This window comes from Sciurus vulgaris (assembly GCF_902686455.1).
Source record: "Sciurus vulgaris genome assembly, chromosome: 5".
Classification (NCBI taxonomy): domain Eukaryota; kingdom Metazoa; phylum Chordata; class Mammalia; order Rodentia; family Sciuridae; genus Sciurus; species Sciurus vulgaris.
The window spans coordinates 113,902,236-114,035,844 of NC_136465.1; the positions used below are offsets into that span (position 1 = coordinate 113,902,236).

The following is a 133,609-nucleotide window of genomic DNA, read 5'->3' on the forward strand; positions in this document are numbered from 1 at the left end:
GGTATTAACTGTGTGCTACGAGTGTGCCAGGTCTCGGGTAAACCCCGGCCTCAGCAGATACCTACTTATTGTCCGGACTGTACATGGGAGGGGGCTGATCACGCAGCTAGTTTTCTCTAAGTGTGGTCCCTTGACCCGCAGCATCCGTACCACTAGAAAACTTTTTAGAAATGTAGATTCTAGGGTCCCGCCGCCTCACACCTAAATCTGAAACTCCGGATAAGGCTCATCTTGTTTTTAAAGTCCTCCAAGTGATTCCGGTGCACACTCAACTTTAAAAACCCTTGAACAGTAGTTGCGGAGCTGCAATTAGAATTCAAGTAACTCAGGCTCGGGGTATGGCTCAGTGGTGAGAGTGCATGCATAAGAACCTGGGTTTGATTCCTGGCAGGAGCGCGTGTGCATCCTACACACACACACACACACACACACACACACACACACACACACACACACACACAGCCAGGGAAATTCAGTTCCTAAACTTATGTACTTATGTTCCGAATCACCCCACCAGGACTACAGTACTGTTCATGGATGCTCTACAGTTCTAAGATTCTGTGATGTAATATTTTGGGGTCCTTAGTAATAGAGGGTACCATAGATGACACCAAATAGCTGATAATTTGAAAACTTTGTGTGATAGAAACTTGGATTGCTAACCCAAGGTTTTTTGTTTGTTTGTTTTTTAATGAATTCATATTTCCAAGTCCCCAAGACCTGGGATCAGGGTGATGGTGGGTGCATGTAGAAAGAAGAGGGAACTATAGGAACTTGGAAGGGCTGGGGAAGCCACCTGGGGATTAAAAGTTGAATGAAGAAATGTAATCTTGTTTTCTAATCTAAGGATAGGGTTGAGCTGTTCAGGAGGTCAAAGGTATTCCATGATGGAGTCCAGAGGGAAGGACAGCAGAGTTGGGGTTAAGAAGAGCTTGTCCAGCTACACTAGATCAGAGGAATGTTGAAGGATGACATTCCCACAGAAGTAGAAAGGGAGGAGGTGTCTGTCACTCATTGTTGGCATGGTCACCCATCTTCCCTAACTCTAAGCAGTTGAGGAAATGATTCCCCTTCCCACCACCTACTTCCTTTCACATTAGAGTCTAGGAGTGGGGGATTAATCTTCTAAAGAGATATTTCCACAGATCTTCCTTTATCATTCCTTTTAGCTATTTCAGACCCTCAGGGCTAATTCTAACTCTGCTTCAACTGCCACCATTCTTTTTCTTCTGTGGGGGGCAGGGTGTGTTACTGGGGATTTAACCCAAGGATGCTTTGCCACTGAGCTACACTCCCCAGCTCTTTTTATTTTTTATTTTGAGACAGGGCCTCACGAAGTTGCTGAGACTATCCTCAAACTTGCAATCCTCCTGCCTCGGCCTCTCAAATCACTGGGATTACAGGCATGTGATACCATGTCAGCAGCTGCCACCATTCTTGTCACTTGCCTTACTCAACTGCTGTCTTTCTTAGGATAAAGTTGTTTCCTGTTGAAGTATGAAATGCTGCCCTCATTTTTCTCTTCTTGGCATTTAAATGCTCTCTAAATAGATTTGACAGATCATCTTTGTTCCATTTTTCTCATTTTGCTTTGTGACCTTCAGGAATTGTGTCATCCTAAATCAGGACCCAACCTGACCTGAGGTGAGTAATCGCAGTTCTTTCCTAGGGTAGGTTCATGACCACAGACTCCAACCTGGAGCTTGTGAGATACTCTGCCTCGCTTGCCAAGAAGCAGCATCAGTCTCAGTGTGTACTTCACATTCTAGAAGCAAATTACTCATCCCATCTTACTTCAGCTGACTCTGATTTTAAATGTGACTTTGAGTTCTCAGAATGATTAGCTGCCTAATTTGAAGGTCTAGGCAGAAGACCCACCCCTAATGTGTCATGCAGTGAGCTACTTTCTCCTAGCAGGAAGGACAGTCTTGGCTTCCTCCTCTCTGCTCCAAAAAGGTCTGGGGAGGAGCCACCTCAGAATGGTGATGCCACCTCAGCCTCCACTGGGGGCAGGACTCTTAAAACTTAAAATTACATATATTCTGGGAATTAAACTCAGGAGTGTTCTACTACTGAGCTACATCCCCAGATCGATCGATCGATCGATCTATCTATCTATCTATCTATCTATCTATCTATCTATCTATCTATCTATCTATCATCTATCTACATATCTATCTAAATTGCTGAGGCTTGCCTTGAACTTGTTATCCTCCTGCCTCAGCCTCCTGGTGGCAGCTGGGATTATAGACATGTACCATCACATCAAGTTAAAAATGGGTTTCTTTAAATGACAAAGTTGTATATGCATGTGGTAAAAAAAAAAAAAAACAAAAAACAAAAAAAAAAAAACAAAAAAAAAACACCAGGCATTATGAAAAGGTTTAGAATGAAAGCTACATTTCCTACCTCCCTGGACCTGCAGTCCCTTTCTCCATAAATCATCCATGCATGTTCCCCTTCCACAGGAAGGATGCCTGGATTCCCCTAACTACAGAGACCTAAAATGACCCCTTCTCAGGAAGTACTATAAATTTCATTTTTTCCCTAACAACCTTATTTTTACTTCTTGGTCATTTTAGATTCAGGTTTTGGGTGTTCTGAATTTCACTTTTCACATCATTGTGCTTCAGGGGGTTTCCCCACCACAGGGCAGAAAACAGATCTGTTGAAGCAAGCAAGATGAGGGCAGCTCTGTGAGGCTGGTGATGTCAGCTCTGACCCTTATCAGGTGTCTTCTTTCTACATTCAGTCCCTGGTGAGGAAATACCCATCTCTGGGTGGGGCAGAAGGAGCAGAGACCTGCCTTTTAGGGAGAGGTGCTGGCCCCATGTACCCGGGAGAATTTGCAGAAGATGACACAAAACTTGCCAAGGAGGTCTGGAGGGAAGCCAGCTGGCCCACCTCCCACCACTACCCTTCACCTCACCCCCCTGGGGGTGGGGCCTGCAGTAGGAATCCAGCAATGCCTTTAACCTTCTTGCAGCTTAGTTTCTGAGGTATAAAGTGGGGTTAACAATGTCTAGATTTGTTGGGAAGCTCAAGTGAGACAACTAATATGAAAGTGTGATCATTCTTCTAAATTCCCTTTACTTCTTTTCTTCCCATATTCACACTTCCTCCTCATGTCATTCATGGGCTTGGAGGAGAAATAGTCAAGCAAGAGATGTTTTAGGAATTCAGGCAGAGCTGCTCCAGCTTCTGCGACCACCACTCATGCATTACAGTTCACTCACCTCTGCACTTCAATTTCCTCATCTGTAAAAGGAGCATATTATTTTTATTATTCAGCTCTTAGATAAATGTTTAGCCCCAAACCTGCAAGACAATAAGCATTCACTAAGGGTCAGAATGTTAGCCATTATCATTAGCTGTTTTCCTTCTTTTATTTTTTCCTTCAACTAAAGGAAAAAAATGCTAGCTTCTGTGCTGGGTCTAAGGTCAGGCAGAGATACAAGGATGGAGAAGCCTCCTCTATTTCTCTCTCTCTTTTTGGACACCCATGGCCAATCAGGGGTCACTGATAAATATAAAAAGAGTTATGATGGGGCAGGGCCATGTCCTGAATGAGTCAAATGAGACATTTGCCTTGGGTGAAAAATTTAAAGGGACACCAAAATAGTAATCAAGATAAATAATATTTTAATGCAATATTTTAAAAACATGAAAATTAATGCAAAAAATCTATGATGAAAAAACATTTAAAATTTTAAATAAAGAATTGTTGGTGGGGTACAGATACGGTTCAATGATAGAGTACTTACCTAGCATGTGCAGGGCCCTGGGCTCCATCCCTGGCAGGGATGGTCAAACACTAACCTAGATTTTGCTACAAAGATATTTGTAGATGTAATTAATATTTACAATCAATTGAGTTTAAATTAAGCAAATTAATGTGCATGAATGAATCTCATCCAATTAATTGAAGTACTTAAGGGCAAGGACAGGTTTCCTGGGAAAGGATCAATTCTGCCTCAGGATTGCCTGAGTCTCCAGCCTGACCTATCTTGAAGATTTTGGACTCAAGATGACAACATTGACTCTCTCTCTATCTCTCTGTCTCTCTCTCTTTCTCCATATGTATATATATTAGTACTGGGGGTCGAACCACCAGGGGCATTTTACCACTGAACTATAGTCCTAGCCCTTTTTGTTTTTTATTTTGAGATAGGGTCTCACTAAATTGCTTAGGGTCTTGCTAAATTGCTGAGACTGACCTCGAACTTGTGATCCTCCCATTTCAGACTCCTGAGTTGCTGGGATTACAGGCATGCACCACAGCACCAGGCTCAACATTAACCCTTACATGAATTTCTAGCCTGCTGAACTGCCCTACAGATTTCAATTTGCCAGTCCCCACAATTTTGTGAGCCAATTTCTTAAAATTGCTCCTTATCTCTTTTTTTCAAAACCTGTTGGTTCTGTTTCTCTAGAGAACTCCGACTAATACAGTGCTCGTGCATGAAATAAGATTATGGACATTGGACAGATATCATAGTGGAGGCTGCACTAGAAATCAGAGTTTGTCACAGTTTAGACCCCAAGTGTCCAGACCTCTGTCCCATCTGGTGCAGAAAATGCTGACATTTTTACCTTTGATGAAGCCAGGTATAACACAGCATCACAAATTAGCAATATCCCTTCTCTGGGTAGGACTATGCACTTCTCTATTGCTTTCTACTGGAGTGGGTAGTACCATTGTTACAAGTGAGAAGTTTATAAGCATAGCAGGTTCCTATGACTGCAGAGTCTGATGAGCTCTTGGCCACTTGTTTTGTTTTTGTTGTTGTTGGCAATTCTCTCCATTTATTCAAGTCTCTATTATATGATCCTCAAAAAATTGTTCTCAAATTTTCTCTCCCCAATGTGCAGATTGGGGAAAGAGAATCATTCTTGTTGAAATGATTCCTTGGGATTTCATAGCTCAGTTGCTGTTGTAAGTATTATCCATACCAAGAGAATCTTGGTCAATTTTTCTTATATATTACTGAAGTCTCACTCTGGGCACAGTGGCCCATGTCCATTTACATAGGGCAATGAGGCAGGAGGATGGCAAATTCAAGACCAGTCTAGGTAATTTAGCCAGACCCTTTCTCAAAATAAAGGGGGAGGGGGCAGGCATGGTGATGCAAATCTATCATTCCAGCAACTGGGGAGGTGAGGTAGGAGAATCACAAGCTCAAGGCCAGCCCTCAGCAACTTAGTGAGACCCTATCTCAGAATTTAAAACATTTTTTAAAAGACTAGGAATGTAGCTCAATGATAAAGTACCCCATAAAGTGGATTCAATTCCCAATACCAAACCCACCACACAACATAGAAACCTCCTAATATCGTGCAATTAATCATTTCTCCTCTCTTGGGAAACACATGGGATTGGCAAACTGTGACTGGGATCTTCTACTTTTATCACACAAGATCATCTCCCTAAAAGCTATCAAAGATGCCCAAGATCTCTGTGTATCTTCTATGAAAGAGAAACTTCATAAATGCAATTAATAAAACATCTAAATACTTGTAAGGTTTTGCTGAGAACCCTTCTGACTCCAAATTGTGATTATTTTATTGTTTAATATTCCTGTTTTAAAAAAGAAAAAGAAGTTCACATCAACCTTCTGTAATGGAGTTAACTAGATCTCAATCTGAAGACCATTTTTCCAAAGGAAAAGTAATAAAAGGGGTATTAAAGTACCCCCCACCACAAACTATCCTCCAGCTAAAACCAAAACTTCTGTTTGCTATTCCTAGAAAATAGGGGAGGAGATTCTACCTTCTTAGACACTTGATATAATAAATTTCATCAGAGATTTGAAATCCGATAGTGTCTGAATATTATTTAATATTGTTTTGGATTGAAAGTAAAGATAATAGAATAACACAATTCTAATGTCCTTTTAACATGAAATTTTTGCCTCATTTCTTAAGTCACATGGAATCTTAGTTATTCTCAGTAGGTCAATGTGCATATGGCACAACTATTGAAAGTTCAAAAGTAGAGTGCAGTGTTAACTCTCCTTCCTATTCCCATCCTTAGCCACCTGGTTTTCCTCCCCTGCCCCCAAAGCTGCCATTTTCCCTGATTTCTTTTGATTCTTTTTCGAACCATAACCCAGAGAAGGAAAAGCAGTCAGTGTGATTTTGGCAAGTACCTTACATAGTTAATGTTTTCCTTACATTGTTGGAAATGGATAGTTATTTTTAAAGCAACCAACTTAACCGAGCTATCGTTGTGGCTCTGATAAGAGTTCCAATGGATTCTTTTGGGTTTTCTAGGTGGACAGACATTTCAATAGAGTAAGATTTTTTTTCAGTGCTAGATATTGAACCCAGGGCCTCATGAATGCTAAGCAAACACTCTACCACAGAGCTACACCCCAGTTCAACAGCATATGATTTTGACAAAGTGAAAACCATTTTGGAGTGAGACCTGGATTCTGGTTCTCCTATCTACTAAGATCAGGTATCTGATCTTAAATCCAGCTTTTCAAAAGTTTTGGCACTGTCCAGAGATAGCATGTAGGTACAAAGTGGTACTCTTCTCCCCTCAGGTGTGATAGGTAGGAAGAGTGGGCAGAGGTCACCCAGAGCCACATCCTGCCCCTTGGCCCTCTCCTGGAGTTTTTCCACCTGGACCAGTGGATACTTTCAGAGGACTTTGATCTCAAGGATTCCCAACCACCCAGAGATCTGAAGAGGTCAAAGAGGAAGTCCTAAGCTAGAATAACATTTTCTTTCTCATGAATGGGACTTGAGTTTTGTTTGCTGAGAGCTGATTAAAATAGATTCTAAAATTTGAAATCAGGGATTTATAGAAATTCATTGAAAGTCAGTGATTATCAGAGAGACCCTATAAATCTGCCATTGTGATAGTGGATAAAGCAGTTAGTTGGGCACAATGGGATGTGTGCACGTTTTCTCAGAGTTGAAACCCATTGCCAGTCAGGGAGTTGGTGGTATTTGGTGCTGGTGTTTGGTGAGGAGTGGCACTAAGAAAACTATGTTTACGAGGTAATCTCTCTGTCTCTCTCTGTCTGTCTGTCTCTCTCTCTCTGTCTCTCTCTCTCTCCCATCCTCAAAATTTTATCAGTTTGAAAGGATGGCCCCAAATATCTCAGGGATTCTGATCCCTTTAACAACTCAATGGGAAAGGTAACTGGGGGGTGTGGATTATCCAGATTGTTTATGACATAACTTTTTTCAGCAGGATCCTAAAAGAGCATAAATAAACTCCTTCATATCTTTTTTTTTTTTTTTAAACTCCTTTATATCTTATCCTACTAGGAGAAGACAGACCTGAAGTAGTGCTTTGACATATATGTGTTCTACCAGACTATAGTAAGATATGACAGGCAGATATGACAACAAGGAATTGGCTCAGTCTTTGAAATGATATTGGTTTTGCTTACTAATGATGGAGACTTGAAATATCCCAGGGTTTAGCTAGCTGCCATAAGAGGTTTATGAGAAGCTATTCCAGGCTTGCCAAACTGCCGAGGGACTTAAGGCAAGGAAAGCAAGGACTTCTTGAGAATAGAAGCTGCACTGTGGTCAGCTTGAAATTGGACTTCTGAAATGTTAACAGGCTCTGTCATTAGTTATCCTGTCCTGGCCTTTGCTTCTGTGTTGAACCCACAGGTGCTAAATTTCAAGCTTACATTGGTTACGTGTTTGATGCCTTGGTTCCTGGGTGACTTATAGTCTAAGCCAGAGATGGGCAAGCAGAGGTCTCTGTTGGGGGTTTCTTAGAAGTTTCATTCTGTTGAAACAAACAGATACAAGAATGAGGCAGTTCTTTGGGAGCTCCCTGGGGACAAAACCCATACAGTGAGCAGACAGAATCTAGGCTTTTTGATATGTTGAGCTGGGGCTCAACATATTGGTCATGAGGTCTACCCCACCCACCCTGGCATCTGTTATGTGAACAACTCAATGGGTTGTTTTAGAGCCAATGGCAGGACCAAATGGGAAAGTAGAGTATACTAACCCAAAAGGACCTTCTCCAAGGGCACTGAGATTTTGCTTTGAGTCTGAAAAAACTAGAATTTTCTGTAGAACCTAGAAAGCAAAATGAGTAATCCTACCTGGGGAGATAAAGAGTCTTGGAGTGAGCTGGAGGTGTGGCTCAGTGGTAGAGTACTTACCTAACATGTGTGAGGCACTGGGTTCAATCCTAAGCACCACATAAAAATAAATAAAATAAAGGTATTGTGTCCATCTACAACCAAAAAAAATTAAAATTAAAAAAATTCTTGGAGCCATTATGAACAAATCTTTTAACTCCAGTGGTTTAAATATATATATATATATATATAAATATATATTTATATATTTAATATATTTAAATATATATTTATTTAATATATATTTAAATATATATATATATATATATATATATATTTGTTTTTAAGTTGTAGGTAGACACAATACCTTCATTTTTATGTGGTACTGAGGATAGAATCCAGGACCCCACACATGTGAGGCAAGCGCTGCACCACTGAGCCACAACCCCAGCCTGAGAAAGCTATGTCTTGTCGGAGGCTGGTTGTTGCTGTTCCTCTGGCCTCTTGTGTCACTCAAGGAGAAGCACTCCTCAGAGTTTGGTTATGTTGGCAATCAGTGGGTGGAACCAAATGTCTGCCAGGCTACAGGAGAGAACTGCAGGTACAATGCACCACACCCAGATACAATAAGAATACTTAATAAGGCAATAATTGTGTTTTTCTAGCCATGTCACCCAGGTCCAAAGTCCAAGCCTTGAAATTCTTGCCTTGGGGCAGTCAACCCTTATCTGTATCAGTGCTTCAGGCGGGGTGGTTGTTGGCCCATAGGTGCCTTGTGTGCATTACTAAAAGACACTCTTTGCTCCAGCAAATGCAGATCTATAATCAGGACACTTGACAAGCTAAGCTTGTGCAGAGCACAAGTTGCACAACTACATATGTCAGTCATGGGTAGGACCTTGGAGTTCCCAATTTTGTTTGGGGCCTGCTACAGCCATCTCTGCCTTAGGGTAAGTGAGGGAGGTTGGCTTCACTAAGGGTGAACCCAGACTTCAGGGGAAAATTTAGGACCCTAACAACTTAGCCATGGTTGCTCTTTGCTGTAACACAAGAGTGGATACATAATGATACCAGGAGCTACGTGAAGCGGGTGGATGACTTTGAAACCCTGGGCTTCCTGGTAAACACTGAATTGCCAGTCTGGGGAAGATGACCTCTGACCAAATGGAGAAGAGACTGGGAACTTGACTAGGTACAAAGATGGTAAAAGAGTGTAAAGTACCTGCTTTTTTCTTTATCTAGTGTCTCTTAGGGAATTTCCTTCCTTCAGTTTTAGCTCACCTCACTTCTGCACACCAGAGGTGCACCTATGACATTTTGGCTATAGTGATGGATTTAGGGTTAGATATATTATCCAAGCCAGGCCACTCATTCTTCTCTGAGACATTTCCTGGAACTAGCAAAAATAAATAAATAAATAAATAAATAAATCCTCTCTCCTCTGTACTTCCATCTCCCATTCCCACACAATCACTGATGGGATCATTAGCCAGGAAAGCAGGTCATAGAAGTTCAGAGTGGCCAGTGGACATCCTTGCTATTATATAAGGAAGGAGAGTCAGTTTAAATGTAAAGCCAACACTGAGAAAGCAGGGAAGGGGAAAGAGAGGATGGACCCAGTGATATCTGTTGGACTCCTGGATCCTTCTGTACCTGAAATCATTTATTTCTAGGTTTCCCCCTTCTTCTATTTCCTTCCCTTCCTTTCTTCCCTTTTCTCTTTTTTCCTTCTTTCATTCTTTTTCTTGTTTTGGTTGAAATATGTTTGAGTATATTTTTGTCACTTTCAACCCAAGAAATCTGATCAATAAATACTATGATGCACTGAACTAATTTATTGTTATTGGGGAGCTGGTGAAAGGGTTATCTGTATTGACTTAAACTCAGGTCTGGCAGGGAGGAAGTGGAGAGAAATTCCCTAGAAAAACTTAGGAAATGATACTTCTAACTCTCTAGGGAGCCAATAAAGGGAGTTGAGGATTTGAGTAGAGAAGTGTAGAAATATTGGATTGAGAAGGTGGGTCACCCATCTTTCCAGGGTTCATCTTGTGAGATGCCCTTGAACCAGGCAATTTTCCAGGTAGGTCTTAAGCTACATGGGAGACCAGGGAACTACAGGACTTTCTGTTATGAGAGGATGGGATCCTTAAAATAGAGAGCAAGAGGCTGGTCCCTTGGGGCATGCCACGCCTCAATCCCTTTGAGCGCTGATGATATCATCATTTCTCTACTTGTGATGATATCATCATTTCTCTACTTGATTACAACCTTAGGCTCAAGCCTGCTGTATTCTGTTGCTAACCATGCCCCTCAAGTATGCTTTGGAGAGATTGCACCTGAATTCCCCAGCAAAGTCTTGTGTTGTACATAAATAGTACTGGTATAAAACCCCTTTGCATATATCTATGGCCATTTTCTTAGGGTAAACTCATAGAAGTGGAATTTACCAGGTCAAAGGCTATGAACATTATTAAGGTTTTTGAATCATATTTGAGGAAGAAATATCATCCATTTCTAATCAGCTGGGTATAGTGCTGCGCATTTATAATCCCAGCTGCTGGGGAGGCTGAGGAAGGAAGATTGTAAATTCAAGGCCAGCCTCAGCAACTTAGTGAGACCCCCATCTCAAAATAAAAATAAAAAATAAAACGGGCTGGAATGTGGCTCAGTTGTAGAGTGCCTCTGGGCTCAATCCCTAGTACTAATAAAGTAAATAAACAAATATATAAAAAGAAAAAAGAAAAATTCTCCATATCTAGAACAGAGATATGAAAAGTTCCAGCTCTTGTCAACTAGAAGAAGGCCAATTGCCAAATAATATAATATAAGAGCCGACCTGTTTTTCGGGAAAACAGCCACATCACAATATCTACAATAAATTAAATTAGGACCATAAAATGTGGTGTGAGTGCAGCATATCATGTGGCATTAAGCAAATTGGATTGCCTGGTTCCCAGGAGACACACGGGACAGAAAGCGCTAGAAAGATGATGTAATGGAGTTGTCAGGTTGCTTCCTTGAGAGTATCCCCAGAGTAGGAAGTGTGGTGGTATAGGGGTGGTGACAATGGTGACAGCAGCAGCTACAGCAGCTGTAGTAATGTTCGTTTTTGAATAAATGGAGTTAGGTAGAGGAAGGCAAAGAACTCTCATTTCTCTCTCAGGGAACTCTTTGTCTAATGAGAGATTTCACTCACTACAAATAAAATTATCCCAAGGGAGAGATTTGGGCGAGGTATAAAAAAGAACATTCTGGACTGGGGCCGTAGCTCAGTAGCAGGGAGTTTGCCTAGCATGTGTGACACACTGGGTTCAATCCTTAGCACCACATAAAAACAAACGAACAAAATAAAGGCTTTCTGTCCATCTACAACTACAAAATAAAAAATTTAAAAGAGCATTCTAATAGTCTATCCATACTTGGAAAGTTTAATGCATTTGAAAATACTGTAGAGACCATAAAGCATTACTGGGGTGGTGTAGTGCTAGGTTCTATGGAGTCAGACATGAAGGACATGGTTCCCATCTCTAGGGAGCTTCTAGTCCCCTGGACAATCACTCTAGAATGTGGTAAGATCTGTGACAGAATAATATATATAGGAGACACAGTAATGGAATTAATAAGAAAGCAGTGTTCAACTTCATCTACTGTCTTAAGAGGATTTAGAAGAGGTAAAATGAACTGGTTCATAAAGAATGAGTAGAAGTTGCCAGATAGGTAACTGGGAGAGACATAGGTAGAGTGAAGGACAAGCATGTGACCTGAGTGGTCTCCACAATTTGGGGTATAAATAGCATGTCCCTATTAGTCCCCAGAATTTAGTATTCCAGGCCCCACGTGGAGTGATATCAGTCTAGCCTGTGGCCCTCTGAGGTTCTACCAGGATCCTTGGGGTTACTAATGTAGAGGGGAGGAAGTTAGTCTAGCTTGGTTTTGGTTTGGAGGAGTGGGGTGGGGGTGGGGGGCTGTTATTATAGAGAGGGCTGCGTCAAGTGAGGAGGAGCAAGCTTAGGCCAGACTGCAGACTGGGGCAGAAGCTAGGCAAAGTTTGAAGCTTGAGAAAGGAAGTGGACCTTTATTTCCCAACTTTCAATTATGAAAATTTTCAGAGAGAGAAGATTAAAAATCAGGATATTTTGTCATATCTGCCTTATTTTATTTCTTTATGTATGTATCTAGGTGTATCTATTTCTTTATATTGCTGTATTATTCAGAAGTAAGGTGTGCACACCACGATACTAACACCTACACACTGCAGCATGTATCTCCTGGAACTAAGAATCTCATTTAACTTCAGTTGCATTATCATCTACAAATGGTGACAGTCTTTTTGAACTCTTCATTCTGTTGCTAGAAGTTCTCTTAGTGATCTAGAGTTGCAGAGATGCAAGAATCTGCTGGAGACAGAAATCCTGTCCTCATCACACCCTGTGTCAGGACAAGGGAGGGTATCAAAACTGGCTGCAAGTATCTGAAGGTCTGTCATGTGGAAGACTGAGTTGGCATTCCCTTGGGAGCCAGAGGAGAGCAGTTGGAAAAAGAATGAAAGTTTCAAGGAGGCAAACTGAAACTGGATTGGGACTGCCAACCTCAATCAGTGGTGAGTTTTCCATCACTGGAGATAACCAGGGGAAATTGGAAGGCTCCTTCTTTGGGATGTTGTGGAGAGGAAGTGTGTTGGATAGAAACTGATTTATAGGACTTTTTTAAGTCCTTTTCAACAATTCTCATGGAACAGGAACAAGAAGTTCTGGAGAGATCTCCAACTAATATATAGGTTATAATCTAAATATAACAGTTCTAGTTCACTTTGCCTACCCAAACCAAGCTGATTATTCCCATATGAGTTCTAAGGCTGGATTTTTTTTCTCTGCAATTCATTGACTGACTATCTTATAGCCCTGGTTGTTTTTGGTAAATCTGGCAAATGCTCTTTTTTATATTTTCTTTAAAAAGGAGGCTAGCCTTTTCATTTTGGCAAAAGATTATAGAGATAGAAAAAGATAAACAAGTGAAATAAATTCACATTCTCTGTCTGTTCCCTTCTGCTTCAGTCCAGAGGTCTAAAAGGGTTTCTTTTCTTTTTTTATTAACTGGAGAAAAAAGGCCTCAAGGGATGTATCACTGGATGTAAGAGTAGCTTGAATAGAATTTATATCTATGTCAGTAATGTGCTTCTAGAGATAAGAAGCAGTAATAGTTATTTTCAGAACTTCATGGGAGTTTGCTCAGTAAACTAATGAATAGGTACCACTGACAAGCTTTGCAGAGTGGAAATTATGAAACTCTCATCTAATAGGGTAAGAGAGGAGAAACCCTGGGCATTTGCTTGGTGGTGGTGGTGGGGTAGTGTCAGTTCTAAAGGAGGGCCACCTTTTCACTGTTTGATTGAAGTCAATTTAATTTTTTGCAGGAAGTAGCTTAATGGAATTATATTTCTAGGAAGTCACACAAGGAAGCATGTGGCTCTTCTGTTAACTGCCCTGGGCAAGTCCCTATATGTAGCCATTATTTCAGCTTCCTATTCTATAAAAGTTTTGTGTACATTTACAGACCCATTGAAGACAAATGAAATAGATTTTTTTTAAAAGATGAGTATATAGAATTACACAACTATGTAGTATGAACTTGCTGCCACCTAAAGGATTTCCCAGATCTATTGGCTAAAAGCAAAGTAAGAACTTCCTACTTGGTATAATAAGTTTGGGAGGTCTTATCTTCAAGTAGATAAGATGTGAGGCGGAACTACTTTAAACCTGATTTCTAACAAGGGCTTGGTTGGAAACAGGCTAGATAAATGGATTTAATATAATACAAATGTGTTCAGAACTGGTATCAAGGACTTTGGCAAGTGGTCCTTGGCAAATACCTGTTTCTTTCAAATTCCTGAATGGCTTCCCATCTGGCTCTGCTGGCCCACAGTTCCTTTCCTCTCAGGCCTATTCTTGATTTGTACACAAAGAGTTTTTACAGAATGTTTTTATGTTTTGCTCAGCTCTCTCTAGAAATCCTCTTCCCTACTTCTGCTTCTGACTAAATATCTTAATTGTAACCACAAAGAAGGCAGGGGTTGGGTTTTCCCCTTTTTACTGATATTCTGTCTCAGAGTCTCAGCAAGTGTAAATAAATGTAGCATAGCAAAGCTCTATGGATGATGGTGGTGGTGGTGAATGAAGGGGGAGTGATTTTCACACTCAAGAGCTCAGTTCTCAGTTTTTGTGCTGCTTCACATTCTTCCTTGATGTGCAGTGTTCCAGGCTGGCAGCATGCTGTGAACAAAGAAAATTGTATTCTGTAGTTTCTTTAGATATGCTGGGACTTGGCAAGGGCTGAAAACAAATCATGCACCTGCATAACCTTTTCAGCTTGACAAAGAATCATGTCCCTCCCTTGCACAGGAAATGCTCCCAGATGACAGCACAAACAAACCCTAATTAAGTCTTTCCTTGGATTCCCAGATCTTTTCCTCCAAACTTTTCTTGGGCTTAGATGTGTAATTAAGAGGAAAGTGAAGAAACAAAATCAGGTATAAGATTGGGGGTGGGAGAGGCTGGGTGTGTAGTTCAATGATAAAGCACTTTCCTAGTGTGTGTGAGGCCCTGGTTTGATCCGGGGGGGGGGGGGGGGGGGGGGGGAGATTCAGGTGGGAATTTGGAGCTATGTAATCACAAGTAAAGATTAGAACCTCTGGTAGATTTTTTATTTATTTTATTTTATTCTGTATTGGGAATTTAACTCAGGATCATTGCATTTAACCTCTGAGCCACATCCCCAGCCCTTTTTATATTTTAGTTTGAAACAGGGTCTCGCTATGTTGCTTAAGGCCTTGCTAAGTTGCTGAGGCTGACTTTGAACTCACAATCCTTCTGCCACAGCCTCCCAAGATGCTGGAATTACAGGGATGTACCACTGTGCCTGATTCTTAAGATGCTTTTGATGGAAAAATTGGTTGCAATTATAGAACATTTCTCAAATGTTTTGAGTTTCTTGCATTTTTGTCTTTTTGTCTCTGAATAAGAGAATTTCAGTGTCTTTTCAGGGAATACAGTCATGCACTGCATAAAGATGTTTTAGTCAAGGATGGATCATATATACAATGGTAGCCTTATAAGATTATATTTCCGTGTATGTGTGTGGTTTGTCTCTGTGTCATTGGAGGTGGTCTGAGGACATCCCAGAGAGGGAGAACTCAGTTCAGGACCACTGGGGTCCTTGATAACCTCTACAAAAGTTTCTAGATGCAGCAGATATGGAGTCACAGAGATTTATTTAGGAAAGCAAGAAATACACATGTGGGCTATCTTAAGAGTAAGAGGTATGGCTGGGTACAGTGGCACATGCTTATAATCCAAGTGAATCAGGAGACTGAGGCAGGAGGATTGCAAGTTCAAAGCCAGCCTTAAGCAATTTAGTGAGGCCCTACACAATTTAGCAAGATCCTGTCTCAGAATAAAAAATAAAAAGAGCTGGAGATGTGACTCATTGGTAAAGTGCCTCTGGGTTCAATTACTTGTATATATTAAAAAAAAAAGAGTGAGATACACTTTTCCTGGGCTCTTCTTTTAAAGGAAATTCGGCATGGGAAGGTAGTGGGAATGACAACAGTATGGTGACCACAGGATGGCTTATGATAGTCTGGCAGTTCTCAATTGACATCTTCTCTATTATCTGATAAATAGATAACACTGAGAAAGTATCCTATTTTATAGGTTTCATATCTCCCTTTACTCAATCTGTTTTTAAAAATACATGTACTAGTGAGATAATTAACATTGCACAGGATAATTTTCATAACTGGATGAATTTCTAGTAATTTTAAGATTGTCAGTGAAGATCTGTAGATTTTCCAGAAATTCGGGAGCAATAGGGCTGGGAGAGAAAACAGGCATGGGGAGTGAAGGTATGAGGAAATTTAGCACAAGGCTTTCAGATTAAAGTTATAGTCTCCTTGTCTTTCTTTTTGTCTCCTTTCTATCTATCTTTTTAACAATTTCTTCCTTCCTACCTCATCCTATTTACCTGTGTCCACTTGATGCTTCTTTCCAGGCCAAGTGAAGGCCCTAGAAGTTCAGAGTTCAGTAGAACTGTTTTTTTTCTTTTCTGTCTTATTTACAAAAATAATCAGTGTGAGGTGGTGTCCTTGGCTGAATATTTTTCTTCCAGTTCCTGAAGGGGCCCTTTTGCTGGCCAGACTGAGATTCACACGTTTGCACTTTTCTAATCAGGGTAGGGAGCAGAAGAGACCGGGAATCTGGTGGTGTTTGAAACAAAGCATGCCAGCCTTCTTTGGGAAGAAGAAATCACATCAGTCTTGGAAGGGGTGGATCTGTCTGCTGCAATGCCCCAGATAACAGCAGCCTCAGGCTATCTCAGAGGCTGCCTCTATGGCCTACTTCCTTTTGTAATTTGCACAATATACCAGAAGATGGGGCTCTTGACCCTGGAGTCAAGGGCCAGAGGCTATGTTTTCATATTTGAACCGGAGAAAGGTCAGTTCCATCCGCCCTCCTGAGAATCATCTCCACCTCCTCTTTTCTCTTCCTATACTGCCCATTTCACTTCTACCATGGCTGGGACCTATCTTCTAGGGGAGTGGGAATGTAGGCATATCTTCCTTTTGGACACCATCCTAGGCCCCTCTTGAATTACTGTGTTGCCTGGGTCAGTCTAACTGAGACCCTTGTCTCAGGTTTCTGCCTCTGAGCCATTGTGCCCTCATGGCAGATTTCAGAGATACCACCATTTGCATAGAACAGTATAAGAGAGTGTAGCATAGTGACCAAGAACTCTAGAGCCAGGCCCTCAATTCATCTCAATCAGGTGAGGCTTTCTTCATCTCAGAGAAGCTCTCCTTGATCACCTCCCACTTGAGAAGCCCTCTATCACATAATACTGTCATTTACTTCTTAGTAACTATCACAACCTTTTTTTTTTTTTTTTTTTTTTTTGCGGTACTGGGGTTCGAACTCAGGGCCTTGTGCTTGCGAGGAAAGCACTCTACCAGCTGAGCTATCTCCCCAGCCCAGCCCAACTATCACAACTTTTAATGATCTTGTTTGCATACTTGTTTACTGTTTACCCACCTAACTGGAAGACCCACAGAGGCAAGCAGCCTGTTTTGTCGTTTTGCAGTTTCCCCACTACCTAACACAGGGCTGGATACATAAGGTATCAATAAATGTGTTCTGAATTAATAAATGAATGGTTGAATCCTAGTTTAATGACCGCCTGACCTTGAGAAAGTTGCTTAACTTCTCTAAGCCTTAGTTTTCTTATCAGTGAAATGGGAAAATAACAGAGATACATTGACTATTGCAGGAAGATGTTTCCCTAAAACATTCAGCAGAATTCTACTTTCTGTCATATAAGAAAAATAGTTTAAATTCATTAGCAGCTCTCCACAATTTGACCACAGCCCCCCTGCACCCTTTAACTTCATCCTTTTTTTCCCAATGTGCTAAGGACTGAACCCAGGGCCTTGTGCATACTAGACAAATGCTCTATCACTGAGCTACACCCCAAACCCTGACCATGGCCTTTTTTAAATACAATTTTTGCTTTGGCTCAAATCATGACTACCTGAATGACTCATATACTTTACTACTCTTTAAGTTTTTGCCCAAGACTTGAGATACTTGCCCTTCTTACCTTGGGTCAATTAAATCTTACCCATATTTATAGACTTAGCTCAAACTCATGTCCTCCATGTCCCCTTCTTGAAATGGTCCAAGTCAAGATCATTTCTGAATTTTTGTAATCTTCTAAATTTTTGTAATCTTTGTCCCCCAAGCACATCTTCCCTTTATCCACCATCCTTGGAAGGAAGGCTTCTTGGAAGAGATGGCTTTTTGGATTAACTTTGAAGGACAGTTATTCATATGGCTCTTATTCTATGTTCTATTTTCTTATCATTATATTAATATGTATTCAAGATTAGATGGTTAAGCTCCTTGGAAATATAGTTTAGATTTCTTTGTATCTTTAGTGCTATTTGGGTCTGTACATAGTAGATATTCAATAATTTTATTAAATTGAATTAAAAGTACATATATTTGCTAACTACATTTTTTTTCTTTTTTTTGGGGGGGAGAGGTACTGGGAATTGAACCCAGGGGCTCTTTATCACTGAGCTACATACCCAGTTTTTAAAATTTTTATTTTGATATAGAGTCTCTCTAAATGGGAGGCTGCCTGAAACTTGCTATCTCCCTTTCTCCTAAGTCTTTGGAATTACAGGTGTCCACTGTGCCCAACATATTTCTAATTACTTCCTATGTATCCAGCATTCTTCAAGGCTCTGTGGAATATACAGAAAGGCATAAGAAAAATAACCATTACTTTCAAAGAACTTATGATGTTGTAATAAGCTACAGTCAACATATGTGCTTAAACAAATACTGCATGTTAACTGCTATGAGAAACATGAAGTGAGGGGTTCTGAAGAGGGAAAGATGACATCTGTTAGGGGTATCAGCGATAATAGCACAAAGGAATGTTTCTTGGAAGAGGTGGCCTTTGGGATTGACTTTGAAGGATGGTTAAGATTTTGACAGTCAAAAATAGAGGATGAAGGTGTGATGTGAATTAAGATTCAAGGAAGGGGCTATGGCTGTGGCTCAGTGGTAGAGCACTTGCCTTGCACATGTGAGGCACTGGGTTCGATCCTCAGCACAACATAAAAAAAATGAATAAATAAAGATATTGTGATCCATCTACAACTAAAAATATCATTAAAAAAGATTCAAAGGATAGGTTTTATGAAGACATGAACAAAGAGTGCAGATATAGACATTAAAACTCAAGAACAGGGCAAGGATCTTATGCAAGAGTTGAGAAATCTGTTGTTTTTCTGGGATCCCAAACCCCAACTTTGTTATCAATTTCAGGGCCAGTGTAAGGGATAGTATGGAAATGCTGAACCTTAACATGTACTGGACTATATTCCCCAAGAGTAGCTTCTTTGGAGTCTGAGAATTATTTGCAATGATTTTTTCCTCCTTTAATAACATGGACTCAGTTACAGTCTGATGTGATAAGTGCATTTAAAACAAAAGGCCTCTTTCTTGCTCTTAGGGATAGAGGATATGTTGGATTTTAGCCAGTCTTTTCTTTTAAAGTCAAATCAAACTGAATACATTACTCATGATTTTCTACTCTTTTTTTTTTTTTTTTTTTAGCATTCTTTTTTTTTTATTTTATTGTAAACAAATGGGATACATGTTGCCTCTCTGTTTGTACATGGTGCAAAGGCATACCATTTGTGTAATCATAAATCCACATACAATAATGTTGTTTGATTCATTCTGTTATTTTTTCCCCTTCCCCCCACCACTCCCACCCCTCTTTACCCTCTATACAGTACTTTCTTCCTCCATACTTGCCCCCGATTTTCTACTCTTGACTTAGATATTAGTTCTGTTGTTAAATAATAATTTGCCTTAGATTATTTCCTGGAAAAGTTGGAAGGGTTTTTGTGAAACTACTTCAACAATCATCCTTTAACCCAATTCTGCTTTTTGATGTGGGCCTAAGACTCAGGGAGAAAACTTAAGATGTAGAGAGCCTTGCCAATGCCTACCTACTCCTCTTTAACGCTTTTAATTTGGCTACTAGCTCAGGGATTGTTGATTTTAGAAGACCACCTTCCTTCATCCTCAATGATTTCCTCCTGCAATCCCGAGGGTCATTTTCTCAGAATTTAAAAACCATTTCCTAAGGATAGAATAGAATCAGAATAGGCAAAACCGTCACTTTCTCAGTTTCCAAGAGTCAGGTGCAGTCGCAAATAGAAGCAGAGATTTTCAATTTCTAGCAAGCAGTTGGAAGGACCTTCAAGCCCAGAGGCCCCTGAAGGGAGGGAGGCGGTTTCCACGGCAACCGGGCCCGGGAGCTGTCGGCTCCTCCAGTTCCCTCCTCCTCCTCCTTCTGGTAGCCCAGGGTACCGCCGGACAGCGTCCTCCGGTGCTCTGGGCCCTGATTGGCTGCACAGGTTGCTCGCTGATTGGCTGCGGCGGGTGCCTCGCGGGCCGGTGGCTATGGAGGCGGAGGCGGTTGATGGTTGACCGTTGGCTCCAGGGTTGGGGTCGCCGCTCGTGTGATCAGCTCACACACGACCAGGGGGCGAGGGTTGCTGACGTCCTGCCTGGAACCCACCGGGGAGACCTAGTTCCGCTCCGCCATGCCGGCGGGGAGTAACGAGCCGGACGGCGTCCTCAGCTATCAGGTAGGGCCCCGCCTCCCGCCCCTCCCCGGGGCTCAGCCTCCTCATCCTCTGCCCACCCTCCTTTCTTCTGCCCCCAAGCCCGGGCTTCCCAGGCCACTCCCTGAGGGCGAGGGGAGGCCAGCCCGGGACACCAGGGGGCGCTCCGGGCGATTGGGGATCAGGCCGGGGCTGCTAGAGAGGGTGACCTTGGGCCGAACCTGGGAGCTGGCCCATCGCTGCTGCATCCCTTGCACCGCCGAGGAGCCCTGCTGGCTGGCGGGCGGTGACCTCTGTTCTCGGGTCTTCCCTGGTGGAAGAGGCCAGCTTCTGACCTCTCATTGTCCCGAGAACGTGGACGAGGGTATCGAGGGACCTTGCTCTTAGTCATTGTGTTTTTATTTCTGGGTGCTTTTGGTTTCTCGGTGGCTCAGAGGAAGAGCACAGAAAGACTGTGGAGGCTGAGAACTGTCCCTGTTAGCGTGGCCAGCTTTGTGATTTCACCCCACCCCATTGCACAGACATTTGACAAGTTCTGGATAGGGAAGCACATGGGCTGAGGAAATGTTGAGGGTCAGAAACAGGTGCTTGTTTAAGGGAATGAGAAAATCAGGTTTAAGTACTTGATTACAACTGTGGGGTGGCTAATGTAAGGAAGCATTAGACTAGGTGTTCAAATCCCACGTCTGCCTCATATAGGTTTTGTGACCTTGTGTAAGTCACTTGCTTCCTTGAGCCTCAGTTTTATTTCTTAAAATGGAAATGGAGATACTTGCTTTGCTTACTTCATATGGTTGTTTTGAGGATCAAATGAGGTGCTGTTTTTGAAAGGGCTTTGTGAAATGTTTATAGTGTGATATCCAGTAAGTGAGTGGAAGCTTATTGAATTCTCACTCCCCCTTTCCTGTGCAGTCAGATGGTGTGGTTACTCTTCTGGAGAGAAGGCTCCAAGGGGTGAGGGGAGTCAAGACAAGTGGAGGCCTGTGAAGACGAGGATGACCATCTCAGGAAGGATGACAGGTTTTGGAAACAAGTGCCATGTTGATGTGACTCAGGGATGGTTTCTGGAAGGAGGAAGGGAAGACATCCCGGGTTTGTAGCAAAATGAATATTAGACAGATTCCCTCCTGTTAATAGTTTGCTGCTAGAAGATCCACAACTTGTTCTTTGTTCTGTCAAAAAAGGAACAGATCTAAGATTTTGAACCATCTTTCCATATCTAATCCTCTAGAGGCCTGCTAGAGGATTCAACCTGTTTGGGATATAATATTGAGCAAAAATAGGGAATGCTCTTGCCCGCCTGGAGATTACCATCTGTTGGGAAGCAGGATGTAGTGAACTTTCCTCTCTCTCTCTCTCTCTCTCTCTCTCTCTCTCTCTTGTTTTTTTGGTGTGTGTGTTACTGGGGATTGAACCCAGGACCTTACACATGCTAGGCAAATGTTCTACCACTGATTTATGTCTCCAGCCCTTTATAATTTTATTTTGAGATAGGTCTCACCCAGTTGCCCAGGCTGGCCTTGAACTTGTGCTCCTCCTGTGTCAGCCCCCAACTTGTTAGGAAAATAGGTGTGTACCACCATGACTGGCAGAAGTCACCATTTTAAATCAACTAATCATGCAAATGAACATATTATTATAAACGGTGATAAATGCTTTGGAAAAAAAATACAGACAGTCCTATAAGTGTAAACAATGGTTTCATTCCTTAATCTCAGACCAGAGAAGTTTTGCTATGGAAGAAAATTTGGATAAAGATCTAAAGGATGTGTAAATATCATTTGAGGAAAGAGAGAGATCAAAGGGACTTGAAGACAAAGAGAACAGTATATATGAAAGTCCTGTGACAGAAGGGGCACATCCTGAAAGAAGTCTGTTGTGGTTGGAACCACAGGGAGCAATGAGGGGAGTGGTGTGAGATATGTTCTGGGGTTGTAACACCCCCATTGAGAAAGCTGGTATTTATCTGAGGAACAAGGAGATGCTACTGGTGGAGTTTGAGAGGAAGGGGAAGGTTAGGCAGGAGAGAGAGGCCTTAGGAGAGAGCAAATGAGACCATGATCAGATTTTCCTATTGAAAGATTTCTCTGGCTGCAGTGGGTAGAATAGGTCGGAATGAACGTGAGGAGACAGTGTCCTTAACATGCAGAAATGTGTGCAGATTGCATTGATAGTATAATAGACCTTAGGTTTCTGTTAGTGTTCTGCGCTTCTGAGGTAGGGTAATTATCTCTTTTACATCTAGTTTGTGAAATTTTCACAGGTGGTGGAATGAACAGAGGAAATGGCATAGAGTGGAAACATCAGGACCTTACGATGGCTGGAGTTAGATGTTAGGCAAATGGGAACATGAGATATTGGTAGGAAAAGAGAAGAAAAGAGAATGAGTGTAGAAGGAGGAAAGGAAGTGGGGTGACTTGGGGGGAGGCGGTCAACCAATTGACCATTACCATTTAAGCCTCCTATGTGCTAACTAGGCTGTATACAGGGGAGATGGATCTGGCAAAGTGGGTAGGTTGTATGACTTGAAAACAGAGAAGTTCTAGACATTACTTCTGTGTATCAGAACCTTGTGCTGTTACCTCTGATGTGAACTACTGCCCCAGCCTTCTATCAGTATCCTCTGTTTTCTTTCTCTTCCATCTACAGTCTACTCTTCACATGCCAGTTAAGAGGGAGTTTTATTTGTTTTTGTATCTTTTTATTTTTTCAAGATACTGGGGATTGAACCCAGGACCTTGCACATACTAGGTAAATGCTCTACTACTGAGTTATATTCCCAACCAGAGATAGTTTTTAAAAAACAAATCAGATCATGTAATATCCTGTCTTGAAACCCTTCAGTGGCTTCCCAGTGCACTTTAGGATAAAGTCCAAATCCTTTGTCATGATTTACCAAGCTTTAACATGGTCAGGGTCTTATCCACCTCCTGGGACTGCCTTTCCTCCACTCTCACCTTGCACCCCTGCTCTGGCTTTCTTTCTGTTTTTCAATATGGCAGGCTCCTTCAAACCTCAGGAGCTTTGTTCTTGTCATTCCTTCTGCCTAGGATACTCTTCTATCCAGGCCTTCTCATGACTCAGTTCACATCTCACTTCTTTGGAGTGGCTTTCCCTGACCTTCATCCCTAGTCATTCTCTTTCATATGATCTCTCTCTCTCCCTCTCCCCTCTCTTTTTCTCTTTTTTTTTTTTTTTTTTTTTTTTACTGGAGATTGAACCCAGAGGTGCTTTACCACTGAGCTACATCCTCAGCAGTTTTTATTTTTTATTTTGAGACAGAATCTTGCTAAGTTGCTAAGGACCTTGCTAAATTGTGGAGGTGATCTCAAACTTGTGATCTTCCTGTCTCAGCCTCCTGAGTTTCTGGGATTATAGGCATGTGCCACTGCACCCACTGCCTGTTTTGTTTTCTTACCACATATAACTTATCTGAAATGTTCTTATTTTGATTTCTTATTTATTATCTTTTCAAATAAAAGCTTCATGAGGGCAGGGACCAGGCAGAAAATCTTATTATCTAGCACAGTACTTGGAGTAAAATTGGTACTCTGTTGTATGAGTAATTGTACTGTCCTTTATTCAAAGCCAAGGTGCCTCTCCTTAGGGAGCTCATGGACTAGACAGGATTAGCATAGAGCCATAGACAGCTGTTACTTGATTACACAAAAATTCTCCCTTCTTTGGTGCTGTTCCTTTGCTCAAGTGTTCAGTCTGGAAAACCTTTCCCTTCCTCTCTACTGAGGAAATTCCATTTGTACTTCAAGGTCTGGTTCCATATCACTGTATCAGAATTTGCCACACAATCTCCTCTACTCACAGTGCCTTACCAAGTGCTGTCACCTTTGATACCCATTTGTGGAATATACATGTTCATCTCTGCTGCACTGCTGATAGCCAGATGTGGTGGCAAACACCTGTGATCCCAGCAATTCAAGAAGCTGAGGCAGGAGAATCATAAGTGTAAGGCCAGCCTGGGCAACTTAGTGAGAACCTGTCTCAAAATAAAAAAATAAAGACTGGTGATGTAGCTCAATGGTAGAGCATCCCTGAGTTCTATCCCGAGTACTATAAAAATAAAAATAAATAAGTAAATAAATTTCATTGAGTGTTTGCCTTGTGCCAGGCACCATGCCAGGTGTTTTCCAGGCCTTATCCTATTTCCTTTTTTCTTCTTTTTTTGCCATATTGGTGACCAAAATCCAGGACCTGGCACATGCTGGGCAAGTGTTTGACCATTGAGCTACATTCCCAATCCCACTATTCCATTTAATTCTCTCTGTAACCCTGGACATTATATACCCTTTTTTATTCCCTTTTTTTTTAAACTGGGGATTGAACCCAGGGGAGCTTTACTACTGAGCTATGTCCACAGCCCTTTTTATGTTTTTATTTAGAGACAGTCTCACTAAGTTGCTAAGGGTCTCTCTAAGATGCTGAGGCTGGCTTTGAACTTGTGATCCTCTTGCCTCAGCCCCCTGAGTAGCTGGGATTACAGTCATGTGCCACTTCACCCGGCCTTATTCCCAATTTTCAAATGAGGAAACTCAGAGAGGTTAAGTAACTTCTAGTAAGTGGTGAAGCTGCCTGCAGCTCTGCCAAATCTGGGGCTGCCTCTTAAGTATGTGCCTTTAATTACTGTGCATTACTACAGCTTGTGTCTTTGAAATATAGATCAGTACCTGGCTCTGAGTGAGTGCTTAAGAAATATCTGGAGACTGGGGATATAGCTCCATGGTAGAGTGCTTGCCTACCGTGCATTAGGACCTGGGTTGAATCCCCAGTACTGCCATAAAAAATGTGTTTGGAAAGATAAGGATGGCAAGGTGTACAAAGGATGTATTAGAGTGGGAGAGGCTGGAATGAGGGAAGCCAGCTAGGAGGCTGAAATTTAGGGTGAGTTAATTAAGGCCTGCATTATTCATTTGGATGAGATATCTGTGTTATTGAAAATTTAAGAGTTGACAAGCTCTTATAAGGAGTAGTTAACAGAGGAAGATAATCAGACAGCTTTAAGGAAACTCCTTACTTTAGGCTGGGAACATCTTGTAGCTTCACATTTCTCCTCCTCATCACTTTCAGAAGTGACCAGACCAGAGGAAGTGCTAAAAGAAGAAGGCTGCAGAATTGAAGGGAGGTTTAGGGGCAACGGAAGTGGAGGAGGGGGAAAGCAAGTGATTTGGGGCAATTACGAAGGCTTTTATATGTGCCAGGCCTGCCCAAAATGGAACATTTTGCAGATATCTTCAGCCAAACTATGGTAAATTGTATTGAGATGCATGGCTAATGGGAAGAGAGTTAGAACCCATGTCTTCTGGTGGACCTGAAAAAATTCCCAAGACAGGAGTTTCTGAAGGAGTCCTGAATTCTAGTGCTCATTGACTCTGGTACGTGTTGGAGCTCAGCAAGTATTTGCTGAGTGAATGAATGGCTCTGTAGGGAGCAGGTCCACTTTTCTGAGGGTCATGGTCAGTTGATGGTAAACAGTTAGTAAATATTTGCTCAATGTTATTGAATAAAACTATCAACCCTAGATAGCAGTTTCTCCTCACATCACATTGCAGTGTGCATTTCATGCCCCTCCCCCCACTCCCAAGACAGGAAATGGTATGTGGGAACTGGGAAGCCTGTGGGCTTTCTCTTTACCTGGCTTTACCAGCTCTCCCTGGAAGCTTCAGGAAAGTTGTTGGTTGGCTGCCTTGCCAAGTAGAGACTTGAGCGAGAATTGGGGTACCACTCAGGATGTAAGTTTACTTCCTTCAAAATCTATAGATAATCGTCTTAACTTATGGTTTGCCTTGGCAGTAGTAATAGGACAAAGAAAAGCAACTGTGCTTGTTCTAAATCTGCTGCTAGGTTACAGCAACAAATCTTAGATAATAGAGTGCTTGGTTGTTTCCCATAAGGTAGTAACAAGTTTACTCTGGTCTTGGTAGATAGGAAGTCATAATATTTATAGAGCATCAGTTTCCTACTGTTGCCATGACCAATTATCACAAATTTAGTAGCTTAAACAATATAAATCTATCATCTTACAGTTCTGTAGTTCAGAAGTCTGATACAGGTCTTATTGCACTAAAATCAAAGCGTTGGCTTCTTTCTGGAGGTGCCAGAAGGAAATCTGTTTCTTTGCCTTTTTCATTTTCTAGAAACTGCCCACATTCCTTGGCTCAGATTACTTTCCTCCGTCCCTTCCTCTACCTACAAAGCCAGAAACCTCATCTTTCAGCCCCTAATTTTGTTGTCACATCTTCCTCTCTGGTTCAACTCTTCTGTCTCCCTCTTCTACCTTTAAGGATCCTTATGATTACATTGAGACTGCTTTGTAGTTTACATAATTCATGCTCATCTCCTTATTGTAAGGTGAACTAATTAGCAACCTTATTCTTATCTACAATCTTAATTCTTCTTCCCCATGGAAGGTAACATTTTCACAAATTCCAGGGATTAGTATGTACATCTCTTTTGGGGTCATTATTCTCCCTATCGTCATGTACTAACCTAGTCATCTCTTCTAGATAGGAGTGAGTCCAAGTGGAAGTCAATAAAAAGAATCACTGAGTAACAGCCATTTTGGAATTTTAGTTCCTTAACCAGCTGCTGAAGAGTCAGAATGGGAAGCTCATGGGTACTCGGGAGTTCATGGCCACTGAGAAGAGGAATTCTGAAACAGTTGCACAAGTTCTCCAAGAACCTTTTTTCTTGCTATTGGTTGTTTGTAGTTAGTAAGGAAGTAATTCAGGGCATTTGACTTGGAAATCTGGGTTAGAATAAGGGACAGGGTCTATGAGAGGTCAGAATTCAGATGCTTTGCTGAATGAAGAAGATGGAAATGAATAAGGAGATGGAGAACAATTGGAGGTCTGGTCAGCAAAATGCACAGTTTGGCATATGATGTTCTGGAGTGCTAAAATTTAAAGAGGTAATAATGTGGATCTTGAACTATTCTCATTATATCCATGATTCAGCATCCTGAAATCTCTAAAATAAGCAGGTTCTTTGCTTTATATTAGCACATAATAAGAAAGGCAGACTTGAGTCTTCCTAGCCCACTCAGCCCTTATGAGATCTTATTTAGCCTTGACTTAGAACTGCTTTAAGGATTAAGAGAGATAATACGTGTAGAGAAAATGCTGGGCATACAGTGAGTGCTCAGTAAACATTTCTTTTTAATTCTAATTGTACCATTTGGTTTGCTGATTTGTAACCCTGGAAATAATGCTAAGGATGTAGTTCACTGGTAGAATGCTTGCCTATAAACCCTGGAAGTCTCCTTTATATTTGTTGATTTTAAAATGCTTTAGTGAATCAGAAGTTAATAAAACCTTTTTCTCCTTTGTGTGGGTGGGGGATGAGGATTTTTGAGGATGGGAAGGTATATGTAATGTCTGAAAACGTTGGATCTTTAGGGGAAAAAAAATGAAAGAGATCTTTGAGATAAAAAGTCAGAGACAGGGTTCAATTGGACAGATCCACTACCACAGGTTCAGTGGAGCTACAGAATAGCACTACAGAAACAGTGTCAGGGAGAGGGCTGTGGGTGGGCCCTCTCCTTCCCACGACTTCTCCTTCTCCTGTAGCTTCAGTGGCTGCTTCCAGGAATTGGGACCATTATATAAGACACAGCACTGTCCCTGCCTTTTAATTTGTCCAGTACTGTAAGTGAGAATCTGTCTGCTACTCAGCTATAAGTAGCTATCTATAAGTAGCTGTCTGCTACTCAGCTATAATTCATTCATTTTTTAAGACTTGGAAGAATGCGTGTAATTGTCAATGTTTTAATGTGTATTGAACACCCAAGTTCTTTTTATCTTATCTAGTCCTTGAGGTAGGCACCCTCAGGATTACATAGTCGATCATTGTCAGTGAACTAGAAATTGGACTTTTTCTCTATTTCACTCTACTTTTGTTCCCCTCTGTTCTTCCTATCTTTTTTATCCTAAACTTATTTCGTGTGATTCTCATGATTTTAATCTTTTCTGAGTTACAAGCCCCTCTGAAAATCTGATGAAAGCTACGAATCCTCTGCCCAACCAAAATGTACATTCACACATATCACTAAAGGTTCTCTGAAATCCATTCACAGGTATCCTAGAAAATTGTGGACCCCAGGTTGAGAAATATTCTTTACCATAAATAGTGATGATGTCAGAGGAAATAGTAGCCAACTGGCGAGGAATATGCAGCAAGCATAGAACAAAGAGACCCAATGTTCCTTTCTTTTCCTTTTAATGATTTCAAACTTTGGATATGCTTACAGAGCATTTCAAGCATATATCAAAGTGGAGTGATTTGTATAATGAATCATCATGTACTCATGATTTGGCTTCAACAATGAACATACCATCTTGTTTCGTCTATGTCTCTATCTATTCTCCAAATACCAGAGGTCATATCATTTCATCAGTAAAAGTTTCAGTGTGTATCACTAAAGATTAAAGATTCTTTTTAAAAAAATCATTACTGCTATATCACAAAATTATTATCATACTTTAAAAGTAATAATTCCTTAATAAAATCAAATATCCATTCAGTTGTTTAAATTTCTATGAGTACCTTATAATTCTTTTTCTTCTTAAATACTTGGTTTATTTAACCATGATCCCCACATTCACATTCAAATCTAAATGCTTTGGCTAATGGTCACTGAAGGTGGCTCTCATTTCTTCAGCAAGACAAAGAAAGTGGATGAACAATTATTCAGTGAATTTAGGCTGTGCTCAATCAACCTAAATTAAGGAAACTAACAAAAAACAAGTCAGTTTTCCAATCTGAATTTTCAGATGATTGACCTTACTCTGCATATTTTGATTTTATAGTCTTGGAGTTAAGAAATTGATAATTTCTTCTTCCTTTCTTCCCTTTGGATTCCAACTATGTCAGGTGTCTGTGGATATTACCAAGTATTGTAATTAATTGATTCCTATCCTTTTAATATTAAGAAAGTGAGGAAATCAAAATAATTCTTCATTTATTAAAAATTGTTCATATACATGGTTTATGAGAAAATATCAAAGAATTCATAAATTAATCAATACTCATTTGTTGAAATGTATTGGATATTTGTCATGTGCTGGGCATTGTACTGGGTGCTAGGTCAACATAAGACACCACCCTCCTGGAACTTACAGGAGCACAGGCTGCTTACAGTGGTAAGTTACTGTATTGGCCTTTGGGAGAACAGAAGGATGAGAAACACATTATGGAAAAAAAACACACACACACACACACACACATTATGCTGCTGTCAGGGAATTCATGATTTAAAAGATAAGCTAAGAGGACACGGACACAAACCCAAATAAATACAACTTTCTAATACTAGACAAAGGCGCCAAAAATATGCAATGGAGAAAAGATAGCCTCTTCAACAAATGGTGCTGGGAGAATTGGAAATCCATATGCAACAGAATGAAACTAAACCCATATCTCTCACCCTGCACAAAACTCAACTCAAAATGGATTAAGGACCTTGGAATCAGACCAGAGACTCTGCATATTATAGAAGAAAAAGTAGGTCCCGATCTTCGACATGTCGGCCTAGGACCAGACTTCCTCAACAGGACTCCCATAGCACAAGAAATAAAAGCAAGAATCAATAACTGGGATAGATTCAAACTAAAAAGCTTTCTCTCAGCAAAGGAAACTATCAGTAATGTGAAGAAAGAGCCTACAGAGTGGGAGAATATCTTTGCCAATCATACTTCAGATAGAGCACTGATCTCCAGAATCTATAAAGAATTCAAAAAACTCTACACCAAGAATACAAATAATCCAATCGACAAATGGGCTAAGGAAATGAACAGACACTTCACAGAAGAAGATGTACAAGCAATCAATAAACATATGAAAAAATGTTCAACATCTCTAGTAATAAGAGAAATGCAAATCAAAACCACCCTAAGATTCCATCTCACCCCAATTAGAATGGCGATTATCAAAAATACAAGCAACAGGTGTTGGCGAGGATGTGGGGAGAAAGGTACACTCATACATTGCTGGTGGGGCTGCAAATTAGTGCAGCCACTCTGGAAAGCAGTGTGGAGATTCCTTAGAAAACTTGGAATGGACCCTCCATTTGACCCAGCTATCCCACTCCTTGGCCTATACCCAAAGGATCTAAAATCAGCATACTACAGAGACACAGCCACATCAATGTTCATAGCTGCTCAATTCACAATAGCCAGACTATGGAACCAACCTAGATGCCCTTCAATTGATGAGTGGATAAAGAAACTGTGGTATATATACACAATGGAATATTACTCAGCCATAAAGAATGACAAAATTATGGCATTTGCAGGCAAATGGATGAAATTGGAGAATATCATGCTAAGTGAGATAAGCCAATCTCAAAAAGACAAGGGACGAATGATATCGCTAATAAGTGGAGGATGACACATAATGTGGGGGAGGGAAGGGTTAGTGTTAGGGTTAGAGTTAGGGTTAGGGAGGGGGGCAAGTATGGAGGAAGAAAGTACTGTATAGAGGGTAAAGAGGGGTGGGAGGGGTGGGGGGAAGGGGAAAAAATAACAGAACGAATCAAACAACATTACTGTATGTGGATTTATGATTACACAAATGGTATGCCTTTGCGCCATGTACAAACAGAGAGGCAACATGTATCCCATTTGTTTACAATAAAATAAAAAAAAAAAATAAAAGATAAGCTAAGTGAGCAAATAACAAGTCCAAAATAAAGCCAAATTTATTTCCACTTAAAAATTATTCCTCAGGGGCTAGGGATGTATTTCAGTGATATAACTTTGCCTAGCATGTGTGAGACCCTGAGTTCAATCCCTAGTACTGCAAACAAACAAAGTTCAGGGCCTTCTGCATGCTCAGAAAAACTGTATATGAAAGTCTTTACAACTAAGTGGGAAGTAAAACTAATATGCTCCAAAAATTTGTGTTAATTACATCAAAGCACCTATGGTGTTGAGGAAGACACTGAGGTTAAAGGTTTATCTGGACATTTTGAATATTATTTTTATAAAATTTATAAAATGTAATATTTCTAAGTTAATAAATTATTTTACATATATAAATTTTCAGTTCATCTGAAAAATATTTCAGTATGTACCTCTGAAAGGACAAATGTATAATGACATTTATCCATCATTATAGTATCATACACAGTATTTTCATTCCCTAAAAATCTGTGCTTTACCTGTTTATTCCTCCCTCACCTCCATCCTACCTGATGACCATTGATCTTTTTACTGTCTCTACAGTTTTTTCCTTTTCCAGAATGTTATATAGTTGGAATTAAACAGTATATAACCTTTTCGATTGGTTTCTTAGTAATATACATTTAAGGTTCCTCTATGTCTCTTTAATAGTTTATTTCCTTTTATTACTGAATAATATTCCATCATTTAGATGCACCATAGTTTATTTATTTGTTCCCCTATTGAAGGAACATCTCCGTTACTTCTGAGTTTTTCAATTATGAATAAAACTGTGTTTAGGTTTTTGTGTGGACATAAGTTTTCAATTCGTTTGGGTAAATACTAAGCAGCACAATTGCTGAATCATATGGCAAGAATATCTTCAGTTTTGTAATACATTATCTTCTAAAGTAGCTATAGCATTTTGCTCTTCTATCAGCAATGAATGAGAGTTCTTGTTGTTTTACATTCTCTTCAGCATTTGGTGGTGTTGGTGTCCTGGATTTTGACCATCTTAATAAGTGTGTAGATAAATTTTGTGTGTGTGCGTGTGGGTTTGATCTCCAGCACCACACGCACACAAGTGTTCTACCATTGAGCCACATCCCCAACCCTATGTAGATAATTTTTTAGAAAGCTTTCAGTTAGTTGTTTGAATCAGGATCCAAATAAAGCCTACATTTAGCAATTGGTTCATTGTTTCTTTTAATCAATCTCTGATTCCTTTTAGTAGAGAATGGTATTTTAAGAGACCACAGTCTAAGCTAGGCATGGTGACTCACACCTATAATGCCAGCTACTCAGGAAACTGAGGTAGGAGATTCTCAAGTTCAAGAGCAGCCCAGGCAATTCAGTGAGAACCTGTCTCATAATTTAAAAAACTTAAAAAGAACTGGGATGTAGCTAAATGGTAGAGTGCCCCTGGGTTCAATTTGAAAAAAAAATATATAATTTAGGTACTAATGATATTCATTGCTGCTGGTTGATTGATTGTGTTCCTATAGTGTTGTTTTGCATGGAACTCTGTTTTATGGTATTTTCAGTAAGTTGGTATTTGGATTTAGAGAATTTATCAGATTCATGGATAATAATTTAAGATTACCTCATGGATTATCTCTCTTGTGACATTAGCAGCCCTTGAAAAATCTATGTAGTCCATTAGAGATTGCAAAATGGTGATATTATATCATTACATCATTACATTAAAAAAAAAACATTCCTTTTTCACTTATTAACTTTTGTCATCTATTCTTTGGTATAATTTATGTAGGAAATCCCGGATAAATGATCATTTTTTGTGTATGTGTGCATGTGTGCACACGTATGCAGGGGTTAAACCTATGACCTTGCACATGCTAGGCCAGTGCTCTACTGCTGAGCTATATCCTAAGCCCTTTGTTTAATTTTTAAAGTGACATTATAAACTCATGGATCTCAACATATTTGATATAGTCAATCTGTGGCTATTATTGTTCAAGTTTTCCTATTTTTGGCAAGTGTTCTCTTTAAGTTGGCTTCACAGTTCTTTTGACACGACCCCAAGAGTCTTTGAGTGCTTTCTTAACTATTTAATATGACAAGATGTTTCAGATCATATAAAGTCATTTCCTGACTCAGACCTATGATCAGCCATTTATCAAGAAGCTCTGATTCCATTTAGTAGAAAATGGTATTTTAAGAGACCATAATCCAGGTGCTAATGATACTCTTTACTGGTTTATTATATGTTCTAGACTTTTTTAAAGGATAGAACTAAAAAGAAATAAACTTATTAACTTAAAAACATTTAAGAATAGCCAGGTATGGTAGCCAATACCTGTAAGTAACCCCAGGGTCTTAGGAGGTTGAGGCAGGAGGATTTCAAGTTTGAGACCTGCCTGGGCAACTTTGTAAGACCCTGTCTCAAAATAAAAGATAAAAAGGACTGGGGCTGTAGCTCAATGATAAAACCCCCCTGGGTTCAATTCCTAGTACTGAAAAAAAAATTGAAAAGGGCTGAAATGTAGCTCAGTGATAGAGTGCTTACCTAGCACATGAAAAGGCTTAGATTGAATCCCCCTTTTGGGGGACATGTACAAATTGGTAACATTGGAACAGTAAACTGCAAATTTGAACAAGATCTGGAAGAAAAGTGAGGACTAGTGTGCTGGAGATTTTGGGGTAAGGACATATTACATAACCAAATCCTGGACAGTTTAGCAAAGGTATAAAGATGGGAGAGTGCACACAGGCCTTGGGATCAGTCAGCCTTGCCAAATCACAGATTTGAGAAGGAAAATGGGTTGGTAAGCAATATTGGTTAAGAGTTTTTTGGAAACAGTTCAGGGTTTGTGAGGAAATTGATAAGGTAGGTGCTATTATATTTATTATTAACAAGGATTTATTGAACACCTAGAAAAATCTGTGATACATGCTGGGATACAATGTTGAGAAAGATAGATAGTTCCTCTCTAAAAAAAAAAAAAAACCCATTTCATTACTAAGGAGAATTGTAGTGTGCTACAAGGACATATAGATGGTGGACCTAACTTAGTTTGGAAGTGGGGACGACTTTGGGACATCTTCCAAGGAAGTGCGTTTATGATGAGATCTAATAGATGATATATTAGCTGCCCATGGTGGGGTAGGAACAACAGGGAGAGAATGGTAGGAATGGTAGTTCCAGACAGAGAAAACAGCCCTCAGTGAAGAAGGTGCTGTGATTCCAGTACCAAAATAAATAAATAAATGAATAATAATAATCTCTGTATGATTTAAAGGACAAAAGAGTGTAGGGTAGAATGGATGAGAGATGAAAGCAAATTTGAGAAAAATTGCAAAGAGGGACTTAATAATAAAAGGGAAATAATTCCCTGAAAGCATGTGGTAGACACTAAGTACCTGTAGAATGGATGAATAAATAAGTTTAAAATTTCTAACAAGAACTAAGAAATGATGGTGCCATGGTAGAAATAAATAAGTGAGGACAGGGTACTACTTTTGAAAGGAACGTTTGTTTGGTTTTAGACACATGGACTTTGAAGTGCAGCATCCCAGTGCCTCATCAAGTCCTGAGCTACAGTTTCAGGCTGCAGTTGAAATTGTAAAACTCAAGGGAGGGAAACAAAGGGAAAAGAATTCTTCCTTGGAGCAGGACATGGTGACACATGCTTGTAATCTTATCATCTTGGGAGGTGGAGGCAGGAGGATTGAAAGTTTGGGGCCAGCTTGGGCAACTTAGCAAGACCTTCCTCAAAATAAAAAAATAAAAAGGGCTAGGGGTGTAGCTCAGTGGCTGAGCGCTCCTGGGTTTAGTCCCCAGTATGATCAATAAAAAGGAGAGCTCTTCCTTGGAAATTAAGATTAGAGGAAGAAGAAGATGAGCCTTTGGATGAGACAGAGAAGGCCTGATCAAGAACAAAATGGAGAATTTCAAGGACAGTGTAGTTAACATTCAAATGCTGCAGAAAGGTCAAGGAGACTAGTTTGCACCAATCGGGACAATATGCTTGACAGCGTTTGCAAAATGCCAAATCATTATACAGATGCATAGGTGGAGTAGGATGGTGGAAAAGACACAAGATCTGCAGTCACAAGACCTCATCTCAGTTCTAGCTCTATCTTTTATCCTATTTGTGACTTTGGGTCAAAATTATTTAGTGTTTTCTGAGTCTCAGGATGCTTATTTGGAAAATGAGAAAAAGGGTGGCTGCCATATTTGCATCTCAATGTGAAGTTCAAACTTAAGTATATATGTAAAACACTGCCCACTTCCCCATGTATCTCAAAAGGGTCTGGACTCAAGGTACTTAAAGTGTTTGAATGAATATATGTGTATTACTATGACTACTTTTTTGTGTTTGTGTTTAAACAGAGACCAGATGAAGAAGCTGTTGTAGATCAGGGTGGGACGAGTACAGTTCTCAACATTCACTATGAGAAAGAAGAATTGGAAGGTAGGAACTGCTGTTTTTGTTTAATAAGGGAAATTGGGAAGAGGAAACCTGATGTGGGAAGAACAGAACTGACTTTCCCTTTGGAGACCAGCGTTTGAGTCTTAACTGTTTCTCACTAACTGTAAGACCCTGAGGAAAAATCACTTAATTTCTTTTAGCCTCAATTTACTCATCTGTTAAATAAAAGCACAGATAATAATACTTATCCTATCTGGACAGGGATATCATTAGAATTGACAGCATATGATACAGAGCCTTAAGCATTGTTAGGTTCGGTATAAATATTAGTAAACAACCTATTCTTTGAGAATGTGAAGTATTCAATTTAGAGTTCAGTTCATTGATTATTGACAACTGCCGGGAAGTATGGTTATATAGAAAAATTTAAAATAAGATAAAATACAAATAGGTTTTAAAACTGTTTGGCATAAATCCTCTTTTTTTCTTTTCTTTTCTTTTTTTTTTTTTTTTTTTTGCCCCATTTCCAATATTTGCTCTTCCTGTTCTAACTATACCCATTTCTTCTTGATGTTTCACCTAAAAAAAAAAAAAAAAAAAAAGGAAAAACAGGAACATATCTATGACATACTCTCCAGGAGTTCATAGATCAAAGTTATATAAAAACCCCAGTTGAAAAACCCAACTGAAGTGGAAGGAAGGAAGAGGCACTTTTGCTGATGGTCTCTGTCTAATTCTCTTCTTCTCTTCCCCCACTCCAACTCCCCATGATCACTGTGTGGTGTCCTGCTGCTTTTCTTTCCCCCTTGGAGCCTAGTTATAACTTGAGTGGTTGTACTCACACTTAGGCATGGTTCCTGATAAGTTGTAATGTTCAGTTTGCTTAGAAGAATCTAGCTTATGTCTTCCATAAGTATAGCTTTCTTAAGAAGCCACATTTGGCTCAAAAGTCTTTGTGAAATCTCTGCAGCATCGCCTGCACAGCTGAAGGCTATGATACAGCAACTTTCTGATGCCTGAGACAGCATGTGAAATGTTCTCTCTGTACTGCTTGTTCCTATGATGGGTTTTTCATCAAAGTTGTGCAATCCTCAGAGAAAACTTGTCCTTTGGATGGTGAAAGAATGAAAGCTGACTCAGTCTCTTGGTCTGTTACCATGAGAACTTATGTGGGTGACTTTATGGCAGTCAGTGGTGTTCGGGTATATCAAGGTCAAGTTTTCCAAGTTGTTTTTTTTTTTTTTTTTTTTTTTTTTGGCGGTGCTGGGGATCAAACCCAGGGCCCAAGCACTCTACCGACTGAGCTATCTCCCCAGCCCTTTCCAAGTTATTTTGACCAGACAGATGAAGAGACATTGTGGGTATCAGTAAATGAGAGAAAGTGGGACAGATAGGGAAAGGGTGTGGAGTGAGAGACTACTGTTTGTTAAATGTCCTTTTATTTTAGGTATCAGATTAAGCACTTTATGCAAGTTGTCTTTTGCATCTTCTTAGTACCCTAGGCAGGTATCACTATCTAAATTTTACATCTGGGGAAACTACATAGTGTCATCTAGCTTAATATCATTGGATAGAATCCTGCTCTTTTCATTTTGGCACACTGCTTGCAAGGGAAGAAAGTATCCAGCATTAAAGATTCAATCTCAATATTGAATCTCCATCAGGTGCTCCATCAGGTAGGCATTTTTATGTTGTTCCCACCTCCTCTTCTGGGCTGACAATCCTATTGTCTCTACCCTCTCATTACACCTTGGGGCACGTTGCTATTGGTTTAGTTGTCCTCTAGCAACAGGGGTAAGCATTTATGAATACCTTTGTCTATTTGGGAATAGAATTATAAACCTGGGCAGCTCTTTTGGATCCTGAGGACTAGGCTTCATCCACAGAAGTCAGCTGAGTAATTTGCAGCAGGATCAGCATCTCCAGATGACATCATCTGTTCCTTCTGCAATGTTCTACTTTGCTATAAAGTCACATATGATGACAGTATTTCTAGAGGATAGTGTGTTGGGAAATGGTCCCTTATGCATAGACCTTTCTGAAACCCAGGGTCTTTTCTATGTTAGCACTTTTTTAAAAAGCACTACAGACAAATGGAGGACAAATATTAGTACCCGCCCCCAGGCTTGATATGTTCTAGAGCAGTTCTGGAGAAGAAGAGGGGGAGTTGGGATTTGCTATAGGATTGACCAGGCTGTGGGGGCCACCCTTGATTCACTCTTAAGTATATTCTTTGGATTCAGTAAGGCTGAACTCAGGGTGACAGCATCTCTTGAAGAGATGGAATAAAATCAGTCCCAGTTCGATGAAAGACAGAAATAAATTGTGTTCTGATTCAATAATACACTTGCTATGATATAAAGTTCTGACTGCAGAGAAAGCTCCAGGCCTTCCTGTTCCTTTATTCCACACTCACCACCTACATGACATAAACCATTCCCTAATCCCATTTTCAGAACGGTTTCTGAGATTTAGTGTCTAGACATTGTTCTAAGTTGTAAATGTGGGTCTTTTTGCATCAACTAATTCTGTCAGTAAGAGAAGATGTACTGTATCATGATGTTGCCATATATATTTATATGTATATATATACATATATGTATGCATATAATGTATGTATATAACATATATATACACACACACATATGCACACATACGCACAGACACTTTCAAATACAAACATTAGAACACCTCTTCAGAGATAAGTTCAAGAAGAGAAATAGTCCATGATGTGCTTTCATTCCAGAAGAAAACAGGGCAGTTCCTTTAGTTAGAGGAATTTTTTTTCCATTTTTTTCTGGCAGGTCATTATTCCTGATTAAATACTAGATTTATGAATCCTGGAATAAGTTTAATGTCTTCTAGTAAGTTTTTAACAGACATAAGAACAATTTGGTCATAATTATTACTTTTTAAATAAAGGCTGACATCTGTTCTATACATTAGATTTCCCCCTGTGGTGATTGACTTTGAGTCAACCTCTAAACCCAGGGGAGCAGAACATCCTTTAGTATATGCTAATGAGTTCTCTGAGAGCGCTTGGTAAACAGTGTGAGTGTATTGCACTTTTCATTGGTAGATCAGTCTCTGCCAATGGCATGGTCATACCTTGGTTTCTATCCTGCTCCACAAGATTCAGTGCCAGCTTAATAATGCTTACTCCGTATATGTGGATACAGAATTATTTTTAAAAATACACACTAATGTTCATCTTTCTCATAAGTTTTACCAAATTAGAATAATTTTTTGGATACAGATAGCCACAATAAAATAATTTCAACACTGAATATAAAAAAAGAATGAGGAATTAGATGGGAAGAAATTTTTTTTTTGGTGAGTTAGTAGGTAGATGAAAGGGTAAAGACTGTAGGAGAGTAACTGAATGCCAACCAAGTGGCCATAGGATTAGTTTGGTAAAGGCAATGGGCTGCCAGAATCCGGTTATATGGACTAAACTTTATTGGTGCTACTTCCTTCTTGGTGTGTATTTGTGTGTCATCTTTTCTCTCAGTTCTACTCAGAAAATACAAATCTCTGCTTCAGAATTCCCAGCCTAGAAACTGATGTCTAATTTTCCAACAACCACTTGATCCTTCTTAGCTATGACCCCTGTTGAGCTTGTTTTCATTTCTGTGCATCTCTCTGGTGTTTTCTAAGAGTGTGTCTTCCTTCTCTTAAGATTTAAGCTTTATCTTACTTGCTCCAGAATCATCAAAGGCACTGAAGGATGTCTTCCCTATTATGCTCAGACTCGCAGAGTAGCAATTTATATGTCTGTATATATATATAGCAAAGCTGTATATTAATTAGTCAACAAACATTTACTGAGCCCCTTCTGTGATCCCTCTCTGCAGAGTAGGGATAGTTAGAACAATTGAACCATTGTGTTATCTCCAAAGAGTGACCTAGCCTGAACCTTTTCTAGGACTTGAATAGTAGAACCTGGACTCATCATCATCTGGGTGAGATGTAGGAAGTCAACAAGGAGGTCCAGCCTCCTTGTTTTTACTCTAATATTGATAGTGAGATAATGAACGAACAAAATGAGATCTAATAACACAGAATCTAATACCTAATCACTGCCTCCTCAACTTCTCTTTAGATTACAGTTAAAATTAAATAATACTAGCAACATTATAGTGTGAGCTTATTAGAAGTATTTGGAATGTGCTCAAAGAGAAGTGGATTTCATAGCCTGCCTGACTTTTGGGGGCATTTGGAGGAAAGAGGAAGCCCATGGTTGAGGTGGGTCAATTGAAGAACTTCAGTGAGGCTGTTCTTTTCCTAAGTCCAGCTCTACCTACATGTACCAGTCTTTTCAACATCACCAATTTAGGGACCATTGAAGTGGTTCTTTGGTATCTAATTGTGTTTTTCAGGGCCAATGGATTCACCACAATCTGCTTCTACCTGTCTTTCTGTCCTCTTCTACATCCTTTCCTTCCCTTTTCTATCTTGCTCTGGCATTTCTAACTGTCATTTTGCCTTGGAATGAGCCCTGCATATCCCAGCTTAGGGCCTATGAACTCAATCTTCCTTTCCCTAGAATAATCTTCTCCCAATATTTATGGCCTTACCTTCTCATTACTCATTACTTCCCCTCTAATCATCTTAGCTAAGGTCTTGCTTCTTGCCAGGTATGGTGTAACATGGCTGTAATCCCAGCCACTCAGGAGACTGAGGCAGGAGGATTTTAAGTTTGAGGCCAGCTTGGGCAACTTAGTGAGGCCCTAAGCAACTTAGTGAGACCATGTATCAAAATAAAAAATGAAAAGAACTGGGATGTAGCTTAGTGGTAAAGTTCAATTACTTGAGCTTGAACCTCTTGGTACAATCACTAATACTGATAATAAATAGTCTTCCTTCTCCATTCTACGCCCTATTACAGACACTCTCACACTTTATCTTTGATTCTTAGTAATTATTGATATTTAAAGTAATATCTTTTTATTTTCATGATGTCTGTCTTCCTCAACTAGAATATGTATCCTGAAGACTGCCATTCTCTACTGTATCCCCGGCCTTTTGGACAGGACCTGATACAATTAGATGACTCCAGTCTGTTGCTAATGCTACCTGGATTGATCTCAGTAGTGTACTATAGGAACTTCACTGTTATACTATAGTGGAACATTATTAGTTAACAAATGGTATTCAATTTAGTCATTTTAATATTTTATGCACTTTATACTGATAACGTCAGAGGTCTAGAATCCTAATTCTTAGCAGATGATCTCCTCTGACTCTATATTTCTCTTTCTTTTTGTGGTACAGGGAATTGAACCCAGGGTACTCTACTGATAAGCCAAATCCCCAGCCTTTTAAAAAATAATTTTTTATCGTAGATGGACACAATACCTTTATTTTATTTATTTATTTTTATGTGGTACTGAGGATCGAACCCAGGGCCTTACATGTGCTAGGCAAGCACTCAACCACTGAGCTATAACCCCAGCCTATCCCCAGCCCTTTTATTTTTTTATTTTGAGACAGTATCTTGCTAAGTTACTGAGGCTGGCCTTGAACTTGTGATTCTCCTGCCTCATCCTTCTGAGTAGCTGCGATTACAGCTGTGTGCCAATATGCCTGATTCTCTATTTCTCTTTCTGTAAAGTTGCAAGATGTCCTGAGATGCATATGATGTATGAGACAACCTAGAACTATTCTAAGACTGGAGGAGGGTAAAAGATACAATTCCATCAGATGCTAAACATTTTATCCTTCTATCTCTCTATATTCTAACAAATCTCTGATCCTTTCTCTTCTAGTCCTTACTGTTTCTATTCGGTTTTGCTTTATCACTTTGGAATTTGGAAAGCAGAGAAGTCAAAGAAAAGGAGGGGGAAATAGACAAAGGGACATTAGAGCAACACCCAAGGCTCTTTATCCCCACTTGGAAGTGGGGAGCACTATCAAGGAAGCTGAGTGCAGTTTTAGGAAATCCCACTGCTGAGAAAAGATGAGGAGTTGGCAACTTTTCTCCTAAAGTCCCCCTTTCTGGGAAGTCTTCCTGATTAAGCTTTCCATTCTCAGGTTGCTAAGGATCTTCTCAATCCCCTGATGCCCTGGTGAGTGCTTCATCTACCCTAAACACACTCACTTTGGTTACAGGTTGCTTTTGTAGCATCTTTCAAAGCAAAGGCCCTCTTCAGTCACATGGCATATTCCTGAGGGGGTCCTAGGAGGTTTCCCTCCTGGGGGAGACTCTTAGGAGGCATTCCATTTGCTGAATGTTTGTGGAGCACTGACAATGTTTAAGAGCCTATGCTAGGAATTCTGAGAAGAGAGTCTGACCTAGGACCTTGAGGAGCTTGCAGCTGAGTAGTGAGAAGATAAGACAGCTGCTAAACTTAATACAAGGCAGAAAAATAAGTTTATGAGAAAAGTGTTAACCAAGGGCTCTGAGTATTTAGAGAAATGAGGCAGTATATCTGATCAGGAAATCAGAAATAATAACAAGAAGGAAAGTGCATTTGCAAAGAATCTTGGATGAGAGAACCAAGTCAGTGCCCAGAAAGCACTGGCACATTTGTAGAATAACAATTTGGTTGGTTCAGGTACAGAAAAATGGTGTGAGGGGGTAGTGGATGCAGCAGCCAAGGCCATAAGGAGATGGAGTGACAACCAGGCCATTCTGTTACTAGGAGAGGTGCAGAAGATGTACATCTCTAGGTTATTTTTTCCTCCAGAATGTTTGTTTTGTATGAGCATGGAGGATTTCCCTTTTATCTCTCTTAGGCAGATCACTTAGTTCTTTTAGAGGTCTTCTTTTAATTTTCACATTAAATGTATAACTTGTCCTAACAGAAGAAAATACTAGAAAGGAGGCTGAGGATTAATCATGAAGATCATGAATTCAGAGGGATGAGCTATGATCAAAGCTGTGATCAGGAGGATTAGTTTGTAAGGTTAATTTAGTATAAGAGGCAGGAAGGAGGCCCCCTGCTTTTTTAACTTTCATGGGACAAGGAACAACTTTTATGGAACAAGGAGTTGGTGAGGAAAGAGAGTTATGTCAGTGAGTTCTTGAAAATGGTTTGATGGAGAAGGAAGGAAAGATGGAAACTTGGAAACTTGAGAGAAGTACTGCATTGGGAAGATTTCCTTTTAAGATCAGTCAGGAGAAACCTGTGGAAGGAATGCATGGAAAGGAGAGGCTGAGGATAGTTGATGCACAGGGACTCCAGAGGGGTGGGAAGCAATGGTATTGAGAGCCTGACCAAGAGAAGGAGCCAGATTGAGATGGAGGAAGTTCACATGAGAGGGCCTAAGTCTTCTTAGTAAAATATGAAGCAAAGTCATCTGACCAGAAGGAGGGAATGTGCATAAGGTTGTGGATTTGAAGATAGTGGTTAAAGATTGAAATAGCTTCTGTGGCAGGAGATGGGGAGTGTGTCTGAGATCTGCAGTACTGTAGATCTGTAGAAATCAGGTGGAAATACGGGAAGACCAAGGCTGTGTTTTGGGTGTGGTGAAGCTCTGTAGCTACTGATTCTGGGCTCTAGGTTTGGCAGGAAGGCAGGTGAAGTCAGTAGGAAAATTAAAATAAAAAACAGGCTTATTGAAGGAGTGAGGGAGGAGGAGGGAAGGAACTAGAGTAGAATGTTATTGTATCACTTACTTTCTCATGTTCCTCACTCTATGTACTTAATATTTCTCTTTAAACCCAGTGTCATGCTCCTTATGATTTATAACTAGTCTTTTACTACTATTTTAGATTGTATATTCTACAATGCAAGGAAAAAAAAATGGAAGCTGATCCCAGAATATATTGACCAATGTATTCTGGCATTACATTAAGCATTTTATATGCATTATCTTATTTACTGTTTATGACAGGCTATAAGTCTAAAAAGTGAGTTTTTAGTATATCTTCTAAAAGATGAATCACAGGGAGATTAGATAACTAGTTCTAGGTCACGTGGCGCAAATGATAAAATGGAGTCTTGGACCCAGGAAGGCTGTTTTGAGCCCTAATTGTGCTCTTAAACACTTTTCAACTGCTTCCCTGCCAAGACTTGCCAGAAACATCATAAGCAAATTGTATTGCCTTTTTAAAAGTTAGATTATAATTATAATAATAATAACAGATCTTATAGGCCTTTACAGTTTGCAAATCATATTCATTTCCTTTTTAGGGGGTGGTCTAAGCATGCACTTTTCCACTGAGTATTATCGCCAACCCCTAAAACACATTATTTCTTTTATCTTCTTCCCAAAATCCCTGTAAGGTTTGCAGCCACATGCAGGACAAAAGAAGACACCTTCACCTCTGAGATTGCTACATCTTTAGTCCTGGAAGTCTTTGAAATTTTGTTATTTCCAAAAAACTGTGATCTTTTCTATTATCCTTTTGCTATTAACTATGCTAGGCTCCTTTTACTAAAGGAGTTTTCTCCACAGACCTTCTGCTTCCTTCCAGGTCACAGAACTCTGTATGTGGGGGTTCGGATGCCACTGGGCCGGCAGAGTCATCGGCACCACCGCACCCATGGCCAGAAGCACCGAAGACGAGGGCGGGGCAAAGGAGCCAGCCAGGGAGAGGAGGGTCTGGAAGCTCTAGCCCATGGTAACAGCCTGGGGAAGGAGGGTGGGTACCCAGGAGGCTTGGTGAGGCTGAGGTGTGTGTGAGGGACAGAAGCAGATGCTCCTGATTCTCTAGACTGTTAGTAAGGTTTTCAGAGCTTGCTTCCAAGGAGTAATCCTCTAAGAACCAAAAGTTTCTTCATGAAAACTCAACAGTTTAGTAACTCCTTCCCAGTCCATACCATAATAGGTAAAATCCTTTGCTAGAGAGTTAACCATTCCTTTTGATCAAATTTGTGCGATTTTTTTTTGGGGGGGGGGGCTATGGGATTTCTGTAAGTGACCTTAGTTCATAAATTTGCCCCCTCATTAAACTGCTTCCACAGAATAGCTTTTTCTCTGAAAAGAAAGGAAACTCTGTGATCTGAACTCGGGATCCTTTTCTATATATTCCTGAAGTCATTAGATAAGGCAGGATGCTATTTTTGTTCTGGCTTTGAGGCTAGATGCAGATCTCTCTTTCTGGTTGATTTCCTAGACACACCATCTCAGCGTGTTCAGTTCATTCTTGGCACTGAGGAAGATGAGGAGCATGTTCCTCATGAGCTGTTCACAGAGCTGGATGAGATCTGTATGAAAGAGGGAGAAGATGCAGAGTGGAAGGAGACAGCGAGGTGAGGCCTAAGATAACCTGGAACAAGATCTGCTTGGGCAGGCAAAATGATGGTCCTGCTTGCCTTTTATTTCTTTTTGGGAGAAGTGATAAATGACAATGGGGACTGCTGTTCCAGAGTCTTCTATGAGGAATCTTAGTATTGGTCATTTTATGTCTCTGGTCATACTTTTTGCTAAGTGAACTTGAGCATGGAATTGGTTACATACACATGTAACTTTGAGGGAATCCTTCCATTTGCTTGATGGTCAGAGTAAGTTCAAGGGCTCTCTTGATAATACAGGCCTGGTTTAGAAGATGCTGGACAGGGCCACCTTGGTTGTGACCTGGCTGAGCAAACAGTAAGCATAGATCCAGACTTTTTCTGTAGGTGAACCATAGGGTCATTTGGGTTTTAATTGATTGACAGTCCCAGAATTTTTGAGACTTTAATTTCCTCTGGGACAGTTCAAACTTGCCAGAGACCTTTGGGATTATAACCAACCCAATGCTAGATTTCCTGGAGTTGCTGTAGAGTAGCTCTGTTTGTCTGATTCAAGTCCCAGAAGAGTCGTCAGATAAACCAAGGTGATGTCTAGGCTCCTCTAGTAACTGGCCAGTGATTGTGACAGATGATACAAAGCTAGCATGCCTGAACATTAGGAGGAAAGGTGGGAAACTAGGAAAATGTGGCATCAGGTCTCATTGAAATAGCTATTCCTGGATACCTGCTGTATTATGGACATTTTCTATGGATAGATGGTTAAACAGAACAGTCAATCTTATATCAGGTGAAAAGGCAATCTTTTTGCCATTCTGTCATCATAGACTTCTAAAGGTCACATAGAACATTGAACACTAAAGATCATACAAAACACTGATAAAAAAGAAAAATATTGTTTTATTAATATGATTTGGCAATATGTCCAAGTGGTATAGACTAGATCTATTTTTAATTGTGCAGATAATATATGCTTATTATTATTATAGAAAGTTAGAAAATAAAGATAGGAAAAAGGAAGAAAATGAAAATTCTCTGTAATCCCACTACTCTAGAAATAATAAGGAATATAGTTGGTGTCATACATTTTTTTATGTTTGTATTTTTAAATTTTTCTTTAGATAAAAATGAAATTAAACTATACTCAATCTTGTACTGTTTTATAACTTCCTTTTTTCACTGTAACAATGTATCCCGAGCATATAGATCAGATCTTACAGTGTTCAACATGACTATTCAAATATTTTTCTCTCTTGAAAATTTTGCACTTTCTGTCTTTGGCATCTAGTTATTTGTAATGCTTTTAGGTGGCTGAAGTTTGAAGAAGATGTTGAGGATGGGGGAGAGCGCTGGAGCAAGCCTTATGTGGCAACCCTTTCATTGCATAGTCTCTTTGAGCTAAGGAGCTGCCTCATTAATGGAACTGTCCTTCTGGATATGCATGCAAATAGCATAGAAGAAATTTCAGGTAAGGTTAGGTGAAGATAAAAAAGGAATGCTTGTGTATGGTTTAGAGGGAAGAATAGTGGTAGTGTGTTCTTAGGCAAGTCATAGCCTTCTTGACCTCGATGTCCTCAGTGGTGGGTAAGTAAGCTACTCTATTTCCCAGCTCATCATGGGATTCAGATAACACAGTGCTTAGTCTTGCATTTGCTGGTTCATTCAGCAAACATTTATTTTGTATCTATTATACACTTCATAATGTGTGAGACCTGGATTATACAGGAAGATGGTTCAAGGATCTTACCTTCTGGTGGAGTAATGGTCATGAATCAGCAATTAAAAGTAAGCATGACAACAAAGATGTGCTTAAGAATAATTTGGTCAGTGGTAAATTGCCCCTGAGTTAAACCCCCAGTATCCTCCTCTAAAAGAATACTTAGAGAAAGGGGCAATGGGAGTTGTGCAGAGAAGAGGGAGTTAAAGAGAATCAAAAGATTTTAAAATATGGCATCTAGAAAAGATATGTAGGAAATCAAGCCCAAGTACTCCCACTTTTTCAGCAGGATGTGAAGGGGAAGTCTATGTCTTATGGAGTTTCCTGATGTGATTGGATGTTACTATGTTTTGGGATCAGAGTTGAAGAAACACCTGGGTGCCTATGGGGACTTGCCCCTCAGATGGGCTCTATTCAGCTAGACAGATTAAATAAAGATGTTTTCATACCTTTCTTCATTTCAAGTATCAAAGTAATTCTGCTTCTCTAGGGTCACATGGGGACCCAAGGGAGGGGTCAGCTGTGATGGAATCCTGTAGCTCCCTCCTTTCAAAGGAGGTGCCCCCAGAAGTACCACTGATTGTGAAAAACAGAACTCTTGTGTTAACCACTAGGGTCACATCTACATTTTGCATCCTTTTGGCTAATGTTTGAAATTCCATGATGGTCCCTTAAAAGGTTTATGTTGTACCTTAACATAGAAGAATCCCTGGAAGTTATTGAAGCTATAACTCCATGTAAACAATGGGGAGACACTGGACATATTTTGGCAGGGTAATGACCTATCCACAATTTTCACACTAAAGAGATAATGATGAATGCAATATGGAAGGTGAATTGAAGGGAGAAATGGTTTAGACTTTAGTGAGACTTTGCCTGCACTATGAGCAGTAGTAGTAGGGGAGGAAAAGGAGTGAGACAATTTCCAGTAAAATTGGGGATATAGAACTGATGAGACTCATTTGGCAGATTAGTTGGGGTACTGAAAGAGTTAAGAATCCTGGTTTAGGTGACTGGGTGGCTAGAAAAGATGCAGGTCTAGTGGAAAAGAGAATGGGTTTGATTTTATACTTACTGAATTCTAGGGGTGTATGGGACATCTAGATGGATATGTCTAATGGGTCATTGGAACTTCGATCTCGTGCTTAGGAGAGAGATCTGAACTAGGATATAGTTTTAGGGGTCATAAATTCACAAGCAGCTGGTGCTTATAGTCTTAGAGGTGGTTGAGATTATTAGAGGAAGGAAGATTAGAAGACTGAGGACAGAAACTGGAAAACTTCAATGGGTAGCTTAGAGGGTTTTTGGGTACTGGAAGAAAAAAGGTTAGCCAAAGAGACTGAGAAGTAGTTCTCAGAGAGGTGGGAGAAGAATCAGGCACTGGTCATAAAATTTGTATTAGTTTCCTAGGATGGCTGTAACAATTTCCCACAAACTCAGTGGCTTAAAACAACAGACTTTATTCTTTCACAGTTCTGAAAGCCAGAAGTCCAAAATCAAGATTTGGAAAGGCCATGCTCTCTCTGAAGGCTTTTGTGGGGAAAAGTATTGCTTGCTCCTTCTGGCTTCAAACATCTCGTTGGTCTAGGTGTTCTTGGCTTATGGCTGCATCACTCCAAAGATTTGTTTCTTTGTGTTCATATAGATTTCTCCCCTTCTATATCCCTCTTCTGTGTGTCTCTTTTAAGGACATTTGCCATTGGATCTAGGGCCCACCCTAAGAATCCAAGATAAACTCACCTTGAGATCTTTAACTTCATTACATCTGCAAAGACCTTTTTAAAAAATAAAGTAACATTCACAGGTTTGGGTGGGGGCAGTAAAGACATAAATCTTTTGGGTGGTCACCATTCAAGTTATTACAAAAACCAAGAAAGGAGAGCACCTCATGCCCTCAGTTTGAGTGTTCTTATGAACATCTACTTTCTAGACCTAATCCTGGACCAGCAAGAACTGTTCAGTGACCTAAATGACAGCATGAGGGTCAAAGTGCGGGAAGCCCTTCTCAAAAAGCACCATCATCAGAATGAAAAGAAGAGAAACAACCTTATTCCTATTGTTCGTTCCTTTGCTGAAGTTGGCAAGAAGCAGTCTGATCCACATTCGATGGATAAAAATGGTAAGGTTATTATTAACAGTTATTGTTTCTGTTTATTAATAAGTGTTGGGGAACTAGTTGGAGATGCTGAGTTACTGTACTTGTCAATGTGTTTCCATGCTCACTCAGACACTGTACTTTGTTGACTGGTGAGTTGAGTAGCTGGGACTGGTCCCCATCTCTCTTGCAGCACTTGGAATGCTTGCTTTTGATAGATCTCAGTGGACCCAAGATAAGGGATTTGGACCCCAGAGTGCTCTCAGAACTGATGCAGCTTTTGAACCATATCCACAGTGGCAGTAATTTGGGGTCAGAGAAGGCAAATGGAACCTTTTAGGAATAAACAAACATTTTAGATTTGGGAGATGAAATACAATAGTGTAGACCCCTGAGTCAGACTTCTAGGCTTATGATTCTGGCTTTACCACTTGCAAAGCATATGACCTACTAAACTTCTTTCTTACTTTCTCTGGTAAGATAAAGATAATAATAGGACCTACTCTTCTAGTATATTGTGAGATTTCAATGAATTAATCTCTGTAGAGCCTTTAGTCAGGTACATGGTAGGTTGTAAACACTCACTGAATTTCAATTGCTGTTTGGTTCTCCTTCCTGTGGCCAGGCAGGGCCTCATCTGTGTTCATCTTTTGGTGTCCTCATATACTGAATTACAATGAGTAGGCATATGCCTGGGAATCTGTATTTTTTAAAAGTTCTCCATAGGAGTCTCTCCTGTGCACTTCTGATTAAGAATAATTGCTTTAATAGAAAAATAAAAGAGGGTCATAAATATGTTCAGAAAGGTACAAAAGTAATAAGACTTAGGAATAAGACCTCTGTTCCCCCTACCACTAACTAGGAGTTAAGGAGATAGGTATGGCTTCATAGTCATCTTAAACTTTTCTCCATGTAGACTTTGCAGAAATCATAGCCATCTGGTGATGGATAGGGTGTGTCACACAAGGAAAAGGTCAGGCACTTAGAGTATTCTGTTTGCTTTTCTCCATATAGGTCAAACCTTATCTCCTCAGTCTGTTCCAGCTACAAATCTTGAAGTAAAAAATGGAGTAAATTGTGAACACAGTCCTGTAGACTTAAGCAAGGTAAGGAGAGACATGGGAAGTTGACTTCAAAGCTTAAGGTTATCTTTAGTGGAACCCAGGGTCCAACTGCTGGAATATAAGTAAGCTTTGCTATTTCAAGACCCTTTTTCCAAGACCAGAGCTGCTTCTGTGGAAAAGGAGGTCCATCTGCTCTTGTCTTCTCCCTACTACCCCAGCTCCAAGTGGGACTGACTTGTCAGTTTGTTCCTCCAGATTCAAAATGCTGAAAACTGTGGCCAGCTACTAAGAGTCTTCACCAACCCAGACCTCCTGATTTTTCAGATAGTTTTTGGTAGTCAGTCTTCTACAGCTCCTTCTCATCTCCAAGCATTTTACCAAAACAGTACTTTTGCTACCTCTTGGTAGAAATTCTCCCTGCAGACCATGAGTGTGGTGTCTGAGACCTGCAGCAGTAGCAGCACCTCACTGCAGTTTCTGGTCCAAGCCTTGATCTCCCTGCTTCTAACCTCTCCTTGCTCTGGTCTACCCCGACGCTGTCTTTCTAAAACAAAAATAGTGTCATGTCACTTTCTCTGCTCTTAGGTTCCTGTTTTATTTAGAAAACCTGAAACTTCTGATAGAGGATTTAAGTATTTAAAAAGTGAAATTATGTGACCCAGAGTTCCAGAGTCAGGGAGGCAAGGTAGAGTAGAATTCAAATCAGAATACCTGGATTTATGTTTGTTTGTTTGCTTGGTTTTGGTACCAGGGACTGAACCCAGGGGCACTTAACCACTGAGCCATGTCCAAGCCCTTTTATTTAGATACAGGATCTCACTGAATTGCTGAGGGCCTCACTAAGTTGCTTACGCTGGCTTTGAGCTCAGATCCTCCTGCCTCAGCCTCTCAAGCCACTGGGATTACAGATGTGCACCACCTGCCTGGCTGTTTGTTTTGCAGTGCTAAGAATTGAACCTGGAGCACTATACATGCTAGGCACACATTCTATCACTTAGTCACACCTGCCCCCAGACCTCGGAATACCTGAATTTAATTTTGATTCTTTATCTTAATACCCTGGGCAAGTCAACTTTTAGCTCTCTGGATCTCCATTGTTTCATTTTTTATTTTTTAAATAGTGTTACTAATAGGACCTGTCTTATCTACCAGACAGGGTTTTTGTAAGGACCAAAAAAAAAAAAAAGTATGAGAAAATACTTGTTAACCATAAAATCACAATGTGAAATTCACGGATGAGGAGAGTGATTGGTGTTTAAGATGATGGCTCCCAAATTATCAGAAGGCTCTTTTGCACTTTTAGGTGGACCTTCATTTCATGAAAAAAATTCCCACTGGGGCAGAGGCCTCAAATGTCCTGGTTGGAGAGGTGGATACTTTGGATCGGCCCATCGTTGCCTTTGTGAGGCTCTCTCCAGCTGTTCTTCTCTCAGGCCTAACAGAAGTACCAATTCCAACAAGGTAAAGACAAAGATAAAACTCAGCACATTCTATCTGGAGTACAAATTTATGAAAACACTGGTGGAAGATAGCTAATACCAAAAGTTAGGACTGATTAATTTGAGAATGGTATTAAAAATTAAGCAGTGAGCAAAGCCAGTCACTTGTTATAATAGGAAACCTAGATCTCACTCTCCCAGTTCTACAGAGCCATATTCAAGGGAAATGTCCTCAAGTCAAGGTATTGATGTTTCTTTCCACAGTTCTTGCAGGGTTTGTGTGGTTCGCACATATACCTGCATTTGTTCAAAAGGCTATTCATGTGCTCTGAAGGTGGTGATGCCAGTGATTTGGAGCCTCGCTAATTACAGAGAGTATTTAGATGTCCAGAACAGAAGTTAGACTTCTTTACAGGGCTTAATCATTTCAACTTCCTTATCCCTTTCCTTTCCCTGTCATTTTCTTATTAGAACAATGAATAATAGTCAGATAGCCTTGAATTTGTACAATAATGCCATGTTTTGAAAAGATGTCCTTTCTATAGCTAGGATTTGTGTCTAGGGAAACACTAAAAAATACAACCACATTATTGAATGATGTCATACAAACAGCTTCCAGTGCCCATAGTGGAACTATTAGGTTAAGACAACTTGAAGTGTTCCATATTAGTGTGTCTCTGTCTCTGTCTGTCTTTCTCTCTAAAGGTACAGTGATGATTTCTTTTTGATAGGCAAGAGAAATGTTTTACTGTTTAGAGAGGAATAAGATGCCACTTCTTCAAGTTACTTATGTAATTTCTTCTGTGTATTTCGCCAGATTTTTGTTTATCTTATTGGGCCCAGTAGGAAAAGGTCAGCAGTACCATGAGATTGGCAGATCCATGGCCACCATCATGACAGATGAGGTATGTGCCATTTCTGCTTTTCATTCATTCATTTAATAAATATTTATTGTTTGCTCTGTGCCAAGTATAGTGCTAGTCATTGGAGATAAAATAATTACAATTGCATTGTCTCCTGGGAGTCAGTTCGGTGCCCTTCTCTGAGAGCCTCTTGTGGGAGTATCAAGCCCTTTCGGGGATTTTTCTTCCTGTTATCTCTCCCTTTTGGGGTAATTAAGAATGAAGAGAAATCCTTTTCTGGGAAAATTATTATTGCCAAGTAATATATGGAGAGAAATACATGTAAGACTAACTTAACTTTCTAGAGAATATGATTAATTAAATACATCTAAGCTATTTGGACAAAAAAACTTCACTCCCACATAAATGAGACCAATTTGTATAAGGTCAGGTGTGTGATCTCAGCCAGTGTTGTGTAAATATTCTTGCTTGTCTATACCAAGCCACCAGCCATTTTGGCATTGTGCTGAATCCACAGTGCCAACCCCGGTGAGGACCACGTTGCACATATAAACTGCAAAGCTGGGCTTTCAAAGATATGTTGTAATGGGCAAAGGAAGGCATGGACTGTTTTTTCAGCTCTTTTTGGGAGTCTTATTTCATGGAGGACCTTCCTTTGTAATTCCATCCTGTTTTTGTAAACATTATGATCAAGAAAATTTTCCATGCATCATTTTTCCCCATCCTTTGAGAGGATAATAGCATTTTACAACTTTAGAGTCATATCTTATTTCTTCTTATATTAGCAGACATTTGTTAATTCTTTTTGACCCACCTCATCTCTAGCTTCATTTTTTTTTTAACCTTTTATCTTTGCACTTGTCTGTGCTAAATTTTCTGCTTCTCAGGTCCCTATGACGGAGATAAAATCAAGAGATTTTATCCTTCTATTACTATATCCATTGGTAATTGTTTTTGGTAATTGTTTTTTAAAATTACTTTTAGTTGTCAATAGACCTTTATTTTATTTATTTATATGTGGTGCTGAGAATCAAACCCAGTGCCTCATGTGTGCTAGGCAAGCACTCTACCACTGAGCTACAACCCCAACCCCTTGGTAATTGTTTTAAAGTAACTTTCAACTTTCATAAGAGTGTTTTCTTTTCTGCAGATTTTTCATGATGTGGCATATAAGGCAAAAGAGCGAGATGATCTCCTGGCAGGGATTGATGAGTTCCTAGACCAGGTGACGGTACTTCCTCCAGGGGAATGGGACCCCTCCATTAGAATTGAGCCACCCAAAAATGTCCCTTCACAGGTAATGTACACACATTAGCCAGTGGTGGCTAGTGTTACTGAGTGCCCACCATGAAAAAAGCAAAGGCCATGTGGACACATACTAAATAAATTGAGATCTGGCCCTGTTTTGGGGCTCCTAGAATGTCAGAACAGTAATAAAAAATGAATATGCAGTAATATAGATTAGTTCAGATGTGATGAGGTCTCATGGTTACCTGGGCATGAATTTTAAAACATTTTTTATGTGTTCTTTTAAATTATACATGACAGTAGAATGTAATTTGACATATTATACATACATGGAGTATAACTTCCCATTCTTGTGGTTTACATAATGTGGAGTTACACTGGTTGTGTATTCATTTATGAACATAGAAAAGTTATATCCAATTCATTCTACTATCTTTCCTAATCCCATACCCCATCCCTTTCCTTCATACCCCTTTGTCTAATCCAGAGTACTTCTATTCTTCCCTTCCCCTCCCCTTTTTTGTATTAGCACCCACATATTAGAGGGAACATTCATCCTTTGTGTTTTTTTTGGATTGACTTCTTTTACTTAGCATGATAGTCTCCAGTTCCATCCATTTACCAACAAATGCTATAATTTCATTCTTCTTTATGGCTGAATAATATTCCACCGTGTATATATATCACATTTGTCTGTGGAAGGTCACCTAGGTTGGTTCCATAGCTTAGCTATTGCGGATTGAGCCATATCAATGTGAATTGAGCCATTGATATGGCTGTGTCACTGTAGTATGCTGACTTTAAGTCCTTTGGGTATATACTGAGGGGATGGGATAACTGGGTCAAATGGTGGTTCCATTTGAAGTTTACTGAGGTATCTCCATACTACTTTCCAGAAGGTTACACCAATTTACAGTCTGGACATGAATTTTAAGCCAAATTTTGAAGGATTGATGTAAAATGGCAGAGAGGAGAAGGGAGAACATTTCTTGAGAGTATATTATATTCAAAGTCCTCAAATGAAAAAAAGACACCAAGTTGTAAGGAGAGAACAAATAGGGTTTCCCTACTTTTCTGACATATTAAGAGTAGGAAGAAAACTTCTGTGTACTAGGTACAAGGGCAGGTGCTTTATACATGTGAATTCAACTTTCTCAGCAACGTTCCATTCAAAAGGTATTGTTATCTTTAGTTTACACATGAGGAATAAAACAATCTTAGAGCAAGGTTTTAAGGCAAAGTAAGATTATACAGAAGCAGATCTGAAACTGAAACTCTGTTGCCAAAGCCCCCTTTTTGTTTCTAGGCAAGATACAGTTAAGGAATCTGGCAGTATTGGAGAGGAAAAGAAATTTTGTATATATAAATACACACTTTTTTATTCCCCAGGAAAGTCAGTAAATTGCATCAAATCAGTAAATGCATTTGAAAACTACAAACACTTGAGCATTTGGGTTGCTTTTGGGTTATCCCATCACCACTCCCCACTGTTAGCAGGAAACTACAGATAAATACTATCTTTACTAACTTTGTGGTCTTCTGTTAAAAGGAGAAAAGGAAAATGCCTGGAGTTCCAAATGGAAATGTTTGCCACATAGAACCAGAACCACATGGGGGTCATAGTGGACCAGAACTTCAGCGTACTGGGCGGTAAGTTCAGGATGCTTCACAGCTAATGCTGCTTATTGTGCAGAAGTTGTGTGAAGGAAAGAGGCATCCTTTTTTTTTTTTTTTTTTTTAAATCTTCTTTTCTATAGTGGAACTTTATTGTGTGGAGATGACTTTTCAAATGGAATCACCAATTATAAGTATTATAAATACATCAAATATTGTATTCATTCACTCATTCAAGTCTCTGAAACCACCTATCCTGTTCTGTCTCATGTCCAGTCCTTCCCACACATTGTTCACTCTGATATGAACAATCTCTGCCTTCCTCATCTCCTGATTAACTCATCTCAGCTTAGGTGTCACTTCCTTTGGAAAGCTTTCTAGTATTCTCCATAGTCGAAGGTAGGTTTTCCTGCTATGTAATGCCTCAGCATTGATCTCTGATCCTCCCTCTTTCCCACACCATTACAGCCCTTGTCATACTTTATAATTGTTGCTTGATTCAAGTTTCCTGCTAGACTGTTTGCTCCAAAAGGGCAGGTACTCCATCATATTCCTAGAACATAGCATAGTGCCCTACATAGAGTGTGCTCAGTATCTGATGAATGAATGAATACTTTTAGAATGATACCTGGTCTGTAGCATGGAATGCACTACAAATGGATAAATGTTGGGCGATAATTTTAAGTTAAGAAACTCCCTTACCTGGTAGGGAAAAAAGGTACTATCTTAGGTATGTGTGTTTTAGAATAGGCAATCTAATCTTCTAAGCCAATATTTTAAAAACAGATGTCCAAGGAAAAGGTATTTTATGGTAGGTGAAGACAATAATCCAGATTAGGAGGTTTTATTTCCCAGGTAGGAAGGTGGTAAAAGAGGATGATATTTGGCATTGGTGTGACATCCAGTCGTGTCCCCAAATTATGGGAGAAGGTTGAGATCCTGACTCTGGCTCTGCACATTATGCTGTGTTTAAGAAGGATGTACTAGAGAGAGATTCTCAGATCATAAAAAGAAGCATTTATGTCTTCTTTTTCCTCTTTTTTTTTTTTAAGCCTTTTTTCCTTCTTCCTTGCTTGAGATTGCTTTCCTTAGTCTTTTTGCCCTTAGTATTTTACCCAATACTAAAGAATGGAAAGTCAGGGACTTTTTGTTGGTTTTTTTGTTTTGAAATTATGGTGAGTGATTTACTTTTCCATTCAAGAAAATTCAAGGAGAAGCTAGGAGAGGAGACAGAGAAATAAGAGAATGGCACTTAACTAGTAGTGTTCTGATCAGTAATATGTTTTCTGGCTGAAAGAATGCATCTGAGGAAAGGAGAAGATAACTATGCTCTGGGTGGGAACCTGGGCAGAAAGGTGGAGTCTTTGAAAGGAGGAGGTCACTGAGAAGAGGTCTGAATGGCAGGAAGGCCTGATGCTGAGAGGCAATAAGGGAAATGTCTGTCCTTAGAATTGGCTTCAGAATTGAGACTGTCCTGGAAGTGATTTTTGTTGTTGTTGTTCTTGTTGTTGTTTGTTTGTTTAAGGAAAGGGTCTTGAATATGGATTTGATAATATTCAGAATTATGACTATTTTTTTTAATAATAAAAAGGTTATCCATACCCTAGGAATTAAAGTTAAAAAGTAGTAGAATTGAGAGCAACAGATTTTTGTCAAACAGGTATCTTTACAGAGGTAAGATTTCAGTTTTCTTTCAATGCAAAGAAAATAAAATAAACTAGATTCCCATGTTTATGATTTATTCCACACGAGGGTTTAGGGGACCATTTGATTGGATCTCTACCATTCTGAGGTCTCAGAAATGGAACCTGATGTACCCAAAGAAAATTCCATATCAACAGGACTATCACATGCTTAATCACAAGCCCCAAGTACCTTTTATGTATGTAATATGTATGTCTATGTGTATGTATGTATTTATTTTGGTACTAGGGATTGAACCCAGGGGCACTTAACCCCTAAGCCATATCCTTTTTATTTTTTATTTATAGACACACTCTTGCTAAGTTGCTTAGGGCCTTACTAAGTTGTGAAACCTGGCTTTGAACTCCTCTCAATTGCTTTAACTTATAAATTCAGATGGAGTTTGAAGGAGTTCTCCTGTAATGTCACATCAGGAAATTCTGAAATTGACAAAGGTGAAAGGAAACTCTGGGCTCAGAGGTTAGTTTTGCTTAATAAACCTCTTTCTGAACTCCTGACATTTTCTTCCAAGTGCTTATATAGGGCCTCAAGATCCACGACTTTCCTTTTTAATAGCCTCTTGGACCAGATGACTTACTGCCTGTATCAGTACCAGAGATCCCAGTTTCATCCCATCTCTGGCCCCTTCTCCATTTCAAATTATGTGGGAAGGAAATGTGAACATTTCCTGTAGATGAACATCCGGACATTTCTGGACCTTCCTGGACTGCACAATCTAAAAACATGTTAGCAGTCAGGCACAGTTGTATACACCTGTAATCCCGGTAGCCCAGGAGGCTGAGGCAGGAGGATCACAACTTCAAAGCCAGCCTCAGCAACTTAGGAAGACCCTGAACAACTTAGACCCTGTCTCTAAATAAAAATTTAAAAGGACTGGAGATGTGACTCAGTGGTTAAGCACCCATGGGGTCAATCTCTGTAATAATAATAATAACAACAACAACTTTAGTTAAATAAAAATAAAAACAAAAACTCATTAACTTGGGTTTTCAGTTATACCACTCCTTGGTATTTATCCTAATGAGCATACTGTAGCAATGCATGTATACCCAGCACGATTCAGAATAGCCAAATTATGGAACAAGCCTAGATGTTGGTCAATGGATGATGGATAAAGAAACTACAGCATATATACACAATGAAGTTTTGTTTAAGTCATAAAGAAGAATGAAATTATGTCACTTGCAGGAAATGGAAGGAACTTGAAAGCTTTATGTTAAGTGAAATATGCTAAACTCAAAAAGTTAAGGATGGTAAGTTTTTTTTTTTTTATCATATGTGAAAGTTAGAGAGAAAAGGGGGAAAGAAAGGTGAGGGGAATCTCATGAAAACAGAAGGGAGATGAGTAGCGTAGAGGGAGGAGAGGAGAGAAATGGAAAGGTACTGGGAGATGAAATTGACCAAATTATACTGTTATATTGTATACATGTATGCATATATAACAATGAATCCCACTTTAATGTATAATGTAATACACCAATAAAACGTGGTAAACATATATCTTGGATTTTATAATTCTTCAAACCATTAGTTACATTTCTTTGAAAGCAAAGCCTGCTTTTTTACAGATCATGTGACACAACCTTGAGGCAAAACTTGAAGATGTAGGGGATATTATTCTTGTTGGACATAGAGGCATTTGAAAATGGAGTAGACTCTGAGAAACTGGGAAAGGAGACAAAGTTGAAAATAGTACTGTGAGTTCTATTTTATCTGACCCTCCAAGCCAGGGCCGTGATACTGTTTTGAACCTCCCTGATGTCATCACAGGCAGGGATGTCATGCGTTACAGGAAAGTATGTCTAGAGTCTTCCTAGTCCAGAAGCTCCACAGCAAGAAAGACACTCTGGAAAGGGGTTTTCCAGGGTAGATTTATATCCCTTTTTGGGATGCCAGTTTTGGGGAAGGGTTAATGAAAAAAAGAATCAGGAGCTGCTATCTCGATGATCCCCCCCACACTTCAAACAGGTTTCTTCCAAAGCACACCAGACAAATGGATGGCTGGCCTGTCCCTAAAGCCCTCCAGGAAAGGGCTCCCTAAGTCAGTGCTCCAGAGCCTAGTGACCCTCTACATGGGTAAGTCCTTTCTTACATAAAGCTTAAATTCATATTCCTCTGTGCCTCCTGCCCCGCAAAACTTGAACATCAAGGATAGTGTTGAAAGAAAAAGGAAGTCTCAAATATGAAGAAAAGCATCCAAGCCTAAGTCAATATCTGTGGTAGATGTGAAATTATGATCAGATTGCATGAATGAGGCTGGCTCCATAAACAGTATTTAGAAATTAATTTATAGTTATACCATCAATATGAGCCTCAAATCTCCCAACCTCTGTTTAATCACTGCTAGACAGACAGATGTCTTCCCTTTCTATGGCTTTTCATCAGTCCATGTCACATCAATCTCTTGTCTGTTGCTCACAGCGTCTCCTCTCTGAAGATACCTCCTTTGTCCAGGGACTGGCTAATCATGGCAGCATCTCAGGTGGCCTCAGTGGGAGGTCAGAAGGAGGTTCTTTTTGCAGGATAATATACTTCAGAGGAAGGTTACTGATGATGAGGAGGTGACAGTCACTGGATGCTATGGTAGCTAAGGACTCAAAACACTTGAATCTTACCCCCAGACTAATCACTGCTGCCCGTGAGATACTTGAGGGGTTATTTTTCCAGAGAAGAAAGCAAAACAAATGGCAGTTGGAATCTTGGTTCCATCCTGGAGGCTAAAGTCTCTTGATCTAGGTTGAACCCTCTAAATACCTCTTTACCTGAGCTAGGTTTGCCAGACAGTCTAAAATTAAGGCGGGTCACAAGGCTGGCTTTGCCTCTCTTCTCTAAGCCTACACCCAGATTGCCATGTTACTGCTATAGGTGGAGGAAAGGTGAATCCCAACTACATCCACCAAGAGAAAAAGAGCAAGTGGGCAAGACAGAACAGTGTCTGCCCTGTGTCCGCCTGCATACCCATGTGCAGCTAGAGGAGAGAGTGAGTGGAGAAAGAACTGGCTGGGTCCCCTCCCCTGGCATGTGGGTCCTAGACCTCACCATACTTCTCCAGGCTTCTAGGAGAGAGACAGGAAGAAAGTGCTGGCAAGCCTCCTTTCATGAAATAGTAACTTTTTTGTTGTCAGTTTAGTTTTAGCTTTTTATTACAGAAAATTTCAAATATTAAAAAAAAAAAAAGGAAGAGAATCATATAATGAACCCCCAGGTCCCCATCAACTGTTATCAACCTTTTGCCCATCTTGTTTTATCTATTTCTTCCCACTTATTTTTCTGCTTTCTAGATTATTTTAAACCAAATCACTGATATCATATCATTTTTCCTACAAATACCTCAGTATGTATCATTTTTGATAAGGACATTTAAAAAAATAACATGCAGTTATGAAATCTAACAAAATTGATAATAATTCTTTAAATCATCTGATGCTCAGGTGCACATTAAACTTTTTGTGGTTGTTAGCATCATCTTTTAAGGGTTCATTTGTTTGAAGTAGGATCCAATCAGGTTGCATTTGGCTACTGTGTTCTCATTCTGTAACAGCCCCTCTTCCTTTCATTTTTTTCTATGCCATTGATTTGTAGAAGAAACCAAGTGATGTGTCCTGTGGGATGCAGAGTGGCTCTTTTTGATATTCACCTGGCAGTTTTCCCCCTGGTACAGTGACTCCATTCTTAGAAAAAATGACTGAGTCTGGGAGCAGTGCTCCTCCTTGGAGCTCTTGCTCTTCATCTGTCTCATCCATGGGAAAAATGGGGAGGACCTGAAGTCCTGCCACTGAGTCCTATTGATTCTACTTCCTGATTAACTCTTCAATCCATCCACTTTTCTCCTCATCCCAATCAACACTGCCACAAGAGTGATCTTTCCAGAATGCATGTTGGATTATTGCTCCACTGTGTTTACAGTCCTTTACAGCTTGACTTGCTGATAAGATAAACTTCTAGTCCTTAAAATTGTCACTAAGGCCTTTTGTGACTCATCTTCTCCAGCCTTGTCTGTTGTTGGTGTTTGCCCCTTGCACTGTATTGTCTAGTCACAAATCTTGCAGCACCTCGAACCACTGTATACTCTCAACTCTAGGTGTCACCCATGCTGGTCCCTCTGCCTCATCTGGCTATCTCCCAGTCCATTCTTTGAGTCCCTGTTGAAATGCCCCTCCCCGTTCTGTGCTACCACAGTACCTGTTTTCTGCACTAGACTGTTGGTCTTGGAGAGCAAAGGCTGTGTTTGTCTTGCTCATTGCTGCATCTCCAGTACCTGGCAGAGTGCCTAGCACCAAGTATCTGCTACTGCTTGTCAATGGCATGCATGAACTATTATGCTAATTCTCAAGAGGAAGGTAGGTAGTTGTGCAGAGTAAGAAAATGCATGTGATGGGGCATTTTATCTGGAAAATGTGTAGTAAAACTATCAATTTTATATCTTGAGTCAGTTTTGTGTATTTTCTTCAAACAACTCAGAATTTGAAGTTTGAAGCCAATACTTGCTTCCTTGTTAACTTTTTGAACTTTTTATTAAATGGTCAATATGCATACCCAAATTAATTTTTTGAATTGTATAAATCATTCAGATTTACAGTAAGTCATGCCTTGATCACACATAGAATCTGTGCTGACCCCAGAGAAATCTCCTATACTTGGGGTCAAATTGAAGCCAAAATATTACCTTAGTTTAGAGCATTATGCTTTTGTGGAAGAGGGGCTGTGTTAGAGGCTTGTCTGCTATGTTTCTGCAGGCTATTTGGGGGCTTGGTGCTGGACATCAAGCGGAAGGCCCCCTGGTACTGGAGCGACTATCGGGATGCACTCAGCTTACAGTGTCTGGCCTCCTTTCTGTTCCTGTACTGTGCCTGCATGTCACCTGTCATCACCTTTGGGGGATTGCTTGGAGAAGCCACTGAGGGACGCATAGTAAGAACTTTCAATCACTTTTAATGATCCCATAACTTAACTTAAAATGTTATGGTGGCAGCCAACTCCATTGGGAGGAAATTACCTGTACTAAGACTGATGAAATTGAATTCTTTCTCTTGAATAACTAAGATCTTATGTCTTCAAATAAAAAAGAAACATTCTCCCTATTGAACAGATTCTCTTCTGCTTCAATGTCAGTTACAAAAGCTGGTTACCCAGTTGAATTGCTCATTGCCCCAAGAATGGAAAATGGATATATTAATGTCATTTGAAAATAAGATTTTAAGTGACTGTTTGACAACTTGTAGTGTAAATAGCATGTGCTTTTTATGTATTTTTTAATATTGAATTGAGTCACCATGGAACAAGAACTTAGTTAAGGAATCAAGTGTAAAAGGATTTGGGTACCTGAATTATTAAAGTGGGATCTGTTTACAAGAGTATTAGATGGTGTGTACACATCATTCTTGCTAGAAGAAATACAAGCAAATGACTGTCAAGGCTCATATTAGGGCTAAGTTGGGAGTGTATATAAGCTAACGTTACTCTTTACCAATGGACTATGAACTCAAGTGATTCTTTTCCTTCTCAGAGTGCAATTGAATCCTTATTTGGAGCCTCCATGACTGGGATTGCCTATTCCTTGTTTGCAGGACAGCCCCTTACCATCCTGGGAAGTACGGGGCCAGTGCTTGTGTTTGAAAAGATTTTGTTCAAATTCTGCAAGTAAGATATTTGTTTTTCTGAAAACTGTAATTGGCTATGGTTATTGTGATGCCAGGATTGAATAACAGGGTCCTACACAAATTTAAAAGTAAGCAAATAATCTGAAGTGTAAGAAATCTGAAGAAAGAACATCATTTGGTCTGTAATTCTGACTCCAGGTAGCACATACCTAAAATAGTAGATCCCTGTTCCTAAAGAGCTTGATTAATGTCCCTCAGCCATTATTGAAATCCTGACTTTTTAATCTTTAAAAAACTTTCCCTAGCTAATTCCAAGTCTTCCATGTCCATTTAAAGTCAATTTTTAATTTGGTCTGCTTTCTGTAATGTTCTGGTGGCTAGTGGTAATAGGGGCTCTGCAGTCCTATATTTCCTACTTTTTCTATAGAATATTTTACATTTTGTGTTAGAAGTAGGAGGACATGGGACTAGGATCAGCTCCTTTTTCTTACTGCATGAACAATCTCTTAATTACATTGGATTGTGGCAGTAGAAATGTATTTGAAAGGATTCCTTCCTTCTCCACGTTCTACATAACTTCAGAAGTGAATAGTCCATGTGAAGCAAATCCTTAACACACCTGTCCTAGGGCATTATTTAGAACTTAAGTACAATCAGAATTAGGTATAAACTAGGTTGCGGTGGTGGTATAGCTAACATGAGATGAATTAACCATATTTAACCCTTTTGTCTCTTGGTGCCATTCATACTTTTTGATGAACTTTGGTCTTGTTTCAGAGACTATACCCTTTCATACCTCTCCCTTCGAGCTTGTATTGGACTGTGGACGGCCTTCCTGTGTATTGTCCTTGTGGCAACCGATGCCAGTTCCCTTGTCTGCTATATTACCCGCTTCACTGAAGAAGCATTTGCCTCCCTGATTTGCATTATTTTCATCTATGAAGCAATAGAAAAGCTGATTCACCTGGCAGAGACCTACCCCATCCACATGCACAGCCAGCTGGACCACCTTAGCCTCTATTAGTAAGTATGCCTTCTGCTTATTTTCTTCTTCTTCTTTAATGGGCAAAAGGGCCCAAGTTTAATGGCTTATGTAGTGTGCCAGGCCGTGCTTGTAGCTTCTGTTAAGGAAGTGTCTTGGCCTTCTGGGAAACAGAACTTAGATATGGATGAGGAACCTTGGAGGGCCGCCAAAGAAGAACAATCAAAAGTGATGACAGAGGATGAACTGAGAATAAAGCCCAGAGGAAACGTGAGAAATTCTTTTGAGAGAATGTTTTTTGGGTCTAGGCATTAAAACAAAAATAGGCTGCAAATGTAGCTGAGAAATTTGAGTTAATTATTGAGAAGAACTTCTTTTTGTAAGAACTTGTGAGTCCCTGGGCCACTCTATCAAGTGAGAAAATGAACTCTTTTTCTGAAGGTGTATAGGCAACTTGTAGGAAATGTTAGGTGGAAATGGTCTAATAATTCGTTTCAGATCACAAGTCACTCCCACTGTATCCTAAGATCCAAACATCTTTTTACTTCTAGATTTCAACTCAGGAGACTGTTTTCTTCTTGTGTTTAGCATTGTTTGGATCAATTAGAAAATAAACACAATGTCTAGCTGTGTTATCAACCATCTACGAAAATCTAGTCCTACTGATCATTTCTTTTTTTTTATTGTAAACAAATGGGATACATTTTGATTTTCTGTACATGGAGTAAAGGCATACCATTCATGTAATCATAAATTTACACAGGGCAATGTTGTTTGATTCATTCTGCCATTTTTTCCCCCTTCCTCACCCCCCCATCCCTCTTTTCCCTCTATACCGTCCTTCCTTCCTCCATTCTTGCCCCCCTCCCTAACCCTAAACCTAACCCTAACCCTAACGCTAACCCCTCCCACCCCCCATTATATGTCATCATCCGCTTATCAGTGAGATCATTCGTCCTTTGGTTTTTTTGAGATTGGCTTATCTCACTTAGCTTGATATTCTCCAATTTCATCCATTTGCCTGCAAATGCCATAATTTTCTCATTCTTCATGGTGGAGTAATATTCCATTGTATATATATGCCACAGTTTCTTTATCCATTCATCAACTGAAGGGCATCTAGGTTGGTTCCACAATCTGGCTATGGTGAATTGAGCAGCAATGAACACTGATGTGGCTGTATCTCTGTAGTATGCTGATTTTAAGTCCTTTGGGTATAGGCCAAAGAGTGGGATAGCTGGGTCAAATGGTGGTTCCATTCCGAGTTTTCTAAGGAATCTCCATACTGCTTTCCAGAGTGGTTGCACTAATTTGCAACCCCACCAGCAATGTATGAGTGTACCTTTTTCCCCACATCCTCTCCAACACCTATTGTTGCTTGTGTTCTTGATAATAGCCATTCTAATTGGGGCAAGATGGAATCTTAGGGTGGTTTTGAATTGCATTTCTCTTATTACTAGAGATGTTGAACATTTTTTCATATATCTGTTAATTGCCTGTACATCTTCTTCTGTGAAGTGTCTGTTCATTTCCTTAGCCCTTTTGTTGATTGGATTATTTGTATTTTTGGTGTAGAGTTTTTTGAGTTCTTTATATTCTGGAAATTAGCGCTCTATCTGTAGTATGAGTGGCAAAGATATTCTCCCACTCTATAGGCTCTCTCTTCACATTACTGATAGTTTCCTTTGCTGAGAGAAAGCTTTTTAGTTTGAATCTATCCCAGTTGTTGATTCTTGCTTTTATTTCTTGTGCTATGGGAGTCCTGTTAAGGAAGTCTGATCCTAAGCCGACATGTTGAAGATTTGGACCTACTTTTTCTTCTATAATCTGCAGGGTCTCTGGTCTGATTCCGAGGTCCTTGATCCATTTTGAGTTGAGTTTTGTGCAGGGTGAGAGATAGGGGTTTAATTTTATTCTGTTGCATATGGTTTTCCAGTTTTCCCAGCACCATTTGTTGAAGACGCTATCTTTTCTCCATTGCATATTTTTGGCACCTAGTATGAGAAAATTGTATTTATTTGGGTTTGTGTCCATGTCCTCTATTCTGTACCATTGATCTACCTGTCTATTTTGGTACCAATACCATGCCGTTTTTGTTACTATTGCTTTGTAGCCTACTGATCATTTCTTCTCTGGAATAGTATTTTCCAAATTATGGTTAAATGATCCTCTTCTTTTAGCTCTGTACACTATTCCCTCCTTTCTGGCTACACAGGTCTCATGTGGAAGATCTGACTATGGAAATATCTGCCAACCAGCCACAAATATACTTTCACCTATTCTAGTTATCTAATCATTAGCCGTTATTAAAAATAAGAATTAATAAGAATTCTGATTAGAATTTTAAATTATTTTAATACAAAGTAACAATGATTAAGTACTAGCATCTCCAAAGCCTAGTCAATTGGAACCTATTGTCATTGAAATTCTCATTCCTATAAAGTTCATTTTTTTACCTCTTTTTTATCATTCATTTATTTAAAAAATGTTTGTTGAGCACCTGTTATGTGCCAGGCACTGTTTCCAGCCCTGGAAAGGGTCTAACCTCAGGATGCTTATATCCTAGTGGGAGAAGACAGACAAAAGTGACCAGCTCTGGATTAAGTAATCTAGCCCTGGAAACTGAAATCTTGTTTTGTTAATACAATTGGAGATGGGGGACTGGGGAGATAGCTCAGTTGGTAGATTGTAAGCTGGGTAAGCACAAGGCCCTGGGTCAATCCCCAGCACCACAAAAATAAAAACAAAAAAAATTTGGAGATGATATTTTTTCCTTAGGTGCATTCCACTGTTATTCTATTTCATATGGAGCTGATGTGAAGCTAGAATTCTTCAATTTTTTTGGGGGGGGTTACTTAGGATTGAATCCACAGGCATTTAACTACTGAGCCACATCCCTAACCCTTTTTTGTATTTTATTTAGAGACAGGATCTCACTAAGTTTCTTAGGGCCTCAATAAGTTGCTGAGGCTGGCTTTGAACTCAAAATCTTACCTCAGCCTCCTGAACTGTGCACCACCTTGCCTGGCCCTCTAATTCTTTCTTTCTTTCTTTCTTTTTTCTTTTTTTAATTGTAGATGGACACAATTCCTTTATTTTATTTATTTTTTATGTGGTGCTGAGGATCGAACCCAGTGCCTCACATGTACTAGGTGACCACTGTACCACTGAGCCACAACCCTAGGCCCCCTTCAACTCTTTAAATGATTTTATGTTAACATACACAGAATTGATTTTTTAAAAACAGACTTTATTGCTGGGCATGGTGGCTCACACCTGTAATCCCATCTACTTGGGAGACTGAGCAGGAAGATTGTAAGTTCAAGGCCAGTTTGGGTAATTTAGCAAGACCGTGTCTCAAATGTAAAAATAAAAAGGGTTGGGAGTGTAACTGAAGTGGTAAAGTGTTTCTGGGTTCAATCTCCAGTATCAGGGGAAAAAAGACTTTATTTTCTAGAACAGTTTTAGGTTGACAGCAAAGTTGAGCAGAAAGTACAAGAGTTCTCATAGACTCCCTGCCTATCCCCTGCCGTGTACGCATGCTCTCCCCTGTTCTCAACATCTCCACCAGAAAGATGCAATTTGTTATAATCAATGAACTTACACTGACACATCCTTATCATCCAAAGTTCACAATTTACATTAGAGTTAACTTTTGTGTGTATATTCCATAGATTTTGACAAATATGTCTATAGACATATCAACCATTATATTATTTATTTAATTTTTGCACTACTGGGGATTGAACCCAGGGACTTGGACGCTGAGCTACATCCCCAATCCTTTTTATTTTTATTTGGAGACAGAGCATCACTAACTTGTCCAGGCTGGACTGAACTTGTGATACTCCTGTCTTGACCTCCCAAGTACCTAGGATTATGGGCATGCATCACCACATCCAGCTATTTTTATTATTTTCAAAAACCATGTAATATTATTATTATTATCATCATCATCATCATTGTTATTATCGGTAATGGGATTGAACACAGGGGCACTTTTTTACTGAGCTACATTCTCAGCCCTTTTTATTTTTTATTTTCAGACAGGATCTGGCTAAATTGCTTAGGGCCTCACTAAGTTGCTGAGGCTGGCCTCGAATTTGCAATCCTCCTGTCTTAGCTTCCCAGGTTGCTGAGATTACAGGTGTGCACCACTGTACCCAGCTAATTTACTTATTTTTGAGACAGAGTCTTGCTATGCTGCCTAGGCTGGCCTCAAACTCCTGGACTTAGGTGATTCTCCTGCCTCAGCCTCCTGAGTAGCTGGGTCTACAGATGCATGCCACCTTGCTCAATTTATTTTTATGTTTAGTTAACACATAGTAATTGTACATAGTTATGGGATACAGTGTAACATTTACAATACATATGCATACTATGTAATGATAAAATTAGAGTAATTGGCATATCTATGGAATTTATTTTTTAATTTAAATGTAGAACTTTTATAGCTTTCCCCATTACTTTCTGTTTTATTAGTTTCTTCCAATTATTTTGACCTGTTGAGATCTTCCTGAATTTCAGTTCCATCATAGAAGGCATGTTTATTAAATTCACAGATGAAACAAAGGTGGTGGGGACAGCTATGTCACTTGACCATACTGGGAGCCAGTTCAGGCTGGGATTGGGAGGCAACATGGTGGAACATGTATGGCAAGGTCTGGTTTAGATAAAAGAAGAGACCTGAGGAAGCTAATGGAGCTGGTAAGCCTGGCTTTAGTATAAATAGCTAGGAAATGGCTGAGGTAGTAGGGTAATGCAGTGTGAGGAAGAGCTTCATCACAATTCCAGGAGTCTCTGATTTTTAGAACAAGAGCATGATGGGGGAGCAGGTATAGAAATAAAATATCCAGATTTGGAGGAAGTTGTTGAGAACTAAGCAGTGTATCAGAACCTCCTTGCTAAGTAGATTGAATTTCACAGCAAGAGTCTAAGAGATAGAAACTAGGGCTTATTTATTCTGGGCAAATCATATGCCAAGTGTGGTTGTCAGCACAGTTTCATCCAAGACCCACATGCTGATTTGAATCCATCTTTAGTAATGGCCAGTGAAAAATTAGGGTTTGATTGGGCTTATAGGTGGTCCTCAACCCAAACTGGACCCATCTCAGAGATCTGAAGTAGTCAAAAGAGAAAGAAGGTAGACTTTTTAGCGCCTTTAACTTGGTCATGTCTAAAAATACTTAACTGACTGTCTGACTGCTTTCCTCAGGAATCTTTTTTTCCTTTCCCCTCAGCTGTAGGTGTACTCTCCCAGAGAATCCAAATAATCACACTCTACAGTACTGGAAAGACCACAACATTGTGACAGCAGAAGTGCACTGGGCTAACCTCACTGTCAGTGTAAGTCTGGGAGCTGCTCTCACATCACGTTCACCAGGTTTAAAGAGGGACTTCTTGGTGAAAGGCCAGTAGCTTTTTGGAGAACTCTGGCATTAAAAAAGAAAGCTCTTAAAAAACAACAAAAACAGCAACTATTTTTAGTTTCTTTTTCCCTTTCAAAAGTTTTCTTGCATATAAAAATAGATCACCCTTCTCTTTTCTTCCATACACACCTACCCTGTGATTCTGCTCCAGGGATATGTGGGGATGAAACCACATAGGACAGTGGGCAGATCCATGCTTGATCCAAGCTTTGTGGTGTTTGAAGAATATTAATGTTTGGAGGTCCTCTATAACAAAAACAATTCAAATTGCTAAGGCCTTCCCAAAGCCTTGAAAGTTGTGTTTGTTTAGGACATTTATAGTTTTATTCTTAAATTATCTTAGTTATAACTATAATGGTGCCCTATTTGAAAGGGACCTGCAAGTAAGGAACTGTCAATGGCATTAAGGTCAAGTGGACACTACTGGCAGCCTATGCTGATAGTGAGCAATAGACTAAGAAGGCAGCATTTGTTTATTCCCTTGTACCTGACTTCTGTTACCCCAAATGCTTGTTCTTCCAGGAATGCCAGGAAATGCATGGAGAGTTCATGGGATCTGCATGTGGCCATCATGGACCCTACACTCCTGATGTGCTCTTTTGGTCCTGTATTCTTTTCTTCACCACCTTCATCCTCTCAAGCACCTTAAAGACATTTAAGACAAGTCGCTATTTCCCAACCAGAGTAGGTAGCACATTCATGCATTACTTTTGTGTTAGGAGTCTAATACAATAGAACCTATTCTCAGCTTCCATACTTTCTGGAGTAGATTGTCAGTAGGGAAAGCTCTAGATGTCCTGATGAGCTACACTGTGGCAATCTCTTCTAGTGTCTGGCAGCCCCTCTTTCATAGATCTGTGGTATTGAATGAGGATACTTAAAACCTTTTTGATTTAAAAGTGTCAGGTATGTTTAAGGTGGTAGTAATGTTCTCTAAAAGTTATTAAATTTCATTTCTAGAATGCTGCCAAGTTTTATTTCCAGAATTCTGGGGCACTTAACATGCAGTAGCTGGAGCTGGTTTATGATGATGGTAATTGGGGTGATTGTCTTGAATACTTTAGGGGACCCCAAAGTCCTCTCCCAGGGATGGCTTCTATAATAGCTTATGAAATCATTACCCACATTGACTAGAGCAGCCAGCATGCCCTTGTCTTGGTTTGCATGACTGAAGCCTCCTCTGACACAGCTTGTCAGGAGCTGAAAGATGAAAGAAGAGACCTGCAGGGCAGAATTAGAGGCTGTGCGTGGGTAGCTAAGTGGGCTATTTCTTTGAAAGGGAGCTAGACTCAGGAGGAACTGGTGGCTTTTCTGTAAGTGAGGTTTCAATCAGGTAGGGGGTTCGGTTTACTGGATATTTATTGTATGCACATAACTAAACATTCTTGGGCTTCAGTAAACCTGCATAATAGTTAAGGGAGGCACATATTAAATAAGTTCTGAGTCTTTGTTTCCTTACTGGAAAAATAAATTAACCTACGTGACTATTGGATATTGATTATGCTCAGACCTGGGTGAGTCTATGGGGGATGCAAAGGAAGTTTAAGATACTATTTGCCATCAGAGAGGAAGGGGAGCACATGAAACAAGCAGGTGCCATAAGCTACAGTAGTAAGTGTTGCATGCCAGCCTGAGACGTAAGTGCCAGAGAATTTCAGAAGAGAAAAGGGCCACTGAGCCCTAGGATGGTCAAAAGAGGAGTTTCATAGTTGGGGAGGGGTGATGCTTCAAAGAACTATCATTCAGGGAAGAACTAACAAAACCACGGAGAGGGTGCTGGTTAAGTTACTAGTTAGTCAGGTTAAGTTACTAATGATATTATGCACGACTAAGAAATATTTTACTCTATCTCTGTTGGAATTGCAGATTAAGGCAGATACAGGTCACTGCATTTTATTAAAGCTACATTAAGCTATAAAGTGGGACAATCCTCTTGGGGCAGGTCTTAAATTGGAGGGAATCCACTCAAAATGGAAATAAGTGTTGTTAAAAATAACAAAGCAGGGAAGGAGTATAGAAAGTGCTGGGGTGGTGGGGTAGCCAGTTTTAAGTAGGATCATCAGAGAAGATCTCATGAAGAAGGTAGTATTTGAGTTGGCCTACAGGAGGTGAGGGAGCTATGTAAGAGGTTAACCTTAGGTAACATTTTAGGTGGATCCTGAGATGAGAGTGAACTTGGCATGTTTAGGAAGCAGCAAGGAGGTCTGTATGGCTGAAGCAGAGTGGGTGAAAAGGAGAATATTATTAGTTGGGACTAGAGAGGGGATGACACCAGTTGTATGGGCCTCAGAAACCAGTGGGGCCTTTTGGGTTTTTAACTCAGAGAAGGAACCATTTAAGGGTTTTGGCAGAGGAATGATGCGATCCAACCACAGCTGCATTTAAAGAAAATTGTAGAGGGCAAGCAGCAAGTGAGGAGGTTGCTGCCGTTACCCCAGCAAGAGCTGGTGGTGACTTTGATCTGGGTGGGAGCAGTGGGTGTGAGAAGTGCTGATTCTAGATATGTTCTGAAGGTAGGGCCAATGGAACTTGAAGATGGACTGAATATGGGGTATGAGGGAGAAGCTGAGCTGACCCTGCTGCCAAGGTTCTAGGCTAGCATGAGGGACTGTGGCTGGTCTTATAAAATTGTATTCCAAGTTCTCAGAACTAGAACCTGAACCTGAGCCTAAATACCCTAAATAGAATGCTTCAGAGGTTGGGGTTGGTGACATTAGAGTTTGTCAGAAGACTTTTTTTCCTTCATCATATTCACACTTCGTCAGCATTAATTTGGATTGTCTAGAGAGGTTTCATGGTTGGGGAAATATATTCCTAGTGTTTAAATATGCTTATATTAGTTCCACTGTAAAATAAGGGCATTTTTTTTTTCCTGAGAATTTCTACACGTTTTACAAGACTGAATTCTTTTCTACTGTATTTAACCTGCAAAAACATTGTTCCAATCCTTTCTCATGTCAGGTACGTTCCATGGTGAGTGACTTTGCCGTTTTCCTCACTATCTTCACAATGGTGATTATTGATTTTTTGATTGGAGTCCCATCACCAAAGCTTCAAGTTCCCAGTGTGTTCAAGGTAAAAAGATCTCAGGATGCTTGGTGCCCTCATGTAATTTCATAGAATCTGATCCCAAGTTGATTTCAAGGGCCTTTACCTCACAATCACAAGAGGAGTTTTGCAGTACTCTAAATATGAACCTTGTTCCTCATACCTAGCCATTCAGAAAAGTAAATTCTTTAAGTCAAGTTGAGTTCAAGTTGGAAAAATAAGAGAACAGTAAAATAAAGTTGTTTAAATTTAATAAATGAAAAGTATTATTTATGTTCATAAATACTACTGTTAAGATTTTAAATAATGAAATGTGCCCATTTACATAAATGTATCTCAAATACTGTGGAAATGTGGGTTCTTGGAGCACCTTTATTGAGCAGTAGCTATTTAAGGACACTAGGAAAGATGGGAAAGATGGGAAAGGTAAAAGGTAAAAGTCCCGGCCCCTCCCCTCAAGGATCTTGCTGGGTAGGAGGAAAATGGACCTAAGAGGGACCTTGTCTGGAGTCTAGAGCCCTAGGATAGTTCTAGGATAGTTCTTCAACCCTATTTTATTGTTTGTTTTTATAACTCTCTATTATAGTATTTTTCAAAAAGCCTATACAAAAAATGAAACAAATGATCAATATATGCGGACCCCAAATTTATTTTAGGTTGGGGTTACTAAATAAACAAAAGAAGATAGAAAAGCTGGGGCTGGGGTTATGGCTCAGTGTAGCACACTTGTCTAGCATGTGTGAGGCCCTGAGTTTGATCCTCAGCGCCACATAAAAATAAAGGTATTGTGTCCACCTACAACTAAAAAATATATTAAAAAAAAAGAAGATAGAAAAGCTAAGTTCAGTTTCACAGATCCCCATTGGGTAGAGAGGAGAAAGCCTGAGCATGCCCAATGACTTCTGAAGAGTAATAGAATGAGGATGGGAGAGGATGTGAGGAAAAGACAGGTAGGCAGGTAAGCAGTCCCTGACTTGTTAAGGCCCTGGTTTCAGCTTCTTTTTGTCTCACTCCCTGAAAAAAGCCTGATTAAAAATGTCTTTTTCCTTATTGTCAAAACATGTTTAATTTTACTAAATTTGATGGAATTCTATCAGAAATTTGTGGGTTAATAAACACCCTTTTCTTTTCTGAGCCTAACACCTCTGAGAATCTGGCATTCTCATCTGTGTGTGAATGAGCACACTCAGCTTTCTCTCTAATACCAAGCTGAGGTCAGCCCTGCAGAAGGGATGGATTTTGTATAAAAATAGGTAATTTAGGAGCATTAAGCAGTCCTTGGAAAAGTTCCCTGATAGTCATGTTTAAGATAGTCAGAAGGAACTGAATTTCTGAGACATCTGTGAAGACGACCTCTGGGAGGTAGGAGAGAGATGAGAAAGGGAAATGGGAGAATGTCCAAGAAAATGTTGCTCATGGCAGGCTTCACTTTCAGGGAGCAGAGGGAAAGTTTTCTTCTTTTCTTCCTTATTCCCTTCTTTCATAAATCACATGGCCTCCAGGTTCCAAGACACAATAAAAAGGCTGGTGCAGTTGTCCCTATTCATGGGGGATTGGTTCCAGGATGGTCCGGGTATGCAGATGCTTAAGTTTCTTAAATGAAGTATCATAGTATTTGCACATAATCTACTCAATCCTACTATGCACTTTTAGTCATCTCTAGGTTATTTATAATACCTAATACAATGCAAATGCTGTGTAAATGGTTGTTACACTGTAGTGTTTAGAGAGTAATGACAATTTAAAAATCTGTATATGTTCAATACTAATGTATTTTTTTCTGAATATCTTTAATCTGCAGTTGGTGGAATTTTTAGACGTAACCCACAGATATGGAGAGCCAGCTATGCTGTTACTAGGGGTTATAATGTCTTTAAGGTTTCAATAAGTTTTTGTGATGATCTGAGGACTTAACTGCCAGTTAGAATATTATTACTAAGGAAACATAGGTTCTGTAAGCTTTTAGAACTTAATTCATAATTTGGGACTTGCTAGTGTTATTGATGTTTTTTAATCCAAGAGTCACAACTAATGTTTCAGATATAACAGTGTTTGTTTATTGAGTTGGGTCAATTCTGGGCCTATTTGTATCTCTGGCCTTTTATCCTCTAGCACCAATTGCCAAAAAGGTGAGCTTGTCTTCCCCAGAGTACCCTAGGGGTGGGAGTGTTGAGGATCTAGGAAAGTTTAGGTATGTGAACATCCCATTAAAATTTGTGAACAGTTGTCTTATAGGGTCCTAGGCCAAACAAATTGCCAAGTTAAGCGGTCTTCAGCCTTGTCTCAAATCTCTGGTGTCTGGGCCCCCGTTTCTTTGCTGATGGGAGGACAACTTTGGAATATCCATTCTAACTGACTACATTTTGCCTTTATTTGTGTTGTAGACACACATTATATGGCTTCTGGGGAAAAGCAATGAGGAAGATAGTCTAAGATATTTATATTTGTCTTTGAGAATCATTTTTTTCTTCAACAACAGATTTAGCTATTAATTATATTTTAGTTGTGCTGATGTTGCTTTTTCTGTGCATTGGGGTTTGGGGAATAAAAATAGGGGCAAGTGTAGGTTTAGTGAATATTCCATAGGAGGCTGATAATGGAGGACTGACTGTTTCAAAGGGAATTTGGTGAAAGGTTGTAGAATTCCAAAGAGTTGCTGTATTTTGTGCTTTAAAAAAAAAAAAAAAAAAAAGTCTTATTCACATGAGAATAAAAAGAAATGTGGAAAATGTGGAATTGATCTCTTGTGCTCTAATGAAAATAGTTAACTTAAAATACAAAAATAATTTGTTTTTCCCCTTAGCCCACAAGGGATGATCGAGGATGGTTTATCAGTCCCATTGGCCCTAATCCTTGGTGGACTGTGATAGCTGCAATTATCCCAGCTCTTCTCTGTACTATCTTGATATTCATGGACCAGCAGATCACAGCTGTCATCATTAATAGGAAGGAACATAAGCTCAAGGTAACAAGAGATTTTGACCTAGAAGACTTCTTTGGTAGCCTGCTATAATTTTTTATTTTAGGGTAAGCCCTTCCACACCAGGAACTGAATAACCTGGATAAAAAGTCACAGAAGAGGTCTATAAGGAGTATTCATTCCCTACTCATTAATTGGGGACGAGACTAGAGTAGAACATAGTGGTATATGTGAAAGAAACTTGGACTCCATTACTCTTCTCTCGAATCTGTGGGTTTGTGGTAGGCAGAGTTCCTGGTGGTCCCATACAACTACTTGTTTTGAGTTGGCTGCTGTTCAGCTTGTCTTCCTTGGGTTCAAGTTGGATCTTAGACCATAATGGATTAAGAGGCAGTTATTCTCCTATTGCTGTCTGTTACTAGGGTTTCCAGATTAAACCTTGAGCCCAAAGGTTACCAGGTACTAGGGATAGTTCTAGTACATGTATTAGTGAGATATTTCATGCCTTCCATCTTTGTTTTCCTTACTCAGAACCTGCAAAATCCAAATCTGGCAAGGATCTGGAAGAGTGTTGTAGGAATTCAATAAGAACATTTATCTCCAACTTCTGTATTGTCTCCTAGAATGGTCAAGATGCAGCTTGGTCTCTGGTTACTCTTCCAGAGAAGGATGGATTTTTGAATGTGTGGGACTCAGAATAAGCTGAGAATACTTAGATAAAGAATGGATATTGGTATATATAGGATAAGCTAAAATTTCCCTTTTTCTTCTCTGTTCCCTCCTAATTAGGAAGGGTTATAAAACTCCTCTGGGATCCTTGGATTCATTCCTACTTATCCATATACCCCTTCTTAGGCTTGAGACCCTTAACTCACTTTTATATGCCCCACTATATCACTGATGGTGATAGATATTCTGTTTCTCCACAGAAAGGCTGTGGCTACCACCTGGATCTGCTGATGGTGGCCATCATGCTGGGTGTCTGCTCCATCATGGGCTTGCCCTGGTTTGTGGCTGCAACTGTCCTGTCCATCACACATGTGAACAGCCTCAAGTTGGAATCTGAGTGCTCTGCTCCAGGAGAACAGCCCAAGTTCTTGGGCATTCGAGAGCAGAGGGTGACAGGCCTTATGATCTTTGTGCTGATGGGCTGCTCAGTCTTCATGACCACTGTCTTAAAGGTAATCATTTATTCACTCATTAGGCATATATATAGTGCGTTTGTGCCAGGAATCCTTGCTAGGTTCTAGAAATACAGTGACACACCAGACAGATACACATACAAACTACTACCCCGGAAAAGCTTATTCTTAGTAAGATAATATGTAATTAAGAAAATAAACATAATTATAGAACATAATAAGTGATATAAAGGAAATATATAGTGTTCTCTGGTGCTATAGAGAATTAAGGGGTTCTATTTTAGCTAGGATTGTCAGAGACAGCCTCTCTGAGAAGGTAACATTTTAAAAAATATCTTTATTTATTTATTATCTTTATGTGGTGCTGAGGATTGAACCCAGTGCCTCACACTTGCTAGGCAAGCATTCTAACAAAAATCTACAACCCCAGCCCATGAGAAGGTAATATTTAAGATAAGGTGGAGCCAGCCATGCCATGGATGGTGGAAAATAGCATGGAGGGAAGGGAGAGAAGCAGTTAAGTTAGGTCATGTGGAAGGAAAGAGTAATATGTGTTGTAGAAGGTAACCAGGGTCATGTGGTACAAGGGTACTGAGTTAAGGCAAAGAGCTCAGTGGGATAAGATGGAAGAGTAGATAGGGCCAGATCAGAGAAGACCTTGTTCACACTAGTAAAGATTACCTTCGAGGGCTTTTAACAGGAGAGAGACATGATTCAGCTAATATTTTTTAAAAAATCATTCTGGCTGATGTCTAGAAGACAAGTTTTTAGGGTGGGGGAAGAATAGAAGCAGAGAGACAAGTGAGAATAATATAGGTGAGGGAAGATATTGATTTGGATAAGAAAGTTGGTAGTAGGGATAGGTAAAAAGGCAGGGCTCTGTACATCTTAGACGTAGATCCAAAGGTCTTGCTGGTTAACTGGTTGTGGAATGGGGTGAGGAAAATGGAAAAATCAGATGATTATTAGGTTTTTGACTTGACCATCTGGTGGAAAGACGACACTTATTATAAGGGAGAAGACTGCATTTTGATTTTGTGAGGAGTGGGGCTATGATCAACATTTGAGTAAGAAGTCAGGAGTTATCCAAGTGAAGAGAGTAGAGGAAGGTTTTGGATTAATAATATACACTTGGGAGCCAATAACACTTAGATGGTATTGAAAGCCAAAGAGGTAGATGAGCTCACTTGGGAGAAGGGTGAATATCAAAGAGGAAAGGGGCAGTGGCTCTCACTTGTAATCCGAGTGGCTTAGGAGGCTGAGGCAGGAGGATCAAAAGTTCAAAGCCAGCCTCAACAACTTAGCAAGGCCCTAAGCAACTCAGTGAGATCCTGTCTCTAAATAAAATACAAAAAAGGTCTGGGGATGTGGCTCAGGGGTTGAGTGCTTCTGGGTTCAATCCCCAGTAGCAAAAAAAAAAAAAAAAAAAAAAAAAGAGAGAGAGAGAAAGAGAGAGAAAAGAGAACAGGGTCAGAGAGAAGAGCATAGTTTAGAGAATGGGCTAAGAAAGAGATAACAACAGTCTCAAAAGGAGCTGCCAGAGAGGTAGGAAGGAAAACAAGAAGGTGTGGTGTCAGGAGTCAAGCTGGGGAAGTGTTTCAAGGAGGGACTGGTTAGAAGCTATCTAGAAAGATGAAGACTAAACCAAGGCTATTGGGTTTATCAATATGGTAACTTAACATGACTAGACAAGAGCAGATTCAGTGGATTGCTTTAGTTTCTGCTGCTTTTACATAATTTAAAGCAAAAGCAGAAGCTGACAATGGTAAAAGCCCTTTTGTTCTAAAATGAAATGATCACTAGTAAGTTAAATCATAGACTTTCCATCTCAACCCTGTCTGACTCTTCTTTTCCTCTTCCCTGGGAATAGATAGATGGGGACACAAACACACACACACACACACACACACACACACACACACACACACACACCCTTCTACAGAATTAATGCCTTTTCAATCTTCTGTAACCAAAACACACACACACACACACACACACCCTTCTACAGAATTAATGCCTTTTCAATCTTCTGTAACCAAAATCATCATCTCAGGGATTTGGTGTATTTTGACATGGGCTAAAAAATAATTCTCTTTTCTTGACTAGAAACTTGAGGGCAAGAGTAGGGGGAGGTATCTTATCAGAGAGCAAACTTCATGGAATGATAGGGCAGAAGCCTAATTACAGGTGGCTGAAAAATGAGTAAGAGATGAAGAAGTAGAGTGTGCATGCAGACAACTCTCTTTAAGAGGTTGTTTGTGAAGTGGAACAGAAAAATAGCAGCTGGCTAACAGAGTATCTTTGTAAAGGTGAAAGATATCTCAAAGATGAGAAAAAACTTTTTTTGTGTGTGTGGGTATAAGGACTCCATGGGAAAACAGGGTGAAAGGAAAAGCTCTCTAGCTGTGTTGCCAAGGTCCCAACCATCTGAAGCACTTTCTTGATTCCATTCTCCCTCTTTTTGATTTTTTTTTTTTTTTTTTTTTTTTGGGTGCTGGGGATCGAACCCAGGGCCTTGTGCTTGCAAGGCAAGCACTCTACCAACTGAGCTATCTCCCCAGCCCCCCTCTTTCTGATTTTTAACCACCCCAACCTACCCTGCAGATGCCCTTCAAGGATGAGAATTAAGAGAATGGTAAAGTACTTGAAACCATCTTTGTGTCCCTTTACTTTCCACTCAGCTTCACTACCTACTTTTCCTCATGCTCCTTATCCCTCCACTCTATGTCTCTAGCACTCCTTTCATGGTCTAGGTGCCATGATTAGAGACCCAGAAGTTACTGTTCCTCAAAGAATATAACGACAGGAGCCTCGTGACAGACATCAACAGAAGAGTTCTTTTAAGACACTATTTAATAGCTCTACAAACAAGGTCATCACTGAATTGGGTTGGCTACTTATTCCAAAACTGAAACAACCTAAAACCCAATGTGGATTTTATAATTCTGAAAAGAAGTACATTTGGGAAGGTTTTTTTAGCCCCAAAGTAAAAACCAACTGAATTTAGGTATGAGAGTTTTCTTACCTGGATTCTAAAGTCCCCATTCTTCTATCCCAGTCTCTCAGAAGATTATCTAGGTTGGTAGATAGGATGTGATGGGAAAGTCCTATTCAAGTACTATATGAATATTCAAGTACAATATAATAACATTAATATTTTTCCCAAAATCATTCTCACTCTGATAATATTCCTCCCCATTCATGCCCTCAAATCTCTGGAGAGTAAAAGAGAAACTTCTTTAGTCCATGTCAAAGTACACCAAATCCCTGAAATGATTGCAATTATGACTTAAAAGACATCAGTTCTGTAAAAGAGGTCTGTGGTGGGTATGTGGGGTGGGGGGGATCATTTACTCATCCCCAGGGAGGAGGAAGAGTCAGATAAGGATGAGATGTGAGGCCTATAATTTAACTTAGAATGATGATTTCAATTCAGAGAGAAGATTTTTATCACTATCAGCTTCTGCTTTTGCCTCTACTTCAAAATTATGTAAATAAAACAGAAATTAACACAATGTTTTTGAAGCTATTTTGTGATTTTGTTTCATTCTCAGAGATTTAAAAGTTATGTATCCTTGAACATACTGTGATACCAAACTTGGTTTCTGGCCTTTCTGCCCTTTTGTCTGCAGTTTATTCCGATGCCAGTACTCTATGGAGTTTTTCTCTACATGGGAGTTTCTTCACTACAGGGAATTCAGGTATTGTATAGTTCAGCCATGGCAGTGTCCTCTCACTATGAGTTCATCTGTCCTGACCAGGGAGGGGCAGGTCCCAAAGGAAAGCGCCATCTGTTCTTGAGAAATTATTTCCTAGTTTTGCTGGTTGGACTGTTTTAGAAATTTCTTCAAATGTACAGTCATAGAGACTTCCAGAGTAGCCTGGCTTAATATCATGGTTCCAGTCATTCATTTGTTGATTATTCAACATTTGTTTAGCACATAAATACAAGGTGCTTTGCCATATGCTGGTAAACCAGAACCTGAAAGGTTGGTCAAGAACCTGTACAGCTTGAGATTTAATACCAGGTTAAAGTGTAAGAGAAGAAAGTTCACCTTTGAGGAGTAGTAGGAGTTGCCCCAGGTAAGCAGATGTTACTCCCTGTTATACTGTACTTTCTCCCATCTATCAACTCATTCCTCCAAGACTTTCAAACAGAGAAAATTGAGAGCCATAATCATAATTTCGATATTCCATATGATGTAATAACTTAGCTTTTTCTCGAATGGTTAATTCTTCTTGTATGGAATATCTGGTGCTCATTCTTACATGCCGAGTTCTAATGTGACTTTGGGCAAGTTGTTTAACCCCTGGGTCTGTTTTCCTTTACTGTACTGTAAGAATGATCATATTTTCTATATTCAGAATGTTAATTAGGTTTCATCAACAAACATCTCCTAATCCCTCAAAGAACAAGTAAGAGTTTTGGTTTGATAGTAAGCCACAAGATGCAATTCACTTATTTCCTATTTTCCCTGAGAAAACTCTCTTAGGATCCTCAGCATGGAATAAAGTTTGAACCTAGAATTAGAAAAGATGAAGTAAAAAATCAACTAACATTTCCCAGCTTTGACCATATTGCCTGTCCTCTTGAGACTTGGTTTCCATTCGTGTCCTGTAGAAATGGTGTTACTTACTTTTCAGAGCAGGCAATGTAAGAGACATGAATGGGTCTAACAAGGCTTCTAAACCCTGCAAAGCCTCCTGAAAATAAATGCCAGTTCCCTCCTTTCAGTTCTTTGATCGTCTGAAGCTCTTTGGGATGCCTGCAAAGCACCAGCCAGATTTTATTTACCTGCGTCACGTGCCTCTGCGCAAAGTGCACCTCTTCACCCTCATCCAGCTGACCTGCCTTGTCCTGCTCTGGGTCATTAAGGCATCGCCAGCTGCCATTGTTTTCCCAATGATGGTGAGGTTTTTTGGAATATAAATTATTACTATTATTTTTAAGTTGTGGTAAAGTACCTGTAACATAAAATTCTGCATTTTAACTGTTTCTAAATGTACAGTTCAGTTGCATTAAGTACATTCACATTGTTATATCACCATGCATCTCCAAAATTTTTTTCATCTTATAAAACTGAAACTCCTCACTCATTCAATCCTACCTTCCCATTCTCTCCTTCCTACCAATCCCTGGGAAACCACAATTCTACTTTATGTCTTTATGAATTTTATTATTCTAGGTACTTCATATGTGTGAATTCATAGTGTTTTTTTCTTTTGTGACTAGCTTATTTCACTTAATATCTTCAAGATTCAAGATTCATCCATGTTGTAGCATGTGTCAGAATTGCTTTTCTTCCTAGGGTTGAATAATATCCCATTGTGTACATAAACCACATTTTATTTTTCCATTCATTTGTCAGTGCACACCTTGGTTGCTTCCACTTTTTGAATATTGCTATTTTGAATAATGTTGCTGTGAACATGGGTATACAAATATCTGTTTATGTCCCTGCTTGTAGTTCTTTGGGAAACACAGCTAGGAATGGGATTACTGGGTCATATTGTAATGCCATTTTAAATTTTTTTCTCTAAACTCATAGATCCACATCCTCCTGGTATTTTTTTTTTTTTTTTCCAGTTTTGTCAGAATACTTGTAGAGCTCTGTATTTGTGTGTGATGTTTAGGGATTAAGTGTTTAGTTTAAAAACTATCAAATTCCTGGGAACTTCTGGAAGGAAGCCTATCAATTTTAAATTTATTTGAAATGTAATCATTAAAATTATAAATATGATTGGATTTAATAAGCCTGATTTGTATCATTCCTCATCCAACCAAGAGATGTAACTGATACACACCAAGGGACCCAGGAAGGTCCTTATGGATTATTAGTTATCTCTGGTTAATGTGGCTTCTTGTAAAGAAAGTGCAGCAGTAGTCCAGATACCTTAGATCTGCGTCTATTGGAGAGATTAGCTGCCAGATTTTAGCCAAGTCACTTCCTCTTTCTGGGCCTCAGTTTCCTCACCTTTAAAGTGAATGTCAGCCTAGGCCAAAGGACAGAGATAAAAACCACTACAGATACACAATGCAGTCATAGAGCAAGGATTTTGGAGGGAAAAGTACAGAGGATCAGAAGGGAATAAAGACAGTCTTCCAAGGTTCCATCATCCCTGATGAGGCAGGCTTATTCTGAATGCAGCTGGCCCACTTTGACCCTGCTTCTGCAGACATTATAAATATGATTGCAGAAGTTATCCGCTCCCCATGCTGCCCTGTAGCCCTTTCCTGATGACCACAAACAGGGGAAGGCAGTTGTCAGGGCCATCTGCAGATGATAGGTTTGTCTTTTCAGTGAGGAAATTAAATTAATTCCTCAGTAATTTGTAGGGTTGCTATCGTGATGGTTAAAATACTCTATGTAAAACACTCGGTACCTGGCACAAAGAGGACATTCAATAAATGGCAACTATTGTGATTATTATGAATTGGATTTTTCTTGAAATGTTCTTCTAATTAGCTGTGAAAATTGAGACTTTACTTTTCATTCCAGGAATAAAACTGGCCCCTTAACTCTCTTCCTTTATTTTTCTTCAGGTTTTGGCCTTGGTCTTTGTCAGGAAAGTCATGGATCTCTGCTTCTCTAAGCGAGAGCTGAGCTGGTTAGATGATCTCATGCCTGAAAGCAAAAAGAAGAAGTTGGATGATGCCAAAAAGAAGGCCAAGGAGGAAGAGGTCATAGTCATTGTACCAGCTACACATTTTGGGGCCTCAAGTTACAGAACATAAGAAAGGCCACATGAAAAGTCAGCATGTCTGGAATCCCAGGGGTTATGTTTAAGAGCTAGAACGATTACTCCAAGATATTCTCAGCTGAGAATGGATTCAGGATTCATATTCCTTTCTGCCCTTCATTTCTGGATTCAATAATCAGTAGTTTTTCCCTTTGTTTTCTAGAGTCTACTCACCAGGATACCATCTAGAATATGAACATAGCATTTCTTTTTATTATAAGAGCCAATGGCTCGTGTTCTTCCCAAAGTTCTAATTGAAAAGTATATTTTCCGAGAGTATTTGTTATCTGCCTAATTGCTGACAATACTGTTTTTGGCACCATGTAAAGATAACTTGCATAGGACTTTGTGTCCTTCATTTCCCTCAACACTTAGCACCATGTCGTCTACACAAAGAACCCTCAGTAAATGGCTTACACGCGGAAAGAAAGGATGCACAGCAAAAATGAAAATATCAGACCAAGAAATGAATGCACTGGGAAGTGGTTCCAAATACAGTTAGGGCCTAGATAGTATCCCTTGAAATACATTTCAACATGCATATTTTTCTAATATCTTGAATTTTTAAAACCTTGTATTATTAAATAAGCTTTAACAATTTTAAATACAAAAGCAATGGAAGAAAACTTTAAATGGAATATTGATAGAATTCAGTACATTAAATGTGAAGCTTTCAGGTATCCAAAATTCCATAAACAAAATTTTTAAATAATGTTAATACATTTGTTAAAATTCTTCCTATTCAAATAATTATCTCTAATAAAACAATAATGGAATAAAAATTAGCAATAGACATAGATAATTTACAAAAGAAGACTATAAATGACCAAATAATCAAAGAAATGGAAATATCAAATATATTTTTCGTTTAACAAATTTGGAAAGATTTTGAAAAAAAAGTGTTGGTAACACTATTATTGAAATGGGTTTCTCGTACAATAAAACTAGTAATATGAATTGGATAAATCTCAGGGCAGCTTAAAGTAGAGTCTTAAAAATGTACAAGCCCAAACCAGGCACAGTGATGTACACCTTTAGTCCCAGCACTTGGAGACTGAGATGGAAAGATTGCTTGAGCCCAGAGCCCAGAAATTTGAGACTAACCTGGGCAACATAGTAAGACCCTTTTAGCCCAGCAACTCTTAATTTTAAAATTTATCCTTAAGGATAATGTAGGCAATGTAGACAAAGATTTTAATTATATATACAAAAAAAGGATAGCCTCAAACTTGGGAGCCTCCTACCTCAGCCCCCCATAGCTGGGATTACAGTCATGTGACATTGCACCTGGCTAAATTAGTGGCATTATTTTAAAGATAACATTTTAATATGGAACATTTTAAACATAAAGTAGAAAGCAAAGTCAATATTCATATTTTCCCAATTGCCTTATTATTTTTAACAATATGTTTATTTGAATCAGGATCTATAAGAAGGTCACTATGTTTCAATTGGTTGATATCTTCCTTAAATTTCTTTAGGGGTTTCCTTTCCAGTTTTGAAAAACTGGGTCCTTGACCTATAGGGGTTTTTTTTTTTTTTTTTGTGGTGCTGGGGATTGAACCCATGTACTCTACCAACTGAGCTATATCCCCAGCCCTGACCTCTAGGCTTTTGCATCATAGATATTTTGCTAAATATCTTCCTTAGTGTCATTTAACATCATTTTTTGTCCCTGGTGTTTCCAAGTTGGTCATTGAATCTAGAGGCTTACTCAGATTCAGATTTTTTTTCAATACTATTCCATATGTGGAAATATCAGATTGTCTCTTTTTACAGTGACTCAAACCTATAAAAAACCTAATTACATTTGTATAATAATTGTGAGAGAAAATTAGTTAGAAATTGTGGTAGTAGAAGAATGAGCTGGTGAAAACTCATGATCTTTCTTTGTCCAAGATATAATAATGTCTCTTTTTTCCCCCCAGGAGGCTGAGAAAATGTTAGAAATTGGGGGAGACAAGTTCCCCCTTGAAAGCAGGAAGTTACTAAGTAGTCCTGGAAAGAACAACAGTTTCAGGTAAAGCTCCCAAACACAAAGGAATTTACTGTTTGGGCTATTCTCTAAACATTCTGACTTTGTGTGTGGGGGGGTGCTTTTACAAATGCAGCTGCTGGTGTAAAGTGCTAAATATCCAGACTCCCATGTCCACCCTGTGACAATCAATACCTTTTCCACTTCATTGTGAACTGAATGCCTGCTCTGTGCCCAGCACTGTACCAGGTGAAGAGAGAGAGGGTCAACATCCCTAGTGCCTTCCTCCATGCCACAATTGTGCAAGAAGGTTTACTTATATGTTCTCCGTCAGTCTTTATAACCATTCTCTTAAAAAGAGTGTCATTATCCACTTCTGTACTTGTGAGGAAACAGGATTATAGAAGTTTAGGTAATTTGCTCAAAGTTATAATGCTACTAAGTAGAAAGATCAATATTCAAAACTGGGTCTGTCTATTCCTCAAACTAGTACCCCTTATGCTTTTCTTTGCCACCTTCCAAAGATGAATGGAATCGTCTTTATTTCTAGAGAGTTCTCAGGCTGGTGTGCATGACTTTCCTACACTTGGACCTGCCTTGGGGATAGGCAGAGACAGTCCATTCCAACCAGACTCATGGCATCTGTAGTTCAGGGACCCAGGGAGAATGAGCTGGGATCATAAAAATGCCTTACTTCTGCCAGTGATTTCACTCCTTTACCTACCAAACCTATTGATCTCCACAAATCACAAGAAGCTAAATTGGTCCATGTGTCGTTTTGCTCCTGTCATCTTGTTTCTGTTTTAGATGAGGCACACACAGGGTGAAGGAGCTTAGAGGTTGGGAGGGGCAGAGAAGGAAGAAAGGGCAACTGGATCTTGGGAAATTGACTGCTGAATCATTGGGTTTGTTGTGGTTTGTACTGTGGGGTAAATTAGGAAAGTCTTTGGTCCCTAATAAACTTTCTGTAAGTTATTATAGAAGGAGCCATATAATTCGAATTCTGTTTCTTCTCCAGTGGGATGCTATCTTCACTCTTGGCATTTTAGGAGAACTCCTGGTGTATAGAAGACTTTATTTATTCTTGGGCTCCAGAGGACCAAAGTCTGGGTCCAGGGTCTTGATTTATTGTCATTTGACCTTGGACAAGTGCTTGCACCTTCAAACAAGAATGTTATTAATCTCTGTTGCTATAATAGTTAAGACAATAGAGTGAGAAAGTTCTTTGTAAACTATCAGTGGAAAAGATTTCACTATGTAAATAAGAAAATGAATGAAGAGTGCCTGGCACACAGAAAGCAAATAGGAGTTCCTGACGCTGTGCTCTTGGCATCATAACACGGTTACCATTTCCAGTGAGCTTTTTCAGAGGACCAGGCACGACCTGGGACAAAAGCCCAGCCTGCAGCAGCATCTCATAGGCATCTTACCTTTTTCTGTTCTGACCTCAGTGGCTGCAGAAGAATGACCAGACTCCATCTGTGTTCCCAGAGCTACTGAGAACTGTTAGCTAGTCTTACAGTCTTTTCCCTTCGGGTGGAGTGGTGATCATTATAGAATGAGATATGTATTTTATTCATAAGTCTGACATTCACTGTACCAAGCATTGATTTCAGATGTGACCCCTCTGAGATTAATATTTCTGATGAAATGCCTAAAACCACGGTCTGGAAAGCTCTCAGTATGAATTCTGGAAACACAAAGGAAAAAAGGTAAAGAGATCTATAATTTCTGATTTTTATTTATTTTTGTCTTTTGGAAATGGTAATAATGTTGAAGGTAAAATATATATAGTTGTAAGATTGAATTTGTCTAATAAATAGCACTTCCAGGATTGCTGCTAACCCCATAAGAATAGATTTAAGCCTAAGGAAAAAAAGTAAAAATGATTTCTAAATATTGGAAGAGATAGGGTGTTTTGAGCTGTCCATTTACATAGGTCCAGTCAGGATGGAATTATTTTGATACACTTTACCTGTTTAGTTCCTTAATCCTCTTTTTAGTTCTTATTTGAAAATCTAAATGATATCTCTCTGGTTACCTAACCACACAAATTGGAAAATTGCTACAAGTCTATATTAATATTGTTAATACAAATAAATAGTATTGATACAGACTTTAACTTATTTAACTTGTTTCCATAATGAAAATTATTGCCATGAACAGATTTTGAAATATTAAATTGTAACTGTTTTCTTATTTTGCAAAGAACATTCTGTATATCATTTGCTAATACCATAGATCAATTTTAATCAGGTTATTGAAGAAAATGAAAGAACTTAAGGCATCTTTGCCTACACTGAGGTAGGCTACACATCCAAATTACTTAAAAAGTTTAGTTCAAACACCACTTAAGTTTAAATAGTAAGATAACTGAAAACAAAATCTAAGGCCTTATTAAAGATAACTTTTCTATTTTAAAAAAAAGAGTAGTTGGGAAACCTGGTCCTACTCTTAATTGCATGTATAATTTGGCCTACCGCTGTTTCTGGCACTCAGTTTACTCAACAACAAAATGGGTGTAATAATAAGTTGCTCTGAGGGGAAACTGAAGTGCTTTGAAAAGTCACAGCCACCAGTGGGTGGTAGTGGTGGGTTATTTCATCTTCGAATGGGTTAAAATAAATCTGTGCTGAATGTAAGTGAAATATAGAATCTTGTTTCCTTCAGAGGAAAATCCAGGCAGCTGTCGAACTGTATAACGCACACAGTTATTTTTAGTTGAGAACTAGTCTACTTGTAAATGAACTTAAAATATAGCCAGATCCAAATTGTGGTGACATCTTCAAAGTATTGTGTTAAAAGCAGGAATGAATCATGTGTCCCTTTTTGTCTCATTGTAACACTTTTATTCAGTCTCTTCAACTAAGAGTCTTTGCTGGGATAGAAGATTTGGGCCATGAGGTGCCTCAGGGAAGTTCTGGTTACAGAGAAAATGGTGAGTCTCTCAGAGAAGAAGCAAGACCAAGTCTGGCCCTGTCCTTGGTCATCTCAAAGCCATGCTGAAGCATTCAGTTATTCTTGGTGTGCATTGGAGGCCACCCAGCCATCCCCATACCAGCAGTGAGTCACCAGATGTGAACGTGGAAGCAGAAGGCCACCTCCTGTTGGTACTTCTCCTCCTCTTCCTTCTTTCTCTTCAGAACTGCCACCATTAAAGACCCAGCTTCCCATTTTTCAGACATTTTCTCTGAAACTCTCTGCTGGCCTGCTGAGCCACATGGATCCATTCTGCCATTGAGGATTCCTGCATTGAGCTCCCTCTTCCTTAAAAGATGATGAGGTGGGGGAGTAGCAGAACAGAGAAAAAGGGGAAGCTTCTTCAGTCATGTTGGTATCTGCAGATCCTTAGGAAGCCCTGGGCCTTAGTTTGATTGCCTACCCTGGGTGGGGGATGCTGGTCAGACCCAGAGGTTGTCAGGAGGTCTGCTACCAGGATGGTCAGCCCCCTGGGCATTGGCAGTGCCTACAACTTCAGCCAGGAGGACATTTCTGTCCTGGGGGGATCCCAATCACTCTCTAACAGCAGTCTGCACAACTCAGTGAGACCCTTGGAAGATACAAAGGCCAAGGGGGATTTGGAGTTGTTTAGCTTATTTAGGAAAATACTTGGGGAGAAATCAGTAATGACAAGTGAGAATGAGAATCTTCTCATGGTTTTCATTGAGGATAGAGTAAGAGAATGAGCCAAAAATGCTACAAAAGAAGTTAGTGTAGATGCCAGGAAGGACTTCCAAGTCTAAAGATTGGTCAGTGTCTGCCTTCTAGATATCTAGGAAAGATTTGATGACAGTTGTTTGTGAGTAGAAAAGGAGACATGTTGTTTTTATTGGCCATTTTATGAGACTATTTGACGTCTTGCTGCTGTCTCTTGAGGATACATTCTGATTCCATCCTGGAGAGATCCAAGTGCTTATGTACTGTCTTCTTAGCTGCCTTAGTAGTGAACCATCATCAGCTCAATGGACCAAAACCACCTTCAGCCATGTGGTTTCTTCATCATCATGGATATCTTTTAGTTGACAAAAAGTTCTGACTCTCAGATGTAAAAAGCTACTCTGGGAAATGAACTGTAAGTGAAGTTAGTTTTGGAATATAGTTTAAACTACTTTTACTTTTTTTTCTCTTCTATGTTGCAATGAATGTCAAGGGTCTAAGCTCCAGTGCATTTAGACCTTCCCTGCCTTTGTGCACAGAATGTGACCAGCCAGCCCATTAGCACCCAGAGAATCCAAGCTTATCAGTTTTCCTTTCTGGAAAATCTCTGTACAGTGGGAAGATCCCCTAGTGTGCTGTCCTTTTATAGGTGAAGAGTTGGCTGCATCACTTTATTGAGTGTTGCATTCTTTAGACTCTTAAAATACATTAATGTATTCTAGTCTGACTCTAATGACCTTTGATTGATGTCAAAGGAAAACTGCATTTCTCCCACATTTCCCTATCTCTTAGGGCCATAGTTATTTTAATGCAGAGATGATTTTCAAGATATTTAACAACTGGTACAGGACAGACACCAACCACTCGGAACAGGTACCTGCTATGAATAAACACTATGTATCATTGCACCAGTGCCTGTTGGCTGAATGTCACACTGCTTTCAAATATTAAAATGGCATCCCACTAAATTTTAGGGTCCCTAGTTTGTCTGATTTCTATTTACAAGGCTGTTTTAGGGCAGCCTTGGCTTTCTTTTGTGTTGCAGACAGGATAAGGCATGTTTCTTTAAAATATATGGGCATTAAAATCTTTGTGAGCCAAAGCTTCACATTTTATTACTTTAGAACAAATGTAATCATTAGCCCCTTTCTCCGTTTGATTTGGAAAAATTAAAGATAGTCCATCAATGGGAAAAAACTTTCTTGCTGACTTTCCCACGTCAGTCTCTGGCTACTTCCTTGCATTTCTCCTTTTCATTGTTTTATTTCCCCGAGAATGTGCACCTTTTCTTGCTCCATCTTGCCCTGCTGCCTGCCATATTTTCCAGCCACACTTTGTATAGGGAGGTTGGCAACTACTGTTTCCCTAGCCTTAGAGCACCTGTAAGGAAGAACCCATTGTGGAACAAAACCAGTGACAGTGTCATGAGAAAAATGTGTCTCCTAACACACTGATGCCTTGTATATGCTAAATTGCTTGAGGATAAGGGGACCTGCATTTGTTAACTCTCTGCAGCACAGTTACAGGATCACATGTTGACTTTTGAGTTCTTCCCCAGTCAGAGTCTCCCAGATTACTATACCTTAGGAACATTAACCACTTTGGGAAACTATGCCCACCCTTTTAGGTCACTTGATTTTTCTTCTCAAACAGTGGCCAGCCTCATTTTTGCTATTCCTAATGGTAAGAACTATTCCCTACTCATACTCTCTTTTCCTTCGCAGCTCTCACCACTCAGCCCCAGTCCTAGCTGCTTCCTTGCTTAGGTTTGTGGCTGGTGACCATGGTAGCAAGAGTCAAGCTGGCAGCATTTGGGGGCAAGAAACTGGAAGTGGCAGTGAAGCACTATCAGTGTGTACATATGTGTGCATGGTGACAAATGAGCATGTAGCTGCAAGTTTTCATCACCACTCTTAAGCTTTTGAGCACCTTGCTGGGAGAACATCAAAAAAATGTGGTCATTCTCCCGTCTGGGAATTCTCATCTGAGTTTCTCCGACAAAACAGGTTGAGGACAAATACAGGCAGATTAATCTATGAAGAAAGGTATTAAAGTTCAACATGAAGGAGAAACTGATTTAGAAGTAGAAATAAAGGCAGGTTGTTAGGGATTTCTCAGGCCCACAGTTGCTTGGGCCAGAGAAGTTGTCTGCCTCTTCCATGATGGAAAGGAAATTTCAGGAACGGTTTAAATGTTGGCATGCCAGTACCCTGATAGACTGGTAGTGTCATAGAAAGGGAGGGAGGTCAGGGATTTAAGAAAATGATGGTAAGTGGAATTTGGATCTAAGTGGGCAAGTTGCTTTCTGGTCATGATTTTTAGGCAAGAGTTGGTCCTCAGAGAGGGCAAAAACCAGCAGCGATGTACTGTAAAATTGCCCAATATATTTGGTTGCATGAAACAGATTGGCTCTTTGTGGCTAGATATGATTTCCAACTTATGAAGGACTGTCAAGAGATCTGGTCTTTACCACATACAGCTCCTCTCCTCACTCCTTATTCATAAAAACTTGGGGTAGAGGGAAAGTGAACCATATTTTTCCAAAAGACAAAGTAAATAGCCATTATTTCTCTTTGTCTGGGATGTGACTGGCTTTCAAGTTAGTTATTAATGTTCAATAAAAATCTGGTATGTGCTAAGTCTCAGGCTTGGTTGCTAGCTCAGGCTATGAGAGCTATGACCTTTAAGAGGTCTCTGGTGTTGGGGAATCTGTGGTTTCTGGTTGTTCAAAAAAGACAGTTTCTAATTCTACTTTATCTTCTGCCTACTTGACTCTCCATACTTCCCTCTTAGTAGAGGAATCAATAATTCTCCCTGCATCTTCTCTGTTGATTTTGTTGTCCATGTTCTGTATCTCAGATTTTCCTGAAGCAGAGGAGCAGGCTTGATGCCAGGACCCCTGGTTTTTTTTAAACCAGAATCAGAAACACCTCCCACTATGTTCTTTCTGCCACTTTATCAATGTCTTTGAAGTTCTTTTGCAAGAGAGACAGCTCCTCCTCCTAGGACTTTTAAACAGTCATCTTTGCCAGTTTGTCACTACATTTTTCTCACATTTCTTAGGTTCCTAAGTTACATCCTAGCAGGCCATCCAGGAACCCTGTATTGAATGTTCCCAGCCTTCTTGACTCTCTTGGTGAAAGCCTTTGGGCCTCCTCCAGCAGGCCCTGGCTAGTCAAGTGAGACGTTATTCAAGTTCTTCCCCTTTTCACTGTCCTGGCTTTTCAAGCACCCTTTACTACTCCTCTTGTCTTTTCCTCAGTATTTCAAGTTCTCCTTAGAGGGAAGAAGTTATTGATCAAAGGACCCAAAACCACCATCAGTTTGGGGTGGCTAGAGCAATGAGGAAGTCGATCAGTGCTGGACTTCTTGGAAAGGGGACTATATGGTTATATTCCTTATTTATGTTGAGGGTCTGAGGACTCTCAAGCCCTCAGGCTCATCCACATTTTAGCGTAAACAGAAAAAGACATTCCAAAGCCAAATAGAAGCGATTTTTCTACTAAATCTATTCTTTATGACTCTTGCTACCCCTGGTCTCTTAACATTAATTATAGAAAATGGGCGGTTGACTCAGTTACATTTTTTTTGTCAGAAAGGAGGGTAATTTTCATAACCAAAAGAGGTGTGAAGTAACTATATCACTGCTTGAAGTGTGAAAAGAGGAAAGGAGTGTTACGTGAACCTTTCCAGTGGAGAATTCAGGAAGTTGAATGACTCATCCATAGGCATAATTCTTTTAGAAGATTCTGTGCTCAAAGGGAATGGAATGGTTTCTGACCCCTCTGAAGAGATAAAGAATAACATTTTTCTTAAATCTAACTCACTTTCAGCACTGGAGAATACAGAACTTTTTCTTCTAGTTGATGACATTAATATTCCTTGAGAAGAGGGAGAACCCACCCACGGCACATTTCTGAGCCCAGCAGAAATCAGCAAGCTTGGGCTTCTCTTAGCAGGTTTGCGGATGACTTCAACATGCAGGTTTTTCACATGTGCAATAACGCTGGAAACAGAAGCACCAAACTGAATGTGCAATTACTCCTTTTGTATAAGAAGCCAAAATCATCCTCCTCCCCTCCTCCCATATTCACTCCTCTGGGATGATAAGTCTCCCTCTTGTTTCTCTGTGTCTGTCTGTCTGATTGATTAGAAATGGCTGCCCTTCCAAGCTAAATGAGGTCAGGTGGAGAGTAGAGCAACCTTCCCTCACAAGGGAACAACTTGAGGTGCTGGTACATTTCTCTTGTTTTCTATGTTGTTCTTTCTAGTAGGTCCCATGTAGAGATAGAGATATTTTTGTTTTAGAGATTCCAAAGTATATATTTTTAGTGTAAGAAATGTACCCTCTCCACACTCCATGGTGTAAATAGAACTGGGAATAAATGTGTCATTGTGATAGTCCCATAGCAATTTGTGGTAGGAACAAGACTCCTTTTCCAATCTGTGTCTGTGACCCAGGGCAGGTAATTGTGACACTGCATCTCCTAGACCTCCGCCTGCCCAGGCTTGTGTATACTCACCTCAACAGGTGAAAAATAAAATCTGTAGAAACTGTGTACCTGTAGTGTTCTTTGAGCCTGAATCAAGGGGCTGAGCCACTGCTGATTAATTGCAGAATTTCTGAAGAATGGTGAAGATGGGTGAAAGAAAGGTGTGGTGATATCTGCTGAGATGCTTTAAGAGGACATATGTGCCTTCCAGGTGCAGGTTCTGACCAGTCCTTGGGGCAGAGTCATAAAGGAGGCCATAAGGGCCCTTTCCTAGGGAACTTCTCTGGCAGAGGCAAACAGGACAGCATGAAAAGAAAGCTAATTTTGAAGATAAAATCAGGCTGTTGAGAGCAGTTGCTAGTATTTAGGGACCCTCCACTGCCTTGAAATCCAGATTTAAAAATCTGCTGTCGCCCTAGAGTTTTTTTATTTGTTTGTTTTTGGTTTTTTGTTCTTTTTGCAGGGGGTGGGGGTGGGTCACGAGAGTATTGTGTTTCTCTTCCTCTCAAATCCCATTGCTGTAGGGTTGGAGAAAAGGGGAAGAGGGAAGCTATGGAGGAAGGGCAGAGAGACCTGCAAGGAAGTGACAAGATAGTTGGTAGGAGAGCCAGTCAGGAGGCTTTACTGATTGACAGAGAAAGGCATCCACTGAATGCTTATTTTTTTTTTGTACCAGGGGTTGAACCCAAGAGCACTCAACCATTGAGTCATATTCCCAGCCCTTTTTTATATTTTAGAGACGGGGTCTTGCTGAGTTGCTTAGGGCCTCTCTTAAGTTGCTGAGGCTGGCTTTGAACTCTAGATCCTTCTGCCTCAGCCTCCTGAGCCATTGGAATTACAGGCTTGCACCACCATGCCCAGCCACTGAAAGCTTTCTGACATAGAATGTGGGGTGAGCATTTTATGAAGTGAGAGCCAGTGCAAGCTGGGCATGCAGCCTGAAGACACAGGACTCCTTGGCTCTGAGGGCTTTTGCTTCTTTTGACTGTTTTTCAAATATCTCAAGATCACATCCTTTGCCTCACAGAGAGACTTGCTTTAATATCATTGAGTGGCATGTGGTATGTGAGAAGGCTACTATTACAGGAAACAGCCAGTTCTGATGCCTCAGATTCTGGTCTGGTGGGGGGTGCTGGTACAGGGAGATGGGAGATGGCCCTTATCATCCAGCAGCCTCAGGGTGGTTAAGGATTCTGTTGGAAAGTGCTTAGGACAGCACCTAGCTCATAGTAAGCAATAAAAAAAAATCTGGAAGTTGGGCTAGGGTTGTGGCTTAATAGTAGAGCACTTGCCTAGTATCTGTGAGGCACTGGGTTTGATTCTGAGCACCACACACACGAAATAAATAAAAGTTATGATATCCACCTACAACTAAAAATATTTTAAAGAAATTTTTGGAAGTAGGTGGCTCTGGTGTTAGCTAATTGTGTAATTACATCTCCTGTGTTAGTTAATTCAGTAATCACATCAGGGCTCCAGTTAGCTTCTTTGCAGTTCTCTTAGTTTTCACCTCAGAGTCACAAGATGGCTCCTGAAGCTCCAGGCATTACAATAGCCAGCATAACTTCCAAAGGCAGGAAAAGATGAGGGGGCATTTTTCCAGCCTCCCCCCCCCCTCTCTCTCTCTTAAAAAAGAAGAGAATCTTTTCTAGAATACCCTGTCCTCAGTCACTGGTCAGCACTGGATCACATGTCCATCTCTTAAGATAGGAAAAGAGGGGTGGAATTATGTTTGGCTTGGCTTGATTAGGCTTTATCCTCTGGACTTGAGCCCATCTTTCCTGACCATATTGCTGCCCCAATACATGTACAAAATCAGGATGCTGTTAGTAAAGAATAAGGCAGGAGCTCTAAGAAATTCCATTTCTGAAAGTGCCTCCTGATGAAGGCAAGAGAACCTAAATCCTGGGGCCTCCTGCGGTTCTGTAGCCAAACTATGGAGCACTATGAATCTCAGCAGCAGCAACTCAGGCGTGCACAGAACTTCTCTGAAGGTCATTGTTCTCCACCCTGGCTTTACCTTCAATTAGATTCACCAGAGTGATTTGTAACCTAATGCCCAGTTTCCACTCTACATGAGTTAAACAGAATCTCTGGGGTGAGCACCAGCATTTACTAAATGCTCTCCAGATGATTCTTAGGTGCAGGCTGGGTAGAACGCCAGCTGCTGTGATGCTTCACGCTGCCTTGGCTCAGCTCTTCTGTGTCTGCCTCACCTCCACCCAGCTCATTCTCACCCCCGACTCTGTGATGTTCTCCTACGTTGTAGCTCTGCTGCAATGTCAGTTTCCTTGGCCTCTGTTCCCACAGCCTTAACCACCTCCAGATTCTTTCAGCTTCAAACCCCCACTGCTCACAGATTCACTGTCTCTGTATTTCCCCAGTGATTCCCAAGACTGAGAATGTAATTGGTCCCTGCTCATCATTTCTTAACACCGAAGGCCCCTGTCCAGCCTGTATAGCTCTGGGACCCTTGAGTCTGAGCCATCCTTGGGCCAAATAGGAAAGAGTAAGGGCCACTGGTAAAGAATATGGCTGTTGAGGGATGTTCCTTTAGCAAGGGCTGTGACTGTCAGTTTTCCTTGGAAGGAAACAAGGGCCAGAGAGATGCAGTAAAGCTGGTCTAGTTATCTTAGTGATGATCAAAAGACTGTTCTCCAAGTTCCAGAGCTGGACCCAAACTTGCCCCTTTCACCTTTTGGTTGTGTTTAACTACTGAGACACACAGGCATACACTTGTAAGAAAACCATGCAGGTTATTGCCTGCTACCTCACCAGACCACGCCCTGTGAGCTTGCTTGTCTTGTGGTGTCAGTGCTTGTGAATGGAGAAAAGCTTAGACCATCCCTGACAGGAGGCTGAGGGCACAAAATGGAGTCCTTAGAAGAGGCAGAGTATAAAACAGGTAAATCAGGAACAAGCCTGCCTGATTTCAAGTCCCAGCTCTGACCATAGCTGGATGACCTTGGGCAGTTTGCTTCAGCTATGCCTCAGTTTCTTCACCTGCAAAATGGGAGTGATAATACCACCTACTTTAAAGTGTCCGCAGGGGAGACTCCATGAATTCACAAGCATACTAAGGCTGCTGCTCACCATGTGCCCTTGGTGTGTCCTCTAATTGCAGCAGGTCCTCCCCCTGCCCACCTATATTTGGATTCATAGCTGTGTGGTAGTGGATTCCAGAGCCCAGGGGAAAGGAGTCATGGGCACCATAACCCTTGAGTTATTCATACTAATTCACAGGAAGAAACACCTTGGGCCTTCTAGCTCAAATGTGTTCTCCATCTCCACTACTACCTATGCCTTTCATGCAGGGTCATTTCTAACTGCTCGCCTAGTTCTAAGGTCATCCATACTTTGGCCACTGATCTTTGGTGCATACAGTAGGGAGAGAAGGGGTGAGCAGGTTTCCAAGCCTCTAAAGATTAATGACCATTCTCTTCTTACCATGTTTCCCCAAAGCCCTTTCATCCTCTCAGAACCTATACATCACCTGATTTCCCGAAGAGTCACTGTGGTTAAGGAGGAAACACCCAGGCTTGACTACTCAGGCAAAGTGGTAGTAAAACAGTTTTCTAGTAACATTGAGCTGTGTGATTCTAGCACTAATTTTGAGTCATAAGGGCCTCCATGCTGGACTTGAACAGTACAGTCATCACTATCATTGTTGTCAAAGTCAGGACTGAAGCACTTGACCTGGAGAATCACTGACAGTAGTGGCCAGCATCTGTCATGAGTGTGATGTGCACTTCTCAGAGATGTTCTCTGATCACATCCTCATGGCTCCTCATGGCACAACATTGCCTAATGGGTACTGTTACTTCTACACATGAGGACAACGGGAACAAAAGGTGAAATAAGTTGCTGAAGTTCTTACAGCTGGTGAGTAGCAAAGCCAAGTGTGGAGCCCAGTTTATTTGTCCAGGATCTGTGCTCTCAGCTGACTACTTCAAGTTCCTGCCTAGAATGGGGACACTCTAAAACCCACACCTGATATGTACAGAAAAGTCAAAGGTCATATTGAAAAACACTAGAGAAATGTGAAATTGGAGAATGTACCAAGTTAAGTCACTGGTAAATAGCAGGAGAAGTCAAAAATAACTCAAATTCTTATTCTGGAATAATCCAACAAATTCAAATTATAAAATACATTCCAGAAAGAACTCATAGGCATGCAACAGTATTTTTTAAATGAATGACCAAGAGCAGTAGTGATTCCTCCTGAGAAGCCCTGGACAGTTTTTCTCAGGAGGAACATTAGGTGCTCGCTCGCTCACTCTTTTTTTTTTTTGTGGTGCTGGGGATTAAACCCAGGGCCTTGTGCATGCAAGGCAAGTACTCCATCAACTGAGCTATATTCCCAGCCCATAGGGCTCATTTTTAAGAAGCAGAGAACTCAACTATTGATCACATATTGTGGCAACCTAAGTAAATAATTGTTAGTAGCTACACTGTCACATCATAATCCATTGCATTCCTCTCTCTACCTTGTACTCAGGGGAACTATTGTTTCACTGAGCCTGACAGTAATCAGACCACACAGTAGTCTGTCTGTTCAGTCTGTTGGAAAAATAGAGAAGCCCAAAGCATGCCCTTGGGAGGAAAATGGGGGAAAGACTCAGGGAGTCCTTGCCACTACGTTTGTCTCACCAGTCTTAAAACTCTCTTTTAAGTGCTTTCCTGTATAGGGGTGAGGGGAGTAGGAGAGTTCTCAGGGGACCTGCAGTTGGACTAACATCCAAAATAAGATAGCACATGCAAAGCACAGTAACGAGGACTATAGTTCTACAGGGTGAGGAGAGGATCCTTTCAGAGCCAGTGAAGCCTCCAAAGGGGGAAAGAGAAGCGTGGCCTGGGGCCCACAGGCAGGAGAGCTAATGGAATGTTCTGATAAGAGTGCAGTCACTGGTTTCCTTGCAGTTGAGGGTTTTGTGTAAGAAGCAGTTGTACATGAAATTGGAGACAGGGGAAAGAAGACCTTCAATACCAGTTTAAGGAACGAGGACTATCCTATAAACTGCAAGGCCCCATCTAGGGGGAGACAGATGCTATGAATGTTTAGGAAAATTCATCTTGTAGCTGCAAGTAAGAGGAATTGGAAGAGGGAAAAGCTTGATGCAGTTGTCTAGGCCAGAGTAGTGGTGATGGGAGGAAGGGGTCAATGAGGGAGAGGCAGGGAAAACCAGCAGGCCTGCATCCAATGAGTGCCTGGACATGGGGGCTCAGTGGAGTGAAACTGCTCCAGTGTCACACGTTTGAGACAAAAGCTGCCAAGGAAAATAATGAGTGGACTCATTTGAAAGAGCCCCAGGGGACATACCAGGACCAGCTTGTCTCCTGGGAGGCAGATTTGGATTTGTGCAATAATGGAATTAGATGCCTTGGGACCAACCATCTCCAGTCATGGGGATGCCAGGACCCTGTAGATGTGAGAGGATGGTCTTGAGGGTCTGTGACTCTGTGACAGGGATAGAGAAGAGGCTGCAGACAGACAGCGTCACCCAGGAGCAGGCTGAGAGATGGGAGGGTGGTGGTGAAGGAGTGGGTGGGGAACAGATGTCTGAGCTGAGAGCAGGGAGCAAATGGGTGTGGGGAAGAAAGAGTAGGATGATGTCTGTGTCTGCGGCGTGGCAGGAGGGTGAGGGCCTCAGCACTGTGAGGGTCCACTGCTCTGTGCTGCGTCTTTGTGGGTTTAAGTTAAAAAAAAAATAGGGGTCTGGGGATATAGCTCAGTTGGTAGAGTGCTTGCCTTGCAAGCACATAGGCCCTGAGTTCGATCCCCAGCACCACCAAAAAAAAAAAAAAAAAATAGGGTGCCATAGATCATAGGAGGGTATTTTCCTATCCCTATCCCTGCCCCCCAATGCTATTGTAGGACCTCCAGGCCCTCTTTAAATAAAGGGCCCCAGGACTGAATCATGTTTGCTCATGAGCATGATGACCTCAACAACCATCCTCCATCACAGGCTCTAGCGCCAGCTCTCTCTGCATGCCCACTGCCGAGCAAGCCCCTGCTGCTCTCCCTGTCTCCACTACCCATGGCAGACATGCTATGCCAATTCCCTGTGTGCTGGGCCAACACCCCTATGTGCTGATGGCCTTGACTCCTAGGGACCTCAGTGCAGCAATACCCTATCATGGCTCAGGGGCCTTTCCTGCTAGCATTGAGGCCCCTTCTGCCAATGAATTCCCAAAGCTAAATATTCTTGGTTCTTCCAGGAGGCCAAAAGCAGAGTTCATTTCAAGGTAGCAATTTGAAGGCCTGTGTCCCATGAAAAGGACTGAACAGGCTGACCCCTACTGCTAATTTCCCACACTGATCTGATTAGATGCAGCCAGTGTCAGGGGTCTTGTGGACAGCAGAGGCTGTGAGTGGAGGTTGCTCCTAGAAGGAGGTGGGGGGACCGGCAATGAGCAGATCGCTAATGTAGACTTTGTGAACTCAGATGTGTCAAATGCGTGGCCAAGTTCTTTAAATTCATCATTTAACTCTTACAATGACTCTTTGAGGTCATTCTTTGCTACAGATCTGGAAGCTGAGGTTAAAAGTTAAGCAATTTGCCTGATGATGTACAGCCGGTAGATGGCAGAACTAGGATTCAAATCTAGGTTTTTGAGTCCAAATCACATGCATGCTCAAGTTCACATTATTATATTCTAATCACAATAGTTCAACTGGTCCGGTTATCTAGGCCCCAAAGACCACTTTGAGAGCTGAATAATTTGGTTTGGCCCTATCTACATTGACTTGTTTTTTAAATCATTAAACACACGATGGAGCACTTACTCTGTGCCACGAAGCCTCCTCATGCCCAGGAAATGCTGGTCTGCAACTCACAGAGCTGCCATCTAGAAGGGGCAACATAAGTGAATATCAACTGAGGAGTAGGCTGACCTTACTGATAGGCCAAAAAGAAAACCTTCCTAAGGGACCTCTTCCTATCCCTAAGGGATCTCCTGCCTCATGGCGTCACATGGCCCTAGACAGGGGAAAGTCAGGAGATACTGTCCTGGTTTTGATACTGATTCCATTCATTACTAGCTTCAGTTTCCTTCTCTGGGCTCCAGTGTCCTCATCAGTATAAGTGAGAGATCATGTTTAGATGTCTTCTAAGTCCTTTTCCAATTCTGACATTCCCTGAATCAAAACTAGGATAGCAATCACTTGGCAGGCTCAATCTGGGGTTTTAGACATGGTGAGTCAGGAGCCACAGAAGTATGGCAGTCCTAGAGAAATGCATAGGGGCAAGTTCAGGCTACTATGCTTAGGGGACCAGAGATATCCAGACTGGTCCAGGCAAATTGGAGTTCGGAATCCATCCGCTGAGTGCTTGAGGTGGTGGTCGCAGAGTGAAGAAGTCCTTCACAGAACTGGGACATGCAGGAACCCTGTTAGGGGTGGTCTAATGTTTGTGTTCCTGTGCAGTCTCTGGGTTCTGACATATTGACATCAATAAAAGTCCAAAAAAAAAGAGTTTATAGCCTTCAATCTCTTGCCTGAAGAGTCACTCATGTTTCCTTGGATTGCAGACTCAGTTGTGCATGGTCTTTAATGAGTTATTAGAAAAGTCGAACCAGAGGGAACCTGCATTATGTTACTGAAAAGAGAGCCGCCCCCACCCCGACAACACTGTGACTTTGCAGATCAAATAAATCCCAGAACTGGACTCTTTATTCCATGGCAAGGTCCCAACCAGGAAGGGTAGAAATGAACATGTAAAGGAGGGATGGCCCTGTCTAGTCGTCCTCATCAGCCTTCCATGATCTCCATGACAAATGTCCCACTACTGATATCACACGAGTTACCTCACCAGCTGCTGAGAGGTAATGAAAGAAGTTGTCCACCTGCCTCTGGGTACCTCACTTCCCACCAGTTACTCCTCTAATGTCTCCCCTTCACGAATCTTCAACTGCTGGTTCCGTCTTGTCCACATCTCCCCTTGCACAGGGCAAATATACCAAGATGTGTCATATGTCAGAGAACATTCTGGGGCCTCGTTCTCCTCTTCAACTCCCAGCTCCAGGTCCCCCTGGTTCCTGCTCACATTGACTCCCGGGTGCATGCCCAGTAGGGCCTCCAGCTCCTGGACCTTCTGCCTACTGTTCCTACCTGCCCAGATAATTGGAATTGGATAAAGTACATGGATGCTTCTGAGTTAGACATGATTTTAAATAAAGCATAACTTTCAGCAGTACTGTGTAGTGGGTATAATTATTCCTATGTTATAGATGAAGAAAGTGAGGCTCAAAGATACTAAGTAATTTTCCCAAGATCACACAGTTATTAAGTGGTAGATCATCTTCAGAGTCTTTCTACTACTTTAGTTTACCTCCCATCACTTTGGGAGAAGGCTTTCTTAAACTTTTTCAACTGCTGTCCCACCAGCCAACAATATTTTGTCTAGTTTTAATTTTCATATCTTTCTTAAATATTTTTTTCAGTTATAGTTGGACACAATACTTTTTTTGTGTGTGTGTGCTGGGATTGAACCCAGGGCCTTGTGCTTGACAGGCAAGCACTCTACCAACTGAGCTATATCTCCAGCCGCAACAATATGTTTATTTTTTATTTACTTATTTCTAAGTGGTGCTGAGGAGCAAGCCCAGTGCCTCACACATGCAAGGCAAGCACTCTACCAGTGAGCCACACCTCCAGCTCTTAATTTCCATATCTTATATTAGGAAAACAGGCAGTTTTTTTTTTTTCATTATCCAAATACACGATCATTTCATAATATTAAATGTGCTTTCCCCCACTCTGTGTCCTGCTCCTTCCCTGCCTCCTGCCAAGCAGTCTGCTGTGCATTCACAGGAAGAGATTCTCAACACCCCCACTCCAGCTCCGAGGGCCATGAGCTGCCTCAGAGTGGTGTGATTCCCTTTGGGGAAATTCCAGAATTCCCCTGTACTTAGCCAAAAGAGCATACCCAGAAAGAAAGGTGAGAATGGGGTGCCTTTAGAATAAAAAGCATGAGTGCCTTTGTGCTGGAATGACAAAGTTCAAGACACACACTTTTTCAGGACTCTAGGATGGGACCCAGGAGTCCACCCTCTCTCCATGTGTGCGCCATCCGGGCGCACTCTCCCTAGAAAGCATCCCCCCTTCCATTCAAATTAGCCTGAACTGGAGGGCAGTGTGAGCCAGGCTGCTTTCTTCGCAACAGCATTTCTGCAAACAGCATCTTATTTGACCCTTGAAACTGAGGGCAGTTACTGTTATTTCCTTTATAATGATAAGAACATTCAGGGCCAGAGGGCTGGCGAATGCTGTGCCTCCGATCCCTTGAAGCCTCCTGTCTAGGTTTGTACATTCTCGCGCCATTTACTTTCAATGTGGACATCTATCTGCAGTTTGTTTAATGAGCTGTATTTTTAAAAATTATCCTAAAAATAAATTGTAGGACTGTGATGTCCAATATGCTATCCACTAGCAGTGTGTGAATATTTTGACCTAAAGTATAAAAAAATTCAGTTCCTGAGTTTTACTAGCCCCATTTCAAGTGTTCCTGATGTGGTCTCCTGTGGCTAATAACTTGCCTATCAGATGGCACCAAACAGACCACATCCACCATTGCAGGCAGTTTGACAATGCTGCTATCAAATATTTAGAAGTAACAGAAAATTATTATAAAGTTACATGAGAGTGTAAGTGCTTTTGTTTTCTAGTACTGTGTAACGAATTACCACAACCCTTGTGACTGACACACATTGGGGCTGGAGATGTGATTCAGTGGTTGAGGACTTGCCTAGCCTGTATGAGTTTGATCTCCTGGGTTTGATATCTAGCACCTTAAAAAAAAAAGTCATTATAAAAAATCATTATTAATGACTGGATAACACCGAGATATATTGTAACTTGTTAAACTAATTCCCTATTGTTGACATCTGTGCTGTTTCTAATTCTTTGCCTATTATTATCAACATTGTAACAAATACCTTCACACATAAAGGTTTTCCTGGGGCTGGGGTTTGACTCAATGGTAGAGCACTTGCCTAGCATGTGTGAGTCCCTGGGTTCAACTCTCAGCACTGCATATAAATAAATGAATAAAATAAAGATCTATCAACATCTAAAAAAAATTTTTAATAAAAGGTTTTCCTGTATGTCACATTATTTCCTTAGAATAGATTTTTTAATTTTTATTTTTAGTTGTAATGGACACAATACCTTTGCTTTATTTGTTTATTTTTATGTGGTGCTGAAGATGGAACCCAGGGCCTCACACATGCTGGGCAAGTGCTCTACACTGAGCTACATGTTTAAAGAAAGTTATTGGCTTAAAGTATATGACAAATTCTTGGTACAATTGACTAACTGCTTTCCCCAAAACTGCTACCAACACTCCCCTAGCTGTGTGTAAGCAGGACTTATATCTCTCCACCAGACAGAGCCCAGGTTCCTCCTCAGCCACCAGGATTTGAACAGAACCTTCACTGAGAAGCATAGCTTTTCCCCAGGCTGGAGAAAACAACAAAGGAAGACTCTAGGGCCTCCCAAAGACATCCTAACATCAAGGAAAGAAAGAGTGGGTTCCCTACTCTCAGGATAGTAGCTCACTTGCTATTTGTGCATCCCAGTTAGTACAGGCCACTTTAAGACAAGGTACCCCTTGAAGAGATATTTTGAAATTTAGAAAAACTGCATCCAGATTCTGGGGAAAATCCTCCCACCTACACCTTCAGTTAATTATAGGGAGCAACATGCCCCTTCCCTGAGTTCTCATTATGGGGGGAGGGTTTCCCTGCCATTACTGAACATACTCAGGACTTCCCTTTTTGCTTCAACTTCCCAGATGAGGAGCAAAGGCAAGGCCTAGTGCACAACCACCGGTGAGCCTTCTCCTGATCAGCTCCCCTCCCCATCTGGCTGTTATGATAGCTCCTCATCCTAGCTCTGCCACTTGCTAGCTGCGTGACCCACTCTGAAAGACATTGCCTTATTCCAGCATCCAAAAAAGAGGATGCTGAATTCAATTTATCCCTATCACTTATGATATATTTGAAATTACTCTGCTACAAATAATGTATACATTATATGTTTACTGTTATTTTATGGTACATAAATATCATAGAGATAGCATTCACAGAATGGTTCTCTGTGCTTAATCCACTGGATATGAGCAGAGCTGATGCAGAGATAAGGGACACAGGAATGATATAAAGGATCAGAATCTGAGGTGCTGCCAAGGGAGGATGGGGTGAGGGTGGGTTCAGAAAACAATGCCAAGAAAGATGACTTGCTTGGCTCCCTTGTTCTTGGAACTACAACATTAGGGTGGAGGCCTGCCCCCTCCTCATTCCTACCATTACTGAGATATATTTCTGAAGTCTTTCCTTCCTGGTAGAGCCCTTCTTGGGCCTCACTCAGATTGCTACAACACTCTGGAAACCCCTGCAGCCCAGGCCACACAGCTGGTTCCACACTGTCCCTTTGGATCAGAATGCTTACAGTGGCTCAGCTTTACCAACGCCCCCCCTCTGGACTGGTTCCTCTGGCCTCACATATGTTGCAGAATGCAGGCAGGGCTGCCTTTTCTGACTTGGGGTTTCCCAGGGCCATGCTGTACACAAATGCAGGTTGTGCTCAGCTAAAGGTGAGACTAGAAGCTGGAACCCAGGCCACACACGCTCCACTTGCCAAGTTGTATGCCTGACACACCTGTGTTTGACTGGAGGAAGGGACATCTTTTGGGGATTTACACAAAGGTACCCTATGGACTGATGTGATCCTGGGTTTCCCAAGCTCCTGTGATCCCACTTGTCACCCCTTGGCCCATACTCCCTTACCACGTCTTAGAGTTCCTAATCTCTTCTTACCCACTGAAATGTGACTCTGTGGCCTCTTGATCTGCCTTTGGATGTGTCCTCTTGAACTCCTGCTTCTGTCCTTGTTTCTGCCCTAGACTGCTTCTCAGAGGACACCAGACTCATCTGTCACCAGCTCATTGATTACTTGAGCCTAACATCAGCATGTCCTGGGGAAAGTCTGGCTTCAGTGAAAGCAAAATGCCAGGAGTATTAGGAGGAAAACCGTGACTCTAGGAGAGTATGCTCACCAAAGAAAGGGACTGTTAGGGGAGAGGCCTGGACACCATCCTGGGGTGGAGGGCTAGGCTGTTGGGCAGGTGAGAGTCAGATAGCACTAGAGCTGGTAGGGGCTCTGGGCCAGGGCTGGTGACGTCTGCTGCTCCTCTAAGACATACAGCCCACAGAGTACCAAGAAACGCATCAGGAGTTACAGGAAGGGCCTGGGGCAGCAGTGAGTTAACACCTGTAGAATGCCTGGAACAGGCACTGGCCCGTGGTAGGTAATAAGTATGGACAGCATCAATGCTTCCTGGATGCTCCTTATCTTAGAAGATAGCCTTGCTCCAGGCAAATCTCCAGTGCCTCAGACCAGCCACAGGAACCCCTAGGGACTGCCTGTTGCAGGTTCAAAGGTCAGGGCTAATTCTAGAGAAGGAGCTTTCTCATCCACATCTTTATTATCTTTACTCTTTCCCCTGCCTGCTCTTGGAACAGATTGTTATCTTGGAAGAATCCTTTACATGACAAGGTCCAAGAACTGGCCCACAACTAGCTAGACTCTCAACCTCTTGAAGACAGGAACTATGTCTATCACATTCATTTTTGCTTTTTTTTTTTTTTTTTTTTTTTCCCCCCAGTAAAGCACTGCATCTAGCACACAGTACATGTTTTTAAACTTTTTGTTAAGTGAACATATGGTCCTCTGAGGCAGAATTAGCCTGCAAGTATATCCTAATTAGGAACAATGATATTTAGGGAGAAGTCAGATCTGCACCATATATTGACACAGAACAGGCTTGGCTGCGTCCATGATGAGAGTCTGTAGATGTCAGTGCAGGAAGGGGTGAATTCAGCAGGCCCCAGTTGCTCTAACCTTGCACATTCCAAACAAAGTCCTTCTGTCCTGGCCATTGACTGGCTGCTGGAATGACTTTTGAGCCTCTGGAATATCCTGCCCAATAAGAGTTTTTTTCCCCCTGAGCTAGAGACCTTAGGCCAACTGTGTCTACCAGCCAGATCAGATAATTCACATGAACCATATGATTTATGGTGAATGCCTGTTTTTGTATTCCTGAAGTTCTAGGCCATGCTTTATCAATATGGCCCCAATAAAAACACTGGACCACAAGGCTTGAAGGCACACCCCAGACTGGCCATGCTTTACACAATGTTGCCACATGCAGTTGCTGGGGCAATTAAGTGTGTCTCTAGAAGGGGAGACTGGTTTTTCCTGGACTTCACCCATGCACTTTTCCCTTTGTGGATTTTCATCAGTAACCGTTTCACTAGAATAAACCATGGTTGTGAGAATATTGGCTTCACTGAGCCTGTGAGTCCTCCTTGTGCATCACTGAACCCAAAGGCAGTCTCAGTGATTAAAGATGATCAGAAGTAGCTGGGTGCAAAGCTGGGTGCAGTGGCTCACGCCTGTAAGCCCAGCAGCTTGGGAGGCTAAGGCAGGAGGATCGGGAGTTCAAGGTCAGCCTCAACAACTTAGAGAGACCCTGTCTCTAAATAAAATGAGAAAAAGGGCTGGGGATGTGGCTCAGAGGTTAGGTGCCCTTGGGTTTGATCCTCAGTACCAAAAGAAAGAAAAAAGAAAGAAAGAAATAGCCGGGCACAGTGGCATACACCTATAATCCCAGAGACGTGGAAGGCTGAGGCAGGAGGATTTCAAGTTAATTTAGAGAGACCCTGTCTCAAAAAAAAAAAAAAAAAAAAAAAAAGAAAAAGAAAAAAAGAAACAAACAAACAAAAGAAAAATGAGGAAGTTCAAAAGTAGGTAGCTGATTTCTAATAATATTTGTTTTTAGCTGGATTGATGCTTCTCCACAGAAGTACTTCTTCATGCCGGATGAATTCATTCATGCAATAAATATTTCTTAGACACCTGTAATGTGCCAGTATTGCATCCAAGTCACTGGAGCATACCAGTCAGTGAAACAAAGGCTCTGACCCTCATGGAGCTCACATTCCAGCAGGCGCTGGGGACAGGCTTGAAGCAATAAGAATAATAAATAATGTGATAAATGTTGTGCTAAAAAGTAGAACAAGGGATCAAGAGCATGGGTTTGGGGTGGGGTGCATTGAAAGGGTGAGACATGACTTGATGGAGGGGAGAGAGCTGGCATGTGGTTCCTACGTCAGAAGTTCTCTGGAAGACAGCCCTGTCTCATTGAGTGTTAGGCATTCTTAATGAGCACCAAAATAATTTAGGGAGCTTGTGACAAAGCACAGAGTTCTGGACCCCATTTGTGGTACTAGTGGGGAGGAGCTTGGGGACTAGACTAGAGGTGTCCTGCAGATGGTGGGGGAGTTCATTAAGACTGTATCAAGCGCTTCAATGAGTTGATGCTGAAGTCTGGGAACTGCAGCTAGACAAATTCCACTAGGTAGCATGAAGACCAAGGGACACAGCCCTAACTCTCAAAGAACTTCCTCTTTTTAAAAAAAATATTTTATAATGTTTTTGTGTGACTTTATACCTTTATATTTTTAAATTTATTTTTATTGTAAACAAATGGGATACATGTTGTTTCTGTTTGTACATGGAGTAACAGCGCACTGTTTGCGTAATCATACATTCACATAGGGTAATGATGTTTGATTCAGTCTGTTATTTTTTCATTCCCCCCCACCCCTCTCACCCCTCTTTTCCCTCTATACAGTCCCTCCTTCCTCCATTCTTGCCCTCCTCCCACCCCCCATTATATGTCATCATCCACTTATCAGTGAGATCATTCAACCTTTGGTTTTTTGAGATTGGCTTATCTCACTTAGCATGATATTTTCCAATTTCATCCATTTGCCTGCAAATGCCATAATTTTATTATTCTTTATAGATGAGTAATATTCCATTGTATATATATACCACAGTTTCTTTATTCATTCATCGATTGAAGGACATCTAGGTTGGTTCCACAGTCTGGCTATTGTGAATTGAGCAGCTATGAACATTGATGTGGCTGTATCTCTGTAGTATGCTGATTTTAAGTCCTTTGGGTATAGGCCAAGGAGTGGGATAGCTGGGTCAAATGGTGGTTCCATTCCAAGTTTTCTAAGGAATCTCCACACTGCTTTCCAGAGTGGCTGCACTAATTTGCAGCCCCACCAGCAATGTATGAGTGTACCTTTGTCCCCACATCCTCTCCAACACCTATTGTTGCTTGTATTCTTGATAATCGCCATTCTAATTGGGGTGAGATGGAATCTTAGTGTAGTTTTGATTTGCATTCTCTTATTACTAAAGATGGTGAACATTTTTTCATATATCTGTTGATTGCTTGTACATCTTCTTCTGTGAAGTGTCTGTTCATATCCTTAGCCCATTTGTTGATTGGGTTATTTGTATTCTTGATGTAGAGTTTTTTGAGTTATTTATATATTCTGGAAATTAGTGCTCTATCTGAAGTATGAGTGGCAAAGATATTCTCCCACTCTGTAGGCTCTCTCTTCACATTACTGATAGTTTCCTTTGCTGAGAGAAAGCTATTTAGTTTGAATCTATCCCAGTTATTGATTCTTGCTTTTATTTCTTGTGCTATGGGAGTCCTGTTAAGGAAGTCTGATCATAAGTCAACAAGGTGAAGATTTGAACCTACTTTTTCTTCTATAAGATGCAGGGACTTTGGTCTGATTTCAAGGTCCTTGATCCATTGTGAGTTGAGTTTTGTGCAGGGTGAGAGATAGGGGTTTAGCTTCATTCTGTTGCATATGGATTTCCAGATTTCCCAGCACCATTTGTTGAACAGACTGTCTTTTCGCCATTGCATATTTTTGGCACCTTTGTTTAGTATGAGAAAATTGTATTTATTTGGGTTTGTGTCCGTGTCCTCTATTCTGTACCACTGATCTACCTGTCTATTTTGGTGCCAATACCATGCTGTTTTTGTTACTATTGCTTTGTAGTATAGTTGAAGTTCTGGTACTGCAATACCCCCTGTTTCATTCTTCCTGCTAAGGATTGCTTTAGCTACTCTGGGTTTCTTATTCTTCCAGATGAATTTCATGATTGCTTGCTCTATTTCTGTAAGGTACATCATTGGGATTTTAATTGGATTGCATTGAATCTGTATAGCACTTTTGGTAGTATGGTCATTTTGACAACATTAATTCTGCCTATCCAAGAACATGGGAGATCTTTCCATCTTCTAAGGTCTTCCTCAATTTCTTTCTTCAACGTTTCGTAGTTTTCATTGTAGAGATCTTTCACCTCTTTGTTTAGATTGATTCCCAAGTATTTTATTTTATTTTTGAGGCTATTGCAAATGGAGTTGTTTTCCTCATTTCCCTTTCAACTGTTTCATCGCTTGCGTATAAAAATGCTTTAGATTTATGCGTGTTGTTATAGCCTGCTATTTTGCTGAATTCATTGATGAGGTCTAGAAGTTTTCTGGAGGAAGTTTCTGGTTCCTCTAAATATAGAATCATGTCATCAGCAAATACTGACAGCTTAAGTTCTTCTTTTCCTATTCATATCCCTTTAATTTCTTTGATCTGCCTAATTGCTCTGGCTAGAGTTTTGAGGACAATGTTGAATAGAAGTGGTGAAAGAGGACATCCCTGTCTTGTTCCCGTTTGTAAAGGGAATGGTTTCAGTTTTTCTCCATTAAGAATGATATTGGCCATGGTCTTAGCATCAATAGCCTTTACAATGTTCAGGTATGTTCCTACCATGCCTATTTTTTCTAGTGTTTTGAGCATGAAGGGGTGTTGTATTTTGTCAAACACTTTTTCTGCATCAATTGAAATAACCATATGATTCTTATCCTTAAATCTATTGACATGATGTATTACATTTATTGATTTACAGATGTTAAACCATCCTTGCATTCCAGGGATGAACCCCACTTGATCTTGGTGCACAGTATTCTTAATATGTTTTTGGATACGGTTTCCCAATATTTTGTTAAGGATCTTTGCATCTATATTCATCAAGGATATTGGTCTAAAATTTTCTTTCCTTGATGTGTCTTTGCCTGGTTTGGGTATGAGGGTGATATTAGCTTCACAGAATGAGTTCGGTAGGGTACCCTCCTTTTCTATTACCTGGAATACTTTGAAAATATTGAATGAGTTCTTCTTTGAAGGTCTTGTAGAACTCGGCTGAGAATCTGTCTGGTCCTGGGCTTTTCTTGGATGGCAGGTTTTTAATGGCTTCTTCTATTCATTGCTTGATATTGATCTGTTTAAATTGTGTATGTCCTCCTGGTTCAGTTTGGGAGGAGCATGTCTCTAGAAATTTGTCAATGTCTTCGGTAGTTTCTATTTTGTTGGAATACAGATTTTCAAAGTAGCTTCTCATTATGTTCTGTATCTCAGTGGTGTCTGTCATGATATTTCCTTTTTCATCACGGATTTTAGTAATTTGAGTTTTCTCTCTCCTTCTCTTAGTGTGGCTAAGGGCTTGTCTACTTTGTTTACTTTCTCAAAAGAACCAACTTTTTGTTTTGTCAGTGTTTTGAATTGTTTCTTTTGTTTCAATTTCATTGATTTCAGCTCTGATTTTAATTATTTCCTGCCTTCTACTACTTTTGTTGTTATTCTGTTCTTCTTTTTCTAGGGCTTTGAGATGTAATGTTAGGTCATTTAGTTGTTGACTTTTCATTCTTTTCTGGAATGTGCTCCATGCAACGGATTTTCCTCTTAGTACCACTTTCATAGTGTCCCAGAGATTTTGATATGTTGTATCGTCATTCTCATTGACCTCTAAGAATTTTTTTGTCTCCTCCCTGATGTTTTCTGTTATCCATGTCTCATTCAATAGCATATTATTTAGTCTCCAGGTGTTGGAGTAATTTCTGTTTTTTATTTTGTCATTGGTTTCTACTCTCAGTCCATTATGATCTGATAGAACACAAGGCAGTATCTCTATTTTTTTGCATTTCCTAAGGGCTGCTTTGTGGCATAACATATGGTCTATTTTTCGAGAAGTTTCCATGTGCTGTGGAGAAGAAAGTGAATCTGCTTGGTGATGGATGGAATATTCTATATATGTCTATTAAGTCTAGGTTATTGATTGTGCTATTGAGTTCTATGGTTTCTTTGGTTGGTTTTTGTTTGGAAGATCTATCTAGTGGTGACAGCGGCATGTTAAAGTCACCCAGAATTATTGTGTTGTGGTCTATGTGATTCCTGAAATTGAGAAGGATTTGTTTGCTGTACAGGGATGCACCATTGTTTGGGGCATAAATATTTACTATCGTTATACCTTCCTGATTTATGGTTCCCTTAAGCAGTATGTAATGTCCTTCTTTATCCCTTCTGACTAACTTTGGCTTGAAGTCCACTTTATCTGATATAAGGATGGGAACTCCCACTTTTCTACTGAGTCCATGTGTGTGGTAGGGTTTTCCCATCCTTTCACCTTTAGTCTGTGGCTGTCTTTTTCTATGAGATGAGTATCTTGCAGGCAGCATATTGTTGGGTGTTTCTTTTTAATCCATTCTGCCAGTCTATGTCTTTTGATTGATGAGTTCAGGCCATTAACGTTCAGGGTTATTATTGAGATATGATTTGTATTCCCAGTCATTTGGCTTATTTTTGGTTTTTAAGTTGGCTTGGTTTCTCCTTTGAGTGATTTTTCTCTAAGGTAGGTCCTCCCTTTGCTGACCTACATTGTTGTTTTTCATTTCCTCCTCATGGAATATTTTGTTGAGAGCATTCTGTAGTGTAGGCTTTCTATTTGTAAATTCTTTTAACTTTTGTTTATCATGGAAGGATTTTATTTCATCTTCAAATCTGAAGGTTCGTTTTGCTGGGTATAGGATTCTTGGTTGGCAGCCATGTTCTTTCAGAGCTTGAATTATGTTGTTCCAGGCCCTTCTAGCTTTTAGTCTGGGTTGAGAAGTTGGCTGCTATCCGTATTGGTCTCCCCCTATATGTTATCTGATGATTTTCTCTCGCAGCCTTCAAAATCCTATCTTTATTTTGAATGTTAGGCATCTTCATTATAATGTGCCTTGGTGTGGATCTGTTGTGATTTTGTGCATTTAGTATTCTGTAGGCCTCTTGTATTTGATTTTCCATTTCATTCTTCAGGTTTGGGAAATTTTCTGATATTATTTCATTGAATAGGTTGTTCATTCCTTTGGTTTGTATCTCTGTGCCTTCCTCAATCCCAATAATTCTTAAATTTGGTCTTTTCATGATGTCCCATAGTTCTTGGAGATTCTGTTCATGATTTCTTACCATCGTCTCTGTTTGGGCAACTTTATTTTCAAGATTAAATAGTTTGTCTTCATTGTCTGAGGTTCTGTCTTCCAAGTGGTCTAGTCTGTTGGTGATGCTTTCCATTGAGTTTTTTATTTGGTTTATTGTTTCCTTCATTTTAAGGATTTCCGTTTGTTTTTTTGTGAGAATCTCTATCTCTTTGTTGAAATGATCTTTTGCTTCCTGCAGTTGCTCTTTCAACTTATTGGTATTATCATTCATTGCCTGCATTTGCTCTCTTATCTCATCCTTTGCTTCACAAATCATCTTAATCATGTATAATCTGAAGTCCTTTTCTGACATTTCTTCTAACATACTGTCATTGGATTCTATTAATATAGAATCTGGATTCATTTGGATTATTTTCTTCCCTTGTTTTTTCATGTTGTTCATGTGTCTTCCCCTCTAGCAGTCAGATCTGGGGTATTGCAGATTTTCCCCTATAGGTTTATAGTGGCCCTATAGGTTTCCAAAACCTTTTCTTTAAGGGGAGATCAATATTAGCAGTGCCCAATTCAGACCTACCTTTATTTATTTTTATGTGGTGCTGAGGATTGAACCCAGTGCCTTGCACATGCTAGGCAAGGGGTCCACCACTGAGCCACACCCCCGTCCCAAAGAACCTCCTCTTTAGTGATCACCAAGGGGGCATTTGAGTACATGGCGATACTTTTTGGATCATGTTTCTGTCATTAATATACTCATAGGGGATGTCAATTTCTGAATTGATGATTTGCTAAGAGTAGTGAATCTTGAAGGGACGTGTTTTGAGGAGAAGAGAAAGAGGGTTAGGGGACAGGGGTGAGGACTTCTGCAATAAAAATCTAGGTTCCTAAGAGACCTGAAATGACCTCTGATGAGAAGAGAGCACTGATTCTTCCTAGGCCCTGCCACTTGGGTGAGTCTGCCCGAGGGATAAAGTCTTCATTGGTGGGGAGACTGAATAGATAGGTGGGGCTGCAAGGTCCAGAGCTCCCCATAGGACCAGGCTGAGGCTGGGACTACTCCTTCCCTGTTCTGTGTTACCCACTACTCTTAGGATTTTCCTGAGGTTATTTCCTTAGTGAACCACTTGCACATGTCTCATCTGACCTAAGACACAGAGAGAATTCAAGCACCAAACAATCTGGACTCTGGCACACACTTATTTAGGAAGTTGGGGGAAATTTGCTGAACCAGTTCCCATGGCAACCTAGAGAGGCATTTCTCTCTCTTCCCCAGCCTGGACCTCCCAAACCAGCCTGGCCTGGCTTCTCGGGAGGGTGCATGTTAATGCCCATGCAGAGAGCCCTGGCTCCCAGACAGGTGGCACCAGGCTTTGGATTGCTCTGAACCACAGGAAATACAGAAAAGGCAAATTCACTGCCAATATTAGGCGAAACCAAAGGAGTAAATCTGGAGCCCAAAATAGGGGTAGTCACCTTCAAAAACCACAGAGTTCATTCTCAACCTTCTTAGTAAGCCCAGAAATCTGTCCAAAGAGTTGAAAATGTGTTGAGATCCACCTGAAACTTGGCCGAAGAGACAGACTTTCCTTTGGGTCCTTGCTTGGCCTGCCCTCTGCTGGACCAACTCATAAACAGCAGCTGGTCAGGAAGGAAGGAACCCCAGTCAGAGAGGGCTTCAAAATCTCACTGCAATTCTGCTCATCCTTTAGGGTCCAACTTTAAAAGTCACCCCCTCCAGGAGGCCTCCTCTGATCCTTGCATCTGGAAGCAAGTTTTTTAGCTATGAGAGTTCACAGCCCTTCCTTTACACTTCCGTAATGGCACTGCTTACCTTATGCCATGGTTATATATTACATATCTTGGTTCCCAACTAACTTGTGAACTCCCAGGATAAAAAGACATTTTTAAAAAAATTTACTCTCAAAGGATTTTGCACCTGCCTAGAAATGTCTGCTACAACTAAGCCTTAAATTCACATCATTAAACAGAGTTCTTGAATTCAAATGTTGCATCTCCAAAAAGGCCCAATTAAAAAATAACTATCAAAAGATGTAAACAAGTTGCCTGGCTGCTGAGTCATTAACCATTTAAGGCATTAGCACATTAGCAGAGTCCAGAGCTCAGAGAGTCATGGTATTGTGAGGAATGGTTTTAGGTGGGAAAAAAAAAAAAAAAAAAAAAAAAAAAAGATGAGAAAAGAAAGAAGGGTAAAAAAAATAAAGGGGGAGAGAGTCGAGTCTAAGGAACGTCTGAGACAAGTGACTGACAAGGTTGTGGGGTTGGAGAGAGGCAATAAGGGTAACATACTTACCCTTGGGTAGAGAATCCAGAAGGACAGGTGGGGGGCACACACCAACAAGATCATTTATCTTGTAGTACTCAAAAAGAAATTAGTGGGACCAGATCAAAAAAAAAAAAAAAAAAAAACCAAAAAAAAACCTCCAGTAAAATGAAATTAGTAAGTGCTTAATTAAATGTCAGCAAAACATAACACTATGTCAACTTCATTAAATGCTAAATTTGGCATTTATAAATATTCATTACATTTGAAAAGAATTTGTGGGTTAGATTTTCTCACTTCATAAGAATTCCCGGGTAGAGACTGTGACTCCTGGGAAATTGAAGCCAATTGGAAATTAAATATTACTCATAGCCAAATAATTTCCAAAGAAAAATTATAAAACTTCTTTCAAATTTACAGGGCAAATTATATTTAATGCAGGATGTGAGTACATTTTAATATAGCTAATATAATAAATTGGGTGTCCCTGGTGCCTACAAAGTTTTATAAAATGGCCCTGAGTATCAAGGACCAATTTCCTGTATCCACTTTGTAATTTCACCCCATATGATACCATAGCCTTTGCCTTCCAAGTACAGACAAACACCCGAAGCAAGCTGCTTCCACCTCTAAACACAACCTGACTTCACTTTCCTGTCCATCTGCCTAAGCAAATTTCTTACAATTGATTGATTGATTAAGTGCTTGGAATAGGTAACTGTGAAGTTTTCCCACTTCCATGGAACCTTCCAGTTAATAACCAATGTTGTTGGCCTGGCTTGGTGGTTTACCCCTGTAATCCCAGTGCCTTGGGAGGCTGAGGCAGGAGGATTACAAGTTCAAAGCCAACCTCATCAACTTAGAGAGTCCCTAAGCAACTTAGTGAGACCCTAAAATACAAAAAAGGCTGGGGATGTGGCTCAGTGGTGAGTGCCTTGGATTCAATTAATGATACTCTCCCCCCCAAAAAAACCCACTAATGTTGTTAATTTGTTATGTATATTTTCTGAATATTTTATGTACTTACAGCAAAAGCTGCATGCTTATTCTCCACCTTCCCCTTTAACATAGACATTAATATTCTGTGTACATGGCTCACACTCCTACATTCCTTGTCTTTCCTGTACAACAGTTGCATCTCTTCTTTTAAGCCCATAATTATAAGAAAACCACAAATAACCCTTCCCTGAAAATGGTCATAAGGGGAAGAAAGGTACAGCCTTTGAGGTAGCATTGAGTCAGAAAACACTGAGTCACAGAATGTAGTCTAGAAGTAATTTATGCAGAAATAATTGAGATGCCAGTAGAGCAAGTCAAAGTCAGGGGATATGGAATAGATGAGCTCCAAAGAAGTCTGAAGAGGCCAAGAGTGATTTTTTTTTTTTTTTTTTCTTGCAAGAGAACTCATGATGGGGACGGACAGTGCCTCATCTTTTTCCTCCCCCACTGCACCTCCTCTTCTAATTCCTCTCTTATTCTTTCTGGAAATAAAACAGGTAGCCATAAGTCTGGAGGAATAGTCACGTGCAAGGGAAGAGAGATCCGTCACTCAATAAAAGCTGAGCACACTGGTGGTGGTGGTTATAGGTGGGGCATTTGGGCACAGCAGGGCTGCCAAGCAGAGAACATCGTGTGGACACCAGGGACCAGCAAATCTGGGTTTTGGCCCATAGTTAAGAGGAGAAAGAAAGTCTAAGTTTAGTCATGTTTTTCTCTACTTGAATCTAGAAATTTCAAGAGTACAAAAAAGTGATATGTACTAAAGTGACATACTGCTGGGTACCAGGCAGGAAGTCACAGCAGTGAGCAAAATAGATACAATTCTTTTCATACAGCTGACTTTCTAGTCAGGGAGAAAGACAATAAGTGAATACCAGGCAAATATAGACAACATAATACCAGGCTGTGATCAGTGCTACAATAAAGAAGCTGGGTAGGGTCAGAGACTGGTAGGGTTACACAGGGGGTCACTTTGGACAGGAAAGTAAGGGAGCCCTCACTGAGGGAGTGATCTTTGGAAAGAGACTTGAAAAATAGTGAAGAACTAAACTACCCCAGTGTCTAGGTAAAGAGTGCCCCAGGCAGCAGCAATGGCAGGTGTCGAAGCCCTGGCACTGGGTTTGGTGAGGGGTCAGCTGGAGTAGAGTCCCAGGGAGAAAGCAGCTCATCAGTGGACTGGGACCAGCCTTCAAAATGAATGGAACCAGTATAGTAGCACACACCTACCATTCCAGCAACCGGAGACACTGACACAGAAGACTTACAAGTTTGAGGCCAGACTGGGCAACTTAGTGAGATCCTGTCTCAAAATTTAAAAAGGGTTTGGGATCTGCCTCAGTGATAAAGCACCCCAGGGTTCAATCCCCAGTACCAAAAAAAGAAAGAAATGTAGAAGAACAGAAAACATCACCATGCATTGTGTGTTAAGCATGTTTCAGGACGTTTTGCTTGGCTATGTATTGGGTGATAATAGAAACAGTGCTGCTTGCGATGGGTGCGCCAGTCAGAAAAGCTCGAAAGCCACTGATACGAAGGTGCTTTCTCTGTACCTGGATCATTCTCGCTCTCTCTCTCTCTCTCTCTCTCTCTCTCACACACACACACACACATTTCATGTATCACATCCATATACAGTAAAAAAGAATTTTTAAATTTTGGAATAAAAAAATTTTAGATTTCAAAAGTTGTAAATATAATGCAAAGTCCACTTATTACCCTTCACCCAGTTTCCCCTGATGTTAATGTCTTACATTACCAAGGTACATGTGCTATAACTAAGAAAACAACACTAGTATATCGCTGTTAATTAACTCTAGAATTCATTTGGATTCCAGCAGTTTTTAGTGTCAGGATCAGTGCAGAGTATGACCTGACACTTAATCACTGTGTCTCCATGGCCATCTGGTTTGTGACAGCTTCTCAGCCTTCCCTTGCTTTTTACGCTTGGTAGGTTTGAGGAGCGGGGAGGGTTCCGCAGGGCACCTCAAGTCTAGAAACTAGTCTACGCTGCTACTCTAGGAGCTGCAGGAAGCACCGGAGCTCTGGCACACAGAAGCCCTCATCTCTTATTTCTCAGCGTTCACAAGTAGTACTGGTGCAGTGTTTTGTAGAGTGATCCCCAGTTTAGGTGTACCAGTGTTTTTCTCACACTTAGAATGGGCTTATGGGTTTGGGGGAGGATTAGTCCAGGGGCAAGAGCCCTCTGCATCACAACTTAACAGGGGATATGATATTAACATGACTTATCACTGGTGATATTAATCTCCATCGTTTGGTTTAGGTAGTGTTTGCCAAGGGTCTCCTTTGTACAGTCACTACTTCCCCCATTTCCACACTGTATTTGGATGTGAGTCCAGTCCACACACAAGGGGGCCAAGAATTAAGCTCTACTTTCCAAAGAGGGATGATCTACTACCTAGAATTCATCTTTAAGGAAGACTTGTTCCTTGTTCCCACCTACTATTGAATCACTAATTTATACCAATATGAATTTATTTATATTTTGGGTGGTAATCCAATATCACACTATCTATTTTGTTGCTCAAATTGTTTCAGCCTTGACACTATGAGCTCTTTCAAGTTGGTTCCTATATTTCTTTGACATCTGCATTAGTCCATTTCCCATTGCTATAATCTAATACCTGAGGCAGGCTAACATTATAAAGAAAAGAGATTTATTTAGCTCATAAACTCAGAGACTTAATGTCCAAACAGTGTGTTGAAGGCTCTGAAAAGGGCTCTCCTTGGCTGTGTCACCTCATGGCACATAGTAGTGGCAGGAGCATATGTAGGAGCAAGTGACCACCTTGCCTGCTGGGTTGGGCCAGTCTCAGGCCTTTATAATCATGCTCTCTGTTAGAACTACCACAGGGTCACATGAGAACCATCTTAACCCCTCCTAGAGTGGCTCCCCCAGTTGACCTAAGGACCCACTAGGCCCCACCTCCTAAAGGTTCGCTACCTCCCTGATGACAGCTTCGACAAATGAGCCTTTGTGGGGGACAAACAACATCCAAACCACAGTGCATTCCTTTGTGGGATTTTTGTTTTTGTTTTGAGCAGTTCCTTGCTTTTTGGTACTACAAGTTACTGTTCTTTGTTTATTTTGTTATTATTATTTTTTAATTTTGGCAGTGCTGGACAAAGAACCCAGGCCCTCTGGCATGCCAGGCAAGTGCTTCACCACTGAGCTACTCACCCACCCCTGATCTTTATGTTTGAAATCTTGCCCTGCAGTGACTGCCTTTATTCCCTAGCAAAAATTTATATTTGTGTATTGTATTAGACATGAGCAGGAAGGGGTCAAATGAGAAGGCCTCTACAGTATCTACTGCCTTTCAGTATCCATTCTCCTCTTCCTCCGCAATTGTAGAATTTTAGCTGGGGAGATGTTACAGGTAGACCTGCATTTCCTAGCCCAACTGCTGCTGGATATATCTATTAAACTTTAGGCCAATGGTTTGTAAGCAGAAATTATGTAAACCAGCTCCAAGTTCTTGTTCTTAAAAAGACTGAGCAAGCTGAGTACAGTGGTGCTTGCCTATAATTCAGGCAAGCTCAAGGCTAGCCTCAGCAACTTAGTAAGATCCCTAAGCAACTTAGTGAAACCTCATTTAAAAAAAAAATAAAAATTTTTTTTAAGGGCTGGGGATGTAGCTGAATGATAAAGTGTCCCTGGGTTCAATCCCCAGTGCCAAGGTGGGTGGGGAAGCCTACGGAGCATGAATGAGTGCCCTGGGTCTGTCCCCTCCTCTCTGCTGGCTGGCAGAGAGTGAGATCCTTAGTAGTCCTATTAGCTGCAGCAGCAAGAGCTTAAACTCCTAGTTGAGTAGCGGTCCTCCAGCTGCTGAACTGAGGGACTCCCCCCAACTGTTCTCCAGCTCTAAAGGTCTTTGTAGCACCACAACACAGACAGGAGAAACTGACAAACAAGACCCTCAGAGAGTGGACATCACCAGTGAGAGTGCTAGGGAAGGGGCGCCAAGAAGAGGTGTGAGAACTGAGCTGAAAGCAGCCCAGGAGCTGAAGTGATTTTATCAAGTGCTTTTGCTTCACAAATTCACTCAGAAGGGCTTTTCCCTCTTGCAATAGTGAAATATCTGCTGACCTTCTTTAGCACAGTGACCCAGCTGAGGGTCCCCTGCCGTGAAAGGAGAGACTCCAGCTACCTCATTGTGCCAGCAGCAAAGCCACTGCTGAGAATGCACTCCCAGTTTGGGAATAAGTCACCCAAGCCAGGAAACGAGACCCCTGTTTCAAATGACAGTTGTCTTAGAAAAACAGGATGTCTGAAATTGACACCAGAGAATAGTGTGTTCTTCAGTGGTTGGTACCTCACTGCCTGATATCAGGAGGGAGGAAGTTAGCAAGCCAAAGGAAGCACGATGGCAGATGGAAGAGGCCAAGTGGCAGCCTCTCCATGGAGTTGAGAAAGGAACAGAATAACTTCCATTTCTAAGGCTTTCTTAAAAATATAGATCTTTTTTGGGTCTTTGGATTCCAAGATAGTGAGGCATTAACAGAGTTAGAGAAATCAATTCATTCCAACTGTCAGCTCTGAGCACCTGTTAAGGAATACACCCCAGAGATGCAGAGATAACAACGTGGTGTCTGCCCTCAAGTGATCACTGCAGAGCTGTTAAATTCAGACACCTTGGTTGCAAGTTCAAGGACAGCCTCAGTAACTTAGTAAGATCCCTAAGCATATTTACCTTGAGGGTAAATATGTCATGATGCCTTCAGTAGCTGTGATGTGAAATGGTAATATTTGTAGGTTTTATTGGGGACAAAGTCACAAAGACTGCTAATTCTACTGAAGTTTGTTGCCTATATTCATAATAGAAGAAAATACTATTAAGTTAGAGATAAAAAAATAATAAAGATTTTTTTCCATTCAAGTTCATAAGCTCACTAAATTCTATCCACAGATGTTTGGTGTCATGGCTTAGATATGAGGTGTCTCCAAAAACTCACTGGTGAAACAAAGCAAGAATGTTTAGAGGTGAAATCGATTATGAGAGTTGTAATCTAATCAGTGGATTAATCCACTGATATAGATTAACAGGGTGGTAATATAGGCAGTAAGTGTGGTTGGAGGAAGTACTTCCTTGGGGTTGTGACCTTGGGGCTTATATTTAGTCCCTGGTGAGCAGAGCTCTCTCTGCTTCCTGGTTGCCATGTCCTGAGCTGCATTCCCCCATGACACCTTTCTGCTATGATGTGCTGCCTCCCCTTGGGTACAGAGCTATGGAGTTGGCCATCTATGGACTCGGCCATCTATGGACTGAACCTCTGAAGCCATGAGCCAAAATAAACTTTTCCTTCTTTACATTGTTCTTGTCAGGAATATTGGTTATAACAATGAAAAAGGTCACTAAAACAATCAATTCAGACCCCTATGTCTAGTACAACAAAAAGGAGAAAACATGGGGGCTCAGGTGCTCAGGGAAGTAAAAACTGTGCCCAGTGGGAAAATGGAGGTGGGGGGGGCGGGAGGTGACCTCAGTGGGAGGAGCCAAGGCCTCCTGGGATGATGGCTCTAAGAGCTGGGTGGTGCTCAGGCCTTGATGTGTCTCTCAGAGCCCTGTCTGGCCTCTGTGGCCCTTGATGAGTTCCTGCTAGTGTCATGCTCCTTTGACAGAGCCCTCCTCTGGCCTAATTCCTGTTCCTGTATAACTGTGATCTGCAATGGCCTTAGTTTTCCATGGTGTCTTAGTTTTTGAGTTTTTAAGAAACTTTTTATTTGAAATAATTTCAAACTTACAGAAAAACTGCACAAATGGTACAGAAAACTCAGTGTACACTTTATGCATGTTCACCAATCTTATCAACCTCTTTAAACAACCTCTACCCATGTGCCTATATATATTATATGTACACATGCACACAGGCAACATATGTAGACATGCATTTTCTAAACAATTTGAGAGTAGGCTCCTTGTATCATGTCCTTTTACTCTGAAATACTTCAGTGTACATTTTCACTTTACAGTGACCAAATTTAGGAAAATTTAGGTTGACATATTACTTTCATAATAATCATCACTATTTATCTATTTATCTGTTTTTTATTACTATGTGTTTTTGTTTAATTCAATGGATTATACAATTCTCCTTAATTATTTTGATATTTGAATTTTCCAAGGAACTTGGCGTGGTGGCTTGCACCTGTAGTCCCAGCTACTTGGAAGGATGAGGAGGGAGAATCTCTTGAATCCAGGAGTTTAAGGCCAGCCTAAGCAACACAGTGATATCCCATCTCTAAACAAATAAACAACAACAACAACAAAAACCCCAAATAAATATAAATTTCCATGACCCAAATTTTGCCAATGGAAGTCCCAGAAAGCTGATTCCCAAGTCTCTTTTACATATTCCCATCATATTTTTAAAGCACTTCCTTACTCTCTGGCATAACAATCCTCTGAAATAAGTAATTTTTTCAAGAAACCATGGTTCACCAAAGAAAATATACTCTTAGCCAATAAGCACATCAAAATATGTGAATTTCATGAATCATCAGGAAATTAATATTAAAACCACAACCCTATACACTCATTAGAATGACAATTAAGAAACATTGACAAAGTTGTATGTTATGGTTTGAATCTGAAATGTCCCCAGAGGCTCCTGTGTTGAAGGCTTGGTCCTCAATACAGCAATGGTCAGAGGCGGGGCTTTTGGGAAAGAATTGTATCACAAAGGTTCTGACTTTATCCAAGGATCAATCCATTGATGGATTCTTTTCGGTTTTTTTAGTACCACAGATTGAATCCAGGGGCACTTAACCACTGAGCACCATCCCCAACCCTTCTTATTTTTATTTAGAGACAGGGTCTTACTAAGTTGCTGAGGTTGGCCTTGAACTTTCAATCCTCCTGATTCAGCCTCCCCAGCTGCTGGGACTACAGGTATGCACCACTGTGCCTGGCAGATTCTTAATTTGATGACATTATTCTGAAATAATGGAAACTGTTGGGGCCTACTTGGAGGAAGTAGGTCACTGGGGGCATGTCCAGGAAGGATATTTTTTATTTTAAGATCCCTCTCTCTCTGCTTCCTAGCTGCCTTGATGAGCAGCTTTCCTCTACCATATCCTTTCTGCCGTGATGCTTCTGCCTTGCCACATGGTTAAAACAAAGCAATGGGCAATGGAGCCAGCCAGCCGTGAACTGTAAGCTCTGAAATCATAAGCCAAATTAAATTTTTCTTCCTTTAAATTTTCTTGGGTATTTTGTCACAGTGCTGACAAGTTAACTAACACAATGTGGATGACTAAAATGCTTATATGGTGCTTTTGGAAACTTCATTAAAAAATTAGCAATTTAAAAAATAAAGCTATACTTTAAAAATTTTATTTATCATATGACTTAGAAATTTTAATCCCAGCCTAACATGGTGGCAAAAGCCTGTAAATTCCCTGGAATCCTAGGAATCTGGGATGCTGAGGTAGAAGGATCACAAGTTCAAGGCCAGCCTCAACAGCTTAGTGAGACCCTGTCTCAAAATTTAAAAAAGAAAGAATGAGGACTTGGGATGTGACTCAGTGGTATAGTGCCCCTGGTTCAGTATTCAGTATCAGAAAGAAAATTTAATCCCATATATAAGTCTAAGAAATGAAATTTTATGTTTGTACAAAGACTTGAACATTCATAGCCACTTTATTCATATTATTAACAGACTGGAAATAACTCAAATGTCCATTAATAGATGACTGGATCAATAAATACAATGGACTGCTACTCTAGGATAGATAGAAATGAGCTGCTGATACACAATACAACAAGGATATCTCAAAAGCATTATGTGAAGCCGAAGAAGCCAGATACAGAAGAGTATCTACTATATATTCATTCTATTTGCATAAAACTCTGTAGATGATAAATCCATCCTGTGGTGATAAAAGCAGATAAGTGGTTGCCTGAAGTTGTTGGTAGGAGTGGGGTTTTGACTAGAAAGGAACATCATGAGGAAATCTTTTGGGGTAATGAAAATGTTTTATATTTTGATAGTGGGGCAGTAGTTACAAAGGTACACACATTCATCAAAACTCATCAAACTGTCTATTTAGAATGGGTTTGGTTTGTTGTATGTGTTCCATTTTAATAAAGTTAATGAAAAACTATAAAAAAGTATGCTCAGAGAAGTGTCACTTCTGTCCCTATGCCTTCTGCCTGGTGGTGTGCTGGAGCCAGCCTGCTCTTGTTTGCAAAAGTCAACTCTGTGCGTTTTTGCAGGGAGCTTGAAATTGACCACAGTGGAAACATTCACATCAAGGAAATGCACAAATGTTATGAAACAGGGCTTTTGCATAGTGTTTTGGGCTTCTTAGAGAGCTGATTTCCCAAACTACTGTTGCCTCTACCTACTCTACCTACTACCCTTTCAGGGGACTCATTTCACTGGTTTCTGGAGTGCTCTGCCTGTATCTTTTTATAAAAATAAGCAGATATATGTGTGTCTTATTTCCTCTTCTTTCTTAAACAAAAGGTGGCATATTATGCAAGTTCTTTTGCACTTTGTAATCCAGATCATAGAAATCATCTCCATTCTTTACAACTCCAAAGTAGTCTGACATATGACTATAACATATTTTATTTAGCCAGTCTCCTCTTTTTGGGCATTTAAGCTGTTTCTAGTATCTTGCAACTACATGTAATCCTGCAATAAATGACCTGGTGCCTGGGTAGCTTTGTATTGCTCGAGGGGTCTCTTGAATTTAAATTCCTACAAGGCAGATTATTGGATCCAAAGGATGTGTACACATAGTTCCATTAGGTATTGCCAACTGCATCTTTATAGTGTTGTAATATTTTTATGGTGGTGTATTTTTACCAAAAATGTATATAAATACTTCTATCCACATGACCTTGTCAAATATGTATGTTGTTAAACTTTCACATTTTTGCTAAACTTATGGGTGATGTATGATATCTCAGTGTAGTTTCAAGGTGCATTTCTCTTATAATGAGTGAGGTTGAACAGCTTTTTATTTAAAAGGGTGTGGTGCAAACTCTTTCCCTGACTATATGAAACCTTTCCTTTGTAGAGTCCATTCCTATCTGATGAAGTGTTATTACTTTTCTTGGAGAGAAAATCCAATTGGCTCCTCTAACTGTGAATGAGTTGCTAGCCCTGGTGCATTCAGCTCTGATCAGCTGTCTAGACCTGTTCAGTGGTAGGGAACTAATGGCTGAGGGAATTCTCAGAAGAGGGTGTGGCCTGAACAGTCACTCTAAGAATGATAGTGTTTGAGTGAAATCAATATTGAGAACGTGTTAGAGCCAAGATGCTTTACTAAGGCTGTTATCTGTCAATGTCTTCATTCGACAGAAACTTCTGGGTATCTACTATGTGTAAAGTACTGATATGGGCCCCGTGGAAGAAGCATTTTTTAAAATTAAAAACATATTATGGTGCTGGAGTGTCACTTAGTGATAAGAGTTTGCCTAGCACGCTTAGAAAGAAAAGAAAAGCATGGGTACATTTTGAATATATACCTGAGTAAAAACAAAAAACTGAAACTCCATGGACCCAAATACAATAATTATCACTCATTTCCAATCTTTTTTATCTTTGTGCCACATGCCTCTCTCACCCCATGATTTCATCTGTAAATACTTTAGCATGAATCTCCAAAAGAAAAGGACTTATAACAATAAGAACTTAATATCATTTTCAGATCTTAAAAATTAACAATAATTGCTTAACATCAAGTATTCACTCAATTCAGTTTTGCATGTTTGTTTTTATAGTTGGTTCCAATAAAAGATCCAATTAAAGTTCATATATTGCAATTGATTGATATGTCTCTCAAGTTTCAACCTATACCTTCTCTCCTTTCTTTCTCTTTTCCCCTACAATTTGTGTATTGGGAAACCAGTTCATTAGTCCCACCAAGATTTTGCTGATTATACCTGTGTTAGTATTTATACTATTCCTCCATTCCCTATGTTTCAAGTTATATTTGACTTGGTGGGGATAAGGACTCTTCAGACAGACAAAAAATATACAGTTGTCTGTCCTTTCAGGATGTCAGCTGCATGTTCAATTTATTACTAACTCTTTAGGGGATACAAAATGGTGATATTTTAATCCTATCTTTTCTTCTTTCTTAGATAGCATATTTTCATAGAGAAACTTCTCATTACCATTTGGTTATTCATATTCATGGTTCCCATAGAAAAGATAGGATAAAAACTTGAATCTTCCCTTGTTTTTCTTTTCTTTTTTTTACCAGTTTTCAAAACAAACAGTGGTTTCTCAGCATGGAAAATACTAAGTCAGGGCTTCCCATCTAGTGGGAGATAAGACAGGTAGGTAGGAGGGATGAGAGAAGCCATGGTTCCTAGGAGGCAGAGCTGGGTTCCCAGTTAGTTCTTCCTCATGAAGGTGGTAGCACTGCAGCTGTGCCTTGAGGGATAGAGTAGTTCCCAGCAGCAGTTTAGTTCTCACCACCACCTGTCTTTACTTGAGTCTTACTGTGTTGCCAGGCGGGTCTTCAACTCCTGGATCAAGGGATTCTCATATCTCATTCTCCTGAATAGCTGGGACTACACATACCCAGCCTATTTTTCCTTCTTCTGTGCTTAAATTATTGGTTTTCTGGAAATAAGATGATTCTTTTTATTCTCCCTTCTACTTTGCTGTGGCCAAATGACTAGATTCTAGTCTATGGGCTGCTATGAAGAAGTCATTTGTTCAATTCCCAGGTTATATCTTTAAAGAGAGTGGGCAGGCCCTTCTGTCCATTTCCCCCATCCTACTGCTTACAAAGCACTCTCTTGGAACATGAGGACAAGGTAGCACCCTGAAGATGCAGAGCAACAGCTGGAAGGAGATTGTTGGGTTCCCGATGTCTCCCTATAAGCCACCGATACCAGCCCTGGACCGCCACCCAAACCACTACAAGAACAAGGAGTAAACCTCTTCTCTGGGGAGCACTTTTGGAGATGGGTTGCTGCCTGGGGCCTCCATGTAAGCAGCTAGTGTCCTGCTGAGGCTGTGGAGTGGTAGGGAAGGGACTCCAACTTAATGTAAGAAGGGAAAGTTTATGTCAGGAAAAAAAAAAAGTGTAAGGCGAGGTAAGTGTTTTCACTAGTTTTACACATCGAGGAAGAAGAGGAGAGAGCAATTAAAATAACCCGTCTGTTAAGGGTAGGGTTAATAGAATTTGAGAAAGGCACTGACTCCCTCTTCGCTCCTGCACTGTTTCTCTCCTTCACTCTGTTTGTTACATGAATGACTGGAAAGCCTGAGGAAGTCATTCCTGGGTCTTAAAAAAGCCACATGGGGCTGTGGGGGAGGCAGAGGTGGAGGGATCACAGCAAGCAATGCCCCAGGTTCAATTCCCAGCACTGAAACAACAATAACAACAACAAAAAAACCCAGCAAAGTGCTTTCTCAAACATCTCCTATATATTCTCCTAAGTTATCTCATAGAAGATTTAGTATCCTTTTTTTCACATTTAGATTTGAGATTCAGTTGGAATTGTTATTTATATATGAGATGAAGTAAGGGCAATGTTTCAGTCATTTCAAAAAATTATTTTTCTACTGCTCTACAGTGGTACCTTTGTCATTCAGTAAAGGCCTTTGGCAATATCTATTAAAATTGAACATACTCATACCCTCTGTTCACTAATGCCACTTCCAGGTATATGCCTGTCAGAAATGCATTTATGTATATACAAAAAGATTTATAGCAGCTATTAAAATTTTCCCTAAAATGTAAACAATTCAAATATTTATAAACAGAATATACAAAAGAACTGGGTTATATTTGTTGTAAGTTGAATCTAGATTGTTCCCAAGGTCTTGGTCACTGGCTTGGTACTATTGGGAAGTGGTGGAAACTTTAAGATCCAGGACCTAGTGGGAGGTCTTTCAGTCATTAAGGGTGTACCCTGAATGGGATGTGGGACCCCTCATCTCTTCCTCCTCTTCTTTCTTTCACACTCAGCCATGAGGTGAACAGATTTCCTCTGCTATGCACAGTACCATGAGGTACTGTGCTGCTATAGGTCCAAAACAATGGGGCCAAGCAGTCATAGACCACAGACTACAAACTACAGGCCAAAATAAACCTTTCCTCTATGTTAAGTTTATCAGCCTAGGTATTTTGTTACGGTAATGAAAATCTGACTAAAACATTATTCATGCAATCGAATAATACAAAGCAATGAAAAGAAGTGAGTTAAAGCTACACACAAAAACTTTGAAAAAATTCACAACATATTATTAAGTGAAATAAGCTCAAAGTAAGATAAGACATTCTATGTTATTCTATTTATATAAAGATTTTAAATGGGCAAAACTAATCTATGGTGTTAAAAGCATCTTTGGGGAACAGAGCAGAGTTGGCAATTGGGAGGAACCCACAGAGGGTTTCTGAGGGGCGTGCCACTAATGTTCCATCTTTTAATGTGGGAGGCATTCACTTTCTGATAATTCATTGAGTATATGTTTATAGTGTTTGCAGTTTTTGTATGTATGTCATACATCAATCTTAAAGTTATTTTTAAAAGTTTAATTTTATGTTGTATTCTTAAAGAAGTAAAATTGCAGAGAGGCGTAATGAAGTTAGAGGACAGATCAAATGTGGGGAGGATCATTTGGTTTCAAATTATCTGTTGGGTTTCTTGAGTGAAGCACCAAAACATATGAGATAGGTGACAAACATGCAAAGCAATGCATTATATTTGGTATAATAAAATGGTGGGTAGAAGAGGAAAATAAGACTAGTAAAATTTAAGCAAATCTCAAATATCACTAGCAATAAATGCACTTTTATTTTACAAATGATTAAGAGAGAAACAACTGCTGCCAACTGAATATGAAATAATGCCTTAACAATGGTCCCAAGTGATGCATGAATTGGTCATATCAGCTTCTCATTCCTTTGATTGCTATGATTTATTCCAAGGGATTTGGCAGTTTTTCCTGTCTTCAGTTGCCTTGTTTACTTGGCTTATGATAGACCTGCTTTTGAATATACTTCAGGAACAAAATGGAGTACAGCTTCACCTAGCTGTGGATCTCTTCCTTTCTTAGGTCCTGTAAAGCTCTTGGTTGTTTTTTTTTTTTTTTTGCAAGAGAATTTAGAATTTTGGCAATTCCTCCTAAGTGGAATGTTTGCTTTATTACTCTTGATTCCCCCTGCTGCTTCGTTTTCCTGCCTTTCTGTGAGCACAGTAACCTTTCATTACAATGAACAATCTTTTTAAAGATACTTTAAATGTCAATCAAACTCCTCAACAGTGATGCCAGTATACAGCTCTGGCCAAGCTCATGCTTGTGAGGGCAGTGACACAGCTGCTGCCTGGCCATCAGTGGCTGTAAGAGGCTCCTTGATTTCAGAGATGTTAAAATGTGACAAAATATGCATCTTAGAATTGATGAATCAGTATGTTGAAGGGAAAAGCAAAGTCAGAAAATTACTATTTACAGAGTTAGAGGAAGTCTTACATACTTGCATAATTTGGGCTCAAAATAAGCAGTCATGTATTTCAAGGACCCAGAAGAAAAATCAGGGAATAGGTCAGATGAAAATAACATAGTTTGCCTAAAATAAATATACTATGCTTGTTGGAGGTTGGTGTTCATTATTAACCTGATACAGAGAAGCACAGCCAGCCTCACTTTCCACTTGGAGGCAAGGTGACCCAATAACAGAACAATGCCATGCTGGTAAATGTTTAGCAAAAATGCAGATTCATTTTTTACCCTGGGAGTGAGATTATTATGTTTATTATAAAGTTTTTCTGAGAGCTAGTTTAAAATATATTTGTTATACATCTTACTTGTATAAAAGAGGTGGGGCACTTATTTATAAATGTATTAAATAAAAAATATTATATATGGATTTCTATATATCTATAGCCTGATGATTCTCACAGAATGCTTTTGTTGATTTTTCCTTTACTCTGTATCCACAACCAACTTAGGGTTGCAACTGACAATTTAGTGCATTTCTGACATGAATGTTAGTTGATATTTTTATTTACATTCATTAATAAGATCAAGGTGAATTAGGAAAGACATGTTAGAACTTTGCTCACTGTCCATGACATAAGTGGCTTTGCTGAATTGGATAATGGTTTTCTAGTACTGGGAGGAACAGTTCCTCAATATTTTTGTGATATGAAAATGTAACAGCTATAGTCATGACACACTTCTAAATTTAATCTATAGTTTTCATTGTACACATAGATACAAGGGAGGTAAATAATCTTAAAAGCATAGCTGATAGTAAGATGCAGTAACAATGATTAGAAAGGGATGATTTTTGAGTATTTATTATCTTGTTTTAATTAGTTATTTTTTACAGTGCAGGGGATTAAACCCAGGGCCTTATGCATACTAGGCAAGCACTCTACCACTTAGCTACACTCCCATGCTCTTGTTTTAAATCTAATGTATTTGATTGCAAGTTTATATTATTTAAGCTTTCATAATGGCTGCTTAACAAATGCTCACAAAATTCCTGAAATTTTAACTATCAGCTCTTGTAAGCCTTTATGAGTTAGTACGCCTGTGTTTACATGCTTTAACATAGCACCATCTCTTTTGAGGACATTTGTAAAATGTCGTCCCTGTGTATCAGGTGTATGCTAGGCATTGGGGATAGAGGACTAGGGCTTAGATAAATACATGATAAAACACACATACAGTGGAATCTATGCACCTGGAATAAAGAATGAGGTATGGACATGGGAAGATTTCTGAGATATATTGTTAAATGATGTAAAACATGAGGGAAGGTTAGAATTTTTTAAAATTTTTACTTGTTTAAAAAGACCCGATTCTTATCATTATGAAGTTTATAATATAGGCAGTATACAATAAGTTCGAAATTAATGAACAATGGATCTTGTTCTTGAAAAAAAAAAATATATTCTAAAACCTTCACAACTCCACTAAAATGATGACTGCCACTGTGGCAGAGAGGTCCACCTGTTGTTCAAGGAAGCCTCTTGCTCCCTTTTCAAGTGCAGAATACAGGAAATGGCTTCTAGCAAAAGATGGGGTTTCCCAACCTTCCTCACCAGAGGGGCACCATGACTGAGTTCTGGTCAATGGAATGTGGGCAACAGTGTTAAGACCACCATAGTAGTGATAGTCCCAACCATAGAAACCTCCCATGCGGTCCACAGTCTCCCTCTTCCCCTGCCTCTGCAGGCTGGATGTTAATGTCCAGAATTCCCCTGAATGACTGGGGAGCAAAGCTTCTTCCACCCTTCCCTGCTGCGGCCCAGCAGGCTTCATATGGGAAATAGAATTCTATTGCTTCAGCCAGAGGGTTGCAGCTATTGCAGTTTGTATTGCCTTTGTTGATGCACCATTCAGTATACAATTTTCCTCTCAGAGTAAAATGTTGATTCCTTCAGACTCTTAATAATTTATCTCATTTGATAAGCCTATTTTTTTTTTTTTTGTAGTGGCTGGAGCACCCAGAGTTTTACAAAATTGCTTTTTTATATATTCACCTAATGCCTATGGTGATCATTCAAAACACAAAGCTCTGCACAAGCATATGTGACATCTCACTGTGCAAATGATGATTCAAAATTTCTATTTTATTGCAAGAACTGTATTTTCTTAGACCTTTTAACTTCTGTCTCTAGTGTTAACAGCTGCCAGCTTTCCTCTTCTCTCTTCTTTGTAAAATTTTATTATGAGATGCATAATACATACAGAAGAGTGCACAAACCAGAGAATACAGTTTTCAAGAAAAAGTGCAAAACAGACTTGGTAATCAGCACCTAAGTCAAGAAGCACAACATTATCCAGCCCCCAAGTTGTCCCTTCCCAGTTAAAATTTCCTTCCTTCTCCTGATCTTTGTGATAATGATTTTCTTGCTTTTCATTATAATTTTTACTACCAATGTATGATCCATAAATTACTTAATGTAGTGCATCTGTTTTGGGACTTTATGTGAAAGGAGCAATCAACTCTACTTTATGTCTAGTTTCTGCGTTCAACGTGTTCATGAGAGTCATCCATGAGAGTTGTGTAGATTTGATGTACTTTCATAATTGTCAAGTAGTTTTTACTCTAGTAGCATTTCACTTATTCATTCTGTTAAAGGGTGTTTGGCTATTGTGAATGTTGCTTTTTAGGACCCTTTTTTTCTCATGTATCCTCATGCTGGGGCACATGCATTTCTATAATATATATGTCTAAGAGTGAACTTGTTAGGATGTGGAAATATTTCTATTTTTGCTTTTGCCAGATAATGCCATACTGTTTTGCAAGTGGTTGTGCTGTTTTGTGTGCCCACCAGTGGTGGATGAAAGTTTCCCTTGTTCTTCATCTATACCAACATTTGGTGTTGCTGAACTTGAAGTTTTTGTGTCAACCTGGTAGACATTTCATTATGGTACTGATATGACATTTTTTTTTATGATTAATAAGGTTGAATATCTCTTTATAAATTTATTGACCATTTGGATTTCCTTTTATGTGCAGTGCCTATTTAAGTTTTTTGCCCACTTTTTTCCACATTTTTATTGGTGCATTATAGTTGTACATAGTGATGAGATTTGTTATTATATATTAGTACATGCATAGTACAACAATATGATTTGGCCAATGTCTCTCTCCAGCATCTCCCCCGCTCTCTCCCAGTCTCCCAGTCCTTGGTCCCTTTCCTCTACTGATCTCCTTTTGATTTTCATGAGACCTGCCCCATCTTTCTTTTTCTTTTTCCTTCCCAGTGTCTGTATATAAGAGAAAATATACAACCCTTAACCTTTTGAGTTTTACTTATTTCACTTAACGTAATGGTCTCTAGTTCTATTCATTTTCTGCAAACAACAATTTCATTTTTCTTTATGGCTGAATAAAGCTTCATTGTGTATATACACCAATTTTATTTATCCATTCATCTTGGATAGACATCTAAGCTGGTTCCATAGGTTGGCTATTGTGAATTGTGCTGCTATAAACTTGGGCAAGCATGTATCACTGCAGTATGAGGACTTCAATTCCTTAAGATAAATACCCAGGAGTGGTATAGCTGGATCAAATGCTGGTTGCATGACTAGTCTTTTGAGGAACCTCCATACTGATTTCCATAGTGTTTGTTCTAATTTACAATCCCACCAACAGTGTAAAAGTGTTCCTTTTTCTCCACATTCTTTCCAGCATTTATTAATATTTGTATTCTTGATGACTGTCGTTCTGATTGGTGTGAGATGAAATCTCAGTGTAATTTTGATTTGTATTTTTCTAGTTGCTAATGATGTTGAACATTTTTTTCATGTATTTGTTGGCCATTTGTATTTCTTTTTTTGAGAAGTGTCTGTTTAATTCATTTGCCCATTTATTAATTGAATCATTTGATTTTTTGGTGTAAAGTTTTTTGATTTCTCTATATATTCTAGACATTAGTCCTCTCTTCACATTCCTAATTGTTTCCTTTGCTGTGCAGAAGTTTAATTTAATACCATCCCATTTATTAACTCTTCTTTGCCCATTTTTTAATTTTTTTTTTTTTTTTTTTTCGGTGCTGGGGATTGAATCCAGGGCCTTGTGCTTGCAAGGCAAGCACTCTACCAACTGAGCTATCTCCCCAGCCCCTAACATTTGTTTTAATTATGATTGTAGGAGTCCTTAATCCTAGGCCTTGGCCTGATACATGCATTTCAAACATGTTCCCGGGGCTGGGGTTGTGGCTCTGTGATAGAGTGCTTGCCTAGCATGTGTGAGACACTGGGTTCGGTTCTCAGCACCACATGTAAATGAATGAATAACATAAAGGTCCATCAACAACTATAAAAAATTAAAAAAACAAAACAAAACAAAACAACCAAAAAAACATGTTCCCTACTTTACACCATGTCTTTTTACTCTCTTTAAGGTATCTTTTGAAAAACAGACACTCTTAATTTTATCTGGTCTGAATTTACCTTTTCCTTTATGGATAGTGCTTTTTGTGTTTTAAGAAGTCCTTCTTTTTCCTGAGGTCATGAAGTTATTTCCCGGTATAATAGTCAAAAATTGTATAGTTATGGTTTTCACATGTATATCTTTATTTCGCCTAGAACTAGGGTTCTCATTTCATTATTTTCCATGTTGTTACCCACTTTCCCTAACACTTTTATTGAAAAGTCTGTCATTTCCCCACTGGTCTGCAATGCCACATGAGAGCAAACATCAAGGATTCATATATGTGGGGGTCTACTTCTGGGATTTCCATCCTGTTCCACTGGTCTATTTGTTTAACACTGTGCCAAAATCATGTTAGTTCCCATATGTCATTTATTCAACAAATTTATTTTGGATGCCTAATAGATATCCCCATAGGTATGGAGAAAAAACTGAATAAAGCAAACATGAATCCCTTCCTTCCTGTAGTTTATGTTCTAATAGGCAAGTCAGACAGCAATCAAGATAAAGATCTAAAATATTTAGATGTTAGATAATGATACACACTACGGAGAAAAGAAAGGGAAGTGGAATAAGAAGTGCTGGAAGTGGGGCCAAAATTTTGGAAAGGATGGTTGGAAAAAGCCCCACAGAGAAGGAGATTCTAGTGATAATATCTGAAGAGAACAAGCAAGCAAGCACCATGTGGCTCTCAAGATGAAGAGAGCTCTATGCAGAAGCATCTGCAAGTTGAAAAGCCAGGAGGCTGGGCTGTCCCCTGTCAATGGGGAATGGATGCTGTGGACCCAGAACATGTGCAATGGAAGAAGCACAATGGCATCAGAGTTACAGAGGACAAGTGCCGGTCATTCTCCCATATGGTTCCCAATAAGGATCCCTCTGACTATTGAGTTGAGAAAAGACTGAAGGGGGCCAGGGTATGGAATATATCAACCAAGATACTGTTCAAACAAGTCTGGTGAAAGATAATGGTGACTTGGATGGCAGCATGTATGTGGCCATTCGAGAGAGTTGAT

The 133,609-nt window shown here is 40.2% G+C and overlaps 1 protein-coding gene across 2 annotated transcripts; it reads left to right on the plus strand.

Moving 5' to 3' along the window:
- Nucleotides 1-20,061: 20,061 nt before the first annotated feature.
- SLC4A8 (solute carrier family 4 member 8) lies at nt 20,062-92,299 on the plus strand. Of its 2 annotated transcripts, none has more exons than XM_079143202.1 (25): nt 20,062-20,283; nt 35,284-35,365; nt 43,746-43,892; nt 44,388-44,523; nt 45,810-45,970; nt 48,150-48,338; nt 49,329-49,420; nt 50,682-50,839; nt 51,635-51,722; nt 52,831-52,977; nt 54,478-54,578; nt 60,983-61,157; nt 61,753-61,886; nt 62,624-62,869; nt 68,069-68,174; nt 68,780-68,941; nt 71,219-71,332; nt 74,109-74,270; nt 75,155-75,406; nt 79,000-79,068; nt 80,103-80,276; nt 81,912-82,049; nt 84,037-84,128; nt 85,700-85,795; nt 86,940-92,299. In XM_079143202.1, exons 1-25 carry the CDS (start codon nt 20,239-20,241, stop codon nt 86,950-86,952), a joined length of 3,279 nt encoding a protein of 1,092 aa, XP_078999328.1. In that variant the 5' UTR covers nt 20,062-20,238; the 3' UTR covers nt 86,953-92,299. The 2 variants fall into 2 exon arrangements, with proteins under 2 accessions (XP_078999328.1, XP_078999329.1); XM_079143203.1 differs by lacking the exon at nt 20,062-20,283 and adding an exon at nt 24,640-27,181.
- The last annotated feature ends 41,310 nt before the right edge of the window (nt 92,300-133,609 follow it).

Coding starts and splice junctions, on each gene's coding strand:
- SLC4A8 (XM_079143202.1), top strand. CDS start 20,239: ATGCCGGCGGGGAGTAACGAGCCGGACGGCGTCCTCAGCTATCAG. Junction 51,723..52,830: donor CCACCATCATGACAGATGAG/GTATGTGCCATT, acceptor TCTTTTCTGCAG/ATTTTTCATGATGTGGCATA. Junction 74,271..75,154: donor GGAAGGAACATAAGCTCAAG/GTAACAAGAGAT, acceptor GTTTCTCCACAG/AAAGGCTGTGGCTACCACCT.